Source organism: Notamacropus eugenii, chromosome 4 (assembly GCF_028372415.1).
Source record: "Notamacropus eugenii isolate mMacEug1 chromosome 4, mMacEug1.pri_v2, whole genome shotgun sequence".
NCBI lineage: Eukaryota > Metazoa > Chordata > Mammalia > Diprotodontia > Macropodidae > Notamacropus > Notamacropus eugenii.
The window spans coordinates 414,958,246-415,102,424 of record NC_092875.1 but is presented as its reverse complement, the minus strand read 5'-3'; the positions used below and the strand labels follow the sequence as shown (position 1 = coordinate 415,102,424).

The 144,179-nt window shown below is 36.7% G+C and overlaps 1 protein-coding gene and 1 long non-coding RNA gene across 3 annotated transcripts; one reads left to right on the top strand and one right to left on the bottom strand.

The window, feature by feature from the left end:
* Positions 1-45,787: 45,787 nt before the first annotated feature.
* On the bottom strand, positions 45,788-97,103 carry LOC140501768 (uncharacterized). 2 transcript variants are annotated; one of them, XR_011966348.1, is made up of 3 exons: positions 96,891-97,097; positions 77,653-77,802; positions 45,788-45,884 (listed from the first exon to the last, which is right to left on the bottom strand). It is a non-coding gene; the product is annotated as an uncharacterized lncRNA (long non-coding RNA). The 2 variants fall into 2 exon arrangements; XR_011966347.1 differs by lacking the exon at positions 45,788-45,884 and adding an exon at positions 78,520-79,116 and having other exon boundaries at positions 96,891-97,103.
* Positions 97,104-97,278: 175 nt separating this feature from the next.
* Positions 97,279-108,760, top strand: MRPS30 (mitochondrial ribosomal protein S30). The gene is made up of 5 exons (XM_072605678.1): positions 97,279-97,871; positions 102,162-102,307; positions 102,982-103,087; positions 105,397-105,573; positions 108,038-108,760. Exons 1-5 carry the CDS (start codon positions 97,307-97,309, stop codon positions 108,319-108,321), a joined length of 1,278 nt encoding a protein of 425 aa, XP_072461779.1. The 5' UTR covers positions 97,279-97,306; the 3' UTR covers positions 108,322-108,760.
* The last annotated feature ends 35,419 nt before the right edge of the window (positions 108,761-144,179 follow it).

Here is a 144,179-nt window from a genome sequence, read left to right as displayed (position 1 = left end):
AGTGCTGCACTGGGTGTTCTATAAGCAATGGAAAAACGTCCAGTGTAATCTTAATTTATTCATTAAGCTAAAATTTCTTTTGTGGATTTCCCAAAGTAAATTCCTATTTTGTGGCTGGATTTGAGTAGTTTGTTCTTTTCTTTTACATCCTTCACATTAGAAGGTTCTAACTTGCACTTTCAGATTTATGGATGCATATCTGGAATTAAGTAATATTCCTTAGAAATTGCTCTTTGGGCCACTTTCAATCTAATATGCTTTCAACCTAATAAGATTCTCTTGTCACAATGGTGGCAAACCAAGCAGTAACTTAATCATGTCTTTTTATAGGGATGAGGAAAGTGTGAGTAACCGCTAGGGCCTAGTGTCATCATAGAGGACAGCTACCCTAATATTTCTTGCAAATGAAAAAAATCAACTAGATATTTCATAAAATACTATGACCAGTTTTATGTTCCTATATTATTGTTTTGGGATAGCCATCTCACTTATTTGTTTATTTACTTATTAATTCATTTATTCACCAACTCTTCATTAAATACCTACTACATGCACAGTGAGAGATATCATAGACCAGTAGATTCAGTTCTGGCCTTATAGTCAGGAAGAACTGTACTTGAATCCTGTCTTTGTCATATGTAACCATGTGCCCATGGCAGGTCAGTTAATCTCAATTTCCCAGGAAGCTCTTTAAAACTCCAAATTACCTAAGAGTTGCTGGTTTTCATCATTAAAAGGAGCGTCTTCAATGGTGGTCTCCCACATCAATGGAAAAGAAAAAGTCTGGATCCACCCCAAGGATATACTCCCTATAGGTCTTGTTCTCAAGGAAACTTACAATCACACAAGAAGGACAGTTACAGAAAGAACCAAGTTCTTAGGATGAGTGAGATAAGGACAAAGGAGAAAGGTACAGGGAAAGCAGAGAAGAGCACCTTCACTCACTCATGAATTTCAAGCAAATTGAATGAAGGGTTCTGTGTCCACTGAACAGCTGTATGTATCATATAAAGTATGACATATATTGATATATATGGTATAAGTATGAATTTTCTTTTTGTCCACTTTTCTGATATGTACTAATGTCTCTACCCTAAATGTCCTTCCCTTTCAACCCTTCCTTACTGCTTTTCTCCATTAGCCAGGACTAGACAGCACAGAGGTGACCAAGTAGGCTTGGTTATAAATGGTGATGAAGATATTAAGAACTCAATCATATCTATAGAGCTGCAAAGTCCTGAACTTCACAGAGAAGAGAGCATTTAGAAAGAGGTGCATGATGATCACATCAAAATGCAGGTGAAGCCCCAATGAAGGTTTGTCTGTAAGAATTCCTGAGTTCTGTATTTGGAGCTTGGACAAAATCTATCCCAGAAGCCACACTGGGACAAGAATCCCCTCTGCAACATCCCCAGTAAAGGTCAGTCTCACTCCTTGAAAATGCTGACTGAAGGGGGACCCACTCATGCCCTGTGGCAGGCCATTAACTATTGGGAACTTTTCCCTTTCATCAAACCTAAATCTGCCCCTCTGTAACTTCCACCCATTGCTACTGTTCTTTGTTCTGCCGTCTAGTACAGAATAAGTCTCAATCTTCTTCCACAAGTCTGCCTTTCAAATATTTGATGTCAACTGTTTCATACCAGTTCAATTTTTCCTCCATGGTAATCATCTCCTGTTCTTTCAAATTGTCCTTATATGGCATAATCCAAAGATTCCTCACCATCCTGGTCACAATTCTCTCTATGCTTTCAGTTTGTCAAAGTTCCTTCTAAAATTTCATGCCAAAATGGAAGCCAAAACTTCAGATACAAACTGACCAGGGAAGATAACAGTGGAACCTTGCTCTGTGTACTATACTTTTAATGTAATATAAGTTTGTGTTTAGATTTTTGGTTGCCTTATCACTCACTCTATTAACTCAAGACAAAAAGCAATGCTTTCCCACTTCTCTGTTACTAGGCACCATTCTTGTTCCTAAGCTTTGAGTTGGGTTGACTAGGGCTGCCTCAGAAGCCCAGTATTGGGGTCTTTGCAGAGTGATCTTTTGGGGCTGCAGAAGAGGGCAGCATGGACTAGAAGCAGCAGTAGCTTTCAGATCCTGGAAACTCATCATGGCAATATGCCTAACTTGGGTTGTAGAGATAGTCCCATCCTGGGTTAAAGTTTAAAACATCAAGGACAAGAGTTTGCTCATGAAAGTAGACTCACAAATGCAAAATAACTTTATCAGCCTGCTCCATACATGGTTGCAATCTCCTGTTAATTAGTACTCTACAAACAAGTAAATCACAAACTCCTTAGGCATAGAGAATAAGCTGTTTTTCACTTTTGTATCTCCAGTGCCTAGTATAGTGTCTCGGGCATAGTAGGCATTTTTCATCAGCTTCTCTTGACTCCAAAAAACAACACAAAACACATCCTCCATTCTGGATATGTTGATCAGCTGAAATTTCATCACCACAAAGAAAGACTTGGGTCTTCTCAAATTACTGCCAGTTGCCTCTCCCTTCTGACTGGCGACCTGAGAGCTAAAGGTCTCTCAAAAGCTTTCTTCATAGAGGGCTCACAACGTTCTAGAAAACCTTATTTTCTATCAGTAGCTTTACTTGACATGGATCACCAGTTACCCCTTGGTGTACTCTCATCCCCGCCCCCCCCTCCTTTTTCAGCTTCTTGTAAGCTCCTGCTGGGCAGGGACTGTCTCTTTTTCTTATTTGTTTTTACAATGCTAAACATTATAAATGTGCCTGGCACATAGTAGGTATTTAATAAACGTTTATTTAATTGAATTCTATATTTGTTGAATGAGCAAATACCTACTTGGTTAAGTGGCAGCCAAACTCTATATAGATCCTTATCAAAAATGACATTTCCTCCCCTGTCATCATGTCTTTGCACTGTCTGCCCTCTATTCCTGCCATGCTCACTCTCCTCACCTCTACCTCTTAGAAACCTTTGTTTCCTTCAAAGCTCAGCTTGAGGGACTCTTAGGTGCTGTAGTGGATAAGGCAACAGACCCTAGATTCAGAAGGACCTGAGTTCAAATCTCTCCTCAGATACTTATTAGCTGTGTTAGCCTGGGCAAGTCTCACCTAACCTCACTGAGGAAAGAAAGCAAAGCTCACACCAAATACTACCCTGACGCCTTTCCCAAAAACTCCAGGAACTAGTACTCACACCAAAAAAATTACCTTGTAATTATTTTGTAAATATTTATACACATACATGTTCTCTCCAATAAAATGTAAGTTCCTTGAGGACAAAGATTCTTTTGTTACGGTGTAGGGGGGAGATGATTTGTATTCACAGATCTTATCATAGTGCCTGGGATACAATAAGCACTTAATAATTGCTGGTGGTTGGTTGATTAACTTTCAAAAAAGTAAAGACATGCTTCCTGAACAAGTACTCCATCTGAGAGGCAAAGGTTGAAGAGGAAAATAATGACAGTAATTTTAAACAATTTAAACTGCAGAGACCATTTTGAACATTTATTTCTTCAATGTTATCCATAAATCCTACTATTGAGTTGATGGAACCCAAAATAAACTAAATAAAATTTAAATATTTCAACTTTTTCCACCTCAAAATTTTTCTGAAGGAAGGAAATGCTTTAAGTTTCATATTTGACATCTGAGAATTCTAGTCTTAATTCTCAGACACGTCTTCATGCTACCAAAGTCTGGATCTGAGCATCTTCGTATCAGCATTTGAGTTCTATAGCTATAATACCCTATAAATGGGTACCTTTATGCTGCAACGAGATCACTATGATTTAAAGGATGAGTGTATCCCCTGTGAAGAACTAAGAATTCATTTGTAGGAAAAAATAGACTTTTCAACCTTTCAACCATGTATAAAAGAGTTCTGTGGTGTGTATCAACCATACTTGTAAACCTACTGAAGATTCACAGGACTTTAATGTTATATGGCATGCTGTTAAGATGTGAAACAATGGCTAATACCACATCTCCCAAATGCTCAAATTCCTTTCTTATTTCAAGTTAAATGAAAGAATCTCCTTTTGAATCCAAAAGCTTGCTCATGAGAGAATAGCTTTTGTCTATCACAAGGGCCTTGGGGGCTGTACTTATACCGATGTTTTGCTTTTCCTAACAGATGGCTATCTAACATTTATTACTGTTGCAGTTGCTGCTGTCACTTTAAGTATTTCCTGAAGTCCTTTGGCATATTCTATTAAGATTTCCTTAGGTACAAGAGTCAAGGGTCTCTGTTATTGGAACGACAATCATTAATTGTTAGCAAGGAGAAGTTAACAAGGAGGAAAAAATATAGATCATTGGTGTTGTAAAATATTTTATTTATCAAAATGTATTTATGAAGGCAGTGATGAAAGAATCAGAGATTTAGGGCAGAAAAAGAAGCTAAGGACCGATGATTTCAAGCCTCTCATTTTATAAATGAGGAAACTGAAGTCCAGAGAGTTTAAATGACTTTTCATTTCTCCTGACTAGTAATGTTTGAGGTGGGATTTGAACTCGAGGCTTCCTGATTCCACTCTATACATTACACTATGTGTTTTTCTCCCTAAAGACAAACTATCCCTTATTGTGGTATAGCGAATTCAATCCAATCTAAACCAATAAGCATTTATTAAATGCCATCATATGCAAGATACTGTGCTAGGCACTAGGAATATTAAAATAAAAGTAAGATTAACAATCTCTGGCCTCAAGAAACTTACATTCGCTAATGTGTCAACAAATTAGTATATATGTCTCATTTGTATTATTGAAAATGATAATCTAAGGATGCAGAGTCCTAACAGTCCTGTCTATTTTTTAATAAAATGAGTAAGTTGATTTGGGGTCAAATATTCAGTTTGTCTACTAAACTAGACCACGGCATAAAAAATAAACAAACATCTTGTTGTGTTTCAAGCTGAATATTCTGCCAGTCTCAAGAAACCTCACTCTATACCTTCTATTGGTATTTCTAAAAACTCTCCAACCCTGCTTTCAATTTCAATTTCTTTGATGAAATAAAGGTGCCAGGCCTTCATTTCCCAGTGTAACATTAGCACTTTTAGTATCTCCCCAAGGTGACTGTCTCAGGCAAACAGTCTATTAGTCTCCAATTAGTCCAAAGCATACTGAGGTCTAGCCAATTCTGGACTTACTTATGTAATTATACACAGGTTTTTGCTGTTCCTGGAATTGTGCAAGCATCTAATGAGAGTTCCAATCATTTGAAACTTTAACATGTGACTTTTTCTCCCCTGCTACTGAAAAAAGCTCACTGCTTTTGGTAATTTTCTATCCCTAAAAGAAGCATTCAAAATGGGCCCAAATGTAGCTCCATATAACAGCCACTAGGGACATCAAACATATTCATTTGGAGAATTCAAGCCCCTGGAGATTGTTCAGTGCAATATAAATATTTGAGTTTTGAGTTCCCTTCTAAGTCTTTCTGAAGAGGCATGTCCAATGTTTTGTATGCTTCCTTTGGTGAGTGGATGAAGCAGATGGATAGAAAAGAAGCAGCAGATGCAGTTGAATTATGAAGGCCAATAAGTTGAATAGTTAAATTTACTGAAATTAGGTCGGTTCACAAAAGTATAAACAGCAAGTAGTTGACACAGTGGATAAACACCAGGCCTGGAGTCAGGAAGGTCTGAATTCAAATTTGGCCTCAGACACCTACTAGCTGTGTGACCCTGGGCAAGTCCCTTAACTCTGTTTGGCTCAGTTTCCTCATCTGTAAAATGAGTTCAAGAAGGAAATGGCAAACCACTCCAAATGGGTTCACGAAAGTTGGGTACAACTGAAACAACTGAACAACAACACAAAAAGGTAATGGAAAAACAGTAAAGGATAGGAGAAATACAAAATTAAGGGCACTGAGAGGAAAAAATAAGCCACAAATTCATGTTAAAAGACATATTATTAAAATAACAACAGAAATCTGTATGTAACACATTTCCAAGACCTAACTGGTAACTTACTCATTGCAAGCATTAGCCAAAGTAACAAAATACCAACATGACCAAAATATTTATTGTAATGGATTTGTAAAGTGTAAGCTGTGATTCCTTCTTTACTTTTTTGTTCATTTCTTGTTTAAATGCCTCACATATTTCCCAGTATAGACATGTGGTCATCAAGAGAAGAAATTAATTATTAAGATTTAGATGTGGACAACAGTAACAACTCATTTATGCAACACTTTATGATACAAAGTACTTTAAATGCCTTATCTTATTTGATCTTCTAAGCAATCCTGTAAGAAGTGGGTTGTACAGGTATAATTTTTCTCACATAAAGGATGAGGAAATGGCTGTGGGAAGGTATACATTTGTAATTCCTGGTGCCAAGGAGGCTGAGTCTGGATCTTGAGCTCTGGAGCTCTGAGCTACACTGGATAAGTCAATCAAGTGTATGTTTCAATTTGTCAAGGCCCTGGAAACTGACAACCACTAGGTTACTTAAGGCAGGGCAAAGTGGTCCAGGCTCGGAAAGAGCAGTGCAGGAATCAGGAGGACCTGAGTTCAAATCTCACCTCAGACACTTGACACTCACTATCTGTGTGACCTTGGGCAAGTCACTTAATCCCAATTGCCTCATCCTGGGTCATCTCCAGTCATCCTGATGAATATCTGGTCACTGGATTCAGATGGCTCTGGAGGAGAAGTGAGGCTGGTGACCTGCACAGCCCTCCCTTACTCAAAACAAAGTCAAGTGCAAGTCATATCATTATTTCTCTGATGGCATGGTCTTCTTCAGCAACCAAGGGTGAACATACACAATTACTGGGATCAAGCGGAGAGTGAAAGAGAGAGAGAGAGAGAGAGAGAGAGAGAGAGAGAGAGAAACCAGTGACAGATGGAGAAATAGAATATTTCCGGCACAAATGAGTGAGCATAGCAGAGGCCTCTTGGTGATCTCATGGATTGTAGAATGGACTTGGAATTAGGAAGATCTGAGTAAAAACTATCATCAAACACTTGCTTGCTGTGTGGCTCTGGATGTCCCTTAGCCTCTCTCAGGTTCAGTTTCTTCATCTGTAAAATGTGGATAATAATAACACTTACTCTCCTGAGGTTGTTGTGAATATAAAATTAGATGATATTGGTAAAGCACTTTGAAAATCTTAAAGCATTATACATAAAAGATATTAACAGAGAATTTTTAAATTACAAATGGCAATGATCAGTAATAAAAGTATTTCAGAGGGTAGCTGCTGAAATACATGATTTCTATTTTATTTAAGTCTGGACGTATGATTTCTTCTCGAAATGGAAGTTTCTATGTAAAAAAACCCTTCAACAACACAAATTAGAAACTCTTCTGCTGCTTTTGCTCTTAATTTGCTGAGAGAATAGGAATTTAATTGGCTTGCTCCTGGTCAAACAGCAAAAGGTAGGACTTGAACTCAGATCTTTATGACCCCAGGAGTGGGCCCTCTACCCACTATGTGATGCTGTAGTTTAAAATTTATGATATACAAACTTCATGTAGACCTGGAGCTGACCACTTCATTATTTGGAAAAAAGTGAAGTGTTATCATATTTTAATTTTCTGTATTATATAGTGAGTCAAAGAAACAAGAAGATATTTGGTGATGCCAACAATACATTACAAATCCATAAGATAATAAGCATCAAGTCTGAACAATTGCTTTTCACCTATGTCAAAGGACTCTACCTCTTCTAATAAGTGGCCTTACGCAGCTGAGATGAAATTCCCTACCAACCAGGTCAACACCTGCAGTAATCTCCGTGTTTGATGGTGACATTCAGTTGGAAGCATCAAAGTATTACGTGAATGAAAGAATAAGCCAGATGTTGGTTTACCTGACACTAAAGCATGTATAAATAAGCCACCCCTCTACCTTCAATGAAAAGGCTGGAGCTTTGTTCTCAAAAGGTATTCATGAGGAGGTACCTCCTTTCTGAAGACTGAGATAGATGGAAGGATTGTGGAGGAAAAGAGGAGAGATTAAAGGCCTTTATTTATACATTGATAAATTAGAGCAGCTTGTGTGCACCATTCAGTTGTCATCTAATTGAGACGCTCATTCAATGGAGGCAGGAACCAAATTCACCTTGACACATGATTTGTCATGGGAGATAAAAATTGAACATTGTTTGGATCAGTTTTAAGAAGCTGGCTAAAGAGGATTTCTCTCATATCTTTTTTTTATTCTTTTTTTTCTTTTTTGCTTACAAAAACTGTTCACTGTAGGTCTGTGAATAATGATGATGACACATGAAAGCTCTTCCCTAACAAACCAGATTATCCAGTATTCCCAAAAGGAATTTCTTTGATGTTGCATCAGGTTGTAGGGTGGCTGGCAAAGGTTAAACACATTAAAAAAAAAACAAAACTCTAAGTAGATTGTTGACTAAGATATTATGGTTTTAGTCACTGAAAAAATAATTCTTGACACAAAATGTTGTTCACAGGTCAACAGGCCAAGAACAATATTTGGAATGTTTTGTGATTCTTATTCAATATTTTTGCTCTATTGCTATATTTTCAATTTTCTTACTTAACATACACAAAACAGTGGAGATGAGGACTCTTTTACTTAGGTCCTTAGGAATCCCTTAAGATGCCCTTCTTCCATCTTTCTTTTTCTGTTTTCTGCAAAGGAAACTACATCTCCCAAAACAGATCAGCAACTGCTCTGCAACTCAGAATCTTAAAGATTTGCCAGGGGAACTGAGAGTTCATGTGACTTGACCAGGGTCATATCCCTACTAGGTATCTCTGCAGGAAGAACCTGGACTCTAGTCTTTCTGACTCCTCTACTCATGATGCCAGGGCCAGCTAGGTGGTGCAGTGGATAGAGCACTAGTGCAGGAGTCAGGAGGACCTGAGTTCAAATTTCACCTCAGACACTTAACACTTACTAGTTGTGTGACCTTGGGCAAGTCATTTAACCCCAATTGCCTCATCCTTAGTCATCTCCAGTCATCCTGATGAATATCTGGTCACTGGATTCAGATGGCTCTGGAGGAGAAGTGAGGCTGGTGACCTACAAAGCCCTCCTTCACTCAAAACAAAGTCAAGTGCAAGTCATGTCATCATTTCTCTGATGGCATGGTCTTCTTAGGCAATGAAAGACAAACACCCATACTCACTATGCTATGTAAACTCACACAATAGGTGTAAATTCCAACCTTAATGAACTTTAAATTTCAGACACAGACCAACTCAAGATTACTGCAGCACTTGAGGTACAATTCCATGCCAAATGGGCCACTGAGTTTTCCACAAACCATTTTCATGTTGGATAATGGTGAATTATGATTTGCTATCCCCTCCTAAGTAGGTCTAACCTAAAAATAGACCCTGGTGAAAAGCAACACTCTAATTTTACGGGTACTGGCAGAATTTAGATTAGTCACAATGGTATAAGTTTAGCAATAATGATTTAGCAACTGGATGGATTTTTTTTCCACCAGCCTCCATATCATCGTGATAGATTCCCCCTGCTTTGTGGCATACTTACTGCTGCTTGTAATGTTAGTATAAGGTTAATGATGGGTGGGAGAAAGAGTTAAAAACCTTCCCAGCCATTAATAGGCCTCAAATACCTTTTGTTACTTTCTAATGAGATTCTAGGTCATGAGGGTCGTGCCCTTCAGTTCTGAAAAGTGTATCTATACTCTGAGGTGAGGTTTTATTTGGGGCTTATGGTTTGTGTACCAGGTGAGACTCTGGGTGGCTACTAAGGAGCTCCCAACTTGGAAAACCCAGATGTCAGTGCTTCTGTCTCTGGTAATGTTGTATGTGTTGTCTGTGATCAGACAGCTGGAAGCCTCGTCTGTTGGTCTTTCTGCTTGTAATTTCTGTTTGTGTTTTCTCTGAAGTTCAGGGTGCTGACTTTTTCCCCTCATCTAAGTAAATGATAGATGTGCTTGATTAAAGTAGCTCAAAAGTAGCTTCCTTTTATAAAAGCAGATCTAAGGACCTGTACAGCAGGCCCTCATGTGGGTGCTGGGGTCCTTGCTGTTATACTGATGTACATGGATTAAGATTTCCAGAAGGTGACCATGACTAATTGAGAACAAAGGTCTGAGTTATTTTGCCTCACACTTATAGAGGTAGAAAAGTGAATTGGCTTGGAGTCAGATGACCCGAGTATACATCCTGCCAAACACACTTAAAAGCTATGTGATAGTGAACAAGTCACTTTGCCTCTATGATTCAAAATCCAAAGCAATTATTAAGTACTAACTATGTGCTAGGCACTGTGCTAAGTCATAGAAATACAAAAACAAGCAGAAAGGCTGTCCCTTTTTTTCAAGGAGTTTACATTCTACTGAGGGAAAAACAACACCTAAAGGAAAGTGAAAAACAGAACTGGAGAAGGGATGTGGGTATGGAGGTTGGAAGTGATCCCAAAGGCATGGTAGAAGAAGTCTGGGAGAGTCGAAACATATTATTTCTATTCACTGGAATGTTCATTAATTCATTGGTAGTGTTAGTGTAGACCCCTAATACATTAGCTAAATCATCCAAGGAAAAGTTGTTGGAGGACAAAAACAAGAACCATCTAGGATTAAAAGGTATGGATGTGCAGCCATCAACACCAGTAAGAGTCCTGATATCAGGAGTACTGATATCCAAAAACATTGGTTTCTTGAATTTTTTCTAACGACTTAACCTGCAATTTTCCTGGTGTAGGGAGCCCCTATATAGAAACTTCCTCAATCAATACAGGTCAATACTTTCTCTGCAATATATAGTCTTAGAGAGTTGCATAGAGATAATGAGAGGTTAAGTGATAGGGTCACACAGCCAGTATATGATAAAGTCAGGGCTTGAACCCAATCCAAATTCTAAAAACCAGCTCTCTATTTATTCTGCCATACTTCCTCTTGAAGTACTGAAATTCTGAAGTATAATGGTTACAAAGAGATGAATTTGAGAGACATATGTGTTAGTGAGTTAAGGAGAGTTTCTGGAGGAAATGTTAGGATGGATCCATGGCAGCTAGGGAAGGGTCAGGGTCATGTGTACCTAATCCCAAGCACCTGCTCTACCTCTTAAACCATGTTCCACCTGTCAACTGCTAGAAACCTGTCAAACCTCCGGGCAAATGTTCTGTGAAATTCTAAACTCAGTCATGCCTAGATTACCTAGTTTTTCACGAGCTAATCTTAAAAACATTGGGGAAAGAGCCCCTTCAATTCTCAGAACTACAGACTGTATCTTACAACGCTTTAAGTTTGGATTCATGCTTATTTTCAATGTCAGCTTAATTTCACCTAAAGAAAATTTTAAAAGTAGAACCTTTAATTTTCTCCATGTGGCACAGTGGAGAAACTAAGAACCGTTCTTCCTGAACTCATGAATGTTCCTGCTTTAAGAGTACGTATTATCATATGTGTTTTTTTTTTCATTTGACTTTAATTCACACTGGTCATTTTAACTCTAGGCTGCCTTTTCCACCTTCAGGTAATTCATTGTCTGTCTCTACTAGCCACATGGTGGCAGAGAGATAAATCTGTACCTTTCCCCACTTACAGCACCTCTAAACTAACAGTAAGCAAAGAATCAACGCTATGCATTCCAAATCTCAATTTTTTGGATTATCCACATTTTGGGTAATCGGTACCACTGATCTCCTCCATTAGCATGGATAATTGAGAATTCCTTGTATTTAACTTGACTTCTCTATAAAGGAGCCACAAAAATTTCTGGCCCTTAAAGCAGTTTCAATGAATGAAATTAATTAAGAGAAAGAATTTGAGGTCCTGGGATAAGAGTCATTGCAAAGTACTTCTAAATTGCAGTGCCATGGCTGGACAATATGCTTATTTCTTTGATCTGTCTTTTGGTTAACGAGATGATATGATTTTTTTAAGGCAATCATTCCATTCCGAAGCTTTGCTGACATCACAAACCATCAGGGCAAAGGATGGAAATAAGATACCCACTGCTCTCAGCTTCCTGTGACTGATTTCATGGAATGACCTTGCAGTTATTAAATATAGTCCAACCTGCAAACCTGCACTTTACTACCTCCGGCAGCCTGTTTTAAGTGATCATTCACCCCCCAACATTTCTGCTATAATCTGATGCTTAAAGATCAGTTAATGGAGGCAACCAATTTATCCTGGTCCCCGGGGTGGTCACCGAGAGGAGGTTTCACTGTTTCAATACAATTAAAAAATGCTTCCAGGGCTCAGTGAACTTGGTTATACAAGAAGGTTATGGCAACAAAGTCTGTTTTCTTTGGAAAATTGTTACTAAGCACTGACCTTAGTGAAGTATACAGCTTACTAAGAAGAATAAAAAGCCCAGATGCTAAGCACTCTGAACAGCAGGGCCAAATTCAAGCTAACACGGGGTATGAGTTAAAGCAAGGTATGCGTTGGAACCAAAAAGAAAAAATAGAAACTTTTCTCAGGAATGTGCATTTTGTGTACTGGGGTTTGTGTTGAAATAAAACTTCTATTTCCTTTTCTGACTTTGAAGTATGTTCTAGAGAAAATGCCTCAACATGGCTTTTGGGACAGTACTATAAAGCACAGGATAAGATTATGGGCAATAATATTTGGGAGAATTATGGTTAAAAAAAAAGGCAGTCAAATTATTTTGTTTGATGTTCAAATATCCACTAAATTCCTGGTACCTAGAGCTGAAAAAGCATGTTCCTTACTCCAAGCTCTATGTGACAGGCATATGTATGCGTAAGTATGTGTCTATGTATATATATATATATATATATATGCATATATACATACACATATTTGTATGTGTGTGTCTATAATATATAATACATGTTAAAGTATAATATATAACTGAGATTTTGTAAAATTCACACAACAAGGAAGTAAAAGAATCAATTTGATTGTTGCTTCAAATAGGATGAACATTTTTTTTTTCCTAAAGGTTCCTTGTGCACAACCTAAGGTTGATCATCTTTAACTGTTCGTTATCTTGCCTATAATGAGTGGTGGTCTGACACAGCGGATAAGGAACAATCCATAGTCTACTCTCCTAGGAGTTCCCTATAGCAGAGGTCTAGTCTCTATCTTCTATATACATAGAAATATGTATGTTCATGTATGTATGTATATGTGGGTGTATATAGCATATGTGTAAGTACTTGATATAATATAAAACAAATAATATAACATACAACTATATGTACATATATAATATATATTCACATGAATAAATGTATATACATAAAACCACATATATGTGTCAGAAGCCTGTAATTCTGTGATTTGTTGCTTTAGGGAAGTCCTATTTGGGGGGAAGAAAAACTTCTACCAATATATACCGGCAACTGTATAGTCTTTAGGGAGTTGCCTGGGGCACTGAAAAATTAAGTGACTTGCTCAGGATCATACAGCCAACATATTTTGAAAGGGAGGTCTGAACCCAGGTCTTCCTGGCTCCAAGATCAGCTCTCTATTCATTATGCCACACTACCTCTCAAGTATCTAATACAGATAAGATGATGAACATTTAAGATGGAACTAAGACGTTTGTTTCAACTTTAGGTTGTGACTAAAATTAGACTTAACAAGAATCTATAAAAGTGTCACATAGAGCCCCCAGAAACATGCGTGCTTTCCAGACATTTAGACAAATATGAAGCAGCACTGAAAATGGCTTTTCTGAAAAGATGGTCAATAGGAAAATCTAGCTCTTGGAACATCAACTCTTCTAGGTATAGAAATAATAATAAAAACAGAAACACTGTTGACTCCTTTTACCCTCAATAATATGCTTAAGATATTAAGTCAAGGCTATTTGTGATTCTTGCCTAGAGTAGGGAAGTCAGTGAAAAGCCCAAAATAAGCTCTACACTTAGATGAAAGATTAGAGGGTTGTTTTTATATTGCGATGACCATTGTTATATTTAGATTTAACAGGTTATAAAACAGTTCCCTTTTTAATTTAATTGGTGTCAAACTTTGAATCTCTTTTACTTTATTAAGATATCTCCAAAAGCACTTTCTATGTGAAGCCTTTCTCAGTTCCACTAGATCCTAATAACTTCTTCATCAAAATTACCTTGTACTTACTTTTTATATATTCTGTAGGTACTTATTTATGTATATGTTGCCTCCCCTGATAGAATGTATGCTTTATGAGTTCAGAGACTGGGCTATTTCCTTTGATCTAATTCTTGATGAAACACATTCCAATTTCTTTAATGCCAATCTTCTCCCCAATAATTAATGGAATAAGTAGATCTTGGCCTTCTTATACTTGATGACTTACATTTGAGAACTTACAAATAAGTGATGATCATAGGATCATATGGAAAGGACCAAAGATTCTATATAGCCAAAACTCCTAAGTTTATAGAATATGAAACTAATTTCCAGGGAAGTTGAATAATTCACTAAGGTTTTCTGCACTGCTCTCAACCTCCACAATGAATGCAATACCTTGATCTTACCTCCACAAGTGAGTGTTTCCACTTATGTGACTTCCTGATTTCACTTTGGAATCTTCATTTTTGTTGGCCATACTCATTTGTTTGGCTGCAGAAAAGTTGATTTCTGTCTAAAGAACCATAGGGATGTACCAGGTTTTCTAGTTCATACAAAAAATCAACATAATAGGAGGAAATAGTGAGATCAGAATAGTAACCAGGACCCTCCTGGGCCAAGCAGTAATTATAATTTCAATTCCTGAATGTCTTGGGCAGATAATCCTTAATGAGTTTCCAGCACAAAGGGATGACAAATCTTGCTTTTGGGAGCTCTGGAATCTACAGATTCCATGTGATCACTTCCATGTACTTTCCAACATCTAAGTCTTCTGCAGAGGAGTTGAGAGTATTTGTTGGTCTTCAATGTTTCCACAAACATCTTGAGTACCTCCTTGCTTAGCCCATAGCCTGCACCCCCATGCATGTAGCCCTATTTCATCTTGGGCTTGAATACAAAGTAAATGAGGTGGGCTAGATAGTGTCTGGAGATCACCCACTATAAATTGTATAGGAAGATGTAGGTATCACCATCAGCCTTTGTGAACTAATCTTCATCTTCCAGGAAGTGATCATGGAAATTCTAGAAGGCATCAAAATGTTCTTCCAGTGGATTTAGTCCCTGCCTTCTTTAGTTTCCAATTCCATCATGAAGAAGTCTCTTTTTTCCTCAGAGTTCATGAACAGTATCTCATTTCAGTACGTCCCCAAGTGGTCATGCTTGACCTTTTTTCTGGAGTTTCTGAGACCCCAGCAGAGAACCCTCACCTTCTGGTAGAACTGTTTGACCATGTGCTTGTTTTTATCTCTATGCTGACCAGAATCTGAAATGAAGTCCATCTGGCCTTCAGCATTACTGGGTAAGAGCCTTCTGAGTATCTCATGTATGAATCAGGGAGAACAAAATGCAAGATCTTGGACAGCTTCTCAAAGACTGTATGCAAAAGCTGGTAGCACAGAAAGGAGCTCATTAAAGAGTTACATATGAAGACAGATTGAGCAGCAAATGTGAGGCAAATTTTATAGAAGCTCTTCTGTAAGGGTATTAGCATCATCAAAGTTGTACGTGCTGGTACTGGCACTGGAAAAAGCCTTGATTCCTCCTTCTTAGTCCTTACCCTTGCTGTCTTCTCAGGAGACATCTCTCAGGCTGTTAAACCAAGTAGAATGAGTCAGAGGGCAGCATTAATGAAGGCCTGAGTACTGGATTCAGTCAAAACAACTGTGTTTAAATCCTGACTTGGCTACTACTGCATATATGAACTTGACAAATTCATGTCATCTCTCAGAGACAGTTTCCCCATCTGTAAAATAACAGATTGAACCAGATGTTTTTTCAGCCTCTTGCCACTCTAAATTTATGAGATTGTGAAATTTAAGATTAATTCAATAGGCTCAGTTCACTATATCTCATCTATATTGTTTTATACTCATTGAAAATTTTCTTCAAATGTGATTTTTCTAATGAGCTACAATGAATTTAACTGGTCAAAACTTTCATTTGCAACTTGATATATTAGAGTTGCACAGGTTCAATCATCATCTCTACTCAGATCTCCCAAATTTACATACCACACCATAATCTGTTTTTAGATTTTGAATTCTGAATTGTGATCTTTCTGCTGGACATTACTATTGATCACATATACTTTCAACATCTGATGATAACATGTCTAAAATGCATCATCTTTCTCTTAACACTGTCATTTATTCCTCCAAATTTTCTGTCCTCATTTTTTCTGTCAAGGACACCATCATCTTCCCATTCATCCAGAGTCATCTTTGGCTCTTCTGACTTCCTCACTTCCCACATTCAAGTAGTTGACAATCCTTTTTCAATCATCTATATCATCTTTTCCATCTATTCCTTCCATTTCATTGGCATATCCAGCACATCCTAGTTGAAGTCTTCGGTATTTCTCACCTAGACCATTTTAGTAATTCCCTAAGTGGGCTCCCTTCTTCTAGTCTCTCACTTCTCCAATACAGTTATCCCTTCCACATCATGACTTTTCCCATTGCAGTTTCAATATATCATGAATTGGCATAAAAAAATTAAATGAGAGCTTTTGGGGAGTTTTTCAGAAGCTACAGATGACACTTGAAGGCCAGCTAATGATCCAGAGAAGATTTAGAAATTTAGAAATGCACAAAATATATTTCTAACATTGTGTAATATAGCTTATGACCAAATACTTAACCCAATTTTTACAATAAGGTATAGAAGCACCACATAAAAGAAAAAGAAAAAATTCAGACTTCTCTGATATGGAAGGCCAAAAAATTTTATGCAGATTTTCCAGATCAAAAAGGCATCATGTCCCTAACCCCCAAGATGTGGAATGGATAACTGTATATTTTCCACATAGCTGCTGAACTTTACTAAACCCAGCTCTGACTCCTTAGCTCAGAAATTTTTGGTCAGTTCCTATTGTCTCTAGGATAATAAACCACAAACTATTCAACCTAACATTTAAGGCCTTCTATGGTCTGGCTTCCCCTTACCTTTCCAGTCTCTTTTAATGTTGCACTCTTTCACAAGCTTCACATTCCAACCAAACTATACTGAGTTGTTTCTTGAACTTTTCAACCCCAAGCTCCCTACAATCCTCTCCTCTCTAACTTTCAGAGTCCTTATCTTCTTTCCAGGTATTGCCTCCCCAGTGATTTTCCTTCTCCTGAGATCTAGCCTAGTTAATCCTCCCTCCTTCCTCAATTTACCTTGGAATTACCTATTTGAGCATGTGCTATATTCCCCACTCTCCCTACCTCAGGTGCTCTTTTGCCTGTCTCTCACAGGGGTTTGGTATGAATTGCATAAAACCTAAATTACATATAGTATTGATAATAATGGCTTGTATTAACATAACAAAAAAAGTTGGTTTACTAAATATTTTTCACAACAAATTTAAAATATGGAGAAATCAAGATTGAGAAAAAAGATGTGACTAGAGAAAGGTTACAGTACCCATCATAGGAATAGACAAGGATTAAAAATTAGTGTTCCTGGAAGCATTATCTGTATTAGTATCCATTAGATTAGGGGTAAAGAACCTGTAGTCTCTAGGCCAGATCTGGCCCTCTAGGTCCTCAAGCACTGCCCTTTGAATCCAAACTTCACAGAACAAATTGCCTCAGTAGAAGGATTTGTTGGGTAAAAGTTTGACTCATTCAAAAGGCAACACCCAAGGACCTAGAAGGCCACATATGGCCTGGAGGCTGCAAGTTCCCCAGCTCTGCACTAGATAATAGCCAGCCAACCAGCAACTGAGTCAGCAGACTTTAAGATGGCTTTGAGATAAAGTGCTTTCAAGAACTTTAGTTTAAAATGTTAACAATTCAATATATTGACTTCTAGTTGAAGGATATCAATATAGATGGATCCTACTGGCATCCCCCTCCGAAATCCTATCTTTGCCCCTTCCTCTTCCCAATTAATCTACTCAGTATTAGAATTCTAGCCCTAGGACCAAATTATCCTGACTGGTATGCCAGAGGGGAGAGAAATAGAGAGGCAGGATGTCAAATAAGGAAATTGTTATAATAATCTAGACAAGGAGTAATGAGATTCTGAACTAGGGTATATGTAATGGTACCAGATTATGAACCTGAAAATATGTGCCCAGCTGTGATATATCCTAAATCACATCGAGCCCATTGGGAGAGGAATTTGCTTAAAGAGAAGCTTGCTTAGGGGATACTTGCTTGTAGAAAGGGTTTTACACCTTTTGGTACTAAGCTAATTAGGCACTGAGTCATGGAGGCTTTGATGCCTTCTCCCTTTGAGAAGTATACTCTGAGTTGATATTTTCCTTTGGGGGCTCACTTATGAGAAGGATCTTATGATTCGCTGGCTGAGACTCTGAGTAGCCTTATGTTCTGATCCCTCCTGACTGCTGATATGTAAAGTTAATCTCCATCCAGTGGTGTATGTAAAGTGTATAATAATATTGCTTTGATTCAGGCAGTCAGAGCCCTATCTTTTGGTCTTTATGCTAATTTCTCTGCTTATATTTTCTCTGTTTGTATTTTCTCCATTTTCATAGTGTTAATCTTTCCCCTGAACTAGGGAATATAAAGTAAATTGTTGACCTCTTTAAAAGTTGCCTTTCCTTTAAGAAAAGCAGATTAAAGAAACTGTGCTAGTGGGCCATCCTGGGTGTGCTAGGGTATTTGCTGTTCCAGTCACTTCTTTATTCTGCATAACTCTGGAAGAGGGTTAGAAAACAAGTAGAAACTAAGCCAATTATAATAAATATTATTTAACACGTAAAAGTTTACTATTGATTTACATTTATTAATACAGTATGGCATTTTATGGGAACAAAATGATTCATATTCATATCTCATTGATTCTCATGGAATCTCAGGAATTTAGTAGTGCAAATATTTTTAATATTTTACTGTTTGGAACATCATGTCAATGGTATGTATAGCAATAGTAATAATAATAAATCATAGTAATAGTATTTATAGAGAACTTTTTTCAACCTATAGAATTTGAAGTTAAAACCATTGTGTTTGGTGGCTGTATTCTTTCTTAAAAAAAAAAAATATTAACCTTAAAAAAGCAAACTAAACATCCTCATTTCAGAAGCAGCCTCTTCCCGGAGTGATCTGTCATAGTCTACAGCAGTTAGAGCTGTGTCACAAAAAATGCGAAGAAAGACAAGGTGATTTCAACACAGGTGCCCTATGACATCACCATCATGCACATGTTACTCTTTTAAAACATGAGAGAATCATCTGCTTCCATTTTTCCATTGATAAAAACCTCATGTCAGTCTTGGAGTCTGATGATTTGAGCTTCATTTAGCTATAAACATGGAAAATGACAGACCATTCTGACCATACCCAAGAACTAGATGCCTGAGAAAACCCAAACCACTACATGCTGCTTTCTTTGGCCTCCATGGTAGTAAACAAGGCTTCATCTGTGCTTGGTTGGTATCTGACAGGCCACCTTGGAACCTTTTCAGAATGTGTGTTTCTCTAACAGTTCCATCTGTGGCCAGTTAACTGAGTTGGTTAGAGGCTGATGCTAATGAGGCCAAGACTGCGGCTTTGGCCAGTGAGAGTCCCTCTGTTCCATGGCCACAGGCTTCACCCTTCACCCCAGCCAGCTGTCCCAGAAACATGTGCCCTTGGTCACAAAGAGGACCGGGTGAGAATGTGCAGATGGATCAGTACAAATCTATCACCACTACTGGAGAAAACAATTCTGAGCACATGCCCCACTGACAGTAGGTTGGTTACATCAGCTTCTCACATGGGGAAACACAGCTATGCTTACTATTCATTTTGGCTTGGAAGAGAAGCCTTTGCAATACAATAGCCCCTATGAGATAACTGCATTGTTGTCTCTACCCATTGAGTCTTTCTTAGACCTCTTTCCATCCCAAATATAATATACCTTTCAAATGCAGTTTATGTCTTATAAGATCATTATTATGGTTTATTATTATAATAATTCAATGAGACTGGTTTTCTCTTTTGAGGTAAGGCACACACATTTTCCAGGAATTGAGAGGGAAAAGTTGTCCTGTTTCTTCCTTCCAACATCCCCTTCCCTCATTTGCAATGAAATGGGACTGTAAACAGAAAGCTTCCTGGCTCTTAAATTCAACAGTGACAAGCATTTAACAAACACCTATGATGTGCCAGGTAGCAGGCTAGGACCACAGGATACAAAGTCAAAAATTAAACAGTTCATGCCCTCAGAGAGTATATATTCTCTGCATCTGCTGCTTTGCCTTCTTTCAACTACATTGAAAAAGATACTACTATGATAAACTCATCACTTCTAATCTCACCACCATGCTGCTAACTCAAGCCTTGACTGTCATCACCTCTATCAGGCCTCTTATTGGAGAGCTGGAGGGGGAAGTAACAAACTCTTCCTAATGGCTTCCCTTATAGACACTGGACCCTCAGATGATTCCATTTTATACCTGCTCCTCTTCTTGGTTTAAACTTCACAGAACAGGATGCCCAAGAAATAGGTACCACTTGATTTCTCCTTCCTGCTCTGTGCCCCCCACTTTCCTCTCTCCTTTTATATCTTGTATACTCCCCCATTAGATTTAACTGCCTTTCTTTTATTAATTGTATCCCCAGCTCTTAGCACAGTATCTGGCCTAGTAGGTGCTTAATAAATTGATTGGATTAGATAGGAGGAAGCAATACGTACACAGATTATATACAATAAATATAACATATTTTCTTCTACACACACAGCAATTACCACATACGAAGGAAACAAATGCAAAGTGATTTCAAGGAATGCAAAGGAACACTAATAAATGGAGGCAAGGTCTCTTGAAATATGTAGCTTTTTAGCTGGATGTCTTGAAGGGCATTAGTTACCAATCAAGTACTTCAGGGTATCTCTAAGAATATGTTAGTAAATACTTTACTACCAATTCTTTTTTTAAATATGCATACTTTAAAATTTAAATGCATTATCAACGTTCCCCATCACCTAGACCTTTCCAATCAACAAAACAATAAACCAAACTAATTAGCGCTGCTTATTTCCAAGGCTTAAATACTCACACTGAAAATTTAACAATTGCCTCACCCCAACAGGTGAAAATTGCTTCTTCTATACCCTTGAAAATCTCCCTCTCCAAGGGTTACAAACACTGGACTATGATCTTGCCTCTGTTTCTGTCTACAGACCTTCAGAACAATACTATTCAGAAATAGGGAGAATGAGCAATTCATTCCCTGGTTGGTCCAAATGAAGCCTGGAAGAGAGGCATACTGCAGCTAAAAGAGATTCTCTGTCTCTGTCTCTGACAGACAGATGCATGTATGCTTATTTGAAAAATAAAAGTATGAAAATTAGATGAATGGGATTTTCAAAATTAAATTGTGACCCCACCATATGGCATCAAAATGACCATGAAATTGTCCTGGTCAAATTCTTCCTTTTTTTAAAATACAATCATCTTTGTCCACTGGTATAGATATGAATCCTCCCCTACCCCTCAAGAAGATTGGATTATCCTTACTCACTATTCTAGAAGAAAAGAAGTGGCCTTAGATTAGGCAATTATTCATAAAGGAATTTGCTTCGATTTCTTTTGAAATGTTCTAAGATTTCATTTTATAAGAGGTGAGAAAATCCCATTACATGTTTGTCTGCTATTATGGCAGAGCGCATCCAAAAAGGATGTTGCTTAGATTTCTCTGGACTAAACTTTCCAGTTTGACACAACAGGGGAAACTTGAGCAACAGTAAACTGAGGAAAGAAGATATGGGTGGAATAATGTGCCTTTGGCTAGCTCTACAGCTTGCTGCACCAGGAGTATCAGTTTGCACCTTTTGTAACCCAGTGAAAGTTTCAGTTCTAGGTGAAATGGCTCCTTCCAAATATAGAACAGGCTAATCAAACTGATGTTTCTGTTCTGGTTCAATCAGTTCCCCATCGGTTTTATTCATCCCTGAATCAAATGATGCTTCATGGTGGTAAATATGCTTTTTTTCTTGGTGCACATTGGTATCCCATGAAAAGAACTACTGTATGTTTGTACTCATTTGCTTTCATGCTGGAACATGGGTAGAATGCCATTGTTTGTATCTTTCCTTGAGGTGGCATGTTATAGGTGAAATATATTCACATTATGATATTTGGAATTAGGCCACCTTGATATTTCCCAATGGTCTTCAATTATGCAGCCTGTACTCTAGCCATGTCCTCAAGTACAAATTATTAGCCCATCAGGTTGACAAAGGCAGCAAAAAACAAGATGGGCACACTAGGGAATATTAGTGGAATTGGTCTAACAATTCTGAAAAAACTATTTGGAATTACACTTTTTAAAAAGTAAATAAACTATTGCCTAGTTATGTTCAAACAATGCCACCTCTACTGTGGCAATTCTCATTCAAACACAACTCATACTCAGTCCTTGGGGCATTGGATTCTGATAAGCTTTCAACTCCTCTTTCCTGAAACCATATCATAATGCCATTCCCAATCTTTTCAAACTATGCCATAGCAGCAGTAGCCTGTTCTCTCCTCTTGGTTTCTTTTCTATTTTTGCTTTATATTCTATCTTCCTGTGTTACAATATAAGCTCCTTAAATTCAGAGACTGTTATAGTAAGCGTTTCATAAGTATTTTTTCCTTCATTCATTTATACATTTTGACCCAGCAATAAAACTATAGAGATTTCATATGTAAGAAAAATATCTTAGGATCATTTTTTTTTTGAAGTAGCAAAGAACTGGAGGGAAGACGGTTGGCCATCAATTGTGGTTGACCAAATTATTGTGTATGACTATAAGTGAATATTATTACACTCCAAAAAAAAAATGATGAATATGAAGCATTGAAAGAAACTTGGTAAAACTTATATGAACCGGTACAGAATGAAATAAACAGAGCCAAGAGAATTATTTACATGAAGAAAACATTTAAAGACATCAGAACTATGGCCAATCTGATCAATAACAATAAAAGACCAAGGGTGAAACATCACTAGACATGCCTTCTACCTCTCTTCAAAGAGGTGGTATATTATAGATGCTGAATTTTAAAAAATACATTTTTTATATAGGCCAACATTGATTTGTTTTGATTAACTTATTTTGATTATGAAAGACTATTCTCTTGGGGGGAGGAGGAGAAACACCAATTTATTATTTAAGAATATCAATAAATTAGAAAAAAAGAAAATCAAGGCAGTGAGTTTATCAGGATAGGAAGGAAAAATGCTTACTCATGTAATGTTCTACTCATACAGATTCATCAGAATCTCTTTTCTGGCATTTAGGATACAGATCACAATGCATCGTTTGGAACTAGTATACTATTAAAAAATATCATAGCTTTTGCTAAAGTTCTAAGAAATAATAGAAATATTACTTGGAATTTTCAATTAAGGTGGCAACTTGAATGATAATAGATAAGTTCCCTTCTCCATATTCCAGAAAGGGTCTAATAAAGTGCTAGGAGGAAAATTACAAAGAAAATTAAAGATGAACAGCAAACAAAAATATTTATCCAGTCTACCTCTATCTGCTGGGGGCTAAAGTCAAAGGAGTCTAGCTCTGATCTATGAGAGCAGGGGGCAGCATCTCCCTTAAGGTTCCTGCACAAAGAAACAGGAATGAACACAGGCATTTGGTTGGGGCCTTTTAAGAGGCCTGAAGCCAGGACTCAGATTCATAATGCCCAGGAAGCCTATATCAGGGACACATCAGAAAACAGGGAAATTTAACCCCTAGGGAGTCATAGTACCAGAAAGTAGAGGCCTGAGATCAGTACTCCATAAGAGCTATCACAAAAAAGCAAGGTTAATCCAGCATCCATGAAGGCTTGGCATTGAGGCTTTTTGGGAAGACCTTGGGAATTAACAGTTCTTATTTTTTTACTTCTCTTAGGGTCATAGAAGGGGATGAAGTTAGTTCAGAGCTGGGATTTGCACAAGGAGACAGAGAAGGGTTAAGGGCAAAACCAACATTGATTAGGACTCAGCGTGCTCACCCATTGTAGAACTATAGTAGTATTAAGGTGAATCAGAATCTACTCACCTCATCCATGGAATCTGACCCTAGCAGAAAGTAGCAATCCAGAACTGAGGCTAGAGATAAAGTAGCAAGAAGAAAATGCTAAACACAGTGAGAAAGCACTATGAAGTAATAGCTAAAATTAGTCAAATGCACAATGATAGTCATAATTCCTAACATTTTAATGGAATTATGTTTTCAAAGAATTGTACATAATAGATATGATTACAAAATTAAATTATAAGTGAAAAGTAGGGAAAAATGAAAGGAGAATAAATAACTTTGAAGAGAAAGTGGGAAGCTTTACTTTAATAGTGAACTCCGAAAAATAGGATGTGACAGAGAAAACTTTAAGATTACAAGATACAACAACAAAAATTAGAATAAAGTCAAAAGATTAATAATGAAATAAAAGGAGATTTTTTTTTACTATTTAAAAAAAATGACATGGAAAAAAGATCCAGGAGAGCAAATTTAAGAATTATCTAACTTCTTGAACAATATGACAAAACAAAAATCTTAAAAAGTCCTATGTTTAAAGAAAAAAAAAACCTGTCAGAACTTTTAGAACTAGTCAAAGTAAAAATAGGAAGAATTCAATAGTTATCTGCTGAAAGTAAAGACAAGCTTTGAAAATACACAAGAATATTATAGTAACAATCTAGAGCTTTTTTGTCCAAGAAAAAAAATATATATAGCAAATAGCCATAATAATCTTTAATTACAATGGAATCCCAAAAGGCTTATTTAAATTTATGTTGCTATGACAATAGGAAGTATTTATGTAGTTTTTTAAGGTTTTCAAGACACTTTATACATATTATCTCATTTTATCCTTACAACGGCCCTGGAAGGTAAGTGCTATTATTATTCCCATTTTACAGTTTAGGAAATTAAGACAGGCAGAGTAAGTGACTTGCCTAGAGACAAACAGATATTAACTGTCTGGAGCTAGATTTGACTTGGCATATGATATTCCAAAAGATGAAAGAAAAAGGCATACACCCGAGAATAATTTGTTTAGTTTTGTTAAATTCAATTTTATTTTCAGCTTCTAATTTTCTCTCTTGTCTCTCCCTCACCCCAATGAGAAAGCAAGGAAAAAATAACTTTTACAAAGATGTAGTTATACAAAACAAATATTCATGTTAGCCATATCTAACACTCCCCCCTCCCATATACCTCAACCTTCACAATGAGTCCATCACCTATCTCAAGAAAAATAAAGGTTAAATGACTTGCCTAAGATCACAAGGCCAGAAAGTGTCTGAAGCCAGATTTTACCTAACAGCCTCAGGGACCTTATAGTCTACTGGAGAAGATAAAATGCAAACTCCTTCCCAGTGCAAATCAGAAGTACCTTCGATGGAAATAGCTCAGGGACAGAGCCAAGATGGCCAAGTAGAAGCAGAGACCTGATAGAGCTCTCCCCTCAAACCCTTCAAAAAACCTGTAAAAAAATGACTTTAAACAAACTTCTAGAGCAGCAGAAGCCACAAAATGATAGACTGAAGCAAATTGCCAACCCAAACAATTTGGAAGGTTGACAGGAAGGGTCTATCACACAGGGCTGGGAGCAAAGCACAGTTTGGGTTGGGGATGGACAGAGCAACAGATGGCAGGAGCAGGCTTTAGGGGACTAAACAGGCTGCTACCAATTCCAGAATTATCAACCCACAGATGCTTAAGACAACCGCAAAAGTCAGTGGGAAGGATCTCTCACCTGACTGAGAGGGGAGTATGGACAGGCCCCAGGCCATCCCAGGGCAGCTGCAGCCACTGCTGTAGTAGGGAATTTGAAAAAGGGGAGTGTTGGGGATGTGAAGACAATGGACATATTGGAAATAATTTGGGTATGTTGAATTTAATATAAGAATATCCAGTTTGAGATGTTTAGCATGCAATTATTGATATGAGACTGAAGGAAAGGTTTTAAAGCCACATAAAAAGATATGAGAATCACCTGCGTAGAGATAATACTTAAATGAATGGATAATAAGATCACTGGTAGAGATGGTATAGAGGAAGAAGAGGGCCTAAAATAAACCCTTGGGAGGATATTCAGATAATCCTATTGACTCTTCCAAATCAAAAGCCTAATGTGGTAAAGGTAGATAGCTAAATTTTTGTTCCCAATGGTAATGCAATAGAGTGCCAAGCCTAGAATCAGGAAGAGTCATCCTCTGTAAGTTCAAATGTGCTGAGACACTTACAGGCTGTGTGACCCTGGGCAATTCGTTTGCCTCAGTTTGCCTCAGTTTTCTCATCTGTAAAATGATTTGGAGAAGGAAATGTCAAACCACTCTAATATCTTTGCCAAAAAAACTCCAAATGGGGTCACAAAATATGGATAAGACAGAATATTACAATTATGTTGATCAGAGTTCCTAAGTCTTTAAAAGGTGTTTTTCTTTACAAATTGTTGTTGTTGTAGATTTTTTAAGATAAGAAAGAAAAGAGAAGGGAAAAGAAACAAATGGGTGGGGTGGGGTGGGGGGAGAAGTAGAAGGAACTTACTATTTTCCAGCAATTAATTAGCACAGAAAAACATACAAGTATGTAAGAGGCATGGAGAAACTCAGCACTTGTCATATATACATACTATATATATGTACATATATTTATATATACATACATGCATATATATATGTCTATGTCATTTATATATACATGAATACACAAAGGAAGCATTTGGTATATAAATTCAATGAGGAAAATTGGTGGAGGGGATGTGAAAGGAGGGAAATGTTAGGTATAAGATAGTCACAAATAAAACAAACTTTAAATTATAAAGGGACTTCAAAAGAAAAAAAAAATTTAAGGACCTGTGATCCAGTTTGGACTACATGAAATGTGAGGTGCAGAGGAGTGACATCAGATCATGTCAATTAAAAGTTCCTAGTACTGATCACATTACTTTTCTTTTACCACATTTTTTTTTCTGTAAAGTGGAAATCAAAGAAAAGAAGATGTGTAAGAGGATATTATACCTAATTAGTAATCACAATTGTGATTGTGAATGGTATGAACTCATCCATAAACAAAGGAAGGTAGGAAAGTAGATTAGAAAATAAAATCCAATAATATGCTGTTATGTTAATAACATAATATGCTAATATTCAAGCATCCTTGAATCATAAAAAATCACAGTTAAGATGCAGAGATAGAGTAAAATGTATTATACTTTTAGCAAATTTTAAAAGGAGATAATCATAATTTCAGACCAGGTAAAAATAATACTAAACCTACTAAAAAGAGATAATCAAGGAAACTACAATATTCTAAGAGGCACCATAGATAATGAAATAATACTAAAGCTAAATGTATATGTACCAAATGACATAACATGTAAGTACTTAAAAGAAAAGTTACTCAAACTGCAGGAAAAAAATAGCAAAATTAAGATAGGTGATCACCTCACCTCAGGCATTCTCTTTCAGAATGAGACAACCCTAACAAAAAAAATAAATAAGAAAAAAAGTTAAGGATCTGAATATAATTTTTGAAAATACAATTTGGAAAGTTCTCCGGTGATTACTAAATTACACCAGAAAGGAAGAATCCTGTTTCTCAGATGTACATGGTACCATTTCAAAAAATGAACAGGTCCTAGGCTAATAGTAAGCAAACTATGTCCCAACGGGCCAAATACAATCTACTACCTGCTTTTGTATGGCTCATGAGCTAATAGTTTTGTTGTATTTAAAAATGTAAAAACAATTCCTCACTCATGACCCATACAGAAAGGAGATGACAGGTGAGTTTTGAGCCTTGGGCTCTAGTTTGCCCACTGCTATTCTAGACCATAAATGCATCAGAAACAAATGCAAGGAAATGGAAATATTAAGTTATCCATTAATTACCACGATGCAATAAAAACTGATAATATAAAAATGAAAAAAAAAGAATTCAATAAATGAGAAGGAAATAAAGCATGCCAAAAATTATTTTACACAATATATGCCAGCAAATATAGTAAGGTGGATGCACTGATATTTGTTTTATTTTAAGGCATATGTTATTCAGTTTACTGAAATAAGAAATAGTAAAATTAACTCATATTCACAAAAATAAACTGAATAATGGATAAATTAAAATAAAACAGGACTAGATTTTTTTGCAAGTTAATTCTATCAGTTTGAGAATACAACTCAAATTTTTACATAATGTTTTGTTTGTAAAATTATATTCTTCCTATTAGATAAATATCTAGACCTAGATAGGGAAAAAAAGTCATAAAAATAAAATTATAGATCACTATCTCTAATGAATATTCAAATTAAATATTAGCAAAAGAGGCTATAGCAAAATATTAAAAAAAAAAGAAAGATTGTATACTATGATCTGATTGGGTTTATAGCACCACTTTTTATTGGAAATGACATGTGTACTCATCAGTGAAGGAATGTATAAATAAATTGTGGTAAATTAACATAATGGGATATTATTACAATATAAGAAATTATTAAAGAGATGGCTTCAAAGAAACTTGAGATGACTTGTATGAACAGATGCAGAGTGAAATTAGTGAAATCAGGAAAACTATTTTTCCAGTGACTTCAACACGTTAAATGACAACTTTTTAAGAATTCTGATCAATGCAGTGATAACTACTTTTTTTGAAGACTAGTATATTTTCAAAAAGAGAAGATGGAAGTGTAAAAAAGGAGTGGACTGGAGCTCAATCCAAGAAGAACCAGCAACTGATGACAGATAGTTGACACTCATTAGTGAGAGCATGCCTACTTTTTCATTGCTTGATATAGCCAATAAATTACATGGACATTAACAGTGAATTCTGTCTAACCCCATCAATTCAAAATAGGGAACTGAGAAAGAAGAAGTTAGATTATGGGGAAAATTTTCCCAGATTTTGTTTTAAGATGGGAATTGAGCTGATTATAAAGTTTTTGTAATTTTTAGTAATATTTTTCTGGTCTGATTTTTAACCCAGGAAGAGGAAATTTATAAGGGGATGAAGCAATACCAGATTGTAGTGGGGAAGGGTTTATTTTGCTTGTCCCTACACGAATTTTGCACAGCCGAGCATCACAGTTTCATAACCTATGAATCTCCACATTCAGAATGGGGTCTACTATTGAGGTTCCTCTTAATTTTACTATTTTATGAAAGCTGCCATTATTAATAAGACAGAGTAAGAGTTTAAAAAAATATTACTTTTTAAAATAAGTTCTAAGTTGGTTTTAAACCAGTTCTAAATTAATTCTTTCATATGACAGAAAGCAGAAAAAAAGTCTCTTCCCTCTTATCTTTGATAATCCTTCAAATTATTTTTTTAATTTAATATTTTATTTTTCCTAATTATATATAGAAACAATTTTAACCATTCATTTTTTAAAATTTCGAGTTCTAAATTCTCTCCCTCTCACATGTTATCCATGAGACAGCGCAAGTAGCTATATAGGTTATATATATATATAGACACACACAGTCATGCAAAATATATTTCCATATTAGCCATGTTGTGAAAGAAAGCACAAACTAAAAACAACCAAGAAAAATAACGTTAGAAAAAAAGTATGTTTTTATCTGTATTCAGACTTCATAAGTTCTTTTGCTGGGTGTGGATAGCATTTTTCATCATAAATCCTTTGAAATTGCCCTAGATCATTGTATTGATGAGAAAAGCTAAGTCATTTACAGTTGATCATTGCATAATATTGCTGTTACTGTGTACAATTCATTTCTGCTCATTTCAATTTGCATCAGTTCATGTGAGCCTTTCCAGGTTTTTCTGAAAGCATTCTGCTTTTAATTTCTTATTGCACAAAGGTATTACACAATAATCATATACCACAACTTGTTCAACCATTCCCCAGTTAATGAGTATCTCTTCAATTTCCAATTCTTTGCCATCATAGAAAGAACTACTATAAATATTTTTGTACATGATTTCCTCTCCCCTTTTAATCTCTTTTGGATACATACCTAGTAGTGGTGTTGCTTGGCCAAAGAGTATTCACAATTTTATAATCTTTGGGACATAGTTCCAAATTGTACTCTGGAATTGCCAAATCAATTCAGATTTTTTGCCTTCTTTACCAAACTATTGATTATTTTTTCATGATTTTCTTGCAACACTTTGATTTCTTTTCCCAATTTTTTCCTCTTCCTCTTTAATTCAACTTTTCAAAATTACTTTTGAGCTCTAGCAGAAACTGGGGGAGGGGGCAGGTCTGAGACCAACTGACAGTTTTCTTTGAGGCTTTGGGTGTAGCAGTTTTGATTTTCTTGTCTTCTGAGATTACATTTCTATATTCCTTCTCACCATAGTAAGTTTTTATGATCAGGTTCTTTTTTTCGTTTTAGTTTAGTTGTTTTTTTTTCATTTTCCAACCTATTTCTTTGCTTTAACTTTATGTTAAAGTTAAGCTCTATTTCTGGGATGGAGAAGACACTGTTCCAAGCTTTAGGATTTTTGTATAGCTTTTTGCAGAGCTAGTTCTGGATGGTCTGTAAGTTTTCAGTTCTTCCAAGGCGATAAGATCTGAGGAGGGAAATGATCTTTACTCTCCTGCCCTATGCTCTGGTCCATGAATGACCACAAGTACTCTTTTCTACCTGGGTATTGTAACCAAGGTCTCTATTTCTCTGTTTCACAAACTCTGGTGTGGTAGTGTTCCTTGCCTTGGGCCTGTATTAGAGGACTGGCACTTGGATCCAAATATAAGCAATGTAGCAGAGTTCTACACCCAGTGCCAGCAAAAGGCCCCCTATAATATCCTTCTGACCAGTTGTGTGACCCCCTTAACATCTGTGGACTGAGAGCTCCAAAAGCCAATACTACAGATTCAGTTGACCCCAGGGCCTGCTGTTGTCTTGTCAGGGCACTGCCTACAATGAGCTGCTCTCTACTCTCAACAAAAACTTTGCAACAAAACTGGATACAACAAAACTTTCCTGCTAACCTTTTAAGTTGTCTTTGACTGGTAAATTGTCTTGCTTCATTCTTTTGAGAATTCTATTGCTCCAGAATTCACTTGGAGGTGTCAAATTCTTTGGAGGGGAATTTGGAAAAGTTCTGGTGACTTTCTACCTTTCCTCTGCTATCTTGCCTCTGACCCTAGTCCTTCATTTGAGGATAATTATCACATCTCACTAAATTAAATAGCCCCATTCTTTTCTATTGATCCTTATAACATGGTTTCTAACCCCTCAATATCTTGGTTGTCTTCTTTTGGATACTTCTATAGTGTTAATGTCCTTCCTAAAATGTAGTCCACATTTCAAAATAAGTGAGGAGATAGTCAAACTGACTCTGTTACCCTGAGTGGTTGAAGTAATCAGAATCAGAAAAACTATATACTGAATTATTGAAGGAAATAACAGGTGTGACTATTGAGCCATTATCTTTGAGAATTATGACATATGAGAGAAGTGTTTAAAGCTTAGAAAAGTTCCAATATCCAAAAAACAGGGTGGGGTAGGGGAAGAGTTTGAAAACAAGAAAACAATGAGTTTGCTGTTGTTACTCAATTGCGTCTCACTCTTTATGATCCTATTTGGTGTTTCCTTGGCAAAGACAATAGAGTAGTTTGCCATACCCTTCTTCAGATCATTTTACAGATAAGGAAACTGAGCAAACAGGGTTAAGTGATGCATCCAGGGTTACACAGCTAGTAAGTGTTTGAGGCCAGATTTGAACTCATGAAGATGAATCTTCCTGACTCTAGGGTCAGTGCTCTATCCATTTCACCACTTGGCTGCCCAAGTAGGCTTCTTTTCTTGGTAAGTTTCTAAAACACATTATTAAAAGGAAGGTTGTAAGCTTTTAGAAAAGAAAGCAGTGATCACTAAAAACCAGTAGGACTTTTTCAAGAAAAATTCATACCAGACTTAAGCTCATTTTCTTTTTTGACAGGGCAGTTAAGCCTGTAGATCACAGAATGACTGTAATCCTAATACATTTAGATTTCAGCAGAGCATTTAACAAAGTCCCCCATTCTGTGAGACTGATTTGGCTAAATTAAGTGTTTACTCAGGAGGATTTGGATTTGGAATTCAATACTTATATCACTGACTTAAATGAAAACGTACATGGCATGTTTGTCAAGTTTGGAGATGACACAAAGCTTGGCAGGCTAGCAAACATTGAATGATAGCATCCAGGTCCCAAAATACCTCATCAAACAAAAGTGATGGGGCAAATTGAATAAAATTAAATTCAATAAATAGATGAACAAGGAAATGGAGAATTCACTGAGCGTTTACTATGTGCCAGCCACTATGAATAGTGACACACATAGTTCTATACTAGAGTTTTAAGGTAAATGTTTAAAGTATAGGAAGAGAGATGGTGTATAGCTAGACATTAATATTTCTTGTAAAAAACAATCGGGAAATTTTAGGGTTCAATATGATTCAACAATGACATGACAACCAAAAAAAAAAGTTAGTATTATCATAAGCTGTATTAAGAGAGGAATTACAGCACTTCCATTATATATTACAGTGGTCAGGTTACAAAGGGGTAATAATGTTCAGTTACAGGCCATAGATTTTAGGAAAGATATAAATGAGTTAGAATGGTTTCAGAAGATGACAACTGGGATGGTGAGAAGATTAAATAGGAACTGACATGTGGACTGGATCTGGAATTTAATTTGCATATGGCTTCCCTACATCAAGATGTTCCATCTGCTAATGAAACTTGGCACCATATTCACAATACATAGGTCTTAGAAATGCCTAGAGCTCTGAGAAATGAAATGGTTTGTCCAGGTCAAGCAACAAGCACATGTCAGGGATGGGACTTGAACTCATGTCTTCCTGGCTTTCAGGCCAGGTATCTATCCACTACACCAAGACTAGCTAGTCTCAGGATCCCTTTAACTTTTAAAAATTATTGAGGAATCCAAAGACTTTATGTTTATGTAGGCTATAGCTATCAGTATTTGCAACATTAGAAATTAAAACATCTTTGTATTATTACGAAAATAATTTTGACCTCATGGACCTTCTAGAGCACCTTAGGACCAGTAAACACTTTACTTTATCATGTTATCTTGTCTTCAACACCTTATCATATGTGAACAAGTTAAAGGAAATTGGGATATTTAGCCTGAAGAGGAGAGGAAACTTTGGGGGTACATGAAAATTCTGTTTGAGTAATTCTGTATGGAAGAGATTAGATCTTCTCTGCTTGTCCTTGTGAGGCAGTACTAGGAACAATGTAAAAGAAAGTTGCAGAGAGACAGATTTAGGCCTGATATAAGGAAAAACTTTCTAACAACTGGAGATATTCAAAATTGGACGAGGCTCCCTCTTGTTGAAGATATAGAATCAGAGGCTAGATAAACAGTTGAGGATGCTGAAAAAGATTCTCATTCGGGTTCACTTTGGAGTATGTGGCCTTAGAGCCCTTCTGGCTCTGAGATTGAATAGCTCTGTGATTCTGTTTTGGTTTGTTGGGATTTTTGTATCTTGACTGCCATCCAACATGTTTGCATCATCTGGAACTCTGATAAGCATTCCATCTATAACTTCATCCAAATCATTCATTAAGACAAAGTTGAACAAAACAGGGCCAGAATACTGTTCCCTAAAACAATTTATGAGAGACATCCCTCCAAGCTAACAGTGAGCCCTTACTGACAACTCTTTGGATCAGTCTTTCAACCAGTTCTGAGCTCACCTAATTATACTACCATCTAGTTCAAATTTCTTCCTCTTAACTACAAAGCAACATGAGGGACTATCTTACATGGTTTGTTGAAATCTAGATATACTCTGAGAACATCACTGACTTTATATAAACTTTGTGAATTATATATACTATGTAGCAAATTTGTATAACATTATCAATGTTTTTCCTCCTTAAATCCTTACCCAAATGTTTACCAGTTACCCCCTCATCTTCCATCCTTCAGTCACATACACATATACCTTTATACACACATGTATATATATACATATATATACACATATACATACATGGACATATTGCACGCACACACACACACACACACATATATAAGATTTAAATATGCAATGCTATTTTATGACCATTCCATTTGAAATTATTGCCTTTGAACAAAATATACCCTTTGATTGACACAGTGTTGCCATGAGTTGTATCCCACAAAGTATCTATGAATTCATAATAACCTACTTTTGTTAAAATATCTGGTTCTTTTGTTAATCCTGTGTGTTTATTATCAGCACTCTCAGTGCATAGATACATAAATAGTCATCTGAGGCCATGAATATTGATTACGTCTGTCTTCCTTGCTGTTATCTCCGTGAATCCGTGATAGTTACATTGCTACATGGTCTTTTACAATTTCTGTTTCCGCAGTCTTTTTATGTTTTGTCTCCAATCTAGGAAGCAGCTATAGGGAGGGAGGTAGATAAAGGGCCAGGCCTGGAGTCAAGAAGCTCTGAGTTCAAATCCTAAGTTCAGACACTTGCTAGCTGTATGACCCTGAACAAGTCACTTAACTTTTGTTTGCCTCAGTTTCTCATTTGTAAAATTATCTGCAAAAGGAAATGGCAAACCACGTCAGTATTTTGACCAGAAAATCCCAAATGGGGTCACAAAGAGTCAGACATGACTGAAATGATTAAGTAACGATAGCAACAACTTTAACATAACTCCTTTTGATAACCAATCAATGGGAACATTATTCTCTCCAATAAACCAAAGAATAAAAAGACTTTTCTCCCTTTATTTCATTTTTTCCCCCAGTGGAGAAAGCAGTGTATACTCAGTATATACATAATTGTTGATTTCCTGCAGAAAAATTTTGGGTCATTGGAAGAGTTCCCTTGTTTTCCATGCCTGCTAAAATTAGCATCCTTAGTTTTTTGAAGTTCTTTTTCATTTATTCTTTAAAGCCCTGTTCACATTTCAGATGATCCATTAAACCTTTCTTGACTATCCCATTCAGATCTGATTTTTCCAGTCTCAGAACTCCTATATCTCTTATTGATTATCCCATTATTTTTGGGGGGGGATACCTTGATTTTTTGATATACATATACACACATACATATATACCTATATAAATATACATACATACATTTTTTCATTTATATGAAAAATTAAATTGGAGACATGCCTGTGTCTATCTATTATCCATCCATCTATATGTATGTGTATGCATATGTGTGTGTAAACTGTAGACTTTCAGAGCAAAGGGATTATATTTAAAGGAAACTAATTTTAAAGAGTCATTGAAACTCATTCTCAAACAGCATAATAAATATAGGTTATGGAAAATAATCACAGGTGAGTGGTTCCCTTAGTGTGCATTTATAAGAAATAGAGGTATTCTTCTGGAACAAATCTTTCAGGCTAATATCAACCCCAAAATTCAGCATTATAAATTGTGATAGATAATGGCTAGAATTTATAATTAAAGGATAAATTTGTTATATACTCAATATAGAAAGAATTGATGGGCCTGATTTCTTAGCTATACATAAATAGATCATGATAAATAATTTAGAGCTAAAATTGACCTTAGCCATCATCTTAGTCAAGCAAAATTCATCCTTGAATTGTGGCATCATTAAAAATTGATAGTTTGAAAATTATTTGCTGTAATGTTAATTAGAGTTAAAGATCTTCCCCACCCTTTTATAAGTATCACCTAGAACCCATTAAAGGAAGCTTGATTAGGGAAGGCTTGGTTTGTAGGAATATCCACACCTTTAGTTAATCAATGAGGGACTGGGTCATGAGGGTCTTGCAAAGTGTATATATACTCTGAGATGAAATTTTGCTTTGAGGGCTTGGAAAAAGGTTTGTATGTCAGGTGAGACGATGAGTAGCTGTGCCCCCCTCCCCACTCCTGCCTCCACCCTTTGAAAACTCAGATGTTGGTGCTTCTCTTTCTGTTAACTATGTATCCATGTAATGGTCAGACAATTTGATCTGTCTGTTGATCTGTTATGTATGTATTGCTTATGGTCAGACAGTTAGAAGCCCTATCAGTTGGTCTTTATTTCCCTGCTTGTATTGTCTCTGTTGGTGAATGTAATTAAAGTAGATTGCTGACCTCTTAAAAGTTGCTTTCCTTTTAGAAAAGCAGATCTAAGACCTTGTACAGCAGGCCCTCCTGTGTGTATTGGGGTGCTTGCTGTTATACTTGCTGAAATCATATCCTTGTGGCCAGAAAGAATCGGATAGAGAGATTCAGATTTAGGGGGTTATGGAATTTGGAAATTCCATGGATTTTGTTAAAATGTATCATATAACATCTAAAAAAATCATGCCATTTGTAGGGGAAAACTGAAGGAATATTGTGGCATAAATCTGATTCCTCTCTGCTATCAGGTTGTTTTTCCTTTTCTTTCATTTCCTCTCCTCTCCTTTCCCTCTCCCTTCTCCTTTCTCCTCTCCTTTTTTTTTTTCATTTTCTCTTCTCTTTCCTCTCCTCTTTTTTTTATTTTCTATACTTCTGTATAATTTATGATATTTTTCTTTAATTCTTTCTAAATTTCTGTATTTTAATTTCTTTCTTTTCCTCTTACCTTTCCCTTTCCTTTGTTTCTTTTTCTCCCTTTTTCTGTCCTTTTCTTCTTTTTTCAAAGAAGGCACTTACAGGGTCAAAATATCAGATTTTATATTTTACATTTGGCATTTACTATTTTTATTTTCATTCAGTAATACAAAAATGAATTATACTGAGTTCACCATTGTAGAGGCTATGTATGTTTAAATGTAAAGCCAATATATTTGGAATTTGGAATTTCTGGTAGAAGGCATGAGAGTCAGGGTACTTTGGCATGGTATTGCAATACTTCTAGTCTATAGGCTGATGTTTTAAGTGAATTATTAGGCACTTATTACAATGGATATGTTAGTTTGGGGAGCAGTGCAGTTGTCAAAACTCAGACTGCAAAAAAAAAAAAAATTCTGGCACATGAACTTCTGTGGCAAGCTTTGTTACACAGTATAGCCTCTTGGGACTTTTCCAGGGCATCAATTTAAAAACATGTGCTTTTCATTTCTATATGTTCCGTTCCCCTGGAAACTAAAAATACACTCAATTCAACATAAATTGTTTTTTTAGTTCATTTTATTTTTAACAACTGTGAGACTGACTTTGGTTTCAAACACCTTTTCTATACTTTTCTTTTTCTGAATGATAATAAGTGATAGCATAACTTTATATAAAAAGAGTTTCAATATTTAAGCTTTATAAATTTGGACCTTGCCAAAATTGTTTACCATTTCACTTTGGGGTAATTCAGGTATCATATTCCTTTATTAGAGGTGTTTGCAATATGACATGGGGTCATGATTACTTCTTGAAAGGGATTTCCCTTGACTTTGACTCCCACTTAAAAATATGAAAAATATACTCTACTAGACATGAAGCAGCTAGGTGTTACAGTGGATATAGCAATCAGAAAGGGCTGAGTTCAAATCATAACTAAGTCAATAGTTAGCTATGTGACCCTCCTAAATCATACAACCTCTGCCTACCTCAGTTTCTTCAAATAATGATAGTAACACCTACCTTCTTGAGTTGTTATGCATATAAAATGAGATAATTTTTATTAAGTGTTATGCAAATGCTAGCTATTATTATTGGGCCAGTTCTTGGCTGCCCATTATCACATGTGCCACAAGATACGAAAATGAAATTTAATTATAGCAAAAAGGCAATGCTATCAAACATCAACAATGAAAGCAGTATAGTGCATCCCCACCCCCATTCAGAGCCCCAAACCCACTGATGCATTCAGAGTAGCATCTACTCCCATTTACACCCCACTCCTTTGATGTGAGCTGCTCCATTTTTACTGTCCTTCAGTGATGGGATCACTTGGACAGTACTAACTTCTCATGACGTGTGCTGCTACCCTATGGCTTGCTGCTATCTTTTGGTGAGGCCATCTCCCTACTAGCTCTTTGCCTTCCCTATACGCTTTTTTCCCCTTGACTCCATGAATGTTATCAGAAAGAAATTCATGAGAGTTCTCCTGATCTCACTAGTTAGAGGTTTTTTGTTTTTTGTTTTTTTTGTAATGTGGACATAGCATAGAGGAGAAAATGATGGACTTGGAGTCAGGACAATAGGATTCAAATTCTACCTATTTCACCTATCACCTGTATGCACTTGAGCACATCCTTCACTCTTTGTGGGTTTCAGTTTATCCATCTGTAAAATGAGAGGGTTGAAGTTGATGGTTTCTAAGGTTCCTTCTAGCTCTATATTTATGATCTTTTAATTTCCTTCAGTTCATTCTTGCTATTGAGATACCAGATCAAGGGTTCGTCTTGAAAAGGTTATCATTCTAGTTATCTATATGATCATATCATTAGAAGTGTTGTCACCCATTCCAAAGAAGTAGAGAAATCACAATAAGTAGGCTCCTAATACCTCTTCAAAGTGTGAGACACTCCTTTCACCTAGAGCAATGGTCTCGAAAGTGGAGATCCTAGCCCAGTGGGCATAAAGGCGATACTTGATCAACTGATCCTATATGCAGGTTTCAACCTTTCTTTGTACCAAGTATTTTCCCCTCAGGGTAGTTATAAAATAATCACAACCTGAACAGCCACAATGTCAGTTTACCTGGGAAATTTACACTGGGAAAATTACTCTACCCTTCAGCATACTCTCCATACTACCTCCCACATCACTTTAGGAATATGAAAGAATCTCCTCAAACAATAGGCTCTGCTGTCCAAGACAGGGATCAATGAGGATGAGCAGGTATGGACAAGTTTTTTTTAACTATATCGCAGACTTCATTATAATATCATTGTCTCCAAACTCAACAATTATCTGAACTTTGCTTTTTTTGTCACTGGCACCTCTATCCTTCAAGTCATCTAGTTTGGTTGAAAGCAAGGTTGAGTAACTCTCCCAGGGTTCCTGAGCCTTTGTGTGTCAAAAGTGCAGCACTGAAACTCACGTCTCTGCCTTAAAGGCCAGGTCTCTGTTCACTATGTCACATTTCCTCTCATACGCATACAAAAATGCAAACATAAATGAAAAATAATGTAAGCTGTCCTCTACTGAGTAGAATCAGCTAAGTAAAGAAGAATGCATTTATAGTAAAAATTTTCTACTGAGTAGAAATTGGAGACAATTTTCTTCTGCAGGTTGTTTCAGCACTACAGGGTAAAAAGCTACATAGAAACAAACACAACTCCTGATGAAAAACTACTTTGGACCCTGATCGTTATGACATATTCTATGTTCTCCTGTGTATCTTTCAATACAAAAGAAGGAAAAAGAAATTTTCCTGGTTTACTAATTAGATTGAACAAATTGACTGAATAAACAACTACAACTTTTGTTATATTTGAATATTTCTGCTTTATCCTCTGTGACTTACCCAGAGATTTTTCTAAAGCAATGAAGCATATTCAATCACATTGCTCTAACAAAAATAGTATTAGTTATATTTTAGTCCTTTGGTTATCCTTACTATTTTTATTACTACTGTTATTTGATAATATGTTTATTTTAATATAATTTTAATTAAAATAAAATCAAATACAAATATTTTTAAAATATTATTTAATCTCATCTTTTTAAACATATATTTTGTGTATCATACTATGCAATCAATCAATATTTATTAACTATATTTCACAGATAAATAGCAATATGCCTATCAGAAGTGTGTGTGTCAAAAATGTTTGTGAAGAATCAAATAAGTTTGGAGATTTTTGCTCTAGCATTCCAACTGATCAAAATGTTGACTGAGGATAATTGTCATTTACCTGGAAACATACCTCAAGAAGTATAATATGAAACAATAAACTCAGTAATTATTAAACAGCTGCTAATTATAGTGAACTATGCAAGGTGCTATGGGAGACAGAGCATGATGGTTAGGTAAGACATGGACTATGAACTCAAGGACCTTACATTCTGTTAATTCTATGATCTTTTCAACACTCATTAGATAAAATGTAAAAATCATCATTGTCACTAGGAAATCAAGTCACCAAGTGCTCATGAAGCACTAAGTATATGATAAGCATTATACTAAGTATTGGGAATACAAATATAAAAAAGATGGTCCCTGACTTCAAGGATACTGAATAGGAAGGGGCCAGAGATGAAAGTATTTCCATCATGGGGGCATTATTAAAGAAACTTCAAGAGAGTCAGGAATATGGCTTGAGAGAATAGTATACATGGCTTTCCTGGGTACCCACTGTAAAATAGATGAAAATTAACCCATCAGAGGAAATAGCTACAAGGGAAGATTAGTATTTCAGTGTGTGAAGTTCAGTGTTTGAGTGAGCTTCTAGGGTCAAGGGGTTTCTGAAGCATAGTAGAGAAACAAAAATAAGAAGGAAAGCTATTGGTTGGGGGTGGAGAGAGGAGGAAGCTTTCTATCACGTATCTCTAATGAGGTCTGATAAGAAAACTTCAAAGGGATCTAATGAAAATATAAAAGTCTAAGAGTCATGTGTATAGTGGATAAGTAGTCAAAGATTATGATAAACTCCTGTAAAGAAGAGTTCTAAACTATTACCAACCATATGAATTATTGTTCCAAATCATTGTTAACAAAAGAAATGCAAATCAAAACAATTTTGATATTTCACATCATACCCCTAAAACTGACAAATATGACAGAAGATGGAGGGACTGGCACAATAATACACTGATGATAGAGCAAGATTAACTACTTCTGTATTTTATCATCTTTGCTAATTCTGAAAAGAATTTTGAATTTTGATTTTTAAAAAATTACAACACATGCTTCTCAAACTCAACTGTAGGGAGGATAAAGGTAGTGGTGCTCTTGAATTTGAGAGGTTATCAAATGTTGGGCCCATGAGTAGCCCCTATACTTTTTGCCTGAGTGAAATGGGAAAATTCGGTTTTATAAAAGGAAAAAAATTGGCAAAAATGCACATAAAATTTGACTGAGAGTTTCCCCTGTGAGGTATCAGCCCAAAGAGAGTCAAAGACAGAAAGGTTCCATATATATCAAAATGTTAATCGCACCACAGCAAAAAACTGGAAACTGCCAATTGATTGGGGAATGACTAAAAAGAGTCATAGTAAATAAATATAATGGACTATTACTATGCTACTATGAAGAATATTTAGAGAGATGAGATTTTAATGAACTGATATAAAACGAAGTAAGCAGAATCAAAAAAATAATATACACAATGACTACAAAGTAAAAAAGGAAAAAATGTGATTATGATTAACTGGCCATAAAGAAGAAACGGAAAAAAAAACCCCAAAAACTCGTAGAGGAAAGAAACTATGGGTGTGGAACATCACATGCTTTAACAGATTCATTTGGTATTTGTTAGTTTTGCTGAGTTGATTTTCCCCCTCTTCCTTTTTCTATCTTTTATTATAAGAGATGGACTTATTTTGTAATGGAGGATGATAAAGGTTATGTTCATAAATGAAAGTAATGTTTAATGTGCTATCAATAAAAATTTAAACTGAAAAGACAAAAAGAAAAAAAGGCTCCTTTTTTTTAAGGACTACATCCTACATCCACAGGAATGTCATGTGATATTAGTTGTTCCTTATTTCATTTCCATTAGGCACTGATTAATATTATGCAAATTAAAGGCACAAACTCCAATAACCACTTTAAATTAAACATATCTTTGATGATTAAATGTTTTTGTGATGCATCTTCTGTACAGTTCTTCACTTGCAATATGCTATAACCTGCTCTTGGCCACCTTGTGTCCTTCTATTACATTCTCAGTATAGGTTTATCTTAATTTGCTAGAGGGTTTAGTATTCTATGGCTTACTGCTACAGAGCATCAATGGATGAATACTATTTTTAATATAATGAACTTCTATTTCATGACATGTGGCATCATTAGGAATACTGCATACTTTTCCAAAAGTAATACAACCTACTTCCCCTTCCTATTCAACTGAAGGACTATCTCATTGTCCATGTACAGTGTCTGCCCAAGATAATATGATGATGGAACAACTATTTGATCGGTCCTGAGGATGGTTATTTGAGGCAGCTAGAAACACCCGGTAAAGCACTGAGTTTAGAGTCAAGAAGACCTAAGTTTGAATTTGACCTCAGATACTAGCTATGCAATTTGAGGAAGTCCCTCAAACACTATATTACTGTTTCCTCAACTATAAAACAGAGATAATAGTAGCACCTACCTCACAGGATTCTTATGAGGATCAAATAATATATCATTTGTCAAAGTATGGTACCTAACATATAATAAGCACTTAATAAATGCTTATTCCCATCCCACCCCACCTCCCCACATAAACTGGACATATGTACTCTTCATAAACTTACCCTCCTCCCCTCTGTGTGGGAGAAGAGGTTTCTTCCACAAATTCTTCATAGACTTTATTAGACTTCTTTATAACAAATCACTTGCAATAGTTCTGACAAGAAAAGAATTTCACATCACTTTCTCCTTTCTCTACCTTCTCTATAGATTCCTCATTGCAGATAAAACACACATCTTCTCCCTTATGCATTAGGGAGAAACACTTCAAAGTGATCCATTTATTCAACTGTTACCTGAAAATTGCCAGCTCAAATTGCTTCTCTCAAGATTCTATTCGGGTCTACTTGACTTTCAAAGCTACAATAATAGTATCTGCAATCTCTGCAAGATAAGCATTCAAAACAGGGGTTACATTAGAAAAAAATGTGTTTTGAATTATGTTAGTTGATTAAGGAAAAAAAGAGTGAACTGGGCAATAAAACTCTTAACTGTTATGATTCTAGTTCCAAATGCTATACTAATTTTGGACTCATAATAAATGCAAGCAGTGTTATTAGTATCCTGATCAATTCTGTATTATTCAACAAAAGGTCAATTATGATGTTCCACCAAATTATTCATGGTATTGTCCAATTATTTTTGCAAGGTCATGAATGCATAAATGAATGAATGGATAGATGAATAAAAAACATAAATGAATGAACATATTAAAGATATGTGTGTATATGTATATATATTCATACATGTAAAATAAATCAATGAGTGGCAGATAAGTAGATAGATAAACTAATGAATGAACAAGTAGCTATTGATGATTCATTAAATATTCTTCACAAAACCGTAATCCACCATGACAACTAGACAAGTTCAAATGGCAGGCTATTCAAGTAAAGAATGTGGAGATAAGAAAGATTTAAAATACTTTGTAGTTTATGAGAATTCTTTGAATCCTATATGTGTACTAAAGGATGCAGCTCAGTTCAACAAAATCATTGTTGAATATGGTTTTGAAAGACTCCTCGGTTTTTAGTGGCAGTTCAAGGTGCTTCTGAAGCATTGACTGCAGAAGTAGTTGGGGTAAAGAAAGGTGCCAAGTATGGGATGGCAGAAAGAAGTATATTCTCTCAGTCAGCTACCAAATCTTTCAAATAAGCAACATTTACAGAGCTGATGCCCAATGTGAAGCATTTTATTATATGACTTTCTAGAGCCGTCTGGTAGAACCTTGATAACTCAGTAGTGCATTATAGATCAGATAAAATCAATTACAAGTATATAGCAAGTTGTTGCATTCAGACAAATTCTGAGCATTCATCCTGTCTACACAAGAACTTCCTTGGCTTATATCCCAGAAAGCAAGAAATTTCAGCTGAATTGCTATGCTTGTGAATGAATATGTCATGGTTTGTCTGTGATGTAATAGCAAAAAATATATAAATAAAAATAATAAAGTTATTGAGGAGTATGTATCTGAATTCAAGTTCTACCGATAGAAAAATAGGTTCAAGGCTTGGGTTATTGAACAGGATGCAAAGATCTTGTAAAAACCTGTTGAATATATACTGCCCACAAGCATCATTCTCTTACAGAATAAGTGCCATTCTTCTTTCCCCTTTTCACTGGGTGTGTTCTAGTTTTACCATTTGTTCTAATAAGTTCTTTTGTCTATCTTATTTTTTTCATTAGGAGTCTCAGGCTGGTTCAAGACATTTTGTTTAAATGGGCTAGTTCTTTCAGTCAAATTGCAAACAAAAAAAGTCATCAAATATTGGATAAGTTGCCCAGATGAGTTGCTTGCCCAATCCAATCGGTTCATGCCATCAAAATAGATCAACTTATTGTGAGTATATTTGAAACTAGTGTTCTTCTAGGGAAACAGGTCATGAAAAAATGAATATAAAACACTTACAAGGTAAGGAGGGCACAATATAATATGAAAGATAATTTATTATAATAAAATAGGGCTTCCAGAGGGCATAATGACAGGATAAGTGGCATAAAGATGCAGGTAGCATATAGCGTTGTCCTTAAAGGGCATGTACGCGTGGTAAGCTTGGGCAATGGATAAGAGCTTGGGCTCAGTCAAATGACAGCTAAGATCTATTAAGGTTCTGAGTGGAGCCAAAAGACAGTAGATTGCTATTTTCTTCATAGTTACAACTGCTTTAATTATCAATCCCTGAGAAAGAGGTAGAAATGGAGGAGAAAGGGGAAGTGAATTGTACACCCATCTGAAAGTCTGATGAAAAGTCCCTTGACCTACATGATGGTCAAGGAAGAAATCAGTGTAGTTTGGTGCATGTTTGTCATAGAGAAGTGAGGTATGTTGGAGGTATCTCTACTCCAGTCACTTTTACATCAGGTCTTACTCCAGTGTTGAATAGGATGATAGGGAAAAGAGTATCAAAAGTACCTTTGGTCCTGGGACAGTTTTTTATTTCCTTCAACATATGAAAGAGTCAACTAACCTTCCTCTATCAGGGTCCTAATTTTTTTTAATGAAGGATAGAATGATATAAAAGTCAACTTGGATGCTCTTGCATTTCTAAGTATTCCCAATCATTGTATCTGCATGTGTGACTGTTTCTACTTCAGACATTGAAAACCTACCTTCTCTTCCTCTAACTTTCTCCTAATCCTCCTTCCTCCCCCATTGAGAATGAAAGAATAATGAAGCTCTTACTACAAATATGAATAATCAAGCAAAACAAATGTCTGCATTTATGTTTATATGTAGATACAGATACAGATACATAGATGTGTAGATGTATCTATTGACAGCTAGGTGGTTCAGTGGATAGAGTGCCAGGCCTGGAATCAAGAAGTTTCCTCTTTCTGAGGTCAAATTTGGGACAGACACTTATTAACTGTGTGACCCTGCACAAGTCACTTAACCTTGTCTGGCTTCACTTTCCTCATCTGTAAAATGAATTGGAAAAGGAAATGGCAAAGCTCTCCAATATTTTTTGTTAATAAAATCCTAAATGAAGTCACAAAGAGTCAGACACAACTGAAAATGACTAAACAAATGCAGATATAGGTATAGATATGGATTTACATCTTATTCTATCCTCCAACTCCATTTCTCTTCCAGTAAGTAGGTAGCATGTTTCATCATTAATCCTACGGAATGGTTGCTCATTATGATGATCAGCATTCCTAATTCTTTCAAAGTTGTTGTTTTTTTTTTTATCATATTGATGTCATTGTATAAATTGTTCTCATGGCTCTGTTCACTTCATTGTGTGGCATTTAAAATTGCTAGGTTTTTCTGAAATAATCCAGACATCCAAACAGTCACTATCAGCCAGTGTGAAAGCTCTGCTGCTTCGAAGGGTTATAACTGCAGGCTGGAATCCCACTGGGCTGGAATTCTAGCTCTATTTATTCCCTCTGCAGGCTTTAGATTGGTTTATGGAACTGAGACCCTACTTTGCTACTGGGTTCAGAACCCTACCATTACTGTTTGCTTTTGAACTTAGTACCTGTGGCCACAACCTACCCTGAAAAGTCATGCCTACCTCTGAAACATTGTGGCTGTATGATTCTAGTCATGTAACCTCTCAGTGCTCTAGGCAACATTCAGAGCTTCAGAAGAGGTGTGTTAGCCTGCATTGGTAGATGATGTTTTCTTACCTGAGAACTTCCTATCCCAATAAAATCACAGGTATAGCTCCTCTTCTTAGCCCCTACATGTCATTGGTTCTGGTTGGAAAGACTTGGGGCATAGGATCTAAAAGAAATAGAGATGCCATTTTATTTTTCCAATAAGGCAGAAGCTAAGAGAATAAGAGGAATGCCAATAAGAAAGTGCATGGATGTTGAGCAGGATGTTGAACAGCTCCTCCACAAACAAACTTATCTAAATGTCTGTGAGTAGACAAGAGCAAGCTAAAGAACCATGAGAGTGAGTGTGTCCATAGGCAAAATGACCTTCAGCTCTTCTCTTTCTTCCCTTTATCTTTGATGTCTTCCTCTCCTACTTCTTCAGCCTACCTAATCCTCCTTCACTCCATGATGCATGCACTTTTATTAAATTTGCTAACATATATATTCCTTTCTGGTCTAATACATGAGAATACTATATATACATATGTGTGTGTGTGTGTGTGTGTGTGTGTATGCACTAGTTGTGGAAAGCTCAGCTTTACAAGATATTTCATTTTTTGTCTCCAACACAGAGCTTGTGGCTCCTCCAAAATACCATGAAAGAGATCTAAGCAAATGACTTAGACCTAAATGATGGCCAAACTAGTGGACAGAAGGCTGGACTCAGAGCTTGGAAGAACTGAGTTTGAATTTTACTTCTAAAATTTTCTAATTTTTATGGACAAATTATCTCACCTGTTCTGTAATATGACTCATCTTCAGTTCTGTAAAATGGGCAAATTCAGTTGTTGCAAGGCTCAAAATACAAACTTTAAAGTGCTATGTATACATATAGATATTATTATTATTGCTATTTTATTTTATCATTTTAAAGTTTTGAAAGCACTTTACATGCATTATCTAATATCTGGGCATCTCAACAGCAATTTGAATTAGGAGATTCAGGTGTCATTACTCCACATTTTACAGATGAGGATTGCCCATTTGAGAAAGCAATCCTCAAGCGTTCAACCTTTAGTCCTGGTCCTCAGGGGTCCCCTGGTAATCATCTGCCAGTCAGCAAAGCTTTTCTTCTTGTTGGGATCTAGATGACTCTAAAAAGGGCATGTGGGAAGTGATGAGGAAAATGACCCTTAGAGAGGTAAAGTGACTTACCCATGGTCTCATAGCTAGGAAGTGAAAGAGATAAGGCTTGAACTTTGGTTTTTCTGACTAAAATTTCCATGCTGCATTCCAGGAAGGGGTATCTACCCTATGTATTTAATGGGTACCAATGTGCCTATGCCATGGGTATAAGTAGATTTATGTGTCTAAAGAACTTGTGCTTATGCAGCTACTATATAAATGTACACATATACATGTATTTACACATATATGCATAAATATACTCCTAGTTAACATTTCCCTGAGTTGTTTTTCAAAATCAAAACCAATTCTAAATTGTTACTATGTACCAATAACAAAATTTTAAAGGAAACTACAACTCTGATAAACAATATTAAACCTTTGATTTAAACTCTGAATGGTTATTTTGACATCTCTGTGGAATGCAGTGTAAAGCTGAACAACAGTCACATTTCCATTTACCAGTTCAGTATGACAGTTTGACCTAAAACAGACATTGCACATCAGTAAAAATAATATCACATTTTAATTTCCAGGAAATTAAATACTATTATCCAGAATTGCTGAGGTTTTTGAACTAATGGTTCCTTCACCATCCTACAATTATCCATTTATTTAAGAGTTGTAATAGGCAGGGTGGGCTGTTGCTTAAGGAAAGAGAATGGAACAAAGACGGCTATGAACTTGTGCCCACCAGTTAGCTGCCTGCATTTGTCTGATGGACTCTAATGTAGGGGACAGAGCAGCTTGTGTGGTGAAAGGGGCTCAGCCAGACAGCACACATGGCAGGGGGAGAAGGAAGAAGGGAAAAGGAGGCAACTAAAAGAAAAAAAAAGTGGTGACTTCCAAAGCCACAGGAAACATTTATGCTGCACATCTTCTGGTCTGTTGGAAAAAGAATTTACTGACGATCAAAAATGTTTCTTACATCATGGAAGAGAGGTGGTGGACCATAAGGACAGAATGAAAATTATAGTTCCAGACAAGATCAATTTATTGATTTGTTTTTGCTTAATATTACTTCTTAGTTAAAAAGAATAGTTGCATGTTAGCAGAAGTAGGGGAAGGATTATTGGGATCTGATAGCAAAATAAAAGCCCCAATAAAATATTTATCCCAATCTTTCTTTTGTTCAAATCTTTTGGCTAAGTTCACAGACTTGCGGCCTTAAGAGAGGGAACATAATGCAATTGGAAGAAGTAATACATGACAAAACCATTTCAGTTTAAATTAGAAGGGAAACAATTGAGTGGGGGCAACTCTTTGCAGCAAATTTCTCTATAAACACCTCAAGTCCAAAATATATAAGGAATTTATTCAAATTTATAAGAATTCCTGAAATGATAAAAAAAGAGTTTTCAAAGAAATAAATAAAAAATATAAATAGCTAAATGTCCAAATCATTAATAATTGAAGAAATGAAAATTAAGGTAATTGTGAGGTTGTACCCCACAGTCATCAGAATGGCAAAAATGACATGAAGAAAAATGACAAATACTGGAGAGGCTGCAGAAGATATACATATTGATGAATAGTTGGTAGAGCTGAAAATTGGTGCAGCCATTTTCAAAACCAATTTGGAAACTTGTCCAAAATGTTAATAAACTCTGAATATATTTGATCCATGATGTCAATACTATGTCTTCAGTTAGTCAGCCAACAAGCATTTATTAAATACTTAATATATGTCAGGCAGGCAGCTAGGTGGTGCAGTGAATAGAGTACCAGATCTGAAGTCAGGAAGACTCAACTTCCTGAATTAAAATCTCACATCATTCACTTTGTAGTTGTGTGACCCTGTTCAAGTCACTTAATTCTATTTGCCTCAGTTCTCTCTTTTGTAAAACGAGCTGGAGAAGGAAATGGCAAACTCCTATAGTATCTTTGCCAAGAAAACCCTAAATGAAGTCATGAAGAGTCAGGCACAACTAAAAGGACTGAACAACAAAAATATGTCAGAAATTGCTGAGAATACAAAGAAAGGCAAAAATATGTACATTCTTAAATAGAATATAAAGAGGGGAGGGAAGGAAAGGAAAGGGAGAAGGGAAGGGCTATTCATTTGTATTGTGACTACTATGTTCCAGGCACCATGCTAAGTATTTTACAAATATCTCATATGATCCTTATAATAACCATGTGACGTAGGTGTTGCTATTATCCACTGAGGAAACTGATACAAACACAAGTTGAGTGAATGACTTGTCTGGGGTCACATAACTAATAAGTATCTGGTCAGATTTGACCTAAACTGTCTCATTATTGTTCAGCATTGTTTCAGTTGTGTCTGACTCCGTGACCCCGTTTGGGATTTTCCTGCAAAAACACCAGAGTGGTTCACCATTTCTTTCTCTAATTCTTTTTATTGATGAGGAACTGAAGCAAAACGGGATTAAATGACTTGCCCAGAGTTACACAGCTAGTAAGTATCTCAGGGCAGATTTGAACTCAGGAAAATTCAGCTTTCTGACTTCAAGCCCAGAACTCTATCTGCTGTGTCACCTGAGGGACCTTATGCAAGCAGCCATTTCCCACTGTAAATAGAGGTAATCTCTCTAAGATCTCTCTTCCCTCTAGGAAGGTGATAGCATTGGGAGAAATTATAAAGCCCTCTTGCAGAAGTTGGGATTTTAGCTGAGTCTTGAAGAAAACCAGGAGGTGGAGCTGAGGAGGGAAAGTATTCCAGAAGGACAGCCACTGAAAAGGTGTGGAGTTGGAAGGCAGTATGATATGTTAGGAAAAGCAAGATGGCCAATGTTGCTGGATTACAGAATAGGAGGGCAGGAGTACAGCATAAAAAGACTGAAAATATAAGAAGGAGCCAGGCTGTGGATTTTTAAAAGCCCAACAGAGGACTTGACATTTGATCTCAGAAGTATTAAGGAGCAACTATAGTTTAATGAGCATGGAGGTGCCATGGTCAGATTTGTACTTCAGGAAGGATTCTTTGGCAGCTGAGTAGAAGATGAACTGGAATGGGGCAGGGGCGGGGCAGGAAGAAAAAGGAAAAAAACCCACTTAGGTAGGAATGTCAAGCAGATGGCTATTGCAGCAGTCTAGATATGAGGTGATGAGGGCCTGCACCAGGGTGGCAGCTGTTTGAGCTGAGAAAAGGGGATATACACACACATATACACACACACATACATGCATACACATACATATATACATATATACCCATGTACATACATACATACATATGTATGAATAAATGTACATGCGTATGTATATGAGACATATAAGGATAGAAACAAGAATTGACAATGGATGAGATGTATGGAATGGGCATGAATGGGATGAGTGTGAGTGAATAGTTGGGAATGAATGACAGTGAGGTTGAAAGCCTGGGTGACGGTGAGTGCTAGTGCCCTAGACAGTAACAGGGGATTTGAATGAGGAGATTGTTGGGGATGGGATGACAGTGGACATGTGGGATGTTACTTGGGCAGTTGAATTTAAGAAGTCTGAGGAATATCCAGTTTGAGATGTTCCTCGTGCAATTGTTGATATGAAACTGGAAGTCAAGGGAGTGGTTAAAGCCATATAAATAGATCTGAAAACACCTGCATAGAGATAACATTTGAATGTATGGATGTTAAGATCACTGAGAAAGATAGTATAGAGGAAGAAGAGGAAAAGGCTTAAGATAAATCCTTAGGGAACATCCAGAGTTTCTACTCCAAATAGAACCAAGAGGAGAAAATATCTAAAATGTATGAAAATATTTATAGCAGCTCTTTTTTGCAGAGGCAAAGAAACTATTGGGTACCTATCAGTTGAGAAATGGCTTGTCACATTATGGCATATAAATGTAATGGAATACTACTGCGCTATCAGAAATAAAATCCAGGGAGATCTGTATGAACTGATAGAGTGAAGTGAAAAGAAATAGGAAAACAATTTATATATTATATATAATAATCCCATGTGGAGGAGATCTCCAGGGAGGTGATTTCTTTTTCCTCTTCTTTCTATTGGTCATGCCATCTAGCAATGATTCACCTGAAAGGAAGTTGCTCATCCAGTAGTTCTAGAGTTCAGCTGTTTGAGAGATTGAGACAAAAACAAGCCTCAGGAAGACAAGGATACAGAAAAGCAATCTCTAGAAAAAGGATGTAGATTCAAAGACAACCCCCTCCCCCCCCCCCCCCCCCCTCCCGCCACCTCCCAGCAAAGAAAAAGTGATCTGTCTTTGGACTCAAGAGTGAGTTAGCATTCGCTGTCAAGAGTTCACAAACCTACCTCATCATTTTATTCTTCAGCTTTAACCCACTGTTCCTTTGGACTCTGGATTTGTGGAAATGTGCATTGGAAAGAATGCTTTGTAGCTACTGTTTTTACTTTGCCATCTTGCTAAAAGTCTGCACAAAAAACTTAAAAAAAAAACATTTAAGGACTCTGATCAAAGCAATGACCAATCAGAACTCAAGAAGATAGGTAATGAAACATATATGAATGAAAGACATATGCATAGGGGCACAGTTAGGAAATAGCTAGGAAGTGACTGTAGAGGTCTGGTTCTAGGCAAGGGTTCACCTATCACAGCCCAAAGCGGTTCCAGGGGCAGAGTTCAAGGACTGAATGGGATAGAAATGAGAAAGATAAGGATTATGACTAATGTGAATAGTCTGTTGAATTTCAGCTGATATCAATTTTATGTTGTATGTATTTTCAGCTTTCCCACTTTTAAGCCACTCAATGAGACACTCACAGCCACACACAGCCACACACACACACACACAGCCACACACACACACAGCCACACACACACACACAGCCACACACACACACAGCCACACACATACATACAGCCACACACACACACACAGACATACACATAGCCACATACACACACACAGCCACACACACACACACATCCCATATTACTACCAGATTATTTTCACTATTTCAGCAGTGGTCCCATAGGATGAATCCATACATTATATTACTGTTCAATTGTTGAGAAAGACTTTGCTTTCTTTGTCCCTTTAGCTCCTATTCCTCCACAGTATTTTCTCATAAAAGCATGAGCAGAGAACTCTCAGTTCAGACACATTAGCTTTGTGTGTCATTTAAATTGTCTTAGTTTCAGTTTCCTTATCTGTAAAATGAAAAGTGTTTTTAAAATCCTGGACAAATGTGAGATGATTTAAACAGGTAAAACATACAACACATAACACACTCACACTGCAAGATGATGAAATGATAATGACAAACCCAAACCATTCATGACTGCCCATCTCTGGGGCTCTTGCTCACATCTTTCCATTATTAGATGCTCACATAGTCCCTTCACGGTAGGAAGGAATGAAACAGGTATTGAATAAGCACTTACTATCTGATAGGCACTGTGCTATGTGTTTTATAAACATTATCTTGTATGATCCTCACATATATGGGAGGTAGGATTCTTTATTATCTTCATTTTACAGTTGAGGAAACTGAGGTAAGTAAGGATTCAATGACTTTGCCAGGGTCACAAAATGAGTAAGTATCTGAGGCCAGGTCTTCTTGACTCCAGGCGCAGCTCTCTATGCATTGCAGGGAGTCTATGCAAAGTGTTGGGAGTACTTTTTTAAACTCTCTTCTCATTGAGAGGACACCAATGAAATACACAAGTGACCCCAAAATTATCTCTCACTCTTGCCAGAGGACCAGTCTGTCTTCTTTTTGTACATGTTTTTGCCAATATCTGTAATATTCCTTCATTATGTCTTTTTTTTCCCTTTGTAACATGTTGCAGCCTACTCATAGCTAGCATGCCTCTCTTCTTTGGCCTTTGAGGGTGGCCCTCTTCACTCTAATTCTTTGGAGACTTGAAATCATACAACATTATCAAAAGAATATTTTATTATTCTCTTTACTCTGTCACCTAGCCCAGAACATGGATTCTCAAATACAAAAGTAATTCATAGGGTTTACCTGTAAGGAATTGAGAGGCCATCAAGCCCATTTTACAGGTGAGGAAACTGAATCCTAAAGAGATTTAATGATTTATTTGAGGTAACACAAGTAGCACGTGGCAGACCCAGGATCTGATCCTGCGTTCTTTGATGCCAAATCCAATTTTCCTTCCACTACGTCAAACAGTCTTTTTGTATGCTTACGAATTATGTTTTATGTTTTCTATTAAGAGAAAGAAATAGTCTTATGTTAGTCTCTTGGTAGAACTTGGCATAAATGCGATATATCTGACCTGGCAAATTTGAACCCAGAAGTTACCTCAAAAGGAGGGACACAAGGGACATGAGGAACATAAGAGGTTGTTATTCTGTGTGAAATACTCAGAATCATAGCCATTTTCAATCTGCTTGGCTTGTTTTATCTCTAGATTACCATATAGTACTAATGACAGTGTGCTGCATATGTGTATGTTAATGTGTTTCCCTATCATATCCTAAGGAAAAAAACAAGCACAAGAAACTCTTATTTATCCAGAATGATTAGGGATGAACAATTCTGATTAATGGGTATTTTGGTTAATTAAAGATGATCATAATCCTCCTACATAAAAGAGAATAAAGCATATGTATACAAAGTAATATAAACTCCTTGAAGGTAGGTTTGTCTTTATACTTCCAGAGCCTAGCACAGTGTCTGACTCTTAGCAGGGGATCATAAATACTTCATGAGCTAACTGGATAGAAAAATAAATATTTAACCCTAAAATTAGATTAAATACAAGTTAATCTCTTTTAATGGTTCAATAAAACTCTTACATATTTTTCAATGTTTTCAAAATCTAGTTTTCACTCTGTTTTCACACTAACAGGGAATGGAAAGAGGTTAGTCAGAATTTGTCCTAACCAACACACTCTGGAAGTTGTTTGTTTGATCGAACCTCTCACATCAGCTTTGTTACTTATAATTTGTCTCTTTCTCAAAAATGTGGAGTGCAGAAAATTTCAATTACATATTTATTTGCACTTTCTTACTCTATGCATTCCAAAATAAAAAGTTTACTGTGGAGTCATTCAAAAATTAAACATCTTTCCAGTTTATCCACCTAGTACAGTCATTAGATGTAACTTTAAGAGCTAAAGCCAAAATACGATATCTGTTTTATATTAGGATTGCAGTTGATCTCAGAATCTTCCTTCAAAATTTGGTAGTTCATATCAGTGACATTTAATAGCCACCACCAAAGAAGAGAGAAAGAAGTAGAATACCATGGAATTTTCTTAATATGTATTCCTTCTGCCTAAAAGGAGGCTTCTCCAAATTGCAGTATTAAGCTACAATGTCTATACTACAGTCATTTTTTTTTGGCCAGAATTCAAACCAGGATTATGTAAACCCATCAAAGGAGCAATGATGAATTTGAAAAGTAAAATTTCCAACAAAACATATCTAGGTCATTTCTTTTATGTATTAATGACTTTATTTTATTTTGACTGTTTCTTTTAAACTAAGAAAAAAAACTTTTTGTTAAGCATTCTTTGCATGCAACATTTAGTTTTTAGGAGTAATTTGAAATGAAACAGCATTCTGGTTTGTTTTTTTTCTTAATGAAGAAAGGCCAACATATTTTCTTCAAATGATGCAAGAAAATAAAATCTACAAAAAAATTGAAATGTGAATGATTCTTAAGAAATTCATGTTTACTGATATAGGAAACTTGGAATAATTTTAGTTCTAAATGAGGAATCTAAAAAAAAAAGTTGTTAACGACCCTATATGAAGAGTTGTCATGGAAAATGTTTTGCCTCCTGAATTAAAGGATTCAAGGCCACAAACTATAATAATACATTGGAATTGCTCCTTTTTAGTTTCTGGGAAAACAACTTCACGAAGTTTAAACTGTTCAATCGTCCTTTGAGGTAAGATACTTCTCAGAGGACGTGGGTTCAGATTTTTTGCTTATTACTTTTAAGATCTTGGACAAGTCACTTTTGGACTCTATACCTCTGTTTCCTCCTCTATCAAATAAAGAAATTGAGCTAGATTATCTCTAAGGTTCCATCCAACATTAAATGCAAATTTGTTTTTTAAAAGACATATAGTGCCACATTTTGCAAGGGAAGAAAAATTAAACCAAAGATAAAATTTCACAAATGATAAAATTTTACAAATGGTTTGTCTGATGCAAGTGAGGTCCACGTAGAATCATAGGTAAAATAGACCTGACACCAGAGATACCTGCCACGTTACTGCTTTAGGTACCACAGAATATAACAGAAAATCCTCCTAAAATTTTGCTTTTGACCTACTATATTTGTCTTTTTAAAATTGTATCAATATTTCTATTCACTTATTACTTAGAGAACAGGGGTTTTTTTCCTTTTTCTTTTTTTCTCCCCAGACTTAGTGTTATTTTCAGCAAGAGATTGTTTTCAGTTCTTTGACAGTATTCTGGAAACCACCTACTCATTCTCTTTTGATGTGGTCAGCATGCTGTGGTAAACTAAAGACCATTATTACTGTTTGTTTAGTGTTTACATTTTATTTAACAGAGGTTTTATATTAGTGGCTACACTGTTGAGATGTGTCTGAGATAATTATGGCAGGAAAATGGCCCAGGGAAGATTGAGTGATGCAAGCCTATTTGGAATTCTCAACCTTTGCTTTGCCTTATATCGAATAAATTAAAAGGGTCTGACTTTTCTCTTTATCACATTCATGTCTTTCTCCAGACTTTTGCTGAGGGCAGAAAAGTTCTCCAGAGAAACAAATAAAGATACATATTCAGTCATTAGACAATATATTTTATTGTTTATACAAACTCAACAAATCTGTCGCATGATGATTTAGTCAAGTTATTTTCAGATCCGCTTTGGTTACAGTAAAATCTTGATTTTATTTTTTCCTTCTTTGATTCTCCTAGCTACATTTTCTTTGCTTTTTTGACTATAGATGAGGGGAAAAGGAAAGGAGAAAACAAATCCTGGGATTCTTAGACTGGTCTCACATAGTGGTCCATTTAGCTGGTTGTATGGGTAACTCAGCAGAACCCAGTAGGCCATTAGGAAAACAAGCTAATGCTTATCTGGAAGTCATTAACTAGACTCACTCATTCCCTTTCTTTTCTTGCCTGGAAGTTGGTCCTTTTCCCATCCTGGAAAAATATTTTGATAGTGAATTAAGTGCTGGTGAAAGGTGAATATTTGGCAGCCTAGCTGTATGGGGGTGGGAGAGCTGAAATCGGAATTGTCCATTTATTCACAGAATGGGTGTATCACAGATAGCCTCAACATGCATTTCCCTGCAGTGGCTCAATACCTTTTCTTTTGTTGAAATGGCAAGAGCAATTCTCTGGTCATCCAATCAGACTCTCTGGTGAGATTTTCATTGTGCTGAATGAGCAGATGGCAACAGCTTAAAGGCCTTAACAATCAGATTGAAACTAGCAACCTCCTGTTAAGATCTATTAGCCAAGAGGGAGTCAAGATGGCTGAGAAAAGACAGCAACTCATTTGAGCTCTTCCCAAAACCCTTCTGAAAACTTTTAAATAATGCCATAAAACAATTCCTATAGAGGCAGAACTTATAAAAGAATGAGGTGAAAATAATTTTCCAGTCAAAGAGAACTTAGAAGGTTAGCAGGGAAGATCTGTCCCACCTGAGAAATAGTGGAGAACAGTACAGCACAGGCCACACAGACCCAGACCCAGACTCAGATCCAGCAAACCAGGAGCGGTTCTTGGGAGTCATACAATCAGCAGTGGCAGCAGTTGCTTCCAGAGCTCTCAGATCACAGACAGTAAGAGGGTTGAACTACTGGTCAGAAGGACATTACAAAGGTCTCTTTGATAGCAATAAGGCAGGACTTTATTGTTTTGCCCATACTCAGATCTGGGTCACAATCCCTGACCTAGGAGGACCACTAGCACACCCCAGCTCCTCTATGAGGATGGGATCTTCATCATAGTTCCAGTGCAGAAAAGAGTGGACTGCCTGAAAGCCATGATTTAAAAAAAAAGAGCCTAGATATTAGCTTTCAAGAAATCATCAAAGAAAACTACCCTGATACTCTAGAACCAAAGGATAAAATAGAAATGGATAGAATCCACCAATCATCTCCTGAAAGAGATCTCCAAGTGAAAACCTTCAGGAATATTATAGCTAAATGCCAGAACTTCTAGGTCAAGGAGAAAATACTGCAAGCAGCCATAACGAAACAATTCAAGTATCAAGGAGCTATGGTCAGGACAACAAGAGGGCTTGGAATATAATATTCCAGAGGGAAAAGGAGCTAGGATCACAATCAAGAATCACCTACCCAGAAAAAGTGAGTATAATCCTTCAGTGGAAAAAATGGATATTGAATGAAATAGAGACCCTTCAAGAATTCTTGGTGAAAAGACCAGAGCTGAATAGAAAATCTGACTTTCAAATACAAGACTAAAGGAAAACATAAAAAGATAAACAGGAAAGGGAAATCATAAGGGACTTAATAAGGTTAAATTGTTTACATTCTACATGGAAAGATGATACTTGTAACTCATAAGAACTTTTTCACTATTAAGGCAGTTAGAAGGACTATTTATAGACAAAGGGCACGCATATGAATTGATCATGAAGGGATGACATATAAAAATAAAATTAAGGGGTGAGAGAGGAATGCACTTAGAGAAAGGGAAAAAGAGAGGTAGAATGGAGTAAATTATCTTCTATAAAAGATACAAGAGAAAGTTATTACAGTGGAGGGGAAAGTGGGAGAGATAAGGGTGAGTGAGTGAACCTTACTCTCATCAGAATTAGCTTAAAGAGGGAACAACATACACACTGAATTTGGTATAGAAATCTCTCTTACCCTATAGGAAAGTAGGAGGGGAAGGTGACCAGAGAATGGGGGAAGTGATAGAAGAAAGGGCAGATTAGGGGAAGGGTTTGTCAGAAGCAAAAGACTTTTGAGGAGAGACAGTGAAAGGAGAGAGAACAGAACACATGGGGAGAAGAATAGAATGAAGGGAAATACAGTTAGCAAAATATAGTTAGTAAGTGTGAAAAAAAATTTGAAGCAAGTTTCTCCAATAAAGTCCTCTTTTCAAACATATAGAGAACTGAGTCAAACTTATAACAATAAGACTGATCAATATCCAATTGATAAATGGTAAAATATTATGAACAGTTTTCAGATGAAGTCATCAAATCTACGTATAGCCATATTAAAAAAATGCTCTAACCCACTATTGATTGGAGAAATACAAATTAAAACAATTCTGTGCTACTAACTTATACCTATTAGATTTGCTAAGGACAGAAAAGGAAAATGACAAATATTGGAGCTGATGTTGAGAAAATGAGACATTAATGTAATGCTGATGAAATTGTGAAATGATTACACCATTTTGTGGAGCAATTTGGAATTATGCTATAAAGGGCTATAAAACCATGCATACCCTTTGACCTAGCAATGCCGCTACTAGATCTATATCCAAAAAAGAGATTAAAAAAAAGAAAAATGACCTATATGAACAAAAATATTTACAACAGCTCTTTTCTGGTGTCAAAGAATTGGAAATTGAGGGGATTCCCATCAAATGGGAAAAGGCTGAACAAATTGCGGTGTGTGATTGTAATGGAATACTATTGTGCTATAAGAAATGAGCAAAATGCTCTCAGAAAAACTGGACTTACTTAAAAGTAAGAGCAATATTGTACTATGGTGAGCTGTGAATGATCTAGGTATTCTCAGCAATACAATGATCCAAGACAACTCTGAATGACTTATGATAACACATGCTATTCATCCCCAGAGAAAGAACTGATGCTGTCTGAATACAGATTGAAGCATCTTTTTTTTTAACTTTATTTTTCTTATTTTTTTGTCTGCTTTCCTTTCACAACATGATTAATCTGGAAATGTTTTGCATGACTATACATTTATCACCTATATCAAATTGCACCTTCTCAATTAGCGGGGTGGGGAGGGAGGACGGGAGAGAATTTGGCATGCAAAGTTTTAAAAACAAATGTTAAAAATTATTTTTACATGTAGTTGGGGTAAAATAAAATACTAAATAAAATTTTAAAAATAAATTCTCTTAGCCATTACAAATCCACTTTACAAACCTATTCAGTGAACCAAAGAATATGCTGAGCTTTGTTATCAATTGCAAAGTCCAAAGTCCAAAGTCATCGATGCCTTGTTAGGTAAAGATGAGGCCAGATTTCTTTTCTTTTGGCCAGGAAAGCACTTGTGCTAATGTTAACTACTGAAGTTCACAGAAGTCACACATATGTAAGAACTGTTTAAGAGGATTTGTGATATATGTTGAGCAGAAGGAAGATAATTTTTTCTTTGACAGCCATATCATCCCCTTAACCAGGTTTTGTGTATATAACAAACCAAAGCTAAAATGACCTCCTCTAGCATGTATATCAGTCCTCAGCGTTGATCACATTTCTGTTTTAGCCAATACATTTCAACTGAGATGAAATGGAATCCAACCTACATCTCAGCTATGAGTTAATATTCCAAAGCTGAAACACTTTTTCTGCGTTTAAAAGCAAAACTTGAATTTTGGTATGAAGTATTCAAGATGACATTGCGTAACAACAGGAATTAATACTTGAACCACTGATATTTGTATTTATACTTAGGATCATAAATTTTAGAACCTGATAGAGACCTTAGGGATCTTAAAGTATGACCTCCATGTTCTATAGACAAAGAAACTGAGACCCAGGGAGGTCAAGGGACTTACCCAAAGTAAAATAAACAAAAAGTAGCAGAGTAAGAGTTTGATTCTGATTCTAAATCCAATATACTTTCTGCTACACTGTGCCCATACTAATAAGTGTTAACTGAACTTCTTAAATTAGTAGTATATTGAGCCTGCTCCCTCATTGTCTTTGAATGGTACCTCTATACTTCCTTAGTAGACAGGGGAATGGAATCTCTTGCTGAGATTTTCTTCCAGAACCCACCAGAGCTTCAGAGGAAGGTTTGTGCATTTTGAGACAGCATTTAACACTTCTCTGACCATCTCCAATAGAAGCAAGGAAATGTGATATAGAGAGTCCTTTAGCATCTGTCAAGAAAGCCCTGAGACTTAATCAGCTCAATCTCTAACTTTCCCTTTGTGAGGGATGTAGTAATGTAGAGATAATTTATGAACTTGGAGAAGTTCATTCTCTGGCCTCCAAGTCATAAAATCCAGCATGATATCTCCTTTAGAGACAATCATAGGGCTCAAAGCCACAGATCTGGAAAGGACTGCAAAAGTAATTTCATCCAACAACGGAGAAAACTGAGGTCCAGAAGAGGTTAAGTGACTTGCCCAAGGCACACAGGTGAGTAAGCATCAGAGTAGGCATCATTTTCATTAATGAAAGAAACAAAATACTATGCTTATCTTTATTAAAATAAGCATTCCAAAATTCTATTAAAACTTAAAGCTATTAAAACTTAAAACTACATAAAGACTTTTGGGATACCCTGTATATCATGACTTCACTCTTGATATGGATTTTTTGATAGACAAGCTAGCAAATAGCAGTAGAGGACCTGCATACTTGGAGGTGTTTTAGTAACTAACCAAAGGAGTCCAAGCAATTTTTTGGACTAACTAATTCCAAATCAGAGAGTAGCTGAACCCTGAGGGAATCTGGCTGAATCTATTATTCAGATGGCTTGAGAGATCACATTAGCTCACCTGACTGATGTTTTTTACATACACTACCATAATCATTTAGTTAATATGAACAAGAACCTTGTCAAGGATCAGTGAGATACAAATCATGAAATTATCAATGCTGAGAATATGGGAATTGAGCCACAGCCAAACAATGTCAGAGAAGAAAATTGTGAGCCTAGGACAGAAATGATTACTTGTTGTGAAAAGGCTGATAAGTCTGGAACAACAGACACGAGGTAAAAACAGTGCATCATGAGCTCAACAACTCAGTGTTAAAGAATTCCTCATTCAGTTTCCCTGATGAACTAGATACATAAATGCACCCCAGGGAGAGATGAAGTAATGCTGAAAACCCCTTGAAATCTCTAGTAACATCATCATTTTGGAGAAACAGAAATAGACAATTTGGTTTCATTATCACCAGTTAAGTGACTCAGTTGTAGATTATAGGGTATATAGGTTCAGGTTGAAATGGTGGTCTCTCTCTTTATGGAGTCCTAAGTGAAGATGGAAATACAAAACCTTATTTGTTTTTGTTGTGGCATAGACAGGAAATAGGAAAAGGTGACCCATCCTACACAGTAAATCCTTGGTAAAAAACAATGGGTTCATACCATCAAGGCCATCTGCACAACTGGTAGGGAACTATTGATTAATGTACAGTGTTAATAAAACTGTGCATTTTGGTTCAGCCCCATTGTGGGCTGTCTATGCTATGGTAATAGACTGATCCCTACTTTCAGTATAGTAGTTAATAAATATCCTATTCTTTACATAAAGGAGCACAGACCAAAAATGAATTGGTTACAATCTATGATAATCATTGGAAAATCAATTAGAAAATAGACATTCTACTTCTAGCTATGGAGCAGCATATAGAGTAATGAGTCTAACACCAGGAATATCTGAGTTCAAATTCAGCCTCAGACATTTGCAAATTGTGTGAACCTGGGCAAGTCATTAAACTTCTGTGTAACTCAGTTTCCTCACTCTAAAACAGGGATAATACTACTATCTACCTCTCAGGGCTGCTATAAGGATCAAAGGAGATGATGCTTATAAACCACTTAAAACAGTGCCTAGTACGTAACAGGTGCTTAATAACTATTTCTTTTTTTTCTTCCTTTCTTCCTTCATTTCTTCCTTTTGGATAAAAAAACAATATCATAAATGAAGGACAGGAAAACATTAATGATCTCATTTTAGAATATTATTACTCTATCTAGCAAACAGTCTGAGTAGAATTCCTAGCTATTGTACTAATTATTTTAGTTCTTTGTTTATTTGCAACTGTGTTTGTGTCTATGTTGGTCCAATGTAGTTAAAATATATGTGCATGTATCTGAATATGTATATGTATATTTCTTTTCAGTGAGACCGTATTTCATAGACCACAGATAACATAACTACAGAAAAAAGACAATTGAGAAAACATCAGAAAGTATCTATCCACATAACCACTTTCAAATCACTATGAAAATGTTTATGAAAATAATCTACACATGTATTAAAAGAATACTTGATAAGGGAATGACATAGGTCATCTTCTAGCACATTTCATAATGTAGGATGATTCAAAAATCTCAGTGCAGTCTTAAGCTTTAGTAGTATAAAATGTACTCACTAAAGACTTTTGGGACACCCTGTATAGGCCATTTTTATGTACAGGCTACAGACCAAAATAGTATCTTTCTGAAAGGGAATTTTACATTTACATAAAAATTGTATATCATATGTTGTATCATGTACATATATGTGTGTACAAGTCATTTCCAAAGCAGTTGTCAATGTAGTTAGAATATTGACTTGTTAGAACAAAGATCAAAATCCATTTAGAAAAAAGAATAAAAATGATAAGAAAATATGGCAACTAAAAAACTCTAAACTGATCTATTTAAACACATTTAAAAATAAAATTGGAAACTGATAAAGAAAAGGAGCCCAAGAGATACTTAGGCAACATATATTTGATCCTTTTGCCAAACAGCAGCATGTGGCAATGAAGGATAACACCAGTTGAGAAAATAAATTTTTCTTTTAAAATCTTCTGGAGAAGGATAGCAAAATATTATGGTCACTATCACAGCATAAGATAGTAAGAACCAATAGAAGGAAAACACAAAACAAAACAAGCTACAGAAAGCTTGGTGAAAGGCACAATTCTGCCAGATCATTCTGAAAGCATTTAACTTGAATGCTGAAACAAGGAGTACAACAAAAGGCTGAAAAATGTAAAAGATCTGTCCAGATTACTATAACAAACTACTCTTTCCAGCAAATAGTCCCCAATATGCTGCATGAAATAGTGGAAATGGTGCTAAAGAAAACAAACATGGGAAAATCTGCTAGACCAAACCAAAATGCACAGAAAAAGTCCATGCAACAGACAACAAAATTTTGAAGATGTTGAAAGATTGTCTCAAGATACTTGGGGGAAAAAGGAGAAGAGTTAAGTCTTGGTAGGAAAGACCAATTACAACAATGCAAAACACAGGCAATACTACCACAGATAAAAAGGCAAATGAGAAAACATCAGAAAATGTCTCTCCATACAACTATTTCCAGGTCACTATGAAGATTATCATTAAAGTAACATACACATGAACTGAAGGCATTCTTTATAAGGGAGGGAAATAGTCCAGATTGTGATATTCTGCAGCAAAATACATCTCTGGACTTATGCAGCAATTGAAAGACTTAGAATTTATAAAAACACACTGCATTTACTATTATTGTTAAAAAGGAGAAAAAAGACTTATTTGGCTATAGCAAAATGTTATTTTGCAGCTTCTGCTCTAACAAGGGGTCTCCCATATACATGTTAAAATCAAACAGAATTCTTGAAAAGTGCTAAAACAAAGAAAATTGTAATCAACATTGTCTAATAATATTGAACAAGGGATAAAGCAAGAGAAGTCAAAAGGTTGATTTTACTACTCAAAAGGTGATTGCCACTTTTATGAAGAATTTTCAGCACACAGTCCAAATGCAAAAGGAATTCTCTATAGATGGAGTCCTAGTTTGAGGTTGGTATAAAGCTGATTACTTGGATCATCACAAAGTCTCACAAATGAGATCCATAATCACTCCCAATAGTTTGGCTTACCTATACAAGGGGGAAAACACACACACACACACACACACACACACACACACACACACACACACACACACACACACACACACACACACACACTGAATAGAAGAATGTTTATTTTCCAGATTGTGGTATATAGTTGGATGGACATCCCACACAGCTGGCTCACCAATATACAGATCTTAGGCAAACAGTATAGATGAACAATCAACTGACTCTAGTACTGAATAAGAGTGTAAATTCAATTGCCTTTGGAAAATTGTATAGTACTTTTCATGATCTCATATTTTCCCTGAAACAAAGGTACCTACTTTGAAACATAATATTCTTCTGATGATTCTATATAGTTGAGAATGCCAGTCTTTAAATAATTAAAGTTGGCAACAGAGTGACATAGTAGGCAATCCAAGACTGGGGAGAGTAAGCCATAGCATATTACAAATGAAGAATTACATAGGAGAAGAGGCATGAAAGAGATTAATAAAGACAAGTATAACTACAGAAGAAGGTAAGCTGGTCTTACAGTTAGAGTAAAAGATTATCAGTGAATAGCTGGTATGTTCTATTTGGTTCCCTACAATATCAAGACCGAAAAGATACACCTGTGTTAGAATGATCCCCTGTGAAAGACTTTATAAGAAGACATGGACAAGAAATGCAAGAGGATGAAGTCATGGGTGGGTTTCTATCTATACTGTTGGAAGGAATATTATGAGATCACAAATATATCCAAGTATTGCTCTATTGACAAACTGGAATATAGTCAAAGAACAGAGACCAAGATGATAAGGTATCAGAAAAAAGTGAAACTGGTTGAAAGGACAAAGTGTTTGGCCTGGGGAAAAGAAAACTTAGAGAAGACATGATAGTTGTGTTTAAATGTTTGACGATATATTATGTGAAAAAGAAATAGACCTTCTTTGTCGTTTGAACAATTGGCTTAAACAATTGAACAGGAGTTGCATGAAGATAGATTGTGATTCAATTATTAGGTAGACTATTCTAACAAAAAAGAATAGGTTATTTAAAAAGTAATAAGTGAAATTTGTCGGACAGTATGGTGTCTAATATGTCTACTAATTATAAAAATCCATGAGCCCATGAACTGGGACAGCAGTGCAGGAAAGTAAGAAATCACCCAAAGGCAATCTAAGTTGGAAGACAGTAATCAAGGGAGCGACTGGGGGCATGAATGAAAGCAGAGGTAGCTTGCTAGAGCACGAAGATGCTAAAGAGAGATTTGTAGGGAAAAGGAAAGCATATGCACAGAAAGAAAAGACGGAAATAGTGGAACAGATTTGAAGAATTCTTTTTAAAAAGTGAACTGTGCAATGCTACAATAAGTTATTGAAGAAAGTGATAAAATGTTTATTTGGAATTCTTTAAATATAAAGCTTCCCGGGCACAATACTAACTAGAAGCAGGTAGGCTGAAACAGGGGGACTTATATGACCCACTTTATATTTAACAAGCAGAGTCAGGCATTTCTACCATTATACATATACATACACACACATGCATATACACATACACATATAAAATTTAGTGATGAAATAATATACCTAAAACTTAACATTCCAATTTCCAAATCATTATTTTGGGGTAAGAACTTTTGAGACAATTTAAAAGTATTCTATATAAAACCTTGCTTTTCTCTTTACTGTCATGACTTGTTCTAAGGCAAATAATAGTTTACTCAAGGCTATTTTTCTTAAATAATAACAATATAAGCACATAGTGATCATCTCTGACCTTATTCTGTGTCTGACCATCAAAAATTTCCACTTAACTAGTGACGGTCATTTGTCTTTAATTCAATTTCTGTGCAAATACACATGGGTGTGAATTCAAGCAAACATTTTCCCAAAATTTGAAAAAGCTTTGTGAAACCCCAAACACATTAAAAGGGTTGTAGAGGTTTGTACAAAACTTAAAAGCAGTCTCCAAAGACTATGTAACACAGTGGTTTCCACTACAGATGCCTCAAAAGCCAGATTTTTACTGAGGTTGGTATTTCAGCATATTTTAGTAGTTTAGCAGTGACATCTAGTGGACTATCTTTTCTTCACTTTGTGGGGGAAATGATTTTTGACAACATATGCGTAACCTCATACATATTATCATACATCTAGAGGCAGAAGGGACCAGAGAGACCATCTGCTCCAACCCTTTCCTTTTATAAAATATCTTTTTTCCTTTATTGCCTAAAATGTTCTACTTCTACTCACCTTTCCAAATATTTTCTTCACAGATCCACAGACTTTTATTTATTTATTTTTGCGCAGGAATGATCTTGGAAGTCATTTAGTCTTCTATTACCACCCCCTTCAATTTTCAAGTAAGGAAACTGTAACTTATCAAAAAGATCCCAACATTTGCATCCTAAGAATCCAGGCCTCAAGCTAGTGACAAAGTTAGGAAAATGACCCATTATGGTTTTCAATTCATTTCTTTACTACACTTCTTTATTACCTAGAACCTCAAAGGTTGAAAAGCCTCTCCATGGTTAGTGAGACAGTGAAATGTATGACTCTTAATTTAGGGCAAAAATTATACAAAATGATGTCCTTTAATCCTAATTCCAATCTTGGTCTAAGACTGCATAAATTTGCCAGAAGCTCCAAATTTGCTCCAGGCCCACAGAAAATCTGTCCCAATGTCCCAACACTGTTTTCAAGCACAGAATACTCCAAGCTTTAGATTGATAGTGAGTGGCTGACAAAAGCCAAATATGATGAGTGTGTGGATGCTTTGGTATAGCAATGGTTCACAGACTTTTTGATCTCAGTACTCCTTTACATTTCTAACAATTATTGAAGACACCCCATTTTCCCCTGCCCTGCCCAAGAGCTTTTGGATAGATAGATAGATAGATAGATAGATAGATAGATAGATAGATAGATAGATAGAGATATTTATTGTACTAGAAATGAAAACAACTTAACATTATTATGAAAATAGTTTTGAGTTTGTGAACTCTGCAACATAGTATCAGAGACCACACTTTGAGAACAGTGGATCTATAGAAATGAGAATAATTCACATGCTGAGCCTTGCACATCTTGTGCATATATGCAGTGCATTGTGACTAAAGGAAAGTGGAAACATGCAGTAGTTGTTGGATATTTAAGCTATGGAGTAGTGGTGATTTAAGTTATGGAGTAGTGATTAGAATGTTGACTTGGAGGCCAGGAAGTCCTGGGTTCAAATACTACTTAGACATAGTTCTATGGCTTGAGATAAGTCACATACCATGTCAGTGTCTCAGTTACCTTATCAATAAAGTGAGGTTGGACTTTATATTGTCTAACATCCCTTCCAACTCTAAATCTATGATACTACGATCTTATATAAATTACTTAACATCACTAGTCCTTAATTTCCTTACCAATTAAAAAAGAGAGATTGGACTGGAAGGTCTAAAGTTACCTTCTATCTCTAACACCTTAACAATTCTAAGATTTTCACATTTTGTGTAGATATTAATAGCAACATTTATAAAATGTGTGTTTGAGGATGAAATCATTTTCTTATAGTATGATAACTGTAGCAAAATCTGATTCTGTCCTGAGAGGTATGTGTTCAAACCCTGAAGGTTGATTCAACAAACATTTATTACCTTACTATTTTTGAGGCTGAGAGTTAATGGTGGGAAAGTAGCTAAGCTCTATAATGGGGTTTTTAAACCATTTAGTATCATGGATGCCTTTGGGGATGTGGTGAAACCCAAGAATCTCTTCTCAGACTAATGTTTTAAATGAATAAAAGAGGACTGCAAAGGAAACCATTTTATTGAAATACTGCCATCAAAATTTTCTTTGAAAAAAAAAAAAAGGAAATAAATTCATGGATCCCAGGCTAAGAATTTCTGTTGTAGCATAAAAACCTTCTGGGGTAGAGCCAAAATGGTGGAGTAGAAACAGGGACTTGCTATAGTTCTCCCCCCAAACCCCTCAAAAAACCTGTAAAAAATGACTCTAAACAAATCTTAGAGCAGCAGAAGCCACAAAATGACAGACTGAAGTGAATTTTCAGCCCAAGACAATCAGAAAAGTGTATGGGAATGGTTGCACCAGACTGCAAGCAGAGAGCAGTTCATCCTGGTCATGCTGGAACGGACTGAATGGAGCAGGCCTTAGAGGACTGAATCACTGGAGGCTGCTGTGGATTCCAGACTACTCAACCCACAAAGGCTGAAGACAACTTCAAAAGTCAGTGGAAAGGATCTCTCAACTGACTGAGAGGGGAGCAATGTCTGGCCTCAGCCCCTGGCCCTAGCCTCAGGGCAGCTGGAGCCACTGCTGAAATGGAGGCTGCTTCTGCAGCCCTACACTTAACAAACCTCAAAAGCCAAGTAATTGACAGGAAAAATGAGAAAATGGGGAGAAAAGAAACAGATTATAGATTTCTTAATTTTTCAGTGAAGAGATATTTTCTTACATCATTGGTGATGAAGAAGATCATAAAATACAGCCAGAAGAAGACAACAAAGTCAAAGCTCCTGCATCCAAAGCCTCTAAGAAAAATATGAATCAGTCTCAGGCCATGGAAGAGTTCAAAAAGGATTTTGAAAATCTAGTAGGAGAAGTAGAGGAAAAATTGGGAAGAGAAAAGAGATTGATGCAAGAAAATCACGAAAAATGAGTCAACAGTTTGCTAAAGGCAAACTCCTCAAAATGCTGAAGAAAATAACAGCTTTAAAATTAGGCAAACTCAAATGGCAAAAGAGGTCCATAAAGCCAATGAATGAGCAGAAGAATGCCTTAAAAAGCAGAATGAGCCAAATGGAAAAAGAGGTCTAAAAGAGCACTGTAGAAAATAATTCTTTAAAATTTAGAATGGAGGAAATGGAAGCTAATGACTTTACGAGAAATAAAATAATTATAAAACAAAACCAAAGGAATGAAAAAATAAAAGACAATGTAAAGTATCTCACTGGAAAAACCACTGACCTGGAAAATGGATCCAGGAGAGATAATTTAAAATTTATTGGACTACCTGAAAGTCATGGTCAAAAAAAGAGCCCAGACATCTTCTTTCAAGAAATTGTCAAGGAAAACTGCCTTGATATTCTAGAACCACAGGATAAAATAGAAATGGAAAGAATCTACCAATCACTGAAAGAGGTCCCAAAAGAAGAACTCCTGGGAATATTGTAAGTGAATTCCAGAGTTCCCAGGTTAAGGAAAAAATATTACAAGCAGCCAGAAAAACAATTCAAGTACTGTGGAAATAAAATCAGGATAATATAGGACTTTGCAGCTTCACACTAAGGGATAAGAGGACTTGGAATATACTGTTCCAGAGCTCAAAGGAGCTACGATTAAAACCAAGAATCACCTACCCAGCAAAACTGAGTATAATGCTTCAGGGGAAAAAAAATAGAACTTCAAAGAAACAGAGGACTTTCAAGTATTCTTCTTGAAAAGACCAGGGCTAGATGGCAGAATAGAAAGAGGCACATACACATAGCTCCGAACCCACAACCCACAGAACGGCTACAGGGAAGTAACTCACGGCGAATTCTGCACCCAGAGGCCACAGAAAATTGGAGCGAGGGAGATTTCTGTTCCAGAGAGACCTGCAAACCTCTCGCAGAAGGTCCTTCGTGCCGCGGACTGGGCGCCGGGACTGGGAGCTGGGACTGGGAGCTGAGTACAGCCCTGCCGCAGCCGTGGCACCGAGAGGAAAAGATCCAAGCGGGCTTCAGGGACGGGATCTCCAGTGGCCACACGGGTCCCTCCACCCACAGGTCTCTTTGGTGGCTCGAGAGGGGAGTGGGGTGCCCCCATACTCAGGCCCCCCGGAAGGCAACAGCGGAGGCGGGAGCATACCGGGGCTCCCCAAGCAGGCAGGAGCCCGGATCCATTGTTGAAGGTCTCTGCATAAACCCCCTGAGGGAAATGAGCCCATGAGGCGGCCCTGCCCTGACCCAGGCAGCTGAACTTGATCTCACACTGAATACCAGCCCTGCCCCTGCCGAAGCCCCGAGGCTGGGAGCAGTATTTGATTCTCAGACCCCAAGCGCGGGCTGGGAGGATCCGGAGGCGAGGTGGGTGTGAGGATAATATTCAGAGCTCAAGTCACTGGCTGGGAAAATGCCCAGAAAAGGGAAAAAAACCAAGACTATTGAGGGTTACTTTCTTGGTGAGCAGGTTTCTCCTCCCCTCCCTTCTGATGAGGAAGAGCGGTGCTCACCATCAGGGGAAGACACGGAAGTCAGTGCTTCTAAATCCCAGCCCACTCAATGGGATCTGTTCTGGGAAAAGGTCTTAAAGAGCCCAAACAATTTTCAAAATCATGATAGAGAGGTGGAGGAAAAACTGGGAAGAGTAATAAAAGACTTGCAAGCAAAGTTTGAACAACAAATCAGCACCCTGCTAAAGAAGACCCAAAAAAATGCTGAAGAAAATAACACCCTGAAAAATAGGCTAACTCCATTGGCAAAGGAGGTTCAAGGAGCCAATGAGGAGAAGAATGCTTTCAAAAGCAGAATTAGCCAAACGGAAAAGGAGATTCAAAAGCTCACTGAAGAAAATAATTCTTGGGGGCGGAGCCAAGATGGCGGAGTAGAAAGACGCACACACACATAGCTCCAAACCCACAACCCACAGAATGGCTAGAGGGGACCAACCCACGGTGAATTCTGCACCCAGACGCCACGGAATATTGGAGCGAGGGAGATTTCTGTTCCAGAGAGACCTGCAAACCTCTCGCAGGGGGTCTTTCGCGCTGTGGACTGGGTGCCGGGACTGGGAGTTGAGTGCAGCCCTGCAGCGGCCGCGACACCGTGAGGAAAAGATCCGAACGGGCTACGGGGACGAGATATCCTGCGGCCACGAGGGTCCCTCCACCCACAGAGGGACCTGCAAACCTCTCCCAAAAGGTCCATCGCGCTGCAGACACGGAGCCCAGCCCGGACCTGCGGCGGCCGCGGCTCCAAGAGGTACAGATCCGAGCAGGCTTTAGGGATGGGATCTCCAGCGGCGGCACAAGCCCCCCCCCCCAACAGGTGACGAGGGTCAGTGAGAGAGTCTCTTTGGCAGGTCGAGAGGGGAGTGGGGTGCCCCCATGGCTCGGGCCCCCCTGGGAGATAGAAGCTGAGAGGCGGCTACAGACAGGGGCTCCCCAAGTGGGCGGGAGCCTGGATCCATTGTGGAAGGTCTGTGCATAAACCCCCTGAGGGAACTGGGCCTGAGAGGTGGCCCTGCCCCGACCTGACCATCTGAACTTAATTCTCACACTGAATAGCAGCCCTGCCCCCGCCAAAAGCCCTAAGGCGGGAAGCAGCATTTGAATCTCAGTCCCCAAACGCTGGCTGGGAGGACGAGGAGGCTAGGTGGGTGTGAGGAGAATATTCAGAGGTCAAGCCACTGGCTGGGGAGAATGCCCAGAAAAGGGAGAAGAAATAAAACTATTGAAGGGTACTTTCTCGGAGAAAAGACACCTCCTCCCTTCCTTTCTGATGAGGAAGAACAATGCTTACCATGAGGCAAAGACACAGAAATCAAGGATTCTGTGTCCCAGCCCACCCAATGGGCTCAGGCCATGGAAGAACTCAAAAAGAATTGTGAAAGTCAAGTTGGAGAGGTGGAGGAAAAACTGGGAAGAGAAATGAGAGGGATGAAAGAGAAGCATGAAAGGCAGATCAGCTCCCTGCTAAAGGAGAACCAAAAAAATGCTGAAGAAATTAACACCTTGAAAACTAGCCTAACTCAATTGGCAAAAGAGGTTCAAAAGGCCAATGAGGAGAAGAATGCTTTCAAAAACAGAATGAGCCAAATGGAAAAGGAGATTCAAAAGCTCACTGAAGAAAATAGATCTTTCAAAACTGGAATGGTACAGATGGACGCTAAGGACTTTATGAGAAAGACAGATATCACAGAACATAGCGTGAAGATTCGAAAAATGGAAGATAATGTGAAATATCTTACTGGAAAAGCAACTGACCTGGAAAACAGAATCAGGAGAGATAATGTAAAAATTCTGGGACTACCTGAAAACCATGATCAAGAGAAGAGCCTAGACATCATCTTCCATGAAATTATCAAGGAAAACTGCCCTGAGATTCTAGAACCAGAGGGCAAAATAAATATTCAAGGAATCCGCAGAACACCGCATGAAAGAGATCCAAAAAGAGAAACTCCTAGGAACATTGTGGCCAAATTCCAGAACTCCCAGGTGAAAGAGAAAATATTGCAAGCAGCTAGAAAGAAACAATTCAAGTATTGTGGAAATACAATCAGGATAACACAAGATCTAGCACCCTCTACATTAAGGGATGAAAGGGAATGGAATAGGATATTCCAGAAGTCAAAGGAACTAGGACTAAAACCAAGAATCACCTACCCAGTAAAACTGAGTAAAATACTTCAGGAGAAAAAATGGTCTTTCAATGAAATAGAGGATTTTCAAATTTTCTTGATGAAAAGACCAGAGCTGAAAAGAAAATTTGACTTTCTAACACAAGAATGAAGAGAACCATGAAAAGGTGAACAGCAAAGAGAAGTCATAAGGGACTTACTAAAGTTGAACTGTTTACATTCCTACATGGAAAGACAATATTTGTAACTCTTGAAACATTTCAGTATCTGGGTACTGGGTGGGAGTACACACACACACACACGCACACACGCACACATACATAGAGACAGAGTGCACAGAGTGAATTGAAGAGGATGGGATCATATCTTAAAAAAAAAATGAAATCAAGCAGTGAGAGAGAAATATTGGGAGGAGAAAGGGAGAAGTTGAATGGGGCAAATTATCTCTCATAAAAGAGGCAAGCAAAAGATTTATTAGTGGAGGGATAAAGAGGGGAGGCAAGAGAAAAACATGAGGTCTACTCTCATCACATTCCACTAAAGGAAAGAATAAAATGCACACTCATTTTGATAGGAAAACCTATCTCATAATACAGGAGAGTGGGGGACAGGGGCACAAGCAGGGTGGGGGGGAGGATGGAGGGGAGGGCATGGGGAGGAGAATGCAATCCAAGGTCGACACTCATGGGGAGGGAAAGGATCATAAGAGAATAGAAGTAATGGGGGACAGGATAGGATGGAGGGAAATATAATTAGTCCTATACAACACAACTAGTATGGAAATCTTTTGCAAAACTACACAGATTTGGCCTATATTGAATTGCTTGCCTTCCAAAGGGAAGGGGTGGAGAGGGAGGGAGCTAAAGAAGTTGGAACTCAAAGTGTTAGGATCAAATGTAATGTTCTTACCACTGGGAAATAAGAAATACAGGTTAAGGGGTCAAGAAAGCTATCTGGCCCTATAGGACAAAAGAGAAGACGGAGACAAGGGCAGAGAGGGAGGATCGAAGAGAGAGCAGATTGGTCACAGGGGCAATTAGAATGCTTGGGTTTGGGGGGGGGAGGGGATAAAAGGGGAGAAAATTTGTAACCCAAAATGTTGTGAAAATAAATGTTAAAAGTTAAATTAAAAAAAAAAAGAAAATAATTCTTTCAAAATTAGAATGGAACAGATGGAGGCTAATGACTTTATGAGAAACCAAGAAATCACAAAACAAAACCAAAAGAATGAAAAAAGGGAAGATAATGTGAAATATCTCATTGGAAAAACAACTGACTTGGAGAATAGATCCAGGAGAGACAATTTAAAAATTATGGGCCTACCTGAAAGCCAGGATCAAAAAAAGAGCTTAGACATCATCTTTCATGAAATTATCAAGGAAAACTGCCCTGAGATTCTAGAACCAGAGGGCAAAATAAGTATTCAAGGAATCCACGGATCACCGCCTGAAAGAGATCCAAAAAGAGAAACTCCTAGGAACATTGTGGCCAAATTCCAGAGTTCCCAGATCAAGGAGAAAATATTGCAAGCAGCTAGAAAGAAACAATTCAAGTATTGTGGAAATACAATCAGGATAACACAAGATCTAGCAGCTTCCACATTAAGGGATCGAAGGGCGTGGAATAGGATATTCCAGAAGTCAAAGGAACTAGGACTAAAACCAAGAATCACATACCCAGCAAAACTGAATATAATACTTCAGGGGAAAAATTGGTCTTTCAATGAAATAGAGGACTTTCAAGCATTCTTGTTGAAAAGACCAGAGCTGAAAAGAAAATTTGACTTTCAAACACAAGAATGAAGAGAAGCATGAAAAAGTAAATAGCAAAGAGAAGTCATAAGGGACTTTGCAAAAGTTGAACTGTTTACATTCCTACATGGAAAGACAATATTTGTAACTCTTGAAACTATTCAGCATCTGGGTACAGGGTGGGATAACACACACACACATGCACACGCACACGCACACACACATAGAGACAGAGTGCACAGAGTGAACTGAAGAGGAGGGCATCATATCTTAAAAAAAAATGAAATCAAGCAGTGAGAGAGAAATATATTGGGAGGAGAAAGGGAGAAATGGAATGGGGCAAATTATCTCTCATAAAAGAGGCAAGCAAAAGACTTTTTAGTGAAGGGAAAAAGAGGGGAGGGGAGAGAAAAACATGAAGTTTACTCTCATCACATTCCACTAAAGGAAGGAATAAAATGCACAGTCATTTTGGTATGAAAACCTATCTTACAATACAGGAAAGTGGGGGATAAGGGGATAAGCAGGGTGGGGGGGATGATGGAAGGGAGGGCACGGGGAGGAGGGAGCAATTTGAGGTCAACACTCATGGGGAGGGACAGGATCAAAAGAGAGAACAGAAGTAATGGGGGACAGGATAGGATGGAGGGAAATATAATTAGTTCTTACACAACACGACTATTATGGAAGTCATTTGCAAAACTACACAGATCTGGCCTATATTGAATTGCTTGCCTTCCAAAGGGAAGGGGTGGGGAGGGAGGGAGGGCAGATTGGCAGACAGGGGCAATTAGAACGCTCGGTGTTTTGGGGGTGGGGGGAGGGGACAAAAGGGGAGAAAATGTGGAACCCAAAATTTTGTGAAAATGAATGTTAAAAGTTAAATAAATTAATAACAATAAAAAAAAAGAAAGAAAGAAAAGTCCAGGGCTGAATAGAAAATTTGACTTTCAGATACAAGAATCAAGAGGCGCATGAAAAGGTAAACAAGAAAGAGAAACCATAATGGAATTATTAAAGTTGAACTGTTTGCATTCTTAGATGGAAAGATTATATTTGTAACTCATGAAGCCTTTCTCAGTATTCAGATAGTTGGGAGGGTAAGTGTAGGGTAAGCTGAATATGAAGGGATGATATCTAAAAAAGAAAATTAAGGGTTGAGAGTTATGTACTAGGAAAAAGAGAAAGGGAAATGTAGCATGTAGTAAATCATCTCACATAAAAGAGGCAAGAAAAAATTTTTACAATGGAGGGGAAGACAGGGAACGTGAAAGGGAATAAGTTTGCCTTCCTTTTATTGGATTTGGCTTCAGAAAGGAATAACATACACACTCAATTAGGTATGGAAGTTTATCTTACCCTACAGGAAAGGAGGGGGAAGGGAAAATGAAAGGGAGGCATAATAGCAGGGACTGTAGATTGGGAGAAGGAGTAATTGGAAGCAAACACCTTGGTAGAGGGATAGGTCAAAGGAAAGAACTGAATAAATGGAGGGTGGGACAGGATAGAGGGAAATATAGTTAGTTTTTCACAGCATTACTGTTATGGAAGTGTTTTACATGATCATATATATATATATATATATAACCTTTAACAAATTGCTTGCCTTCTCAATGAGCATGGGTATGGAGGAGGGAAAAGAGAGGATGGGAACTCAATGCTTTAAAACTGAATGTTAGAGGTTGTTTTTACATGCAACTATGAAGTAAGATATATAAGCAATGGGGTATAGAAAGGAAGAGAATGGGGGGTGTGGTGATAGAAGGGAGGGCAGATTAGAGGATAGGGCAATCAGAATACATGCTGTCCTGGGGGACATGCGGGTGGGGGGTGAAGATGGGGAGAAAATTTGAAATTCAAAATTTCGTGGAAATGAATGTTGAAAACTAAAAATAAATTTATGTGAAAAAAATAAAATTGCCCTATTAAAAATAAATAAAAACCTTCTCATGTGATTGGGGCATTTTTCTTCCAATAAGCATTTATAATTTGTATTAATAGTAATAGGATGCATGGGAATAGATTCATAAGATGGCAGAAAAAGAAGAGATCTTAAAGGTTATATAGTCTAGTCCCTGTATTTCACAACTGAAGAAAGTAAAACCCAAAGTGTTGAGAGATTTATCCAAGGTCACACATAGTTAGTTAGAGACTTGAGACTCAAGCTAACTCCTAGTCCTTGGCCAGTTCTACTAAATCTTACTAGATTGTAAAAATAAAGTCTGAAATACTTTCCTTCCCCTGGATGCAATCCTCTACATTTCCATCTTTATCTCTACTAGCATAAAATGTCCATGATTCCCTTTAACAGTAATAAAGGATCAGTGAATACTAAAAGAAAGTAGAGCCTTCAGGGCTTTTGTGATCCTTTTAAATGTTCTGAGTGAATTATTAGATATTGAAGAAGCCGGCAATAGGTGAGATCTTAAATAGATGAGGAAATGACTTGTAAATTGAAGAAAGAAGCATAATTACAGCAAGAAAATAAGTGTTATCAGTTCTATTTCTATTATTATAGTAATAGTTTGGGATTGAGAAGAGTCTCCATTTGGCCTGTGCTGGAAATGTTCCAGTGCAGAGAAAAACAGGAATTGGCTAAAACACTAGTGAAATATAAGACAAATGCATATCACAATTCTCTATCTTATACGCAGGTAATTTTGCACCTGAGGGTAGAATATTCTATTTCTCTGCCCCTATTCTAATGGAATGGCATGCTTGAAATTTATCAATTTTCTGTGCCCCTTTTATGCATTCAAAACCAGGTCCCCCACCTACCTTATGTTTGTTACAGATCTGATTAGATTAAGAAGATTTTATGTTTTTGTTCTTTTCAGTCTGGATTGTGATTTCATTGGTATTTGGATTTCTTGTTTGGAAACTTCCTTCACTGTAGTAATTTGTCCATTCACTAAAACTTAAGAGTTTTAAGGAGTTTCCTGAGGCTTGGAGATTTAGCCACATTCGTATCTACTTGAACCCATATCTTCTTAACTCTACTGGTGGCTGACTTTCTGGCTTGCCTAAACGGTTAGCCCCACTTAATTTCCATGTGTGGGAGGGAAAATAATTTATTTAACCTGGGAATAAATTAAGGAGGAAAATCAGCTATTTGCTCACATAATGAATGTTATGACAAATAGTACCCAGTGATGTATTGGGCTACACACTGGCAAAGGCATAACCAGAGACAGAACATAGAAACAGGAGAAAGGCAAGGTAGAGGGACCAAGAAAATGCTGTGAATCTTCACACATACAGGCATATGTCATTTTATTGTACTTCACAGATACTGTGTTTTTATAAATTGAAGGTTTGTGGCAACGTTGCATCAAGCAAGCCTATAGGCCCTATTTTTCTAAAAGCATGTTTTCAAATCATATCTGTCATATTTTGGTAATTTTCACATTTCAAACTTTTTCATTATTATGCTATATATTAAGATAATCTGCGATCAGTAACTTTTAATGTTCCTATTATAATTGCTTTGGAGCGCTATGAATCATGCCCAGATGAAACAACAAATTTAATTGATAAATGTTGTGTCTTTGCTCTGACTGCTCCACCAACCAGTAATTCCTGTCCCTCTCCCTCTCAGGTCTCCCTATTCCCTAAGACACAATACTGATATTAGGCCATTTAATAACCTCTAGGTATTTAAGTGAAAGGAAGAGTCCATTGATGTGCAAACTTCATTGTTGTCTTATTTTAAGAAATTGCCACAGCCACCCCAACCTTCAGCAAACACCGCTCTGGTCAGTTGGTAGCCATTACCACTGAGGCAAAACTCTCCACCAGAAAAAAAAAAAAAAAGATAAAGACTTGCTGAAGGTTCAGATGATACATATTTTATAGCAATAAAATATTTTTTTAATTAAAATATGTACAATTTTTTAGACACAATACTATTTCATACTACAATATAGTGTAAACATAACTTTTAGTTTAGTAAACACAATTTTAGTTTCCCAGAAAGTAAAAAATTCATGACTTGTTTTACTGTGATACTCACTTTATTGCAGGAACTAAGCCCACAATATCTCTGAGGTATGCCTGTAGTTGATAGCACGGTGAAGCTGCTCAGAGCACAGCTGATAATTGTGGCCAGACATTACAGCCTGAGTAGAAAAGGCTTTTCCCTCCGATGTCCAGAAGAGTGCATCTGTGTCAAAGAGAAAAAAGAAACCAGGAGTTAGTCAACAGTTAGGTACAAAGTGCAGTTAAAAGAAATGAATCTACCATCTTCATTGTGGTTTTGATTATTTAATGTGAACCACAGCACCATGAATTCTGCAAACTGAAGACCTACTTGGATACAATGTAACAAAAATGAAACTTTAATTTAAAACCAAATATTCATGATTTTTGTATCGAATCTATACTCCCACTGACTAATGATATGAAGAATTGAGAGATGATTCTATTTAATTATATCCTTTGGAACAGAGTTGAACTCTGTATAATAATTTTATTATCTCAAGAATCTTTAATATTTCTAGGACCTTCCTATTTTCCAGAGGATACATAGTCCACATCCATTCATAATCTGGCCCCAGGCTCCTTTTGGCATTCTTTCCTGTACACCAGTAGTCCACCACAGCTGCACTGATTTATTTGCTAATATCTAAACACCCCCTACTTTCTACTGCAAAACTTTTGCTCTTTTTTTCTCCTCTTGGCCTCCAATTCCACTCTTCAAGCTCCTCCCCCCCGGCCCCTTTCCTCCTTGTCTATCTAAATCCTACAGGCAGTTAGGTGGTACAGTGGATAGAGCACCAGTACAGGAGTCAGGAGGACCTGAGTTCAAATCTCACCTCAGACTCTTGATGCTCACTAGCTGTGTGACCTTGAGCAAGTCACTTATCCCCATTTGCCTCACCTTGGGTCATCTCCAGTCATCCTGATGAATATCTGGTCACTAGATTCAGATGGCTCTGAAGGAGAAGTGAGGTTCATGACTTGCACAACCCTTCCTCACTCAAAACGAAGTCAAGTGCAAGTCATGTCATTATTTCTCTGATATCACGGTCTTCTTCAGCAGCGAAGGATGAATACACATCTAAATCCTACACTGATATCACAGACATATGATGTCAGAATTAGAAGACTTGGGTTTGAATCTCAGCTCTATTGCTCACTTCTTACAGGACTTGGAGTAAATCACTTAACCACCCTGAATTTGAGTTTCATTATTTGTAAAGAGGATACTTCAAAAGGTTGTTATGAGGGTTAAATGAGAGAATGCCTTGGAAATGAATATCTTGCTCTGTGTGAGGGATGGGGAAGAGTTGGTGAGAAAGCTCCAGCCTTCACTTATCCTTTACAGGACTCTCTAAGTTCCTTTGAGTGCCACTTCAGAACTCGTTGGGGCTGGTCTCCTCTTTGGGACTGATCAAGCTTCCAGTTATCTTTGAGTCTTGAGTCAGTTTCCAGCTTGGAGAGAGAAGATGGAAGAATCCAACCCCATTTCAGGCTGCTGAAGGAAAAGACTCTAGTTAAGACAAGAGAGGAGTAGGCATTCTCCATCATGTCCCTATTCTCAGTTTGCTACTCTAGAGACCTGGGGAATTTCACCCTTGGGTGAGATTCAGGACAGTTTCTCTCAGCTGAGATAAGTTACCTTGCTCTCAGTGGGAGAGCTCTTCTATTCTGTTTCATCTGGTATATGTTCTTCGATGTATACCTTTTCTGATTTCTGTTTTGCTATGATTTGCATAAATGGGTTTCTTTGTTATTCTCTATGAGTGTTCATTATGAAACTGGCATTCAGTGGAAAAAGAGTTAAGACTTGGATATAGAGATTAGAGTTCTGCTTCCTATCCAAAATGACAAATCAATCACAAATTAAATGGAACTCAGTCATATCCCCTATATGAACAATATTCAAAGAATCCACTAGGTATGTGTTTACTCTGCTACCCTCTCTCTTTCTGAAAAGAGCAGAATTGTGGCCTCTGGTTTCAGCTTCCTGCTTCCCGTCCTGGCAGGAATTAAAGTCTCCATTGGACAAAAGGGGGAGGAAGGAGTGAAGAAAAAAAGATTAAAGTTTTTTCTGCCTCCCTGAAAGCCACACATGACAGTACCCTTGCAACACCTAGGTCTACCTTCAAGTGTGGGGTCCTCTCCTGTTGCTACATAAAGTCTTGCTTAAGTAATTAGATTCCATTGCCAATACTGAAAGGATCTCTTCCTCCCCTAGTTGTATAGTAATTATTGTCTGCATATATATCATTTGGGAATTTGTTGTGTACCATCTTGTGGTATAAAATATTTCCATTGTTCTCTTGAACTTCTATTTAAACTTTTCTTTTCTTTTTGCAGAACGGCTTTATGTCTTCCCAAATAGGTTGTATGCCTTCCTACATTTTGTATTTCTACCACCACCCCTGAAAGCAAAATGTCTAGCATATATTAGAATCTCAATAAATGTTCATCAGTGTGACATAATAGCTCTCTTATGTTTTTCATTAACATTCCATGTAAGGTATTAGTGTTAATTTGATTTCAATTCAATTCTCCAAAAATTCATGCTAAAACACTAAGCTGGTCTGTGAGAAAGATACTAACATGACTAAGATGCAGTCCCTGTCCTCATCTTCTTTTGGGAGTGAAAGCAAATAATTACATCATAGATTTAAAACATGGAAGAACCTTAAAGAACATCTAGTCCAACCTTTTCATGTTAAAGGTGAGAAGACTAGGACCAAAAGAGGTAAAATTACTGGTCTAAACCATATATAGAAAGTGGTGGAATACAGATTTGGACCTCAGTCCTCAAAAGTCAAATCAATTGGTCTTTTCACAAGATCCTACAGTCTCTCAATGCAGACTTGACTAAAAAGAAACATGATAGTTCTATGTATAATATTTGAACTTTTAAGAAATCCAGGTCCACTGACTCCATATCCAGCTAAAATAACTTATGTAGTGGTTGAAGGTATATAACATATTTTTCTCATAACAACCAAATAAGATCAGTAGTGCAAATGTCATTTTCCCCATCTTATAAGATGAGGACACTGAAGTTCAGAGAAATTAAGTGACTTTGAGAGCACACAATTTTTCACACAGTGTTTGACATGTAGTAAGTGCTAAATAAATGTTAGTAAACTGGCTGACTAATGCAGAATTAGTGAGTGGCAAAGCACTGATACAAACTGGAGCCCAGGCAGAGTGGTACACTGTACAGACTGATGGCTTTGAAGTCAGAGGCCCTGGATTCAAATGTTGTCCTTCTTAACTAATACTTCTGAATTTGTATAAGTCATCTGATTCCTCTGAGTCTGTTTTCTGATCAGTAAAAATGAGAGGGGTGGATTAGACAGACTGCAAGGTCCCTTTGAACTTTAAAGCTATGTTTTTACAGTTCTTGACTTCAAGTTCAGAGTGAAATTATTCTAAAATGAAAAATGTGAAAGTAGATGAGATATCATACACACCAAAACATTCATAGCAAAACTTTAACATATAACTAGAAACGATTTTTCCCATTGATAAGGGAATAGCTAAATAAACTGTAATACATAGATATAATGAAAATATATTGTGCCATAAGACATAACAAATATAAATAATTCAGCCAGGTATAGGAAGACTTTTATGAACTGATACAATGAGAATTAAGTATTACAAGGAAAACTCCAAACACAGTAACTATAGCAATGAAAATGGAAAAGAAACAAAAAAGAAAAGAGAATTGATTATAACTAAATAAACAAAATTGGCTAAGAAGTGATGAAAAAATATACATCCCTCCTTTCTTTACCAAGGTAAGGGATAATGGGCATGGCATATTATATATACTGCAGACTTAGTTAATGTCTTGGCTAATTCTCCTGAACTGCTTGTTCTTCCTCTTTTTTATTCTTAGTTAAAAGGCATAGTTCACTGGATAGGGGAGAGAGTACAGGATATATTTGGAAGCTAAGATGATAAAAAAGTAAAAGATTTTTTTTTTAAATGGATGAGGTACAAAGTGCCATGAGAGTTTATAGGAAAAAAAATATCATTCTGGGTTGGGAGCATCAGGGAAAATTACAGAGAAGGTGAAATTTCAGTTTGACCTTGAAAGATAATAAGCATGCATAATAAATTCTTATTTAACAAGGTAAAAAAATGGGTTATTCTAATGAAACAAAAATTTAGTATCATTGAGAATTATCATAAGTTCCAACAGATTGCCAGCTTTCAATGAATTAGAACACAACAATATATGCAAATCTAATTCCTCTCATAATTTAATCTTTCTCATATGATTAAGATAATGCAGCAGCCTAGGACAGAATCAAGATGATGGAGAAAAGGCAGAGACTTCCCTGAGCTCTCCCCCAAATCCCTCTGAACCCCTTTAAATAATGTTCTAAAACAAATTCTGGAGTGGCAGAAACAAAAGGACAGGGTAAAAGAATTTTCCAGCCCAAGACAAATTAGAAGGTCAGCAGGAAAGGTCTGTTGCACCAAGACAAGAGTAGAGTACAATCCAGCACAAGCCCCACCACCTCAGATCAGGCTCCAGCAAACCAGAAGTGAGGCTTGGGAGTGACTGAATCAGCAATGGCAGTGGTTGCTCCCTGAACTCTCAGCCCACAGATGGTAAGTGGGTTGTACAACTAGTCAGAAAGAAATCACAGGGGTCTTACTGCTGGCATTGGGAGCAGGACTCTATTGCTTTGCCCATACTTGAATCCAACTGCTGCCCTGGGTCACAGTCCTGGCATAAAGAGGAACACTAGCACAATAGAGCTTGTGGCCACAGCAGAGGGGGGACCTCCTCACAGGAGTGCTTGAGGTCGTTCACAGACAAGAACACAGGACAATAAAATAAGAAAAACAGCTTTCCCTATATCATACCATGTTGGAAGAACTGAGAGCTTACAGAACCCCAGAATTAGCTCTGAAAAGAGCTGCACAAAACACCTAAGCTTGCGACATCCTGGAAGCAGAGCCCAAATTTAACAAAGAGTTAAAAGTTAAGAAATAGCCTAGGAAAACGAGCAAATAATGAGTGAAAAAATGAGCAAAAAAAAAAATGAGAAAAAAACCTGATTATATAAAGTTACTATGATAGGAAGAAAGATCAAAACACACACTAAGAAGATGACAGCAAAGTCAAAACTCCTACATCCAAAACCTCCAAGAAAAATCTGAAATGGTCTCAGGCCATGGAAGAGCTCAAAAAGAATTTTAAAAATGAAGGAGGAGAGGTAGAGTAAAAATCAGGAAAAGAAATGAGAGTTATGCAAGAAAATCATGAAAAACAAGTCAATACTTTATAAAGGAGGCACAAAAAATACTCAAGAAAATAACACTTTAAAAAACAGGAATAGGCTAAATGGTAAAATACAACAAAAATACAATGAAGAGAAGAGTGCCTTGAAAAATAGAATTGGCCAAATAGAAGAGGAGGTACAAAAGCTCACTGAAGAAAATAATTCCTTAAAAATTAAAATTGTACAAATGGAAACTAATGATTTCATGAGACATCAAGAGACAATAAAGCAAAACCAAAAGAATGAAATAAAAATAGAAGACAATGTGAAATATCTCACTGGGAAAAAAACAACTGACCTGGAAAACAGAACAGGAGAGATAATTTTAGAACTATTGGACTATGTGAAAGCCATGATCAGAAAAAAATCCTAGATATCATCTTTCAAGAAATTATCAGGGAAAACTGCCCTGATATCCTAGAACCAAAAAGTAAAACAGAAATTGAAAGAATTCACTGATCACCTCCTGAAAGAGATTCCAAGATGAAAACTCTCAGGAATATTATAAACAAATTTCAGAACTCCCAGGTCAAGGAGAAAACATTGCAAGCAGCCAGAGTATTTCAAGTATTATGGAGTCAGTCAGGATAACACAAGAATTAGAAGCTTTTACATTAAAGGATTACATATAATATTCCAGAGGGTAAAAGAGATTGGAATACAATCAAGAATCACTACCCAGCAAAACTGAGGATAATCTTTCAAGGGAAAAAAAAGACAATTCAGTGAAATAGAAGACTTTCAAGCATTCCTGATGAAAAGACCAGAGCTGAACAGAAAACTTGACTTTCAGATACAAAACTCAAGAGAAGCATTAAAAGGTAAACAGGAAAGAGAAATCATAAGGGACTTATTAAAGTTTACTGTTTACATTCCTACATGGAAGGATAATATTTGTAACTCATGAGACCTTTCTCAGTATTAGCGTATTTGAAGGGAATACACACACATATACAGAAGACACAGTGTGAGTTGAATATGAAGGGATGGTATCTAAAAAACAAAATTAAGGGGTGAGAGAAAGGAATGTACTGGGAGGAGAAAGGGAAAGGTATAATAGGGTAAATTATCTCACACAAAAGAGTCAAGAAAAAAGCTTTTACAGTGGAGGGGAAGAAGAGGGAGGTGAGAGGGAATGAATTGACTTAAGGAGGGAATAACATACACACTTACTTGGGTATGGAAATCTCTCTTACCCTACAGAAAAGTAGGGGGAAGATTGGGGGAGGCAGTAGTCAGGGCAAAACACTTTTGAGGAGGAACAGAGTGAAAAGAGAGAAAATAGAATAAACAGAGGTGGGGATTGGATGGAGGAAATACAGTTAGCAATCATAATTGTGAAAAAAAATTGAAGAAAGTTTTTCTGATTAAGACCTCTTCTCAAATATGGAGAAAACTGAGTCAAATTTATAAAATAAGAGCCATTTCCCAAGAGACAAATGAGCAGTCACTTTTCAGATGAAGTAATCAAAGCTACCATATGTAAAAAAAAAAAAATGCTTTAAGTTACTATTGATTGGAGAAAGGCAAATAAAAAAAATTCTAAGGTACTACCTCACACCTATTAGATTGACTAATAGGACAGAAAAGGAATATAACAAATGTTGGAGTTGATGTGGGAAAAGTGAGACACTAATGTACTGTTAATGAAGTTGTGAACTGATTCAACCCTTATATACAGCAATTTAGAACTATACTCAAAGGGTTACAAAGCCATGTATACCCTTTGATTTATCAATGCCACTACTAGGTTTATATCCCAAAAGAGATAAATACAAAAAAAGAAAAGGACCCATATATAAAATTATGTATAGCAGCTCTTTTCTGGTGGCAAAGAACTGGAAATTGAGGGGTTGTCCAACAACTGGGGAATGGGCTGAAAAGGCTATGGTGTATTATTGTAATGGAATAGTGTTGTGCTATAAGAAATAGTGAGCAGAATGCTCTCAGCAAAAACCTGGAAAGACTTACATGAACTGATACAATGTGAAATGAGGAGAACAAGAACATTGTATGCTGTAACAGCAATACTATAAGATGATCAACTGTGAATTACTTAGCTATTCTCAGCAACACAATGGTGGAAGACAATTCTCAAGGACTTATCATGAAAAATGCTATTCATTTCCAGAGAAAGAATTGATGGAGTCTGAATACAGATTGACACATCCTTTTAAAAATTTTCTTTATTTTTCTTGGGTTCCTTTTTTTTTTTGGTCTCTCTATATATTTTGCAACATGGCTAGTAAGAAAATATGTTTTGCATGTATAACCTTTTCATTGGGCTAGGAGGGAGCAAGAGAATTTGGAACTCAAAATAAAAAAAAAGAATGTTAAAAATTGTTTTTATATGTACTTGGGGAAAATAAAATACTAAATAAGTAATTTAAAATAGAAAGAAATAAATAATGTATCAGGATCTTTCAGTATCTTATATACCTCCTCATCAACACTGACTATTTTAAAGTGTGGAAGTTCTAGTTACTATAAAATTCTGGTTAATTGATTGAGCATGAGATGATAAAGAGGTTATTTTTTTTTAAGTTCAAGAATCTTGAATTGACATTTTTCCTTTAAAAGTAAACACTGATACTTGCCTCCAACAAATGTCTCTGGCATAGAATGGAAAATAATCTTAAGATATGATGTCTCATGGGTTTACTTCTAGCTGAATTTTTTAATGAAACCAATCAAAATGCATACTCACAAGTGAGCTAAATTTCTGATTCTGTGCAGCTTAATTTAAATATTTGTGTATGTATATATATTTAGATAGAGAAAAAGAGAGAGTTGTGGGACAGAGAGAGAGAGAGAGAGATTGAGAGAGAGAGACCACACTAGGTTCTTCAGGTGATAGAGAGAAGTACCAACATAGAGCCAACATTAATGGACCCTATCCTCACGGAGCTTATAATTTAGTAAGGGAGATAAGACATATTCAGAAGTAACTATATATGGTGGGAAATGAATTAAAGGAACAATTAAGGGCTATTGTACTTCCAAGAAAGAAAAGACTACTTTTGCCTTGGGGAGATCAGGGAAGAAGAGTGAATAACAATTTGACATGTAGTTCTGGGCAAAGGGGGATTCTCCAAAAGATGAGAAGAACTGAGATGGGAAGACATCAAAGGCATGTTGGAGGGTCATCAAGTAAGTCTTTTTAAAAACTGTTATTAATTTTTCAAAATTAAATAAATAATTTTCCTGATTTCTGAATAAGGGGTGCTATGATCAGAGTGAAGATTTAAGCAGATTAATCTAACAGCAGTGTGCACAATGGATTAGAATGGTAGCGCCTAGAGTTTAAGAAGGCCATTTATGAAAGGAAGAGACTGTAGCTGTGCTGATGAAAATTAATTAGGGCTTTAAGTAGGATTGTGACAGTTTTAGTAGAAAGAGACTAGTATTAGTGATATTGCACAGACAGAAACAACAGGACATAGCAATTGGACATATGGGAGGAGATGAAAACAAGTGAGATGTGCAAAAATGATTCCACAATTAGAAGAATGGATGACTGAGAGGTGGTGCTATTGACAAATATAGGGAAGTCAGGATAACCAGAAAGCTGTTGAGGCAAGATAACTTCATTTTGGAACATGCTAAGCTTAAATTCCAAGTACAAATAAGGAGGATACAATTCAATATTTTGTTTGGAACTCAAGGGCTAAGACAGAGCTAGAGATAGCATATTTGAAAAACATCAACATAGAAGTTATAGTTTTACTAATTAAGTAGTATATTTTTGGTATATTATGAGCCAAACAGGTTTTTGTGGGCTAATGCAACCTGGTCTATCATTTTGACAATGCTCTCTGTAGAATACTGAATCTCACTGCCCCTATCCTTTCACCATATCCATCTTACCAATAGCCAGCCTTGAATAACACTATCTCCTTTCACTACTGCTAGAGTAGAATTTAACCATCTTGACTAACTGTGTTCTTTGAGGAAAATACATTTAGAGATTCAAATTAAGATGCAAGTAACAATTCTCTTCCCACTGACCTTTAATCCCTCTACTTGCCAAGAAGGAGAGCTGCACTCTTTTTCAGTACTAAGCACTGGTTGCTCAAAGGGGACGAGAGGGATTGGGGAGAGATGGTTCTACATTATCAAAGGTTAGAGAAGTGAGATACGATTCTTGGTCTTTTGGCTTCCTGTCACACCTTTTTATTTCTTCCTTGGATCTCAGGGAATTCATCAACTGGTTTTCATTTACAACTTACAATGTGGATTTGGATATTCTGTCACAGAAATGGGGTAGTGGGCTCTGTATCAAATCAAGGATGAGGCCTCTAGGACAAGTAACAAGATAATGATAATATCTGAATTTGTTGCCAAAGTGTGGTTTGCTGTAGAGGTAAAAAGATGAAAAGGAAAGAGCATTTGTGTTTCTCTCCTTCTTCTCTTTGCTTCACACAAAGTCTTTCACCATAGACCTCTTGTACTTGACCAGTCATGGTGGAACACTGGAGTGAGATGACAAAGGCAACTGAGGTGAAGCAAGAGAGGACTATTCCAAGCAGGATGAGTGTTCAGATATCTGGGTAGGTAGCCTTACATACTAAGGGGTGTACAAGATTGAAACTGAGTAACCTAGATTTTCTTATAAATCCATCACTGTATTCAGAGATCTTTTTTTTAAGTCTAATACTCTTTCCTTCCCTAATAATACCTTATGATATGCTCTTAGTTGAATTTTACTTGCCAACTGGTAATACATTTCAATAAAATCCTGGTTTCTCTAATCCTTTGCAAATGAGAACAGGAAAGCTTGAGAGAATTAAGGCTTATGATGAGGGGGAAAAACAGGCTTAAACAGCTAGACTAGCTCTATTCCAATATACTACTTATAGAAAGATTTTTCTATTTGTGATAGAAAAAAAAAGTTTGATCAGGCTTCTGGGGCGGGGCACAGGGAAGGTGGTAAAAAGCAATACAATTTTAACATAACCTGATTAGGCATTTACAAAAATAACATAATAAATGCCATTGAAATAACAATTCTTCTGGATGAAACCTATTTTTTTCTTTTAGTATTTAAAATTTCTTTCCAATACTTGCCACCTAAGACTGTCTTATGGATGATAAAATACTTTTGAAGACCTACGAGAAGGAATAAATGCTGTGCTGATAATTTTTGTGAAATAATCTAGATGTTACAAGATAAGAACTCAGTTATTACACATGCTATGGCAGTAATTATAAGAAGAACTATTTGGGTCTGATCTCAGATCTCTAGGAATATACAACTGAAGATGGACAATTTAAGCAAAGGGGATATGCACACATTTGAAAGAAGTTAAAACAAGACTGAGGAGTCACAGAACGTGCCTTGGGAAAATCTGTTGTTTTATCCATCAGCAGTGTGATTGCCCTTTCTATAGAACAAGCCAAATGGTATGTCTTACCTATGAAGAGAGTTGAGAGATTTGGTTTAATTTTTCGACACTGAAGCACAAAAAGTTCTCCATCTTTAGCATTTGCCCTACACCTTTGGGTCCAGCTTTTGTTTCATGTGTATTATTTGAAATTGGACATATACAGAGGGAGCAGAAATATAAATCACTACAAAATTCTGAGTCTGACCAGGAGGTGAGAGAGACCTTTCTCTTCTCATGGCTCTGTTACTATTTCAGCTACCTTGGGTAAGTCACACATCTCAGTTTCTGTTCATCTGTAATGTGAGGAAATTTGACAAGCTAATCTCACAGTTATTCCAATTCTTTGATTCAATGATTTGCTCTTGAAAATGACAATTAAAAAAGAACTAATGATACTGGAATTATTTCATAGATTTTCCTGAGTTTAAAAAAATTACCAATATCTTCTTCACTTTGACAAAGAATGTGACATTTGAAAGGGTTAGACAGTAACACTGTATCACACTAATCTGAAACTTACTCTCAAAAAGAACTTTGTTGGAATATTTGCAAATAAAATGAGATAATTACAAGGCTGAAAGCTTTATAAACATCACCTATTATTATTATTTAGTCTGTACCATTCATAAATTCAATAAACATTTATTAAGCATCTACTTTGTGTTACTCTGCTTCATGCTGAGAATTCAAAGAAAATAGCCAATTAAACATTTATTAAGCATCTTCTATATGCCAGCACTTATACTAAGTCCTGGGGATACAAATAAGAGCAAACAAAAGCCACTGTTCTCAGGGAGCTCATAGTCTAATGGGGGAGACCATATGCAAGCAACTATGAACTAACAAGCTACATACAGGACAAAGTTCAAAGAATCAACAGAAACTTCAAAGAGCTTACATTCTCAGTGGTAGAGGAGATTCCTAAGGGGGTGGTGGTGGATACAAATATAAAAGCAAACACAGAACAACCTGTACTGTGAAAAAGATAACTTTGGTGCATGAACTTATGTTAAAATCCATGAGTGAAAAAACTTTTTTTTGTTAAACGTGAGATATAGAACAGTAGGACAATAAAGTAGGGACTGCGAGGACCTTTTCAAGAACAGAAAAATGAGTAGGGATGCAGGGAATTGTGGACATTTATTTATTCACTTATCTGTTTATCTCATTTGCTTGTGACTTTTTTATAGATTGAGAGGCAAAAACAAAGTGATTAATCAAATAACTATATGGATACTATAGAATGACTTAATACAGGCTGTTGATTTCATAATCAACAGAAAAGTAAGATGTTTTTTGAGTTTTATCTCATAAGGGAAAGGTGAGCCATTGAGAATCATGAGAATCCAATTTAAGCGGGTGTAGAGAAGAACTCAGTGGGAAAGAAATTATAATAAAGCAAGAGCTGTGTGAACCTCAACAGCAGAGTCAATAGACAAGAAAGCAGTTTCTCTACTGATTGGCTGGGAGAATGCAAAAGTTCACTGGGAAAGTGCCATCTATATGTGTGTTTGTCCTTCGTTGCCAAAAAAGACTGTGCCATCAGAGAAATGATGACATGTCTTGAACTTGACTTTGTCTTGAGTGAGGGAGGGCTGTGCAGTTCACCAGCCTCACTTCTCCTGAGCCATCTGAATCCATGACCAGATATTCATCAGGATGACTGGAGATGACCCAGGATGAGACAATTGGGGTTAAGCGACTTGCCCAAGGTCACACAGCTAGTGAGTGTCAAGTGTCTGAGGTAAGATTTGAACTCAGATCCTCCTGACTCCTGCACTGGTGCTTTATCCACTGCACCTCCTAGCTGCCCCTGCCATCTATAAATTTAAAAGGGAAATGCCCAGAAGTGCTATATGCTTTCTGCTACCCCTTCTGGTAAGAGAGGGGAAACAGTAAAGTTCACTAAGAATAGGTCAAATTTGATTCAATAAACCAGCATCTTGTTGAGAGAAAAGCTGGCTGGCCTGATATTCATCGTCCAGAGATCCATACTCAGGAGTTTTGCTGTAAGCTTGCTTTGCTATTAGAAGAAAAGTAGTTGGAAAATTCAGCATCCTTTCAAAAGATAAGTCGACTGGGTTGGTCTGCACTGACCAGAAAGTCTGTCTGACTTTTGTGGTTTAAGGGAACTGCTTATCATTTTGATCGTATAACATTTGCTCAGGGCCGTTTTAATGATAACTGTGAATAAAAACAGCTTGTTAGTGCTTCGTCAGTTTGAGAGTAAAGAATACATTTACCCATCAGGAGAGCAGTGAGGGCCAGCAGGGAACAGCTAGCACAGAAGTGACTAATGTGGTACAGATTCTACATGAAGGTATCAAACACTTGGAAAGGACTTATAGTGCAGAACTCATAGTTGCTCCAAGAATGTAAGTTGTTCTCAAACACGTCTCTCTGCTAATTTTCCATAAGTATGTACCCATTCTCCCCAAGGATATTATGCATATTAGTAGACAAACATTAAAATAACTCAGTGATATGTTAACTATGGTATATTACTTCTGCATTGCTTTATATTGAATAACTGTGGTATGTTGATTATTGTTTTTGCCTTATCGTTAAATATTTTATGTTTTAGAACAAGTGATTGATTTTGTACAGATGGGAAGAATACCAGTGGGAATTCAGGAGCTATGGGGGTAAACTTAGACCCCTATGAGAGAGTTATTCCTAGTATCTTGAGCTTGAATTGTAACTATAGTGGTCATATTCTGGGAACTCAGATCTGCTAGGCTGAGTTTGGGTGAATTTCACAACTGAGAGATAATGGGCAGATGTGACCTGTGCCAGAGGCTACACTATTGCGGGACAACTCCAGGCACAGGCCATGAGAATGTTATACTACCTTTATGGTATCTAAATGTGGATAGAATAGATAAGATAAGAAACTTTGTAAACCTTAAAACACTGTACTATTATAAAAAGTGCTATTATTATCATAATAGAAACTGAATATTTACTGATTTCATTGCTCATTGGAAAGCTTCATCCTAGCTATTGTGATAAAATATATGGATACACCAAACAGAGAAGCTAGAAATGGTTTTATAACAATTTGTAACGTTATTTTTTCTTTTAATTGGTGAACACAATTTTTCTTTATGTGGTCTGATTAGTTTTTTCCATCACTGACAGTGGGATCACACATGTGAACTCTTCACATTATAGTCTCCAAGGTGTGGCATGAGAAAGTAGAAATAGTATTAAAGAAAATTAAGATGGGAAGAATAACTGGATTAGGCCAAGTATGTGTCTTGATTAAACAGGATGTATGTGTTAGAGGTGACAGTTTCCAGAGTTTGGAGGGATCTAACTCTGAAAGAAAGGAGGATGGGAGTAAACACTCAGAAAAGCAACAACAAAAAATAGTGTATTATTATGATTATTATCCTAAAATAACTACCTACCCATATACCCACTTTTTCATTTCCACAAAATTTTTTTTTGTGAGAATAGTCCCATATAATATATCACAAGATACTTCTATTGAAGGGTTGAGACAGAAGACAGATTTCCACAAATAATATTTTATAGCTGCTTGTTGTTGTTTTGTCATTTTTTAGTCATTTCTGACTCCTCATGACCCTATTTGAGGGTTTCTTGGCAAAGATACTGGAGTGGTTGGCCACTTCCTTCTCTAAATCATTTTACAGATGAGGAAATTCTATGGTCTGACTTCTTTTATGATGTTTACTCATTTTCCCAGTCACACACTTGACTTGTCTAACTCTTTGTCAAGGTAGGACTCTGCTTCCAGTGGGGGTGGGGGTTGGGTTGGATGTACTGTCCCAGGCTTCAGGGATTTTGTATTAGGCCCTAGAACCCCTACTGTCTCTGGGCCTAGAGCTCTGGAAAGAGCCTCTGCTGCCACTGCTACTGCTCCTGCCGCCACCACCGCCACCATCCTGGGGCTGGGGACAGATTATACACTCCTCTTTTACCCAAGTCCCACAGAGTTTTCCCACTGATCTTTTTGGTGTTTGTAGGCTGATAAGTCTGAAAACCACCACCATGCCACACTGTACTCCACTCCCTGCCAGGTGCAAAAGATCCTTCCTGTTGAATTTCCAGGTTGTCTTGGGCTGGGGATTTGTTTCACTTTGTCATTTTGTGGGCTCTGTAGCTCTAGAATTTGTTTGAAGTCATTTAAAATATATATATGTATGTATATTTTCAACATGCACTTCCACAAGAATTTGAAATCCAAATTTTCTCCCCATCTCTCTCCACCCCCCACCCCAGGACAGCCATGCACCCCATCCATCCCTTCCCCAAGTCTGTCTTTCTTTGTATCACCCTGCCTTCTCCCATTCCCCTCCTCTCTATTTTCCTGTAAGGCAAAATAGATTTCTATACTCCAGTGCCTATACATCTTATTTCCCAATTGTACACAAAAACAATTTTTAACATTCATTTTTAAAGCTCTGAGTTCCATATTCTCTCCCTCTTCCTCCCTCCCCACCCACACTCATTAAGAAAGCAAGCAATTCAATATAGGTCATACATATGTAGCCATGCAAAACACTTCCATAACAGTCAAGTTGCAAAAGACTAACCACATTTCCCTCTGTTCTGTCCTGCCCTCCATTTATTCCATTCTCTCCCTTGACCTGTCCTCCCACAATAGTGTTTGCTTCTGATTATCCCTTTCCCCAATTTGCTGTCCCTTCTATTATCTTCCCTCTCCTATCCCCTTCCTCCCTGCTTCCCTGCAGGGCAAAATAGATTTTCATACCCAAATGAGTGTGTTATTATCCCCTCCTTAAGCCAAATCTCATGAGAGTAAGGCTCACTTCTTCCCTTTCATCTTCCCCCTCTTCCCTTCCATTGTAAAAGCTCTTTCTTGCCTCTTTTATGTGAAGTGCTTTGCTACATTCTACCTCTGCCTTTCTCTTTCTCCTAGTATATTCCTCTCAACAGTAAATTTTATTTTTTAGGTATATATGTATATATATATATATATATGTGCATATATATATGCACATATATATATACACACACATACCTACCTACATATATACATATATAATATATACATACATAAATACACATACACACTTACATATATATATATATATATATTCCTAGAGTCAGTTTTTACAGGTATTTGGAGGGCTTTGTGGTACAGCTCAGGTAAGTATTTGCTTTTATTCTGCCATCTTGGCTCTCAGCCCCCCAATTGTTTGGTACTTGTAGAGCCTCTAAGTTTGCCTAGAACAAAGGCCCACATTTCAAAATGAGTATTCTTCGAATGATGTTTGTTCAGGTGTTTCCATCATATCTGTCTCTGTGACCCCATTTGGGGTTTTATTGGCAAAGATACCAGAGTGGTTTGCATTTCCTTCTCCAGCTTATTTTACACATTAGGAAACTGAGGCAAACAGGATTAAGTGACTTGCCCAGGGTGGCACATCTAGTAAGTGTCTGAGGCCTAAACTCAGCACTTCCTGACTCTAGGCCCACTATGCCACCTAGCTAGCTGCCCCTTCAATGATGTTATATAACTATACTATGTGGCTATAAATCATGAAATGTCACTTTCTCTAAAGAAATTAAATTAGAGCATTACCAAGAAGCAATGGAGAGGACATGGTGGCCATGAACCAACAAAGACCTGTACAAGAGAAGTTGTGTAAGGGATGTTATCATAGAGAGATGCATGACCAGAAAGACATAGGTTAGTTATGTAGTGAGAGTGAGGGTTTTAATTTTATTCAGAAAGATAACAATTTTAGAGCTAAGGGGAACATCAGAGGTCTTCCAGTTCTACTCTCTCATTTTATAGATGAGAGAAGAGGTCCACAGATGTTAAGTGGTTCGCCTAGGGTAACAGAGGTAGCCAGAAAGAGAACCAGGATTTATCCCTTTAACTCTAAATCAAGGACACTTTCCAATGTATTATGATGAATTTAGCATTCAGTTCAATTCAACAAATGTTTACGAAGCACCTATGTGTGGCAGGCATTATACTAGGAACTGTGGATACAAGACAAGAGCAAAACAGCTCCCACCTTCAATGAACTTCTATTCTACTGGGGAAAGGAGAGACAAATAATATATGCATGGACAAGCAAATGGAGAATGAATAGAAAATAATCAGGTTTGGAGGTAGGATATCACTAAAATTTGGGGTAACTGGGACAGACCTCTTATAGGAGATAGTACTTTTAAGCTGAGTCTTAAAGGGAGCTAGGATTATAAAAGGCAGAGGTGAGGAGGGATATTTTGTGCAAAGCCACAGAGGTGGCAGATGGGATGTCATCCATGGGAAGTAGGCTAATCTGGCTCACTCCACTCTGCATCTGCTGCTCTGCCTGGTTTCAAGTTCACAGAACAAGATGCCCCTCTCAGGATAAATTCATCACTTCTAAATTCACCACTGGGTTGCCAACTTAAGCTCTGATTGACACCACCTCCCTCACTCTCCTCCCCCCCACCCCCCAATTTGAGGGCAGAGTAGTAAACTCTTTTCATTGTCTTCCTTTACAGAGGGAAGAACCTGAACTTTCTGGCTCACTCCATTTTGTATCTGCTGCTTTTCCTGGTTTCAAGTCCACAGAACAATATGCCTCCATGCAGACTACTCTCAATATCCCATCTCTCCCCGGCCTCCCACTCTTGCCTCCTTTGGTATGTTGTGTCCCTTTTACATTGTAAGTGCTTTGAAGGTAGGTACTGTCTTTTTATTATTATATCCCCAGCACTTAAAAATAGTGCTTGGCATACAGTAGGCACTTAATAAATGTTTACTAGATTGCAATATAAAGTATGTGAAAAGAAATAATGCATGGTCAGTAATGGAAAAATAGGTTGGAACTAGACTGGCTTTAGATGATAAATGGAAGAGTTTATATTTTATCCTGGAAGCAACAGGAAGTCACTGAAGCTTCCTGAGCAGAGAAGTGTAACAGATACATGCCTTACGAATTTCAAATTGGCAGCTGTGTGGAGGATGAATTGGAGAGCTGAGAGTTTGATGACTGAGAGGTGACTGCAATAGTACAGTCAAGACATTATGAGGACATGAATTAGGGCCCAGATGATATGAGTGGAGAGAAAAGGATGGATATCAGAGCTGCTGTGGAGAATGAATTGACAGGACTTGTCAACAAGGGTATGAGGGTTCAGGGAGAACTAAGAGTCAAGATACTGGGGAGACAAAGGTCCAAACAAAGCAGCCCCTGACTTCAAAGAACTTATATTCTGCTGGGGAGAGGAGAGAGGAACAACTTATGCACGGACAAGCAAATATAAATTAATTTCAGGGAGGTGGATAGGGCACCTGAGTGCACTTGACAGAAACATGGAAGAATAGAAGAGCACTTTATGAGAATGAATAGTTCTGTTATGGACTTGAGACGCCAATAGGATATACAGGAGGGAATGCTCTGCAGTCAGTTGGTGATGAGGGAGAGATGTCATTGGAAGTTATCTACAATGATAGTTGAACCTATGGGAGCAGATTATGATTAGAGCACCCAAGGAGTATGTAGAGAGAAGGAGATCCACATCTGATCTATGGTGTGCACCCATACATAAGGGATGAGGACATGGATGCCAATCTGGATCCTATCCTGATGCTTCAAGGGAAACTGAAGCCCAGAGAGGCCAAAGGCTTGCCTCAGTATGCAAAGCAAATGAGGGGCTGAAGAGAGGGACTTGAATCCCAGTTTCAGGGGTCAGGATGCCCATTAGAAGACCACCCTTCTCTTTTTTACTATGAGGAGAGAGCCTGTTTTCCAGAGCTAAGGCCCAGGAGGCAAGATGTGCCCTGAGCTTAGCATAAAAACGATCTTTAGTGCTCACCCTCTGGATGAACTCAGCTACCTACAGGACACATGTTCCAGTCATAAATCCAATTTGCCTCATAGTTGCTGTTATCCCTCATTGTCAGGGCTACAGATCACTGAGTATTGAGATTTGGCCACATCTCCTGCTAGAGGACACCCTGGCACATGTGTCTAGTTTTCCTCCCATGGAATAAAGCTTTTTGCTCATGGCCGCTGTTAGCTCTTTGTTTTATTTCTTAGAGTTAATTATGGTTAATTGTGATAACCTGGATCTGTTCTTTGGTATTTTTCAAGTGAACAGCAGTTGCACAACCTCTGGGCCTCCAGTTATTTATTTGCAGACTTGACATAGGACTAAAAATCCAGAGCTCTTCTCACTAAACTCTACTGACTCTTTACTTTGATGAATTAAAATATTCCAATGATTAATTGGATTATATTATGAATTATGCAAAATTAATATATTATAATCAATATTTTCCAATTTAATTATACTATTAATATATTTATTTTTCTAATTAATCCATTCCAATTTATTCTTTAAATGTATTTCCCCAGTCACTTAAACTCTTGGGGAACTGTTTCCTTTCACGTAACACAATGAGTGGGGTTTACTAGTGATGAGGAGCTCCATCCCTCCCAGCTCCAGAGGCAATGACTTTAGTACCAGGGGATCCCCCATCTGCCTCCTACCATCTGCCTGACTGGACTTCACTTTCCTCAGTAAAAAGAGGGGCTGTTAACGGCCAGGGCTCCTAATCTGGGGTCGGGGTGCTCTTTAAAAATATATTGTGCTACCTGGATTGCGATCCAATCGATTCCTATTTTTTTTTTAATTGAGGAGTCCACAGGTTTCGCCAGATTGCCAAAGAAGTCCAAGGGAAGAAAGGCTGAGCCGCTGCACTAGACGACCTTGGCCATTCCAGACTGCACTCTAAGTGACGTTGGACTCCTGCCGGGAAGACAAGACCAGACGGATTTAGAGGGTTCGGCTCCGAAAATCCCGCCCCCGGGAAGACCCGAGCTAAGGGAAAAGTTTCATTGGCTCCGCGTTTAATGACGTCATTCCGTCGCGTTAACCCCTTACACTACGTCCTTACGCACGGCCGCACTCGAGACTTTGCTTTCCGATTGGTCGGCTCGTTACTTAGCGTCTACGCGCAAGCCGGTCCAATCGTCGGCCTCGCAGCTCCACCCCCGCCCTCGGAACGAAGATGGCGGCCTCCATTCGGGTTAGGTTGCGGCCGGGCGGCCGGGCGCTGCACACCGCGGCCGAGATCGCCACTCCCGCGGCTGAGGTCGTGGCTTCGGCGGCGCGGTACCCGCCGGTGGTGGCCTCGCTGACGGCGAAAAGCAAGGCGGCCCGGCAGCGTCGGGTGGACCGGTGGCATCAGGAGGCGCACGACGCGCCCTCGGTGGAAGCCAAGCTGCGCGTGCTCACGAAGCTGCAGCGCCTCAAGTACGTGGTGTACCCGCAGACCTTCGCCCTCCACGCCGACCGCTGGTACCAGAGCTTCACCAAGACCGCCTACCTGAGCGGCCTGCCCCTGCCCCCGCCCCCCGGCCCCGGCGAGCCCGGAGGCCCGGCCGACCTGGCCCCGCTGCGCTCGGCCGTGTGCGACTGCCTCCTGCAGGAGCATTTCCACCTGAAGCGCAAGCAGCGGGCCCCGCTCTATCGGGAGCAGGAGGCCGTGGCCTCGCCCTTCCTCCATCAGCTCGTGGCCTCCCTGACCGGGCTGCTGACCCCCCACAACCCGAGCCTCGCCGCCGCGGCCCTGGGTGAGTGCCGCCCGCCGGCCCCGCCCCCAGCCTGCCGTCCCCTTCCCAGCCTTCCGTCCCCGTTACCTCCTCTTCTCTTCCCTCCTGCCCATGAGGAAACGTTACTTCACACCCCGGGGAAGCTCAGGGATTACAACCAGCGGATTCTGAGGGCCATTACACCAAGCGAGGGACGTTCTTTTCCATGAGGGCGCCCCAATAATGATAACGGAAAAAGTAATAGTAGTAGCTGATACTTGGATACAGCTTTACAGGTATCTCACGTGATGCTCAAAAACCAAGCTGGGAAGGAGAGGCCGTTGTTATCCTCATTTTACAGACCCCGAAACCGAGACAAGCAGGTTCAGCAGCTTGCCCCAACCCAGCCAAGTCATTGGTCAGATTTGGGCTCTGGTCTTCCTGGTTCCAGACCCGGCTCTGTCCCAGAGGGCCACCCAGGTGGTGTTTGTGGCATCCTGGCACGTCTCAGGTGCAGGCTGTAAGGTCCCAGACCTTGACACTTAGAAACAAAATAACCTTGAACAAATAATGGTAATTATGATAATAGCAGCCATTGTAACTTTGTAACCAGATAATGCGGTGGATGGAGGGCAGAGCCTGGAGTCAGGAAGACCTGAGTTCCAGTCCTTCCCCTGACAGTAGCAGTGGAACACTGGGTGTCCCACTGTGAGGATCAAATGACAGTTTTCAAGGGATTAGCACTTTTAGTGCCTGGTGCATCGTAACCACAATATAAATGTTAACTATAATAATTATTGTTGTTGTCTCTACAACAGCCTTGTGAAGTAGGTGCTTTAATCACCCCATTTTACAGATGAGGAAACTGAGGTGGGCAGAAGTTAAGTGACTTGCCCAACTAGAGTCCTATAGCTAGGACATTTCTGAAACTGATTTGAACTCAGATTTTTTCGGACAGATCAGTTTATATTTAGCCTCAGTTTACTCAGGTGAAATGAGGCATTGGTCTTCTTTAGATCTGAAGCCCTTCTAGCTCTACCATTCGGTGATTCTTTGGTGAGATGGAATCACTCTCCTAGTTGTGAAGAGGCAGGATTATTTAGAAAGGTATTGAAAGCACATCCTATGTAAACTTACATTAAAATAAACTTATTTTGATCCAGCTAATAAGTAACTAACTGACCATAGGCATTTCAGTTCCTATGGAGGATAGATGAGAAATGTGGATAGTATAGAGAATATGAAAAGTGCATGAAAGTTAGAAGAAAGTGCTGTGAGGGTCACAGGGGCAAACAGGCCTAGAGAAGTGATCTGTAAATTAAGCCATTGTGCAATTTGAAACTCGAGATTTAGAAAGGATGTAAAAAATAAATGATAAATGTATACATACCTTTGTGTATTTGCATGCCTGTATATATATAGAGAGAGAGGAGAGAGAGTGCACTTAAAACCTAACGACTTGATGCATTGAGTACATTGAATAGGCCTCAAACACCTGTGTTTTTAGAATGCAAGATAAAGGGACCATGACCAAATATAGTCTGGATTTTATCAAGAAGAATGCTATGATAGTTCTGTGCTGTATTCAAAGGAAACCTACCCTGCCCCCAATTATCAAGCCTTTTATAAATGATTGCATGGATTCCTATCAGATCTTTTAAGTTGTTGGCATCACGTCCATTTTAAAAATGAGAAAACTAAGGCTTTATATGTACAACTGATTTGACTTTTATCAGAATGAGAATTCTCATAATTAAATAGCATTCATTGAATAATTTGGTACAGGGCAAGGGAGCACATTTGCAGTTAGATGCCTTATCAGTGACAGATCAGATTTGTAAATGCTCTTAAAAATGATAAAATAAACAACTGTACTAGATCATCTCTAAAACCCTTTCTAGCTCTTAATATAGTGATTCCACATGCGAAGCTTCACTGCACTGTGCTGAATTAAAAACTAAAACTCTGACTTCTCAAGTTTCCTACATTGCCCTGCGTCAGCCAGTGTTAACAGTGTCCCCTCCATCCACACTTTACCAGTGTAGACCTTACAGCTGCTGTATTTCTGACATCTTGATCTCAAATTCCCATCCTCAACTACTATTTCTTTTCTGTCGTCTCCTACTACTTCATTTCCCTGAAACTGTAGTTCAACCTTGCTACTGTTCAACCTTAGGCACACCCTATCTGCTTTCTTTGGTCTGGAATTTGCTGGAAAAAATAAAAAAAATCCTCATTTCATCCATTATAAATGTATGCTTTGTAACCTCGCTTGGACCCTCTCAGTTGCTTAACCCTAGCACATTCCATGTGGTGCTTATTCCATAGCTTTTCAATACCCTACTGCCATATTTTCAGCAAAAAACTGAGACAGGAAGTCCATTCTTCCTTCACCATTTTATATCTTTTCTCATCTTTTATTTCCTTTCATTTACAGGCCCTTGTTCTAACAAACATTGTATTGATTCTTTAATATCTACCTCTTCATGGACTCTTACAGATCATTCCTACATTTTTTTTAAAATCCTTCCCTTGACTAAGGGAATGTCTTTTCAAACTGTTCAGTCATTTTTCAGTCATACCTGACTTCTCAACCCCTTTTGGGGTTTTCTTTGCGAAGATAGTAGAATGTTTTGCCATTTCCTTATCCCCCTCATTTTAGAGATGAGGAAACTGAAGCCAACAGGGTTAAGTGATTTGCCTAGGGTCACATAGCTAGTTAAGTGTCTGAGGCCACATAATTCTGAAGATGAGTCTTCTTGACTCCAGGTTGAGCGCTATTCACCGCACCACCCAGCTGCCCCTTTTCTAGCTATTTCTCTTTCATTTTCAGTCTTCTTGCTTACAAAGGAACAAGTTAGTTCCTTTGATTTCTTATTGTCTTTCTACAATTTCTATTTTTACTTCAGCCCATCCTCTCATTTTTCTGCCCCTTGTAATCTGGCTTCAGTTTCCATGACAGTACTGGAATGTCCCTTTCAAAGGTGTAGTTGATCTCCTAATTGCCAAATCTTAATAGCCCTTTTCCAGTCATCCTGCCTGGAGGTTTCTGCCACATTTAGCAACTGACCAGTCATTTCTCCTTTACATTTTCTGTTTTCTTGCCTTCTGGGACATTCTTTTGATTCATTTCCTACTTTTTAATTCCAAGCTGCTGTTGCTATTCCATCTTCCCCCTTTGCTCCATAATGTAAATGCTAAGAGCTAAGGCTCTTCAACATTTTGTAATTCTCCTTTTCCCTCTTTCCTGATAGTCTCCCAAGATTCAGTTATTCAACAAACATTCCTTAAATTATACAATGTGTAAGACTCTGTATTAGGTAGTGTAGATAAAAAGATAAAATAAGAACCATTTCTTTTCTTAAAGAGCTTATATTCTGCCGGCTGAGGGGAGTTAATGATGAGTATAATGCCAGGTTGTGGTGATGTGATCCAGATCAAGTAGGGAAGAGTGGAGGTGAGAGAGAACACCTTCATTTAGGGCATCTAGGAAGGATGTGTGCAGTAAGTGATACTTTGAGTTGAGTGCTGAAGAACAGGAATGTTTCTCCAAGGTAGAGGAGAAGATGGAGTGGGCATTGCAAGCGTGATTGCTGGGCTGGACAAATGCACAGAGATGCATGCCATTTGACACCTAGAGACTAGATGAGATATGGAGAAAGTAAAGAGGCAGTTAAATATTAAAAGGGACAGAACCTTGGAAGACACACTAATTTGTGAAACAGGAAGAAGAGCTGTTGAAGACAAGGAGGATACAACCAGATGCAGAAAAACCAGAGAATGATCTAAATTCAAAAATGAAGAGAAGGTGCATTTTTGTAGATAGAGGGGAGGCAAGAGAGAGATTGAAAATTCAAAAGTAAAAATTTAAGTAACTAAATCCCAGAGAAAATTGAAGGGTATAGAATGAAGAAAGTAGGAGGAACAGATTTTCTTGAGGCTGGTGCAGAATAACTAATAAAAATAGTTCACGTTTGTATAGAACCTTTAAGTTTACCAATCATTTTTCTCAGGACAGCCCTACAAGGCAAGTAGCCACGGGCATTTTTACTTTGTAGGTGAAGAAGTTTAGTGCTTCTCACCAAGAATCCTCTTCTGCAACAGTGTATTTAAATCAGAATAATTTAATGTTAAATTACTAGCCTCAAACCTAATCCTTTCAACGCACTGAAAAAATATTGTTAAAATAATTAAATTTGGATTAGGATGTCTGGTTTGCTTTAGGCATTTAATGTTTAATTAATCAAGCATTTAATGTCAAAATTAGAGGTCTATGGTGTAAGAACCAAAATACTTAAGTTCACTAGAAGAAAATATATCTATTTTTATTAGATTTTAAACGTCCAGTTCACTTTTATTGGTGGCGTGGTGAAGAAATTATTCCAAAAGGTCATCGTCGAGGTAGAGTCGATGCATTACGATACCAGATAAATGATAGACCACATAACCAGATTCGCATACCAAAACAACTTTCCGAGGTAAGGATTTTTCTTTAAATATAATCTTTATTCCTTTAAACTGTGACCTTTATGACTACTTCATTACTTATGGAAAAAGCTAAGAATAAATAATTTGCCCAGCTATATGATAATTATAAATTAGGATTATGAGCCTTTTCTCTCTGATTTTCTGTTCAGTTTTCAATTTTCAAATATTCCATCTAGAAGTACTTACTTTATTGCTGTATTAACCTAGAAGTTATTTGACATGTACACATACGTATATGTAAATGTCTGTATGTATGTATATGCCTGTATACACACATATAGTATAATAGTGTCTGTGTAGGAGTAAATTTATTGGTTTTCCTATTATAAAAAGTTTTTTGGGTGCAGTTTTATAGTTACAGTTTTAAGCTATAAGAGAAAATCCCTTTATCCAAAGTAGTGTGTTGTTTTTTTTTACATCTTTGAACTGTGCTATTTGTAGCTCTGAGGAAGAACAAGAAGACTCGCAAACTTGTCTTTTGCTCCTAAATGCAATTAAAAATGAATTGTTTCAAAATTGTATTTTAAAAATTTCATTTAATACATCAATTTTAATGATTTAGTGATTTAGTGATTAATGTATTTTTGTAGGTAGTAAAAAAAAAAAAAAGGATATATGCTCTTGTTACTGTTAAGATTTAATATTTGTGACTTTTTTCCTTAAGTTTGTGCCATTGGATTACTCTGTTCCAGTAGAAATTCCTGTTCAGAATTGTAAACCAGACAAACTTCCATTATTCAAACGACAGTATGAAAATAGCATATTTATAGGTGAGTTTTTCTCTTAAGGGTAACGTAGCTTGTGTTTAAAGTTCTCTTTGTGTAAATTTTGTGTGTGTGTGTGTGTGACAGAAATTAATAATTGTTGGTGCTTAGAAGTTTGAGTCTACATATTATATCATGCAGACATTCTCCAGGAATTGTAATTCTTGTACAGGTATACCTTGAAGATGTTGCAGGTTTGGTTTTAGACCACCACAACAAAGCAAATAATCATAATGAAGTAATAATGTCACAGGAATTTTCTGATTTCTCAGTGCATATAAAAATTATGTTTATACTATATTGCAGTTTTTTAAGTGTGCATTATTTGTCTAAAAAATTCATCTATATCTTAACTTAAAAATAACTTTATTGCAAAAATTGCTGACCATCATATGAGTTTTCAGTGAGTCATAATCTTTTTGCTGATGGAGGTTCTTGCCTCAGTGTTGATGGCTGCTGACTGATTGGGGTGATGGTTGCTGAAGGTTGGGGTAACTGTGGCAATTTCTTAAAATAAAACAACAACAAAATTTGCTTCAGTTGACTGTTCGTAAAAGATTTCTCTGTGGCATACAATGCTGTTTGATAGCATTTTACCCACAGTACAAGATCTTTCAAAATTGGAGTCAATCCTCTTAAATTCTGCCACTGCTTTATCAACTAAATTTATATAATTCCTCAATATTGTTGTGTCTCAGGGAATAGAGGCCTGAGGAGAGGGAGAGATACAGAGAACAGCCGGTTGGTGGAGCAGTCAGAACACACAAAACATTTATCTTATTAACTTAGCAGTCTTATATGGATGCTGTTTGTGGTGCCCCAAAACAGTTGCAGTAGTAACATCAAAGATCAATGATCACAGATCACCATAACAGATATAATGAAAAAGTTTGAAATATTGGGAGAATTACCAGATATGACATAGACATATACTATGAGCACACGCTGTTGGAAAAATGGCACCAGTAGACTTGCTAGACACAGAGTTGCCACAAACTTTCAGTTTGTTAAAAAAAAAAAACAAAAAAAAAACAAAAGCAGTACAAAAGAACGAAGTATGCCTATACTAGGAACTATTCACATTAGAGATGCAGACCTATTCTTATTCAAGAAGCAGTTAAGAAAACCACAAAGGCATACATGCTGTCAATTAATTTAGCTTCCATTTTGTAGTTCTGTACATACATACACACACACACGCATACACACACACACGCAATTTGTCAACAAGAAAGATATTCTAAAAAAGGCATTTTTACAACTTTGTTGCCTCAAAACTATGTACTTTTAAAATACTAAAATTGTTTTTAAGTGTTATTTTGGTTTTCATTTACAAAATGTTCATTGTTTTCTTTTACCTAAATTAAAAGCTAAGTTGTCACTAATTTTTGTTACTTTCCTCTGATACACACTTGTTGGCTGTTGAAATAGAGAGACCGTTTATATTCCCAAATGGAACTAAAGGGAAGCTTGATTCAAGAGGCCAGGAATGTATAAATGAGCTGTGGAGGGGCTATAAAGTGAAGTACTTAAACTCACAGAGCCAGAAGAGATCTTCCAGACCACCTACTCCAAATCCCACTATTTACAGATAAGGAAATTGTTAAGAAACTCAGTTGATTTCTCCAGTCATAGAACCAGAGAAAGCCAAAATTAGAATCAGAACCCAGATCTCTTGATTCTTATATCACCATGCCACAGTTGTGCCTCTAAGTTAGATTCGTAGTACAAGGTCACCATTTCACATATTGGCATTTATAGTCATTCATATTCTCAGAACATTTTGTTTAACAGTGCTTTCCTCACAATTGTAAAGGTTGGTAGTCAGTGTCTATTTTAGCTTTTTTAATCTTTAGAACCTATTTTAAATCAGTGATATTTCTTCCCCAAATACTTATTATGCTTTTATTAGTGATAGTTTCTTAGCTCATGATTTACTTAGTTAATAGAATCACAGTGCAGAAGAAAATAACGCACAGAGAAAATAGAGCGCCAAGTAATTGACTAAGCAACAGGTCAACTTGAAGTAGAATGTTAGTCTTATTTCTGTCCTCTTATTTGCTACTATTCCACTTTATTTTTATGTTAACACATTGTGACTTTGTGCTTATATTTTGGGGGGAAAGATTGTGTTTTGTGTACAGAGCACTTTGCTTGTAGAAAAGAAAGGTAATTTGAAGAAAAATAATTTTAAATTGTTTAATTCACAGGAGGGTATGAAGCAAGTAGTAAAGTAACACTTAACAGAAATTCTTCTCTGTTTTGTCATTTATTTTTTTCTCTCTCTTTTTTTTTTTTTTTGCTTTGGAATTCAGGCACAAGATTAGCAGATCCATGCTGTTATGGCCACACTCAATTCCATTTGTTACCTGACAAAATAAAAAGGGAGAGACTTTTGAAGGACAATCGTGCTGATCAGATAGAAGTTGGTTATCGAGCCAATGCCATTGCCAGTCTTTTTGCATGGACTGGCGCACAGGCTATGTATCAAGGTAAGGTTGATTTTACAGTTTGATATATACTTGAATTATATCCTTGATATTTTAAGAATTGAGTAATTTAATTGGAGTTGTATCCTTGAGAAGAGGTCGACAGATTTTTAACATTTAGAAACAATGGAAACATAAGCTTTGATTGTTGAAGATAATTATAGTTTTTGTGTTAGGATGCTTGGAGGTCCTGTGGTAATATTGCAATGATTTTCACTTTGAGAATAAGAATGCATGTTGTTTTCATAGTGTAGTTATGTAGTACTTAATACAAATAAACTTGTAGATAAATAGCCCCCATTTTGCAAGGGTGAGGGTCAAGCTTTCTGAAACTAAAAAGGTTTCCAGTAGTTCATATCCTTTCTTGTCCTGACTCACATGCTAAGCTATGACACCAGAAGTGAAAGCAGGATGCAGTATATAATAACCATATCCCAATGGGATAATGAAGGCTGTAGTATAGCTGTCCCAGGATGAGGGGAATAGGGTGATAGAATGTAACTGCCTGTAATGCGTTTTCATATTTCCACACCAACAATGAACTTTTCCCATCTGTGTGTCTGTGTTATGATTTGCACTTAGATCCTGTTTTTTCCAAAAGGGAAAAAAAAAAAAGGTAGCGGATTGGGAGGAGGGGGGAGTTCAGTTCTGCTTCTGATATGCCAGTAGCAAAGGCAATGTCTTTTGGTCTGTTCCTGAAGGTTTTGGGGGACACTGATTGACTAGGCTGTAGGTGCCTGAAATCATAATTGGCCTTTTGGGGCTCCTTATCCCTCATGACTCATTGATCAACTTTGAGAGGTGGTGTTTATGTCAGGATTGTGTCAGGATATGTGGCTTGACTAATGTGACTTCTTATAATTTAGGCTTGGTAAATAAAATGTTTCTCAGAGTTCAAAGGCTTTGCGGAATATCTTTCCACAGAATTCAGGAAGAGAGCAGTCCACAAAAACCAAACCAAATCTTAGTGAACTTTTTTTTAATAAGCTAAGAAATTAGAGTAGATTTCACAAAAAACAAATTAGCAACACACGTAGCTTACAGTGTCTAATATAAACATCTTTTATCTATACTTGAAATTTCCTTTATTATAGTTTACTCTTTGTAATTACGTGTGTATACATATACACAATGTATATGTGTGTATGTACACACATACAGCATACATGATGAGAGCTCACCAATGATTCATTTGGGCCATATCTATTCCTTCCCCTTCTTCCCTCACATAATACCTTCTGTTAAAATGCTAGAAGTTTAGATGTGCCCTGAATCAAGAATTTGGGAATCTGTTTCATTTTATGGTATTATGTCTGGGATATTTCTGCGTGAAAATGTATGAGGAGGTATAAGATAGAATTGTTTATAGAAAAGCAGAATCTTTAGTCTTCTCTATGTAAATAAGTGAAATCACAAAAGCAGATTATATTTTCTGTATTATATCGAATTTTATATATATTAGAGAATATAATTGTAAATGAGTAAAGGAGACATATATCCCTGGTTATTGCCAGTGACAAAATATTAAGATGATGCAGTGAAGCAAATAATGATGTTGCTGTTTAGAAATAGGAAAAAAACTGATAGGAGACAGTGTCACAGAAATTATAGTTGGGACCTCTTGATCAAGGATATGATTGTGTTGGAGTCAAATCAAATAAAATGAAGAGACAATTTAGATTTTTCCAAGAAGACAAATTGAAGTCTTTATTATTTTCTGGAGATAGTTTCAGTGGAATGGTGAAGATGCAGGATGGTACAGGAAAGATCAAAATAGGTATGTTGCTTGAAGTTTCAGGTGAATGGAAAGAAAGAGAAAAAATGGAGTTTGGGAGATAAGGATCAAAAGCGATCCTAGGAAAGGATAGGGAGGTAGCGATGTACTCAAGGTTTGTATTAAATAATGATGAAAAAGATTGCAGCTGGTGCAGTGGAAAAGACAATTAAGTTTGGAAATTTGTATCTAGTTCTGGCTTTTGACCTTGAACAAATTACTTATTTTCCTTGGGTGTCAGTTTCCTCATATTTAAAACAACGGAATTGTACAAAAATATCTATCAAATCAGTTCAGTCCTGAGTCGACATCATTTTAGAGAATTCATGGAGTTATCTTGGGAATGAAAGTTCTTGAGTTGAAAGGATGAGATCGAATCCAATTTAGAGTTAAAGGCGAGGAGCTAATTAGAAGGCATCTAGTTCAACCCTCTCATTTCATAAATGAGGAAATGGATGTATAGAGAAGCTAAATGATCTGCCCCAAGTTTAGGTCCATTATGAGCAATAATTTGAAAAAGGTAAAGACACATTGGTGTGTCACAGAGGAATAAGAGTGGCCAGAATAGAAAACATTTGTGAGAATTTGGGTACTTTGTGGATTAGTGTCTTTGTGTTTTATCTTCTCTAATGTGGTAAGTGTTCCTACAAAAATATATATTTATGTAAACTTAAATATAACATCTTTCTACAGGATTCTGGAGCGAAGCTGATGTTACCCGTCCATTTGTCTCCCAGGGTGTAGTCACAGATGGAAAATATTTTGCCTTCTTCTGTTATCAGTTAAATACTTTGGCACTCACTGTACAGGCTGATCAGAATAACCCTCGTAAGAATATATGTTGGGGAACAGAGAGCAGGCCTCTCTTTGAAGTTATTGAAGATGGTGATGTTAAAGGCTTCAATGATGAACTTTTGCTTCAGTTGGTTCAGTTTCTAATGAACAGACCAGAAGAATATAGATCAGAAGTATTATAAAGGCTTTCAGAATATTTAGATTTCACTGAATGTAAAATAAATTGATTATGATTTGGTACAATTGTTAATGTAAAGACCTGGAATAAATTTTAGAAAAAATTTTTACTGTGTTTTTTCCGCTTTTTTTGTGCTATTTCAGGTAACGTCATTGAGAATTTTAATTTAAGATACCTCTGAATGTCTATGATTTCATCAGCAAGAGACTCCATTCAGCAAAACTTATTGGAATATTCCATTTCTTTGTTGATAACTTTATTTGGCCACAGCAGCGCAAATCACCTTGTAACCAACCTTCCTGACATTGTACCTCTCAATTTAACTAGGCTGCTCTTTTTACCAACCAATTAACAAGCATTTTGGAAAATGTTTACTGTGTTCCAGGAACTGTGCTGAGCTCTGGCAATACCAAAAAAAGGCAAAAACAAAGTTTACATCCTAATGTCATGTCCAAGGGGCTTACATTCTAATGTGATGGGGAGATCACATGTATAAATTAGTGCATACAAGATGAATGTGGAGTACAGGGAAGGTAACACAAGATAGCACAAGCAACTGAAAGGACCTAGCAAGGCCTCCTAAAAGAGGTGATGCTTGAACTGATAAAGGAAGCCAATGGGTAGAGGAGAGAGAATTGTGTGTTTGTCCTTCGTTGCCAAAGAAGACCATCCCGTCACAGAAATGATGACATGACTTGCACTTGACTTTTTTTTGAGTGAGGGAGGGCTGTGCAGGTCATCAGCCTCACTTCTCCTCCAGAGCCATCTGAATCCAGTGACTGGATATTCTTTAGGATGACTGGAAATGACCCAGGATGAGGCAGTTGGGGTTAAGTGACTTGCCCAAGGTCACACAGCTAGTGATTGTCCAGTGTCTCAAGTGAGATTTGAACTCAGGTCCTTCTGACTCCTGCATTGGTGCTCTATCCATTGCACCACCTGGCTGCCCCAGAGGAGAGAGAATTACAGATGAGGGAACAGCCAGGACAAAGGCACAGAGATAGAAAGGAGTATTGTGCATAAGTAAAAATAGGCTAGTGCAGTTGGATTGTACAGTTTATGGAAGAAATTAGAGTGCAAGATTGGGGAGTTAATAGGGCCAGGTTTTGAAGAGCTTTAAATGCAAAATAAAGGGTTTTATATTTGATCTGAAGCTAAAAGGCAGCCACTGGAATTTATTCAGCAAGGGGTGTGACATGTTTTTACCCAACAATTCAGGAAAATCACTGGTAGCTGAGTTGAAGTTGTGTGTAGAATGGGGAGAGACTCAAGGCAAGTAAACCAATTAGAAGGCTGTTGTAATAGTCCAGGCAAGAGGTGATGAAAGCCTGAAGTGAGTGGAAAGAAAGAGATATATTCAAGACGTATTGTAGAGAAGAAAATTAATAAAATTTGGCAACTGATCATTACATGGAGTGAATGAGAGAAGTCGAGGTTGACATTATGAACCTGAATAATTTAGAAGGATGTTGGGCCCTTGACACAAGAAGTTCAAAAGAGGAGGTTTTGGCTTAAGATAGCAAATTCTGTTTTGGACATACTAAGTTTTGAGTTTCCCCCAATTAGTGTATGAGCTTCTTGATATAAGGGACTGTAGCTTTTTCTATTTGTATCTTCAGCATTTCACTTTATGATTATCACATAGTTAAATGCTTAAATGCTTTATCATTCATTCTAAGTCTGCTCAGAATATACTTTAAAAGTCAGTCTAGGTTGGTCTCTTAAAACCAATCCAAATCCTTTTTGATTGGTAGTCATAATGTGGAATCATAAAAAGATAGCTATAAGCATTCCATATACTGCTACAAATAGATATTGCAGTGTTATATATCTGGATTGATTCAAACTAGAAACAACTAGGTTATAAAAAATCTAAAAAGGAGCCTCAGTACTATTCCTTTTCATAGAGTAGAAATATACTGCTGACACAATCAGATTTTAAGTGAAGTGCTGAGATAGCTCTCCCAAGCATGCTTTTCAAAGTATTCTTCCCTGGTCAAGCCACATCTAGAGCACTGTTCAGTTTTGGATATCACATTTTGGGAAGGACTTTGACTTGAGATAATTTCATATGATGATTAGAGAATTGGACATATTTAGCCAGAAAAAGAAAAGACATGGGGAGACATGAAAACTCTTAAATATTTAAAGGACAATTAAGTGGAAGCAGAGTTAGTTATCTACTTGACTTCTGAGGTTCTAGAACTAGGAACAAAAAGTAGCAGAATTTCCTAAAAGAGCAGATGGGGCTACTTCAGCAGGCAGGATTCCTAGTCAGTGAGGGTCTTCAAGTAGTGGCTAAGAGGCATTATTACAAATTATAACACATTGTTTTTGTATCACTTATTTCTGAATATCCTTCCCCTTCCTATACCTAGTGACAATAAGCAAAAGAAAAAGCAGTCCAGTAAACCTAAACAATATGTCAACGGATATCTGACATTATATTCATTGTAATACACTCATAGACTCCCACTTCCAAAAGAAGGAAGGGAAGTATATTTTCTCATCAATTCTCTGAAACCAAGCTTGGTTATAATTCAAATTTTGCTTTCCCTTTTCATTTACATTATAATCAGTTTGTATATTGTTTTACTGGTTCTTGTTATTCATTATCAATGTATATGTCTTCCCCATGCCCCTTTGAATTCATCATTTCTTCTGGCACAGCAATATTGCATTCATAAATCAGAGTTAGTTTAGTCACTCTACAAAAGATGGGTAACTTTGTTCCAGTTCCTATCTACCATCAAAAAACTGCTCTGAATGTTTTGGTGGATATGAGAGTTTTCTGTCTTTGACCTATGTATATAGGCATTCCAAGATTGCTACCAGTTTTGAGCTTCTGTGACCTCTGGGCACATAGTGAAGATTGAGCCTAAAGAGACCAGTGTTTTTTAAAGGTGTATCATCTGAGATTTGGAGAACATTATATAAATCCTGGCAGATGGTGCTTTCAACTGGGCATTTCTTTAAATAGTTTTTAGCTTTTTTCTCATTAATGGAGCATTAGAAGCATTTTGAGATTAAACATATTTTCCTTGAATGTATTAAAACAATAGTCATGGAAAAATACACAAACAATTGTTATTCTAGATGTAGAGCAAATGAAGGTTTTGCAAAATTGACAGATTAGAAATGAATTCTAGGATGCGGTATTACTATAGGAAAATACTACATTTGGCGTCAGAAGAAAGGGATTGAAAATCTAGTTCTTTAATTATTGACCTTGGTCAAATCACAAGTTCTCTGAGCCTCAGTATAATCAGTGGTAAAAGGTGGTGATTGAGTTAGGTGATAAATAATGTCCTTTTTGCCTCTGAGTCCTATGATAGATTAATACCTAAGAATACACAGCTTTTTAGTTGGTAGAGATAAGTCCAAGACATATTTGAATGTGAACATGTTTTATTTTTCAGAGTTAAATTGCTATGTTAGTTTTCTGCCTGTGATTGTGACAATGATTGTGTCTCTCCAGTGCTAAAATTTGAGATTCCTTATGTGCTTCCATCTGTGGACATCTTTTGACTCTGTCCCCAAAATTTCATGAACTTAGACTAGAGTAAATAATGAGACTTAGCAAATTTGACACAATAAACCAAATGTACAGAAACATCTTCAAACCAAATCAAAATATATACATGTGTATGTTGATTACTTTGGGAAACATTAACCCAAAGATATTTATTTAAATCTTTGTTCACTAACAAAAAGAATAAATTAGTTTAACCAGAGAATTACTTTTTACTAGGAACTTAATTCTAATCCCAAAATGTCTCATGCACACAGGTTACCTGCTGCAGAAAGAATGAGACTGGAACATGAGATGGAAAATACCTAATTGAGGAAGGCAGTGATTTTCAGGGAGAAGATCCAAAAGAAAATTGGGTAGAACCATTTTCTGGAGTGAAGGAAAATTTGGACATATAAGAATTTCTGATCAAGAAAAGAGAGAGTGTCTCAAAGATTTTTAAGGGTAGCTGAAGGCATAGGATTACAGATATAGAGCTGTGGAGGGGTATTCAGAGGCTGTCTAGTCCAATCTTTTTACAGAACCAAAACAGGTTAAGATACATACCCAAGGTCACACAATAGCAATAAATGTCAGAAGCAGAATTTGGACTGAGGCCTTGTGACTCCAGTGCTCTTTCTACTGTAGCAATCCTCCCTAATAAAAGGAAAGGGCTATGCAGTGAAACCCTAAGCCAAAAAGTGCCCTCCCAAGAAAAAAATAAAATAGAGCTTCATCACTTCAATTTTTATAATTTTTTTTTACTCTTGATGCTTTCTGATGCCTCCTAAGATAGAAAGCAGAGAAAAGAGGGATTTTTTTAGTTTCTAGCTAATTCTAATCAATTCAGCATTCTACTCTATAGTTAACCAGGTGGACTACAGTCTAAGAATTTAGAGGATTTATGAAATGACTTCATTGCACCCTTTCCCAGGTCACTTGTGCTGTTGCAAATTAATAAAATTCTGGATAGAAATAATTTGCTTTAACCCATGTATCTCAAGGATGAATCTCTTATGTGGCATCTTGAGATGGTTATCCAGTCTCAAAGATAGAAGACCTCCAGTAATAGGAGTTTATCTCCTGGGGCAATCCATTACATTTCTGGGTAGTTGGTATAAATTTTGGCCTCTGGAGACAGAATAATAAGAGTAACAACTTGCCTTTTCAGTAGTTTTTAAGGGTTAACAATGTCTTCTTAACAACCTTGTAAGATAGATGGTAGATTCATGCATTATTCCTTTTCACAGATAAGGAAACCACTCAATTAACAGGCACTTGTTATGTACCTCTTTTGTGCCAGGTACTAAACTAGATCTTGGAATACAAAGACAAAAGTAAGATAATCCTTGCTGTCAAGGAATTTATATTCTGTTGGAATAAGTAAATGATTTACCCATAGTTACTAAATATCAGAGCTAGCTTTTCTGACATCATCTGCTTTTGTATCTCTAGCACCTAGTAGAGTATTTTACATGTACTAGGTATTTAATGAATACTTGTCTGAATTGAATTGGATAAATAATTTCTACTTCTTAGTCAAGATTAATATTATTATACAATTAATATATTAAACATTTATTATGAAGAGGTGATTAAAAAGTACTAAAATCAATTCCCCAGCCCTGCCAAATTTGAGCATCTTGCCAAACAAATACAGGGCAGTTCAAGGCATCTCCTCTTTAGGAAAAAAAAAAAAAGCTTATATACAGAAGGTAATGAAAGATTACAAACAACACTGCCTTACAAAAGAGCAAAAAAAAAAAAAAAGCAGAAGGGAAAAATAGAAAGCTTGGCATGAGACTTAACTAATCCTGGTCATTCCAAGACAAAAAAGATTTAGAGATAGAAGAGACTTTAAAAATGTTCTACTTCAACTCCTTCATTTTACAGATGATAATTTTCAGAGAATTTAGGTGATTTATTCAGTTACATAGATCCTTTAACTTCATATTGACTGATCATTCCTTTGTCACCTCGCAATTATAGATGAAACTAGGGGGAGAATGAGAGTCAGCTGTGAAATGGAACAGATTTGCCAGAATTGTAATCTGTTCTCATCATTTATGACTAGAACCACCACATTTAAAGTCCATTACTTCAGTATCTTTTTGATATGAATGTGTTTTATGAGAAAGAAGAAATTTTGCTCAAGAAAATGAGCTTTGGGAAAACATCTAGACCTGACCCCATATATGTACAGAGGTCATACAATTTTACAAGGCACTCAGAATTCACTTTTCAAGATATCACACAGAAGGGAAGATTTAAAAAAAGATGTAATCAGTAACAGTATAGTTACCCAGAAAGAACAAATAAGAAAATGGCAGTAACTCCTGGCTTGTATGGCTATTTTGTCATCTCAATGAAACCTTTATGAAAATGACCTGTGCATATATAAATGGTATTTTTGATGAATATATGAGAAGGAGAGAGGCAAGCTTTCACAGTTTTCTAAAGCAGATCACCTGTTCACAGTCAGACAAGTGATTGAGAATTAGAGAGAACACAAGATGCTGCTAAATTAATACAGCAAAACATCCTTAATGGCACCTTCCATTTGCATCATATTGGAAGATTCCTTGATAAAAGACCAGAGAGGCAACATCATTCAATAGTCCTCTGACTATCAATACCAAGGAAGGCATAACATAAAGGAGACTTATGCCCACTGAATACGTTTGCCCTTGTGATGGAATATGTCACACAGAAAGCCTAATGGGAAGCATAGGGAAGAGGCATTCTTTATAAATAGTAATGTAGTTTGTGTATAACATTGGAATTATTGCACTGATTCCTTGAACACTGTAGGGCCTCAATGATACCCATAAGTAGCTAAAAAAACAATCCTAGTAATCTACACAGGAAAAATTAAGTGAATGAAGAATGCATTTTGACCAGATTGTTGCTTATAGTTACTTATTTGTACACACATGTGTATGGATACATTAGATATTTATACATAGATGTGCGTATATATATACATATATATATATGCAAAAGCATATCTATATATAAGCATATGTGTCTTATATATTTATATACATATGAGAAAGAGAGAGAGAGAAGACAGGTATTGCAAATGGACAATGATGAGCTGGAATGAATATTTAATAAGATATAAGGTTGGGTCACAACATTTGGAAGAGTTTTGCAAAGCTTTCAATGATCCCAAAATTCTCAACGAAGGTGTTTGGGTTGTTTTTTTTTTAACACCCTTGTTCTCCATGTGATATAATTATGTAAATCATCCCATTCAATAATTTTAGAAGAATCAGAATTTCAGTTTTACTTCAAGACAGTGAAAAGATGGATGACAAGCTTCAACATATTATCAATGATGACTTGTATAAAAGAATTCATATGAAAGCAATTATCAAGGATGGATGTGAATGGAAAAGGAAGTTTACTGGTCATATGTTAAGAGCAAAGAAAATAAATGGATGACTTGATTATATCTATGTAACATCTATGAAATATAAAAAGACAGAGAAAATCCCCCCATACAATAGCTTGATTCACTAAGAAAGGTATGAATGGATTGTTATCTCTGTCAGAGAGAATAGCCACACTAATGAGCTTTTAGATCCTTTGATGAGCTGGAATTCAGTATTCTGCCCTAGTTAGGACCATATGTACATTATGTTCAGTACTGATTACTACATTTTATAGAGGATATTGACAAAGAGAGCATCCAGAGGAGAGGGACCAGGATGGTGAAATGGTTACATACTATTTTTCAGTAAGACTCAATTGAAGGAATTGAGGATGTTAAGCCTGGAGAAGACATTGGGCTGTATGGGAAGGGACATCACACTTGTCTAGTTTTTCAAGGATCATGGGAAGGAAGAATTATATTAGTTTTGTTTGACCCCTCAGAGTAGAACTAAGACAGAAATGTGTTATAGATGCACAAAATGTGTATAATTTTAAGTAGTCATGTTATGACAATTTGAAGTTTAACATTTTTTGCTGTTTCATCTTTATTTTTGGTTAATTCTAGAATAATGAAGCACATCATTATTAAGCTATAGAATTATTTTATTTAGTTTTGTTACTTTCTTTATCCAATAAGATTAATCTTTTTTAAAAAACTAATTGCTATTCCACACCTTCTTTTCTCTTTATTCTTCCTATAATATTTCTAGTCCTGAAATACTATAGCCTATATTTCATCTTTTCCCATATTTTTTTTGAATTCTTTTTGAATTTCAATTAAGGCATGTAACATTTATTTAAAAACTTGTGTAATATCATTATTATGCAAAGAAAAATTGGAATGACAGAAAAATAGGAGCTCTATAAACACAGTCTAACTAGGAAATGTTTTAACTCTTCCAGAAGTGTTTTGCTAATAAATTTTCAAAGTTTCCATTCCTTCCTTCCCGTAGCACCACTTTAAATGTCTAGAATGGTACCAGTTTATAGGCAGATAACATTTAAATAAAGGGTTATGTTCAGTGGGCTTTTTTTCATTCCTCATGATCCTTGAACTCTTTGCTACTTGACACTCTAAAATGTACCCTTCCTGAAATTGTCATCTTTCTGTTGTCATGATATTCCCATCAATTAGTTATCCTATCATTCTTCTCTTCTTTTTCAAATGTCACAGGATCATTGAAACTCAGAACTGTAAACATACTCAAAGGTTATCTAGTCTGTCCAGACCTTGAACAAAAATATGTCCCAAGTGGTCATCCAACTTCTGTTTGAATACCTCTACTGAGGGTGAACAAACTGTCTCCCAAGGTAGCCTATTTTTAAAATAATATAATTAGGAGAGAGATGAGGGCCAAATATGTAAATATGGAAGTCATCTGCATGGAAATCATAATTGATTCCAGAAAAATCACTGAGAGTGCAGACAGTAAAAAGGAAGGTCTAAGAGGGAATCTTGGAGGTACTACCCACTCATCGTGGATAGGGCATGGACGATGATCTAGATAAGAAATTGACAAGTAAAGGTCAGACAACTGGAAAATGAATCAGAAGAGGCAGTGCCATTTTCATCCAGGGAAGAGAGCATCTAGGAGAAAGGTATAGTCAAAGGGGTGAAAAGGTGCAGGGGGCTAAAAAGAAAGGCCATTATATTTGGTAGTTGGGAAATCTGGAAGAGAATAGTTTTGATTGAGTAGTGGGATCAGATCCATAAGGTTTGTGAAGAGATTTGGGAGAAGATGAAGTAAATAAGAGAAGGCAACAAATGAAGACAGGTTTTCTAACAGTTTGGACATGAAAAGAAGAAATGAGAAAGTATGGTAACTTGGTCTGGCATGAAAAAATGAATGGGTTTATTTTTTTGGACAAGGGAGAACTGGAAATGTTTGTAGGTAATCAAGAGTCTAGTGGATAGAGAGGTGGATAGTTATGAGAGAAGGGGCTAACAAGGGAACTTTCCTTAGATCTAGAAGGCAGAAAAAGCAATAGTGGTTAGAAATTGCATTCTGATTGAGGCTTAATGTAAACAGTCTGCTCAACTCCCCTCTCTGCCCATCATGTTGCTGATAGACTCTGTCTACACAGTACCACATAGAAACTTCAGCATGCAAAGATATCCTTTGTTTGTTGTCTGTAACACATTGTAACACACATTAGTATTGAAGACCTGTAAGCAGTGGTGATAAGGACAATGTCTACTGAAGTGGTTGTAGTTTCAATATCAGTAGTAGAATCAGAATCACGTTTTAGATAGGAAAAATACTGGAAAAAGAGTTTCCCAGAAAAATAGATCTCACTTGGATCCTATGTGGCTAATAAATCGAACATTCCCAGTGTAGATGTGAAATGTAAAATGGCCAATTATCAGGCTTGCAAATACCATGTTGTAACAAGTATTAGCCACCCAACTGATTATTCTAGTAGTGATAAGGCACTGAATTCTGTTGTAATCATGCTGTCATTCCTTATTGCTTAGATTGCCCTTCTCTTCATGGGAATAAACTCCCTTCTCCATATCTGATTCATGTTTGTGAATTTTTAAATTGTCTTTGAAATTTTTAATTTAAATTTTCTTTCCTTGCTGGGGAATACCCTAGATCTTGATCCCATAATCATTTCTATGGCCAGCAATTCTACAAATAGCAATTTTCCTTGGCGTAGCCATGTTGGGGTGAAGAGCCAGTACATGTGAAAAATGTGGACCCTACTTCCCTTATTGAGAAGCCAGGCCACCTCAGATCAATGAACACAAGGCAAAGGAGAGGGCAGATAAAGGAAAGGGGATGGGTGCAGGTTACTAGCCCCTGTGCTACTAGCTCTTAGGTGCTCAACTAGCCACTGGATTACTTCCCATTAACAATAGGTGGAAATTACAGATTTCAGCTTTTATAAGAAAATAAAGATGAACAGCAGCATTATAGAGGGGATAAAAGATTAGCCTTTGCTCCAGAAAGACCTTAGTTCAAATCTTGTTTGTGAAGCATGCTGTCTGCATGATCACATGATGATGAAGGTGTTAAATGACTCTTGCTTTAGGAATAAGGTGAGTTAGGTGGCCCCTGAGGTTCCTTCCCAATCTGAAATTCTGTGATTCTGAGTTTTTCTACAGATGCCAACAAATCTTCTCAATGTAATGGTCTGTCACTTTCCTGCTTTAAAAGCTTCAGTGACTTTGTAGTGCTTATAGGATAAGATAAATGTGAGCTCCTTAACCTGATCTACTAATCAGTTCAATTCAACCAGCATTTTAAAAATACCTACTAGGTGCAAAGAGGGATTGAGCATTCTATAGGGGGAATATGAGAAAGGTGCATAAAGGGAAGACAAGGGATACTTACAACAAAGTTTATCTACTTTGCTGTTCTGTCAATGCTCAGTACAATTAGCATCAACCTCATCATTTATGTGTACATCCCTGGAGAGTATACTGCCATGTAAACTGCCATGTAAACATCCACAGCACACATTGCTACCTCAACATTTGGGACACTCCAAATAAAGTGTGGGAGAGAAGAGCTATTCGTTGTTGTTCAGCCATTTTGGTCATGTCCAACTCTTTGTGATTCCATTTGGAGTATTTTTGGCAGAGATACTGGAGTATTTTGCCATTTCCTTCTCCACCTCATTTTACAGATGAGGAAACTGAGGCAAACAAGGTTAAGTGACTTATTCAGGTTCATACAACTAGTAAGTTTCTAAGGCCAGATTTGAATTCATGAAGATGAGTCTTCCTGATGCCAGTTCTGTCACTCTATCTACTATGCCACCAAGTTGTGTTTGAAGAGGTATTAGACTGCATACCAAACTGAAGGTCTACAGAGCCATTGTGGTGACTTCATTGTTGTATGCCTGTGAAACCTGGATACTCTACCAGAGCCATGACAGAAAATTAAACCCCTTCCATTTTAATTGTTGTAATAAGATTGTGAAGATTACTTGGCAAGATAAGTTACTGGAGGTCGTAACTGAGGTCGTTTCTTAAGCTGTAACTGCCAAGCATTCAGACACTTCTGCAGAGAGTGGAACTCTGATGGGCTACACACATAGCCCAAATGCCAAACTTAACTTTTATCTAAAAGACTATTTTACAGGGGCAGCTAGGTGGTGCAGTGGATAGAGCACCAGTGCAGGAGTTAGGAGGACCTGAGTTCAAATCTCACCTCAGACACTTGATATTCAGTAGCTGTGTGACCTTGGACAAGTCACTGAACCTCGATTGCCTCATCCTGGGTCATCTCTAGTCATCCTGATGAATATCTGGTCACTGGATTCAGATGGCTCTGGAGGAAAAGTGAGACTGGTGACCTGCACAGCCCTCCCTCACACAAAACAAAGTCAAGTGCAAGTCATGTCATTATTTCTCTGATGGCATGGTGTTTGGCAATGAAGGATAAATGCACACACTTATTTTTTAAAGTTTGCAGCAGTGGGTTATAAGCAATTTTAACAGTGCTTAACTGGTCTGTACAACTTAGTATTTTATCTTTTGCCTTTTATGCCATGTCCTACTTCAGTAAGACAACTTTAGTGACCCGCCTTCTCTGTTGTTTGAGAACTGATGGAAAGACTGGTTGAAAGTCCTAGAGAGGAAAAAGAGACATACAATTTGGGGAAGGTTGTTCATGACCATAGCATTTCATTGGGGGAATTCCTATTTTGAAGATCGTGCTGCTATAGATCATATACCACAATAACAATAGTAAAATTCATTAATACTCATATACATTATCTTTTAAAAAATTCATTGGGGAAGCCTTTATTGTAGCAGAAATTTAAAAGCTAACTTTCCTTTTTCAATTAAATTTTGTATTTTTTCTCTTATCCTATCCCCAAAAGCACAAAGCTTCAACTCTTAACCATCATTCTTTATATGCTGCCTTCCTGTATAATTTCTATAGATTGCTTATGAAACATGGAATTGGATTTGATTTTTTAATAATAATTCACACAAAAGATTGGTTTTGTAGAATGCTATTGTATATAAATGTTGAGTCATTTTTGCATTGACACAACAGAATCAGTACTACATTTAGAAATATATATATATGTGTGTATATATATATATATACATATATATATATGTTATGTATGTATGTATAGGTCTCCCAAATAAAATAATGAGAATTTTTAGTTGGTACATGCAGATGGAGGAAAAAAGGATTTCTTAGGTTTGTTTTTACTTTTTTTTTTGCACAATAAAGCACATTTTATTTTGTCCCATTGATGGGGGAAGCAAAGACTTACTCAGCAAAAACACACCTGCACAAAACAAGATCAGCTGGCTTTCAAAAACTGAAGCAAGCATAAAACTCACCGTACTTCAGTTTCTTGCAAAGGTCTTTTAACAGGATTAGATAACTTAGAAGTTTGGTATTCTTAATGGAAATGCAGTGAATAGCCCTCTGAGACATTTTAAATGAATATTTTGCATTGTTCTAGAGGCTTTCATTATATGAGCACCTTTTGCTTTAGATTGCAAAAATACAAGAGTAACTCATTTTCTTCTTGTTGTAGTTCTGATATACATACCACAGCATTGTTCACAAAGAATGGTCATTAATCTTGGCTTTGTAAATTAGCTGGCCATACTATTCTTTTTCTAGTTCTAGGTTCAAATTCTGAAAAGATGTCCTGAATGTAGGAAAATGCAAGCTTGTGGGTTTTTTTTTAAAGTTGCTTGAAAAGCTATCTTTTGGCCTTGTGTGCATAGAGAATACCTTGACCTTCAATTGATATCTAAGAGTCTACATTTTGTAAAGAATCTGTTTCTTATGAAAGCTTTTTAAAAAAAAACTTCTCTCTACGAAGCACTGATGTTTATCCAGCATTAGCATTGTAAGTACCTATTTCACAGGATTATGCAGTTTTAGAACTGCAAGGACCCACAGTGATTATCTGGTTAAATTCTCTCATTTTACAGAAGAGGAAATTGAGACCTAGAAAGTGGTTAGTGACAAGAAATTTTTTGTCAATTTCTCCTAGCACTTTAATTGATAAAGAATAGGTTGAAGGCTGAAAACAGGGATAATAGAGGCAAGAAGTAGAATGTTAGAAAGAAGCAGACAGAAACATGTATTCATTTGTATTACTCTAAAAAGTTAGAATTCTTTCTGATTGTTTGATCTCCATCTTATAGAAAAGGTGAATTAAATGACACTTTTAAGGAAAGGTATGTCTTAAACATTTTATTTTTTGGCTAAAATGCCATTATTTGGAATTTTAATAAATGGAAATACCAGATTTATCCGGGACAAAACATATATTTTGGTCTTGTACCTTTTTTATTTTCTTTCTTTTTTAAAGTAATATTATTAATTTTTTTACTTAATATTGTATTTTCCCCAATTACATGTAAAAACAATTTTCAACATTCATTTTAAAAAATAAGTTCCGAATTCTCTTCTTCCATCCCTAACCCCCTCATTGAGAAGGCAAGCAATGCATATATTATACATGTATAATCATTCACTTTGTATCAATTAATGTAAGTTTCTCCAGGCTTTTCTGAGAGCGTCTAACTCATAATTTCTTGTCACAATAGTATTCCTTCACAAACATATGCCACAAATTGTTCAGCCATTACCCAGCAGATGGATATCCCTTCAATTTTCAATTCTTTGCCACCAGAAAAGAGCTGCTGTAAATATGTGGACATAATTCCAAATTGCTCTACAAAATGGTTGAGTCCATTCACAACTCAACCAACAGTACATTTCTCATCATCTCCACTATTCATCCTTCTCCTTTTCTGTCCTATTAGTCAATATAAGAGGTATGAGGCAGTCCTTCAGTAGTGTGATAATTTGCATTTCTCTAGTCAATAGTGATTTAGAGCATTTTTTCATATGGCCATAGATAGCTTTGCTTACCTCATCTGAAAACTGACTGTTCATAGTTTTTGATCATTTGTCAATTGTGGAATAGCTCCTATTTTTAGAAAGTTGGCTCATTTCTCTATGTATTTTATAGATAAGACCTTTTTCAGAGAAACTTGATTCAATTTCTTTTCACAGTTATGATTGCTAACAGTATTTCCCTTCATCCTATTTTACCTATTTATTCTATTCTTTCTCTCCTTTCATCCTGTTCCTTCTCAAAAATGTTTTGCTTCTGACTGTTGCCTCCTTCAATCCATCCTCCCTTCTATGTGTACCATCCCCCCTCTTGTATCCCCTTTTCTTCCTACTTTCCTGTTGGGTAAAATAGATTTCTATACTCAATTGGGTGTGTATGTTATTCCTCTATGGGGCAATTCTGATGAGAGTAAGGTTTAAGCATTCTCCACCACCTGCCTCATCTTCCTCTCTACCATAATAGCTCTTTCTTGCCTCTTTTATGTGAGATAATTAACCCTATTCTGCCTCTCCCTTTCACTTTCTCCCAGTGAATTACTCTTTCTCACCCCTTAATTTTATTTTTAAAGATATCATTCCCATCATACAACTCACATCTGTGCCATCTGTCTATATATACTCCTTCTAACAATCTTAATAATGAAAAAGTTCTTATGAGTTGCAAGTATCATCTTCTCATGTAGAAATGTAAACAGTTCAACCTTTTTAAGTCCCTTATGATTTTCTTTTCCTGTTTACCTGTTTATGCTTCTCTTGAGTCTTCAATTTAGAATTCACATTTTCCATTCAGCTCTGGTCTTTTCATCAGGAATGCTTGAAAGTCCTCAATTTCACCTAATGTCCATTATTCCCCCTGAAGGATTATACTCAGTTTTGTTGGGTAGGTGATTCTTGGTTGTAATCCTAGCTCCTTCCCCCTCTGTAATAGCATATTACAAGCCCTATGATCCTTTAACGTGGAAGCTATTAAAGCTTGTGTTATCCTGACTGTGACTCCACATTACTTGAATTGTTTCTTGCTGGCTGCTTGCAATATTTTATCCTTATCCTGGGAGCTCTGGAATTTGATTATACTATTCCTGGGAGTTTTCATTTTAGGATCTCTTTCCAGAGTTGATGGGTGGATTCTTTAGATTTCTATTTTACCCTCTGCTTCTGTGTAGTTTTCCTTGATAGTTTCTTCAAAGATGATGTCTAGGGTCCTCTCTTGATCATGGCTTTCAGAAAGTCCAATAAGTTTTAAATTATCTCTCCTGGATCTGTTTTCCATGTCAGTTGCTTATCCTCTAAGGTATTTTGCATTTTCTTCTATTTTTTTCATTCTTTTGGTTTTGTTTTGTTGTTTCTTTATGTCTCATAGAGTCATTAGCTTCCACCTGCTCAATTGTAATTTTTAAGGAATTATTTTCTTCAATGAAGTTTTGTACCTCTATTTCCATTTAGCCAATTCTACTTTTTAAAGAGTTCTCTTCAGTGAATTTTTGTATATCTTTTCCTATTTGCCCAAATCTGCTTTGCAAGGCACTCTTCTTCTCATTAAATTTTTGTGCCTCTTTTATCATTTTGCCTATTTTGCTTTTTAAGGTGTTGTTTTCTTCAATACTTTTTTTTGCTTCCTTTACTAAGCTGTTGACTTTTTTTCTGATGATTTTCTTGTATCATTCTCATTTCTCTTCCCAATTTTTCCTCTATTTCTCTTATTTGATTTTTAAAGTCCTTTTTGAGCTCTTCTATGGCCTGAGACCAAATCATATTTTTCTTGGATGTTTTGGATGTAGGAGCTTTGAATTTATCATCTGTTTCTCAATATATGTTTTGATCTTCCTTGTCACCAAAATAAGATTCTGTAGTCTGAGTTTATAGGTGCCTATACATTTAATAGGTCTTTTAAAAAGAAGTATAAAGTTGTTTTTTTTAAAATGCATAAATATCTCAATTTTAAAATTAACAACTACCTCATAAATGGAATATCTCCATATTTATATCTATAGATTATACTCTGTGTGTCTTTCTGCCTGTGTCTCTATCTTTCCCTTTCACACACACATACACACACACACACACATACACACACTAGTTGCACACATGTGGTAATATAGTGTTGTGGGTAAAGAGCCAGCCTTGAGTTAGAAAGACATAGGTTCAAGTCCTGCCTCTTTAACCTACTGTGTGGCACTAGACCTCAGGCAACCTTATAAGGCCATAAATTATAAGCAAGGTGCTGGTATGCATAGGTGAAAGGAGTTTCCACATTGACAGTTACCTGCCCTGATGAAAGCATAGGTCCAGATCCACATATCTTTTCTGTAGCATTCCTCTTTTGACATTAATTTCTATTCTTTTAAAATATAATACAGAACTTCTTACCATCTCTAAGTTTCATTTTATCTTTTTGTCTTGCCTTTGCCAGTTCAGTTTAATTTTGCTGGAATCTCACTTTTACCTTGACCAGTCTTTGGAACAAATCAGCCAGAACTGTACCTCTTCTGAAATATTTGAAGTCCCCTTTCAGCTGGTAATATTGGACAATGCCCAGCTGTTTGCTCAAGTTCTCTAATAATCAATTCTTAGTTAATCTTATTCATTCTACAAAATACTTGATTGTTCTTCCGCTGAAGAAGCTTCTCCTCTTAGGTGCACATCATGTCAGGAAACCATCTCCAGTTGGATTCTGATACACTTGGGCCAGTTTTGTTTTTTCTGTGTGTACCTCCTCATGCCTATGACTTTTTTTCATGTTTCCTACTTGACTGAACTTCTCATTGACAGAAAAGGGTGTCTATTTTTCATCATTATTATAAAGCATTTACTTACCAAATGTCATCTCTTAAAAAAATGAAATACTAAGTATAAATCAGACTTGCAGTGGGATGCAGAACTTTACCAATATGAGTCACAAAGCTTGAATATTTCTTGATATAAGACCACAAATTTAGAGCTGAATGGAATTTTAGAGGTCACAGGATCTTAACTTTGGGATGAAAGAGAACTTTATTTCACAGATGAATGAACTGAAGCCCAGAGAAATTAAATCACTTGCTTTTGGTCACATAAGTGACTGACCTAGAATGGAATACAAATTCTCTGATTTTTAATCCAGGACTCTTTCTACTCCATGACATACTTGCTTTATCTTAAATGTCCAGAGAGTGTGGGTTGCATCTTTGTAGTTGCATTACTAATTGGAAGAAGAAGCATGCACCTCTGCAACAACATTCACTTAAAGCTTCAAGTCTGGATCTGGAGGTCATGGACCTCAGTGGAACCGGTGTTTAGCATAGTGTTTAGCTTATAGTAGGGGCTTAATAAATGTTTACCGACTGACTGGATGACAAATACTTATTAAAATCTGACCTGTGGTGCTTGCTACCTATGTGATTTCAAGTAAATTATTTAATTGCTCTGGACTTTAGCTTCTTGTCTGTAAAAGGACGAGGTTTAGACTAGATACTCTTTGATATTAGGATAATGTAATCCTACAGCTATTTATCTTTTCTTCTTTGGAACAAGTTATTCTCAAGTTAGTCCCAGCTCTCAGAAAAGGGAGAATGAGGCAAAGCTAAAGATCTGAGAAGCTTAATGTCACTGAATTCCCACTAATCCAGTTACTTGGAAACCATGACAGATTAGGAGTGCAGCAACAAGACTGAGTTAAACTAGTGAATGAAGAGGCCCATTCAATGTTGGACTATGAATGTATATGGGTATTTAACAAATTTTGTCTAAAGTGAAATGGATTAGTTGACAGTTATATCCAACACTAAAATACCCTTACAGATTGTGGATACTTGCCATCTTTGTTGCCCTCTTTCTCCCCCACTCCCACCCTGCCAAGGCAAGAACTAAATGCAGAAGAAAGGGATTTAACTATCCTCAAAAATTTCAAAATGATCTTTCTTGTATTGAGAGACACTTATCAAAATGTTTACTTTTTTAGTAATAGGCTTATGGCTCAGTAATTATGGTGCTTACAGCCAATTAGAACTTCTTTTCTAGACAATTTTAATTTCACTATACTATTTTTTTAAATTTCATTTTCCTTTAAAGAATCATTTACTTTTGCTTGAGGAACTGACACCTAATGAGTAATCATAATTAAGCTGTATGGGCCCTTGCAATAATTATACTTTTATGTGAAACTTTTGATCTGAAAATAGAGCTGTAGCCATTATTAAAGACTGATTAATTTGTAAATAAATATAATATAGTTATGTAAAACCATGTCATTCATGGAAAAAATTGGCATCTTATATTGTAACAGTAACATATTGCAATCATGGGAACATATTTTCACATTAGTCATGTTGTGACAAAAGAAACAGAATGAAAGGGAAAAGCCAAAAAAAGTGAAAATAATATGCTTTGTTCTGCAAGATAGCAAGACAGCAAGCACTCTGGTATAGGTTCTACTTGCACATTCATATTAAACGTATTTCCACTTTACTCATGTGAAATAAGACTCAGAACAAGAGAAAAAAAGAAGAAAAAAACAAAACAAGTAAAAATAGTGTTATTTGATCTGCATTTAGTTCTTTCTCTGAATGTGAATACCATTTTTCATCCTGACTCCTTTAGAATTGTCTTGGATCATTGTTTTGCTGAGAAGAGCTAAGTCTATCATAACTGATCACCGCGGTGTTGGCATTACCATGTACAATGTTCTCTTGGTTTTGCTCATCACTTCATATAAATTTTTCCATTTTTTTCTGAAATCTACCTGTTCATCATTTCTTATAGGACAATAGTATTCTATTGCATTCATATACCACAACTTGTTTAGTCATTTCCAATTGATGGACATTCCCTTAATTTCCAGTTTTTTGTCACCACAAAAAGAGCTGCTACACATATTTGTGTATGTGTGGGTCCTTTTTCACTTTTTTATGTCTGTTTTGGATAGAGACCTAGTAGTGATATTGCTGGATCAAAAGGTATGCATAGTTTGGTTATCCTTTGGTCATAATTTCGAATTGCTCTCTGGAATATTTGGATTAGTTCACAACTCTACCAATAGTGCATTTGTGTCCTGATTTTCCCACATCTCCAACATTTATCATTTTCCTTTTCTGTCATATTAGCCAAACTGATAGGTATGAGATAGTACCTCAGAGTTGATTTAATTTCAATTTCTCTAATTAATAGTGATTTAGAACATTTTTTTCATATAACTTTATATATAGCTTTAAATTCCCCATCTGAAAATTGCCTGTTCATGTTTTTTGACTATTTATCAATTGAGGAATAACTTGTATTCTTATAAATTTGACTCAGTTCTCTATATATATTAGAAATGAGGCCTTTATCAGAAACATTGATTGGAAAAAGTGCTTCCTAGCTTTCTGCTTTCCTTCTAATCTTGGCTGCATTGTTTTTATTTGTGCAAAACCTTGTTAATTTAGTATAATCAAAATTGTCCATTTTGCATTTTATAATGTTATCTATCTCTTATTTGGTCATAAATTCTTCCCTTCTCCATAGATCTGACAAGTAAACTTTTCCTTGATCTTCTAATTTGGTTATGTAATCACCCTTTATGTCAAAATCTTGTACCCATTTTGACCTTATCTTTGTATAGGGTGTGAGATGTTGGTCTATGCCTAGTTTCTGCCACAATATTTTCCAGTTTTCCCAGCAGTTTTTGTCAAAAAGTGCGTTATTATCCCAAAAGCTGGAGTATTGGTGTTTATCAAACAGTAGATTACTATACTCATATAGTACAGTTTCTTATGTATCTAACCTATTTCACTGATCCACCACTCTATTTCTTAGCCAGTACCAAATAGTTTTGATGACTGCCACTTTGGAATGTATTTTTAAATCTGGTACAGCTAGTTCACCTTCCTTTGCATTTTTTCCCATTAATTCCCTTGATATTCTATGATCGTTTGTTCTTCCAGATAAATTTTATTATTTTTTCTAGCTCTGTAAAATAATTTTTGGTAGCTTGATTGGTATGGCACTGAATAAGTAATTTAATCTAGGTAAAGTTATCATTTTCATTATGTTAGCTCAGCCTACCTATAAGTAAATGATATTTTCCCAATTGTTTAGATGTGACTTTATTTCTGTGAAAAATGTTTTGTAATTTTGTTCATTTGTTTCCTAGATTTGTCTTGGCAGGTAGACTCCTAAATATTTTATATTGTCTACAGTTATTTTAAATGGAATTTCTCTTTCCATGTCTTTACTGCTGGGTTTTGTTGGTTACATATAGAAATAGTGATGATTTATATGGGTTTATTTTATATCCTACAATTTGTTAAAGTTGTTGTTTCAAGTAGTTTTTTAGTTGATTCTCTATGATTCTCTAAGTAAACCATCATCTGCAAAGAGTGATAGATTTTTTCTTCATTATCTATTCTTATTTCTTCAGTTTCTTTTTCTTCTTTTATTGTTAAAACTAACATTTCTAGTACAATATTGAATAATAGTGGTGACAATGGCCATCTTTATTTCTCCTCTGGTCATATTTGGAAAGCTTCTATCTCATCCCTATTACATATAATGCTTGTTCATGGTTTTAGCTAGATACTGCTTATCATTTTAAGGAAAACATTTATTCTTATGCTCTCTAGTGTTTGGGTTTTTTTTTTTTTTTTTAATAGGAATGGGTGCTGTATTTTCTGAAAAGCTTTTCCTGGATCTACTGAGATAACAAAACTACCAGAAATCATATGACTATCTCAATAGGTCAGTTATGATAATAGTTTTGGTAATATTGAATCAACCCTGCATTCCTGGCATAAATCCCATTAGATCATAGTATTTTATCCTGGTAATAAATTGCTGTAATATCTTTGCTAATATTTTATTTAACATTTTACCTCAATATTCATTAGGAAAATTGTTCTATAATTTTCTTTCTCTGTTTTAGCTCTTCATGTTATGTATCAGCACCATATTTTTATCATAAAAGGAATATGGTAGGTCTCCTTCGTCACCTGATTTTTCCAAATAATTGTTTTTTAAAGGTAAAATTCACTTGTAAATCCATCTGGCCCTGGAAATTTTTTCTTATGAGTTCACTGATGGCTTGTTCAATTTCTTCATCTAAAATGGGGTTATTTAAGTATTTTATTTCCTCTTCTGTTAATCTGGGCAATTTCTATTTTTGTGAATATTCATCCATTTCACTAAGATTGTTAGATTTATTGGCATATAGTTGGACAAAACAGCTTCTAATTACCGCTTTAATTTCCTCTTCATTGGTGGTAAATTTACCTTTTTCGTTTTTGATACTGGTAATTTGGTTTTCTTCTTTCTTTCTTTTTTAAATCAAATTAACCAAAAGATTATCTATTTTTACTGTTGTTGTTTTTTCCATAAAACCAGATGTTGGTTTTATTTATTAGTTCAATAGTTGGTTTTTTTTTTTACTTTCAACTTTATTAATCTCTCCTTTGAGTTTCAGAATTTCTAACTTGGTATTTAAGTGGGGATTTTTAATTTACTTTTTTCTAGATTTCTCTATTTTGTTACTGTAAGCATTTAGAGATATAAAATTTTCCCCTAATGGCTTTGGCTGCATTCTGTAAGTTTTGGTATGTTGCCTCATTATTGTTTCTCTCTTGGATGAAATTATTGACTTTTTCTGTGATTTGTTGTTTGGCCCTCTCATTCTTTAGGATCAGATTGTTTGGTTTCTAATTAATTTTTTGTCAGTCTCCCATGGACCTTTATTACATGTTATGTTTTGAATCATGATCTAAAAAGGATGCATTTAATATTTCTGCCTTTCTGCATTTGATTGTGAGGTTTATATGCCCTAATAAATGGTCAACTTTTTTATAGGTGCCACGTACCACTAAGAAAGAGGTATATTCCTTTCTGTTTCTATTCATTTTTTTGCAAGAGATCTATAATATCTAACTTTTCTGAAATTCTATTCACCTCCTTAACTTCTTTCTGGTTTATTTTTGTGTTTAGATCTATCTAGTTCTAGAGGGGAAGGTTGAGGTCCCACACTAGTATAGTTTTACTGTCCATTTCTTCCTGTAACTCACTTAACTTCTCCTCTAAGAATCTGGATGCTGTACTACTTGATGCTCTCTATATGTTTAGTATTGCTATTCCTTCATTTTCTATGGTAGCTTTTAGGAAGATGTAGTTTCCCTCCTTATTTATTTTAATTAGATCAGTTTTTGCTTTTGTTTAGTCTCAGATCAGGATTGCTACCCTTGCTTGTTTTTTGTTTTTTTGTTTGTTTTTTACTTCAACTGAAGCATAATATATTCTGCTCCAGCCTTTTACCTTTACTCCATTTGTATCTGCCTGCTTCAAATGTGTTTGTGGTAAACAATATATTGTAGGATTCTGGTTTTTTAATCCACTCTGCTATCTCCTTCCATTTTATGGGAGAGTTTTTCCCATTCACTTTCACTGTGATTATTTGATTACTAACTGTGTATTTCCCTCCATCCTATTTTTTCCCTGTTTATACTTTTCTCTTCTTTCTCTCTATCCCTCCTTACCATTGTTTTACTTCTCAGCACTACCTCCCTCAATCTGTCCTCCCTTCTATCACCCCTTCCCCCTTTTATTTCCTCTTTCTCCTCCTACTTCCCTATAGTGTAGATAAATTTCTATATCCAACTGAGTGTTTATCTTATTCCCCCTTTGAGTCAAATCTGATGAGAGTAAGGTTCAACCAATGCTCACCCCTCCCCCTTCTTTCCTTCTACTGTAATATGTCTTTTATGCTTCTTCATATAATGCAAGTTACCCTATTCTGCTTCTGTCTTTTCTCTTCTCAGTACAGTCCTTATTTCAACCCTTAATTTTTTTATGTCATCACATCAAAGCCATCTTATACACATACTATCTATGTATATACTCCTTCTAACTGCCCTACTAAAGATACATTTGTCAACAGTTACAAGTATCATCATCCTGTGTAGCCATGTAAACTGTTCAATCCCATTGAATAACATTTTTTTCCTTTCCTCTTTACCTTTTTATCCTTCTTTTGAGTCTTGTATTTGAAGATCAAATTTTCTGTTCAGCTTTGGGTTTTCATCAGGAAAATTTGAAAGTTCCCTATTTCACTGAATGTCCATCTTTTCTCCTGAGAGATTATGCTCAATTTCACTGTGTAGTTGATTCTTGGTTATAATCTAAGCTGCTTTGCTTTTTGGAAAGTCATATTCCAGGTTCTCTGATCCTCTATTACAGAAGCTGCTAATTTCTGCGTAATTCTTACTGTTATTCCTTGATGTGAGGATTGTTTCTTTATGACTGCTTGCAGTATTTTCTCCTTGACCTGATAATTCTGAAATTTGGCTACAATATTCCTTGGAGTTTTCATTTGGGGATCTCTTTCAGAAGGTGATTGGTTGATTTTCAATGACTATTTTATTTTCAGGTTCTACAATATCAGAGAAGTTTTCCATAATAATTTTTTGAAAGATTCTGTCTTATACTCTTTTTCTGATCATGACTTTCAAGTAGTCCAATAATTCTTAAATTATCTCTCCTGGATCTATTTTCCAGGTCAGTTGTTTTTCTAATGAGATATTTTACATTTTCTTCCTTTTTTCCCATTCTTTTGATTTTGTTTGACTAATTCTTGATTTTTCATAGAGTTATTAGCTTCCAGTTGCCCAATTCTAATTTTTAAGGAATTATTTTCTTCAGTTGGCTTTTGTACCTCCTTTTCCATTGGCCAATTCTACTTGTAAAGGAGTTGTTTTTTTTCTGTGGTTTTAAAAAAAAATTGGCTAGTTCTGTTTTTTTTTAAGGAGTTATTTTCTTCAGTCAATTTGTGTGCTTCCTTTTCCAAGAGTTGACTCTTTTTTCATAATTCTCCTGCATTACTCTCATTTTTCCCTCCAAATTTTTTTCTACCTCTCTTACATGATCTTAAAAATCCTTTTTGAGCTGGCCCAAGAGGACTTTTTGGGTGTGAAACTTATTCATATTCCCCTTGGAGGCTTCACATGTAGGCATTTTGATCTTCTGTGTTGCCACAGTAGCTTTCTATAGTCAGGGCTCTTTTCTATTTCTTAATAATTTCTTATCCTACTTTGTGACTTTTAAAGTTGACCTCTGTTCCTGGGACACAGGGGGCACTGTCCCAAGCTTCTTGAGCAGTATGCCAGGGGCCTGGTTATTGACTTTACAAAGTAGGGCTACAGATGCTTGTGGGCCTGGTCTAGTCACGCCTGTTGTGTCAGGGTTCTGGGGCTCACAATTTGCTTTTCTACACTAGGGCTTCATAGCTGGCCTGCTGAGCCACATGGAGGGGCCTTGGTTACTGATCTATGCTGTGGCTAAGAGCCTCCCACTGACGACAGTATAATATCTGTGCTGTGCTGCACTTCCCTTTTCTCAAGTGAAAAAACCTTTCCTGAAGTCCTTCTAAGTAATTTTAAGCAGGAAAATGGTTTTGCTCCATCTTTTTTGTGGATTCTTTTGCCCCAGAATCTATTCAGAGGATTGATTTAATGTTTTCTTCTGAGGGCAACTGGGGAGAGCTCTGGCAGCTTCCTGGCTTCTCTCTGGCATATTGGCCCCCTTATGATTTTATGATTCTGGTAACAAAGTAGATAATAATAATAATTTAAAAAAAACGACAGAGGTCAAATAACTAACTAAAGATTATAGAACTTCCAATAGTTTGCCAATGTATGATTGATTAAATCATCACTTTTGAGACTGGTACAAAATTTCCATATTATAATTCACAACCTGTTAAATAAATTTCAGAATCGCTAAAAGAACTTTCTAAATAACTGTGAGATTCTCATGGGAGTTACCATAAAATTTATAGCCAGAAGGGACAGACCTCAGAAGTTATCTAGTCACACCCTTCATTTGACAGTCTTTCTTTTTATTTGAAGGCCACAGATGTGAAGTTCCCAAAGTCACCCAGGTAAGAAATAGATCTAGAATCCTTTATTATCAATGTGGCAGGTGTCTTTTCACCCACAACAACCCATGACCTTGAGAATGGGCCATTCTCTACCCCTTATTTCTATGCTGAAGGTCTGCATCCAAGAAGACACCATTCAGAGAATGACTATTCTTTTATCATCCTGCTTTCTTGTTGTTTTCACAGGACAGAGGGACCACCAAGGGACCCTTCAGATTCTATCACACCCCTCTAAAGCATCAAAAAATACTTTAAACAGCATTCTACCATGTGACTGAAAGGAGCCAATAAGTAAAAGGCTCATGGATCATACATGGTTAGAAGTAGGGCTCACTTCCCCAACTTCCTATATGGTTGGATTGAAAGCAGGCAGAGAATGTCTTGGTATGCTCAAATGAAAGAGTAGGGTGGGGAATGCACCCATTATAATGTTATTTATTTCCTTTTCCCCTTGTGGTTATCTTTTAATGTCAATCCAGGAAACTATAAAATTAAAATTCTTCTTTCAGATTATTTTTCATCTTACCTTGGGAGTGAAAGCAAAATTCAGCATCATACTATAAAATTAATTGAAAAAGTTGTTTGCTTTTGAGTCACAGTTACAACTGTTTTTGGTCACATGGAAAATTTTATCCATTTATAATTTACCAAGCAAACGTTTGAAACAAATAATCAATGTACAAGTCAGTGTTTTTGTTTAAGTTGAGACACAACATATAAATTAATTTGGATACTGGTTTTGTTCTTCTAACCTCCTCATTTTTAATAACTGATAGCATTTACAGAAGCACTTTCCTCCTTTACTTTTAATTGAGGTTCCCACTCTCTCTAAAAAACAAAACAAAATAAAAACAAAGCAAGGCCAAAAAAGCCCCAGAAAATAAATATGATCTATCACTGTTGTTCCATACAGTGGCTGTGCCATCTGTACAAGACACCAAGTGAATATATTTGCGCTGCTAATGCAAATGTTTTGATGGCCTTAATCTCAATACTTGTGTTGGGCTGCATTTGTTAGTTTTTCTCAGACTATAAACAGAATATTTTTTGTCAGTTTTGATCACATGGCAGTATGATTAATCCTGCATCACCATTGAAAGTTCTGGTTTTTTTGTTTGTTTTGTTTCCCCTTACTGTTATAGCATTAATAGATTTTTTTTTTCTTTTTTAGGGTAGTTTCATCCATCATAGGTATGTTATCCTTTCACATTCGTAGGGGCACAGAGAAGATAGAGTAGATAGTGTTGAGCCTAGAGTCAAGAAAATCTGAGTTCAAATCCAACCTTTAGAAGTTACTATCTGGGTGACCCCAGGAAAGTAATTTCTTGTCTGTATGCCTTGATTTCTTCACATGTAAAATTAAAAAAATAATATCTGCCTCCTAGGGTTGTTGTTAGGATCAAATGAAGTAATATTGGCAAAGCATTTTACAAACCCTGAAGTCTTATATAAATGCCAGCTAATAATGTTATATTTATTTCAGCAACTTCCACAAACATTAATGAAATGACAGTCATTCTTCTGAGCACTGAGGAGGAGGCAAAGACTAAATAAAACACAGTTACTGACCTTATGAAGTTTATAATCTATCAAAGAAGTATGAAAAATTCACAGCTAATAACAATAGCAAAATAGTTGCATGAAAGATACAAAGGGGCCATGAGGTTCAAGTAAGGTAAAGATCTGTTCTGATTGGCTCTCAAAAGAACTAACATTTGAACTGAGACTTAAGAAATGGCAGGGCAGTGGTGATGGAGAGACTTCAAGATATAGCACTTCTAAAGTACCTACCACATACACCAGGCACCTGTGTACCAGGTATCAGGAATGCAAACACAAAAGAGAATCATCCATCTACTCACAAGGAGCTTATAATCTAATGGGGGAGAAAACAAAGACATATAATCGTATACCGATAAAACATAAAGACAATGAATGTAAAGTCCTTTGGGAGGGAAGGCATTGACATCTGAGGAGTTGAGGAAAGGATTCACATGGATCAGACCCACACAACTTGCAGATAGGGTAGACTACACAGACAGACTGAAGATGATTGGTTGAATGGGTCAAGTGACAAATAGGAGCCTGCTGTGGCAACCCCACATTTCTCTGGACCCTGAAATCCTTTGGCAGCTGCAAGTGCTGACATAGATTGGATCTGCTTCTCAGAAGGAAAGACATTTGTCTATAGGAAACTATAGGGAGGCTGATTTTGGCTGAATACTAGAATATATTCTTTAGATTCTCAACGTGACTCAGATCTGTTTATAATCTTTATCTCCATCAGTTTCTTTATATTCAGTCTTCTTTTAATTATAGCTGTGATTGTAACTGAGGCCATTTGGACACTGAATACTTAGATTTTTAAATGGGTCAGTGACTGAATCATTTAGGAGTACCCACTAATAATGCATATTACAAACTATTCCTGCTTCCTCATCCTGTGACTCATGTCCGTGTTCTCCATTTGTTATTTTTCATTCTTATCTTTTTCTCTTCCTATCATAATTCCTTAATGACATCTTTTACTCCTATCATTCTTCAGAGATCCTCATTGGTTATACATTGCATTCTGGTCATGCCCACTATGCATCTCTCCATTGCCCTTTGTATGATACTCATTTTTAATGCTTCAAGACAGATGACTCATACAGATGTTTTACAACTGGAAGGGTAGGTATGCAAGTTGGTATTTACTGATGTTCTCTTAGTCACCTTTACAGTCTTAATAGAGTCTGGAATTTTCTCCCCACATCTTTGTTATCTTCCACTACTTTATCATCTATATCAGTTCCTATGTCATCCCCACAGTTCAATCATGTCCAATATGCATCTCCTTTATATACAGGGTGTCCCAAAAGTCTTAGTGAAGTTTAAAGCTTAAAACTGTACTCTGACTTTTGAGACACTTTTTATTCTTGGTCCATTTGGCCTATTTTTACAATCTTTTCATCTCTTCTTTAAGCACTTCTGGGGCTATGGAATTAGGGTTCAAATGGTCTGGTTTCACTGCCCTTGAAAAAGAAAAACAATTTGTTAATAATTTAAAAAATATAATTTCCATTTTTTCCCCTTCTGTTTATAGTATTCTTTCCATTTCATTCTTGAATGCCTTTAGCATAGTTAGATCTCTGGCCAATCTTTCTTTAAATTTGTTTTATTCTTCAATGCTACTCTTTGCTTTATGAGACAGTACTGCTCATAATCATCCATTTTCCATTTTCACAAAATTTTAAAAATCTCTGAGTGTACAGTTGAATCAGGTGTTGACTCTGGTAGGCATTTCTCTTTTTCCAGAAAGTAAGTTAGATTTTTGCTGACTAATGTGCTTCCTGGGCACTTTTAGTTTCCTTTAATAGAATGGCAATTAATTTACATTGCTGAAATGTAAAAATTTTTATAGTTGGCATTTGTTACTTCTACTTCCTGTTTCCCATGCTTAAATTTCCAGTTGTTTAAATAGTTCAAGTTTAAATTGTTTAAATTGCATGTCATATATATTTCTCATTGTTTTGCTTTCATGTTTTTTTCCTAATTCTGATTTTAACTGGGTCAATCATGATTATACACAGATAACTGTTAGAGATAACACACCAATAACAAATCTTTCCTGTCTGTTAAAATATAAAATATAATTGTTTTCATCATTTATAATGTAACATGGTACTCTCTATATCTGCACCTACCAATTCTTTTTCTGAAGAAAGTGTTCATGATATAGAAGTGTGAGGTTTCTGGAAAATCTACAGTTCTTTGGTCTAAGCCATGAATTTCTACATTTCTCCTTATTCTCATATTTCCCATTTTTGTCTTGAAGTCATTGAGTATCAGAATGTATGTTGTTTTAATTTAGAAAGTCTCATCAAGTCTTATCATGTTCTTCACAGAATTTCTCTACTACTTCATCCTCAGGATTTGTGTAAAGTATAATTATTTTCGTAATGGTCATTTTGCAAATATTCAGCATTAATTCTGCAGCACATAATGAATAAGTATCCCATGATGTATTTATTTCTTGGCTTTAGGCAAGTAATAAAACCTATCCCATTAACTCCTTCCTATTCCTATTCCTTTCTGTGAACTATCCTTCCATTTAGCTGAAACTTTTCTGTTTTCATTTCTAGAGAAAATGTTAAATTAACAGAACTCAGCTCCTCCATCAGTGTGTATATTCCTTGGTCATTAGACAAGGATCTCAAGACTTTAGAGTACTAACAGTCAAATTATAGTTTATAGATAGTCTAAAAACTGTGATTCTTAGCTCCCTCTGCCCCCTTTTCTGCCACTGTCTCACTGTCACTGTTGAAATAGAAGTGAGCAACACAGGAAGGGGAGCAATTTTGTATTTTTCTTTGTTTCATAGGTTCCTTTGGTCAATAAAATTCAGGTGGCTAGCCTAATGGTAATGTGCTTACCTGAAGGAGCTAGATCATTCCATGGAAAACAGACTCACTCTGTTGCCAGGGCCATATTAAAACCTTTTCAGCATGGCACAATCTTCCAGAGCTAGTGTTCCTCCATTGGAATAGTCTTTGAGAACCTAACTCACCTCCATGCCACAATGAGGCACTGTAGGAAGACTTAGAGGAAGCATATTGAGTAGTCAAAGGTGATACCATGATGTTCCACCTATGAATTTAGGAGATAGTGTACTTTTACTGACACTGCTTATTTCTGAGTCTCATGATACTTAACACAGAGGAGTTGGCAGTCTACTTAGTATAAAAAAATAGGGCAGTAAATACTTACTAAGTATTTATTGAGCTTTTGCCTGTGCAAAAAGTTAGGATGATTTCTAATGAATATTAAAATGAGACCTCTAGATTCTCTATTGATTATCTAACCTCAGGGGGTCACAAAAAAGCTTCCTTTCTAACTATATTTGGTATGAAAAATGCTTACTGAATTTATTAGAATCAAGATTATCTTATCCTCCACAGACAAAATAGATAAGTGGATTAGTTACTACCAAAATGGTATTGTCCCTTGGTATGTTCCTACTCTTGTCTGATATTCTGTAGAACCACACAGATCTTGTGGAGAATATATTTTTAGTAAGGAAATCATTTCCTCTGGGGAAAGGATTGAACATGGAAGTATTAAAATAAGTGACAAGCAATAGAGGTCATTTGTTCAACCTGTCCTCTTTGTCCTCTATTTATAATCACTAAGCATTCCCTGTGGACAGAGCTCAGAGCTGGTTATCAGGAATTAAAGAGTTCTATTCCCAGTGCTGCCAATTATTTTCCATGCAACATTGCCCCATCTGCAAGACTGGGATTTTAAGGCTAACTTACCATGCATAGCCAGGCTGAGGAGTAATTATTGCTTATAAAACACACCAATTTGCAAATGCTATAGTGAAGTGGTAAAAAGTCTCAGAAGTATCAAGGGTCCCTGACTTACTTCATGAGTTCCTCAGTTAAGCATTACAGATTGTGGACCCTTTGGTTTGGAGGCATCTGTGTGGCAGCTCTATTGAATTATGAACATGCTTACTGAGGCTTTACTGATTTTCAAAAACTAGGGCTGTCTTCTGATGATTGACTGAGAATTAGTCACTACTTCCCATGGCCTATAAAAGGGCAGGTGGCCATTGCTCTTTTGTCACCTTCAGCAGACAGACTTGAATCTAGGATTGTTCTGGGTGGGCAAAGAAAGATCTGTATTTATAGACAATTCCTCACTCCCCTCTTCCCTCCCACCCACCATCAACAATAGTAAATGGCCATTAACCATAGAAACATGTGGCTTGAGAGGAGTGTTCCTGTTCCCCAAGCTCCTCACAAACTCCATCTTTCTTATTTATCTTTCTGAGCAGAAGTTAAAGACCAGGTACCTAGGAGTGGACTCTGAACTTAAAAGTTGATAGCAAACAGGACACTGAAAGATTTCCTGGAAAAGCACATGACAAAAGTAGACAAGATCTTGCCTAGTAAATCCAAGAGTGATTTAAATCTTGGATAACCACAAACTTAAGGATTATTGAGTTCAAAAATCTGAGCACTCAAATTTCTAGACATAGGAGGAGAGTTCCTGTTACACTATGTTCTATAGAGAAAGAGAAGGATTTTCTAGTTGGAGAAGAATCAGTAAGTTACTCAAACAGGGAAGTTATAGTGGGAAGGTAAATGCTTGTCAGTATACTCCAAAACACATATTATATATAATTTATGTGGTACCTACTATGTGCCAGGAGCTGTGGTAAGTGCTTTCCATATCTTATATGATCCTCACAACAACCCTGAGAGGTAGGTACTATTATTTTCCTCATCTTACAGATGAAAAAACTGAGGCATACAGAAGTTAAATGACTTGTGCATGGTCACACAGCTAGTAGGTAAATAAGGCTGAATTTGAACTCAGGTCTTTGTGACTCCAGGCCCAGTGCTCTATCCACTGTGCCATCTAGCTACCCTTATAATCTTGGAGGGAGAAAGGATATGTAGGTCTCTTTGGGAAAGAGAGAACACAGCATAATGCCAAAGGATTAGCCTAATAGGAAACCCAAGTTCAGTTCCTTTTTTAGGGGAAGATGAAGAACTAATTAAGTGTTTTATGTATCACTCTTGAGAGTCCTTTATTTGCTTTCTGTAGGTGAAATAAAGGCTATCTTGTGCATTATATGTATTTGGTATCTTGAGTGTATATATAGGCACTGGGGAACTTTATAAATCAAATTTTGAGCAGTTAGAAATGAATCATACCATAAGTATACTGGGAGATTTACTCAATTGCATTGTAGATGGGGACAGTAAGTTAAAGATAGAAACTGGTAGCCTTGAGGTTAGCTCCTGGGTTTGAAGCTAGTTCATGTGAGCCCCTTTAGGGGTGGGAGGACTAGACCATAGGCTATATACTTAACTGGGAGTCACTGGACATGGCAAAGGAAATGCTAATCATCAATTAGAGCCAGACCCTGGAATCAGAATATACTTATATCTGGAAGCATGTCTGGTCCAGATACAATAGATAGATGCCTATTTTGTATGAGTAATGGACAACAAAGGATCTGTTGGTTACAAAACCTCCCCTCCTTTGACTTACTATTGTACCTGCAATTTTCAGCATCATCATTATTCTTTTAAGTTAAGGCTCTATGAATCCTATTTTAAAATACAATTATTTCATTTTCCCAGTGCAAAGTAACCTATCAGCAGTAAACAAGGCCTTATGCAATGAGAGACAAGACAAGTAAACTTCAATGAGGAAACTGAAAATCAAGGATTCTAGTGTATGCAGTGCTACTGAGATGGTAAAATTCTAGAGTGCCGTAGTGAATGGTACTCATGCAACCAAGGTGAAGAAAAGGGCACTAGCTACCTGAAGGCCATGATACCCTAAAAGGATGATAATAGGGATGTGGGGATGTGCCAGAGACAAATTTCACCTACTTTACTGCTAGTTTCATAAGCAGTTGACTAGAGTGGACCCTTGCTGCTGTCTTTGATTGTAATTCACCCAATGGCTAGCTCCACATAGAATCATTCTTATTAGCTCCTCGTTTCTTGATGAATGATCTTGAAAATTTGTTGAATACTTTCTTCAGTCTTGTTAGAATGAGGGCCTTAGACATCAAGAGCAGTTATCTTTAGAGACTTCTGCTCCAACACATTGTAATGAGACATGGAGACTTTTGCCATAAAAAATCATATTGTATATTGGGCACATCTCCTTCTTCTCTACTGATTCTTTCTCATCTATCCACAAACAAGCTCAGCTGCACAAAATCCCGAAGCAGCTTTTGTTTTCTGAAATTATCTCATATTATTCTCCTTTGGACATTCCACATTATAGCCTAACTGTCCCTCTTACTGCTACCTCCAGCTTAGCATTCTATCTTTTGCTTGTCTGGAATGCTCTTTCTCTATACCTCTCCCTTTTGGAATTCTTAGCTTTCTCCATGGCTTATTTCAGGTATCATCTCTTATGAAAAGTGTTGCAGGCCAGGCATGGTGACACATGTATGCAGTTTCTACTATAGAGCAAGCTAAGGCTGATGGATTTCTTGAGCTCAGGAGTCCTGAACTGACTTCTGGTGTACTTACTGAGTCTGGCACAGGCGATCACCAGGCTGTCTAGGGAGAGACAACTGGCTCATGTTGGAAATGGGGCAAGTCAAAGCCCCTGTATCAATGAATAGTGAATTTAGATTGGTGAGTGACTGCTGTATTTCCATCCTGGGCAAGCTAGGGAGACTCAGTCAAAAAAAGCAACAATAAAAAGTTGTCCCCAAATAGTTAGTTAGTAATACTCTCTCCCTTCTCAGATTATTTTTTTCATTTTTTTATCTCTCTAAATATTATTACTGTCCCCCATTAGTAGAAGGTTAGCTCCTTGACAGTAGGGACTTTGTTTTACTTTTATATCTAGGATATTTTTCTTTATGTCTAGGACATTCCTTTGAACATAAAAATGGATTTAATTTTATCTCATTACAATGTTGTCTCATTTCTTCCCTGTCTTAGAAGGATGAAAATTTTGAAAACAAATATTTGTATCTGTGATCTCCACTTTTTCACCCTTTACTCTATATATTTAACTCATTACAATATGACTTCTCTCACCACCATCGTATAGAAATAACTCTCTCCAATGTTGCAACTGACCTCTCTGGCAATAATAAATCCAAACTTATTTACTTAGTTAGTTGTCATCTTTAACTTCTCTACAATTTTGACACTGTTGACCATCCCCTCCGCCTTTAGCTTCTGATATAATACATACTTCTTTTTTCCTCTCATCTCTCCATCTCTTCCTTATCCTACTCCTGAAATTAAGTGTTTCACAAGATTGCGTCCTGGGATCTTTATTCTTCTTTTTCATATACTCTTTTTTTTGTTCTATAAGCAATTTAATTCACCTCTGTGGATTCAAGGATCCATGTACAAATGACTCTGAAATCTATGTCTTCTAACCTGATTTTTCTTCTCAGCCTTATATAGCATCTGCCAGTAAGGCATCTTAAAACTGGATCTGTCACTAGCTGCAAAAGTTAAACATGTCCAAAATTGAGTTATTAGCTATCTCCTAAACCTTCTACTTCTTCTGATTTCTTGTTTTAACAGTGGGTACCAATGTTCATCCACTCACCCATATTTGAAACCTTGGGTTTATTTTTGTCTTTTTCCTCTCTTGTACTTCTCCTCAGTTACCACATCCTATAAACTCTTTATCTCTGCAACTTCTTCATAATCTGAAAGATAATGCAGTGTAGTGGATAGAGTGCTGAGCCATGTTTGGAAGATAGGCTCAAATCCTGTCTCTAAAAGGTACAAACTGTGTGACTCTTGGTAAGTTACTTCAATTTTCTGAGCCTAGATTTCCACAGTTGTGAAAAAAGGATCATAATTCCTGTCATAGCTACTTCCTAGGGTTATGTTGAGGCTCACATAATATAAAATAGGCAAAGTGCTTTGCCAACTTTAAAGTGTTATGTAAATATGAGTGTCCTCAGTTAATTTCAAAAGCTGGATAATTGATCGTTCTCATTGACTAATTCCCTAACACTTATTAGCAAATGCTCTTGAAATGGATAGTTCTATGGTAACTGTTCCATTGGAAGGGTGAAAGTGAAGCCCAACACACAACTCATATATTCTAGATCTGACTGTTACAATCAACTAGATGTCAGATGGATAGTGAATGCAGGAAAATGGAAACTCCTAGGATCCTCTTGCATCCTTCCAGATGAGAAGTATGCTTCTTCAAGATTATAAAGATCCTTGTCTTATTCCAGCCTTCAACACTCTGTTTAAACACAAGTGTTCGTATGAGGGTCACAGGATGAGTCTTTGGCAATAAAACAATTTGAGATTAGATTCCTCTTGCTTATATAGATGCCATTCCTTGTCATTAGTCTGACTTTCCAATTGATTTAAAAAATTTAGGGGTGCTAGTTGATCGGGGCACCTATCTAAATTCTTGGAATTTAGTATTTTAGACACTTTGACCTTAGGGTGCATTTAAAACTATGAGTAACTTCAGATACAGGATACTATTCCCTAGAATGAAACCTTTGACAGGCATGTCGTTGTAATTTACCCAAGGATGATTTGCATTCAGTTACCTTGGGATATAATTGTCTTCTCAGGGTGTGCAGTTTGCTAGGATTTGGAAGAAACTATGTTTTCCTTTTTCCAGTGGAGAACAAACCTTTTTTGCAAAAGTCACAAAGAAAATTTTAAAAAACTGTTGAATTTTAACATGCAAACTATGAAGTTAAAAGTAGTTATGCTTGAAATAAACTAACTCAATATGCAAGCAAAAAAGGCTTATTATAAACCATACTTAAAATAAACACTTTTTTTTCTATCCAGGAAAGTTATATTTCAAAATGGAGGTTATACTTGAAGTTTCTGTATACAATGATAAGGACAATGGCTGAATCTATCACAGTCTATTTTTTTACTAGTAGAAATCAATTTATCAGTAGCACCTCGAACCATGAGGTAGGTCAAAGGTGTCAAAATAAGTGGCTAATGAAAAGGGCTGGCCAGTTTAGTTGTATCATAATCTTGTGTCTCCTCTTTCTTTCTTCTTCTTTCTCCATCTTCCTCCATCACATCTCTCCTCTCTATTCATACTGTCACCATCCTAGTACAGGCACTCATATCTCTCCCCTACATAATGAACCTTCTAACAGATCTTCCAACTTTATCACTCCACTTTCCAATCAATCCTTCATTTTCACTCTCATAGCTCTCAGGAGTAAAGACTAAGTTCTTTTACTTTATTCTTTACTCTTCTCCAGCTTCAGTAAGAGTACACTTACAAGGGTCATGAGATTTCCTCATGGGACAACCTTCTATAATAAATGAGAAGCAAGTTTGCTTTGCATTTGTTTTCATCCAATTCTGTCAATGTTGAGTCTCCATTCATCTTTTATACAGTAGATGGGAATAAGGGGAGTAAGGAAAAGAGGGTTGGTGAATAAGAACAAATTTAGATAAGGGGAAAGATTAGACCCAAAGGGCAATGGGATGGATGCATTATGTCAGAGACAGACAGATTTTTTTTAGTGGTCGATATTTGGGTACAGAACAAAGATTTTTACTCTGTTCTCCAGGGTAACTGCTCTTTCCATACTCTTTTCTTTAGCTGTGGAACATTTTGTGACTCATGAGCAGCACTTTGACTCTGTCTCATTTTGACATGTCCCCAGAGCTAAACCTGTTTCTAGGATGTTG

What these genes read in the sequence shown, in the direction of transcription:
- MRPS30 (XM_072605678.1), top strand. Translation starts at nt 97,307, where the DNA reads ATGGCGGCCTCCATTCGGGTTAGGTTGCGGCCGGGCGGCCGGGCGCTG. An exon ending in CCTCGCCGCCGCGGCCCTGG is followed by an intron (nt 97,872 to 102,161) that starts GTGAGTGCCGCC and finishes TATTTTTATTAG; the next exon opens with ATTTTAAACGTCCAGTTCAC. An exon ending in CGCACAGGCTATGTATCAAG is followed by an intron (nt 105,574 to 108,037) that starts GTAAGGTTGATT and finishes ATCTTTCTACAG; the next exon opens with GATTCTGGAGCGAAGCTGAT.